The following is a 144,179-nucleotide window of genomic DNA, read 5'->3' as shown; positions in this document are numbered from 1 at the left end:
CCCCTTACGCCACATTATGCTGTGGGGCCTAAAAAATAGGGTCCCACAAAAATGGAGGACTACAAAAATGGAACAGTGGAATCTATGAGATTCCACTGCGCCTTTTTTAGCGACTATTTTTAAGGCCTGCACACAGCAGGCGTTAAAAGGGGGTACATCATTATTTATAATTGGCCCCTATGTACCTTGCAGGATTATTGCCAATATTTTTTATGCTAATCCTGCAAAATACTACAATAGCTTCAAAAATGTTGATGCTATTGTCCCTATCCTGCGCCATGGTGCGCCGTATGTTTAATACGGCGCACCCAAGGTGGCATTAGGGGGCACTGATGGGCGCAAGAAAAGTGGCACTGCTTATAATGTAGCCCCACTTTTCTTAAATTTGAGCCTTAGTTTCTTAAAGCACACACGTCTGCAGCCTTGTAATACATCAGAGGGCACAGTAATTAGTTTGTAGTAGAAGTGTGCATGTGTTGCTCTTCCTGTTTGAGTACCACCAAGTCCTCTGCTCCTGTGTAGCCAATGTCTTTACAGCTGATATTGTCCTGCTACCTTTTGTAATATCGCCCACTTCAGTTTTGCTCCAGCTCTTCTACTGTGTGATTTGCTTGCACCATGCCCTTTGACCCTTTGCCTTACTTCTGTTTTTGCTCATGGCATGTATTTTGTTTGTGATATGTCCTTTGTGGCTTTGCCTCTAATCTGTGTTTATACTGCTTTTTCCTTAGGGAACAAAAGATACCCAAATGCAGACAAGATACCACTAAGATACTGCAGAGATGCTGCCAAGATGTTGCAAAGATGCAGATATGTAGCTGAGATGCCTCTGAGATGTTAGGGGGATTCTGACGAGATGCGGACAACCACAAGGAATAGGTAAGTGATGCTAAATCTCTGCCAGTGGAAAAATAATGCCCCACCTACGTCTAGTAGCTTATGTGGGTCTTCCTTGCAAGAGATCAGGTGTCTGACGTCAGTGTGTTGTAGCTGCCTTCTGCATGTGGACAGAAGGTATATGAATAACACATCCCTTTTCGGATATCCATGTTCGCGCTATAATTATTATTTTTTTTTTCCTGAGTCCAATTACATCTGTACCCCTTCAAGAGCCCCCTATCCTCCAGATTTCTCCTTCCAATCCCTTTGCCCTTCTCTTCTCCAAGTCTCACTTACCCTGAGTCTCAGTCTCCTAATTGGTATACAGAGGATACCCTCTGGGCTCTTCTTCTCCCCAGGACTATTTTCTTTTGACCATCTTCTCCTTATGAGCTAGTTTAATCTTTTATGTATCATATTATTGCCTAGCCTTGTCATCCTCTTTGGTCTTTGCCTCAAGGATGTCTACCTACATTTTTTTAATGTGATGGACCCACCACTCGTAATGGGAAACCCTGAGGAAGAGGATTAGAGAAAGCCTGGAAGAAAAGAGCACATCTTATGGGAGGTCTTTTCTGGGGGCCTTGACTGAATGGACTGGGCTAAAAACCTGTCAGAAAGTAGCCTCTTTCTAGCTTGGTTACCCCCACTTCTGCCCTGTTTGTCAGTGTGTTTGACTGTGTCTACTACGATCCTGCTAATCAGGACCCCAGTAGTTATGATCTCTCCCTTACATTTTGGTTATTGCATACTGGCAATCCAGTATTTCACCCGCAATTGGCATACTGGTGCACCCTTATATGGCCCTAGTATACGGTACCTAGGTACCCAGGGCATTGAGGTTCCAGGGGATCCCTATGGGCTGCAGCATTTCTTTTGCCACCCATAGGGAGGCCCTGCAAAGGCTTCTACAGGACTGCCATTGCAGCCTGCGTGAAAAGGTGCATGCACCCTTTCACAACCATTTACACTGCATCAGGGCACTTATAAGTCACCTCTATAGCAGGCCCTCCAGCCCTGAGGGCAGGGTGCAGAGTACCTGTGTGTGAGGGCACCCCTGCACTAGCATAGGTACCCCCACAACCTCTAGGACCATTTTCCCAGACTTCGTGAGTGCAGGGATGCCATTTTACGCGTGTACTGGACATAGATCACTACCTATGTCCAGCTACATAATAGTAACTCCGAACATAGGCATGTTTGGTATTAAACGTGTTGGAATCATACCCCAATGCTTTTGCAAGCATTGGTTGTATGATTCCATGCACTCTGGGGGCTCCTTAGAAGACCCCCAGTATTGCCATTTCAGCCTTCTGATGTTTTCCAGGCAGCCCCACCTGCTGCCAAATCTCAGACAGGTTTCTGACCTCCTGTTGCTTGAGCAGCTCAAGCCCAGGAAGGCAGAACAAAGGATTTCCTTTGGGAGAGGGGTGTTACACCCTCTCCCTTTGGAAATAGGTGTTACAGGCTTGGGAGGGGTAGCCTCCCTAAGCCGCTGAAAATGCTTTGAAGGGCACAGATGGTGCCCTCCTTGCATAATCCAGTCTACACCAGTTCAGGGACCCCTAGTCCCTGCTCTGGCGTGAAACTGGACAAAGGAAATGGGACTGATCACTCCCCGGTCCATCACAACCCCAGGGGTGGTGCTCAGAGCTCCTCCAGAGGATCCCTAGGTTTTGCCATCTTGGATTCAAAGTTGGCAGGGCACTCTGGAAGCATCTGAGTGGTCAGTGCCAGCAGGTGATGTCAGAGCCCTCTTCTGAAAGGTGCATACCTGTTTAGCTGACCAATCCCCCTTTCAGGGCTATTTTGGGTTTCTCTCTTGGGTGGTTCTTCAGATTTGGATTGCAAGACTCCAGTAGGAATCCTCTGGATCCTTTGCTTCACCTTCTTACTGAAGAAACTGCATCTGGACCCTCCAGGAACTCTACAAACTGCAACAAAGAAGCAAATACAACTTCTGCAACATTGTAACTTCAGCTCCTGTCAGCAACTGCAACGGTTTCCCTGTTGTGCATCCTCTGAGGACAGCCTGTCTTCAGGCTGTACCAGAAGAACAAAGGAATCTTCCTTGGAGTGAAGAAGTCACTTCCCTGCTTCATCAGACACCTCTCTGCAACAATGCCATGCAGCATGGTTCCCCTCTCCTGATGAGCTGCGAGGATCCTGCCTCAAGGGTGGTGTACTGAAGTGGTCCTGACGGCCCTGACGTCCTACTGTCCAACTTTGGAGGAGGTAAGAGCTTGCCTCCCCACACAAAACAGTACCCCTGTGCACTGTGTGTTTTGCAGTTGCCAAGGCATGTTGGCATCCTTCCATGAAGTTCTTCGTGCACCTTGCAGCTCCGGCCCCCAGCACTCCTTCCTGTGACGCACAGCTTCCTGCGTGCTTCTCCGGCTGCGTGGGACCCTTTGTTGTAGTGCTGCGTGGGCCTCCTTTTGCACCTTCTTTGTCCCAGTGCTGTGGGACTCCTGTGCGTGCTGCCTGGTCTTCTGAGGGCTCCCTGAGCTGCTAAGAGCCCCTTCTGAATCCCCCCCAGGTAGAGTCCACCAGGTCCCTTCTGGTCCTAAACAGCACCATTTTCCGCTAACCACGAGCTTTGCGTGTGCGAAAGTTTGTTGGCGGAATCCAGCGACACAAACCAGACTGCAATCAGCCATCCAACGAGGGGCATCAACTGCACCAACCAGGAACCCGCATTTATCTTCTTGGGTGCAGTATTGACTGCTGTTCTTCACCGGTGGTTTGCACCTTCATCCGGGTTAGCAGGGGCTCCTGTTCTCTCTGGACTCTTTACTGCTTCTTGGACTTTATCCCCTTCTTCTACAGGTCTTCAGGTCTCGTAACACACTGTTGGTGTCTTGCAGTCTCTTCTGGTTATTGCATAATCTTCTTTTTCGTGTTCTTGTGTGTTCTAGGAAAGTTACTGTGATTTACCCCTGCTTTCCTGGGCTCTGGGGTGGGTTCTATTACTTACCTTTGGTGTTTTCTAATACTCCCAGTGCCCCTCCATACACTATACTTGCCTAGGTGGGAAACCGGCTTTCACATTCTACTTTCATAGTATATGGTTTGTGTTCTCCCTAGGCCCATTTATAACTATTGTGATTTACACTAATTGCACTGTTTTCTAACTGTTTTTACAGCTATTTCTGCATACTGCTGCACATAATTTGTGTAATACTTACCTCCTAATGGAGTGTAGTCTCTATTATTTGTGTAACATTGAGTATTTTCTTTCATGTGTGTGAGTGCTGTGTGACAGTGGTATTGCAAGAGCTTTGCATGTCTCCTAAATAATTCTTGGCTGCTCAGCTACAGGTACCCCTTGAGAGCCTGGCTTCTAGATACTGACTACATTTCACTAATAAGGGATAACTGGACCTTGCATACGGTGTAAGTACCTTAGGCACCCACTACAAACCAGGCCAGCATCCTACAAAGCCTTACCGATGGGGATCCTGTGCTAACGCTAGTTCCATGGACAGAGCAACCTCCAGGTATTTTTTGGCTTTCCTGGTGACTGATTGGGGGTAATGGGGTTTGAGGCCTTTATATGACAAATCTTAAGCGTGGTTCCTCTCAGGTCTCCCAGATCTTGTGTCATTTATAAGTAAACTTTATCTGTTACAAATTAACTTTATTAATTGATTGCTTGTGTCTCCTGAAACTGCAGACTAACAATGGAATTGGTTCCCCACCAACTTGAGACCTTTTCTTGTTGTCCAGAAGCAAATAGGGCTTATTGCGCCCTTCTCTGTGTGGGTAAAGTAATTTACGACTAGTGTCCCCAGGGAACAACACTACTGCACTCCAGTTGGATGACCATGTAATCTGTTTGTAATTGCCTCTCGTAGCATAGCGGCTAAAGTGGTCAAGGCACACTCCAGGGGGTGGAGTGGCATAGATATTAAGAATGTAATGTATACAATGCTTGTTAGTAGTTTATTTTATGCAAAGAAAAGCGATGGCAGATAGCCCGTCTGCAGGTAAAGGTCCATGTGCTGCTGACTAGAAACATGCTACCACCACTAACAGTCTCGAGCTAACTTTCGGTCACCAGTGAAAGGTCCATTTTGTTTCCCTCCTGACATCACAACCCAGCTGTAATGTTTACAATACAGTTAAAGGGAGAACTTCCAATAGACTTGCATTGCTGTCAATCTCACTGAAGGAAAACTCATTGGGCCTTCCAGAAAACACAGAATAGCAGGTTGGCAGAGCCTCACAAAGCCATACCTAGGTTATTATTTTCCCAGTGTCATCGCTAAGAAAACATCTGGGATTACTTGTCCACATCAGAAGGTACTTGGGACATCTGTATGTCAGGGCCTTTGTATATCCTGTTTATAAAATCTCTATCTGTTGTAAAGAAAGATTTATACTATCTCAAGGATACAACTCTGACAATTAAATGACCAGTATTGAGTGTTATACATGTGAGCTGTACTGTGTCTTAGTTCCAAACACCCATCAAGTAACAGCTGATGGCTTATCCACTCTGCTCTTGGAAAGCCAAAGACCAGTTTGTAACAATTACTATCCAATAAGCATTGCAGAAGTCACCAATGCCCTGGGACACCAGTGGTAAACAGCTACTCACCAAAATTCAGAGTAAGTTTATAGATCCAGGGCCTGGAGAAAAGGCGTGAAATTTGGGGGTCTGAGATTGCTGCACTGCAATGCCATCCACAAATACTGCGGGTCAGTGCGCTCTGTGATTTCCAGAGTGTGGGTCTGGCATGAGAACGTCACTTGTTTTTCTCACATCCAGCTAGGGGTATAATGAAAACACCTTCTTCACCTCACTCTTCAGTTTCAGAGGACCATGTGTTACAATCCTGCTTCTTACATGTTTCAGCTTACCTTTTGCTTCAGAGGGATCTCTCTTGTAATGTGCAGTAGTCCTCAGCTCTGAAGTCTGAGGTTTCATGATTTGGTCTACCACAGACTGAACATTTCCATCCTTTTACTGGGGATGCACCTGTGGGCTGCACCTCCTCACCATAGTGCCCTAAGGTTGGATTGTCATCACAAGTGCTTGAGCTACATCAATCATCTCAACCTCCTCAGCCGTTTTGTCTGCGCCGTCCATTTGTTCCTGTCCAGTAGACTCTACATTGAATCCATGTCCATCGCTCTAGCTTGAGAGAGCTTGTGAAATCTTCCTAACTAGAGAAAGCTTTTGAAATATCCTGACTCATCCAGGTTTAACCAGCCAAGCTTGAAAGTCCCACACAAGTGGATGATCTCTGACTACATCTTCTTGTGGGATCTGTGACCCTGCTCCTGTGCTCACCTGTTGCTGCAGTTGCTCAAGCAATACGTTTATTCTCTCCCCTTGAGTCCACACACTCCCAGCCCACATTTACTGAGGGATTGAAATGGGCAGCGCTCAGGGACAGGTTGAAGCCAAATATGACATAGATGGCTAAAAAGTGACGCAGAAGAGAACGTTCCTCATTGGTTGCATCAGGGAGTGTGACGGAGAAAGGGAAACACAGTGAATGGTGCAGTAAAGAAGAACTCACACAGAAAAGAGCCCCAAAAACAAACAGAGGAGCTAAGATTGAATACAGATCAGCAATGGGAAGCCAAGAAGCCAAGAATCTCACTGAGATACTTACTGAAGCCAGCGTGTTTAATGGGTACCTCGACAACATACTGGACGTGCTCAGCCGTTTCAGGGTGCCAGGCACTTAGACTCCTGAAGCCATAATAATGCAATGTTGGTCTCACTTTTAAGACACAAATCTGCACTTCTCCTACCATGATGTGACTAAGCCTTACAAGAGGTCCATATAAAGGCTGCCAGAGGCACATGTGTGATTGTGCTATACGGGTTATGAAAGGTGCAAATGCACCAAAAAGTGATAAGGAACAAGAGCTCAATAAATGTCAGAATCATGCTTAACTAGTAGAGAACTAGAGAGAGAAACATCGTCCCATTCACGGCCAATGTATATTCTAGTAGAATAAAAGTGCTTTAGTAAAGGACTGTTGATAGGAACCCTTTTAAACACCCTGATATGGGCCCACATGCTTTTTAAGGGTCCAGCATGAGGCTGTTACTAGCCAACCGAGCACTCTAGCTACTTCAGAAACCACACTTAGGGAGAGCGCTGATGCTCCTTCTGGTTGACCGACTCTATTAGGTCCAATGCACCTCTGCCTTTGAACCTTGGAATAGAAAGAAAGATAGTCCCTACTGTTGTAGTGTCATAGTGGGCTCCTGCATGTCCCACTAAACTACAGCTTTTAGATTTCTCTGAGTCATCCTGTTGCTTTGGAGAAATCCAAGGATTCAACTTGCTAAAATGTGAATTTGAGCTCCACACTTTGCAACCTAGAAACAATTTTCACCTTGTGATCTTAGGGCGAGAGGAGAAGGGGTCTTCGAGGGGAAAGGGCCCTGGACAGAGCAGCAGTGACCGTCACCACCAGGGCAGCCACATAGGGACCATAGAGAGGGGCAGGAGGCTTTGAGCCCAGTAATGCCTGAGCAGCATCTCTTACCTACCCTACAACAAGCAAACAATTCTGTGTATGGCTCCTGTGACCTGGGTTGCTTCTGAAGTCCCTCTAATGGGGCTCCTCCTGGCCCTGTTGTAGCCCCGGGCGGGCTGTTTTTCTCAATGTCCCACGTGGGCTGACCAATACCCCTGGTATTGGCACGGTTTGGCCGCTGGAGGACGCATTGCCACCAAACTTGGCACACTGGCAGGGTCTGTCCTCACAGTCGTCAGGATGGAGTTTGGTCCAGCTGCAGCATCTGGTTCAGGAGTTAGTGGATGGTCAGTGAAGTGACACTCAATGGGTTGCTGTTTCTTCTTTGGTTTTGGAATGGTACCTTCACTCTGGAGGGAGTTATCTGGTGACTTGTGAAGCCTGGAGGTCCTCTAAGGTTTTTGTAGAGTTGTCCGGTTATTCAGCAGCTCCTCAGCGTGATTGTTGGGTCTTGGGTGTAGCAGGCAGGGTTTGGCACCTTTTCTTTAATGCTGTAGGTTTGTCCCACAGTTCTCGTGCTTCGGGTTTTCTTGGTGCTGGTATTCTTTTTGTCTGTCAAATCTGAGTCCTTCGTCTAGGGATGCCCACTAAATACTGCATTTAGTGGGTGTTTTAGGGGGAACCTGGTAGTGACCAATGGGTCATTTGCCTTTGGGTGGCTACACCCACTAAGTGACCACTTCTGGTGCTCTCAGATCACATCCCTATACCTGACTGACTATTTTTCTTCCATCCAAGATGGAGGAAAATGAAATGGAGTGTTCACCTCACAGGCAACACCCTAGGGGTGGTGCATGCCAGGTAGGGCCACTCCTCCTATCTTTTCAGTAGTTTTCCCACTGTTGCTCCCACCAAAAGTAGGAGTTTGCAATGGGGGTGGCCATATGGTACTAGCAGCAGGTCTGGAGGTCAAGTTTCAAAGGCGATAGGAAGGGCTTTATTTGCAACCCAGAGAGATGCATCTCTCACCCCAAGGTTGTAGATTGGCTGTCTGGTGGTCAGAGGGCTGGTTGGAACCAGCCAGCAACCATGCCAGGGTAGTTAGCTTTTGCAGGGGTGCCCCGTGGGTACATTTCATAATAAATCCAACACTAGTACCAGTTTGGATCTATCATTCTGAGTTGTTTGATACCAAACAACCCAGGGTTCAGAGTGGCCATCACATAGCTGTGAAACATGCATTTCAATGGCTTCTCTGTTCACTCACTATGTCCCAGGTTTGGCAAGAACACAGTGGGTGCATATTTCTCATGCAGCTATGCCCTCACATACAGGATAATGCACCCTGCCTTAGGGCTGGAAGGCCTGCCAGAGGGGTGACTTATCTATATTGCATGTAGTGTGTACTGAACAGAGCACACAGACAGTGTGCCATGTCGAGTTTGCATTTTAGGGTTGCATCAGGACATTCAGCGTGCAATGGCAGTGCTGGGCGCTTCTGGATGCATGGCCCCAGAGGGTGGCACAGTCAGTGCTGCTGTCCTCAAGGGCCTACCCTTGGTACCCATGCCCAAGGTACCTAAGTACCCTTTCCTAGGGACTTATAGTGGCAGCTAAAGGTGTTGCCAATTACCTTTGCAATTGTTTGGGACAGAACCCTGGCACTGGGACCCTTATTGGCAGGATCCCAGTGCACTCCAGACCAAGTTGCATTCAGAAACCAGGCAAAAGTGTATAGGGATGCTGCAACAAAGTTCCGGTTTCCCACAGAAACGTGTAATGAATTTTGTTGGACCTGGCCCTTTTTGCAGGGACATCCCCAAACTTATTGCCTTCCTCCTTCTGTTTTTCTGACAATCTTTTTTACTCTGGGCACTTTATCACTGCTGACCAATGCTAAAGTGCATATGCTCTCCCCTCTAAACTTGCCATGATTGGCCTACACCTGATTGGCACATTTAATTTACCTGTAAGTCCCTTATATAGTAGTATCCCTTATACCCAGGGCCTGTGATTTAAATGCTACTAGTGGGCCTGCAGCGCAGCTCGCGCAACCCGCCAAAGTAGCCTTTCAAACCTGCCTCAGGCCTTACACCGCAGGGCCTGCATGCACAGTTTACTGCCACATTGGCTTGGCATCTAAAATGACTTCCCAGGCACCCTTATATTACATATAGGTCACCACTAAGGTAGGCCCTAGTTAGCTCTATGGGCAGGGTGAATGGTAACACATGTGCCTATAGTGTGGCCTGTCCTGGTAGTGACAAACAGCCTATTTAGTTTGTCACTGCTGTGAGTGCTGCCACTCTCATAGGTTTGCATTAGGAACGCCCTTGTATATGTCTAAGTGTACTTTCTGAACAATGAGGAGTAGTGTGCCCATTTTTGGTATGTTTGGAATGGTAGTGAGAAATCCTGCTTATCGGTGTAGTTGGATTTTTTATTACCATTGTTAAAATGCCACATTTAGAAAGTGGACATTTCACTCTGCTTATGACTCTTGTGCTTTGCAGCCTGACTCCAATCCACTGCTAGGGTAGAGTGACACCTGGGCTTTGTGCTCACTTTCCAGACAGCCAACACACAGGGAGGGTGGAGGTGTAACAGGATTACATCTGCACAATGAATGGTCTTCCTGGGCTGGGAGAGGGAGAGGTGGGGCACACTTACATTTGCATGGGCTTTGTCCTGTCCTCACACAAAGGCCTTGGTTACCCACGTCTGATGCCTGAGGTTGAAGCGGGGTGTTGTGGACTTCTAAAGGTCATTTGAAGTGCCCCCTGAGTAGAAGACTAAATGAGTAAAAGTACAGGGGTTGTTCCCCATGCTTCTAAAACTGTGTGGACTTGTACCCAGATGTTGTCGGAAGGGGCTGTGATCGCCATTAGGATTGACCTGCTTGTTGTGCTGACCTGTGGCCTGCTAGGTCACCAGAAGGACTGCCACTGGATTGCCAGGAGCCTATTGTGCTGGTCTGCCCACTTTGGTGCCACAGTGGGGAATATCGTGTCTTTCCGTCCCCTGATGGCCAAGGTGGTAAAAAGCCCACTAGACACCAGAGATTTTGTACTGGAGCAAAAGAAAGGGGTGCAGGTGCCCGCCCCTAGGATTGGGCCTTACACCCACCCCAAAACGGCAAATTAGTCTTTCTGCCTTCACGCAGGCGGGGAGGACAGAGAGTGGGTTTAGGCAGAATTTGCCCTCGGGGAGCAGAAAGCCCATTCAACACCAGGGATTTCAACACCTGGTAGAGTCTTGGGTGGTGTGCTCTGCATGGATTCCATAATGATTTCTTACCCACAATAATCTGCAAATCTCACAATTAGCTTAAAACATGCTTTTTTGAAGGACTGGAATCTAAATTTCTGTGATGTAAAGTCCCAAAATCTGCAGGGATCTACAAATTTCTTACCACTTAGCATCCCGACGCTTGTGCTGATAAAAGCGCAACCCCACTTGTGTGGGTGGGCATAGTGCCCGCGATAGGAAAGGCCCTAAAACACAATGTGGTGACATCAACATTTTCTGTAAAAGAAATTGGCCTGATTTGGCAACAGGGATAGCTACCTTTGGGCCTGAGTTCGGCTGCCATCTAGGGACACCTACCAAACCCAGACATTTCTGAAAACTAGACACCCAGAGAACGGTCGAGGCATACCACCCTAGACTCTACCATGGATATAATTTTCAGAAATTTCTAAGTTTGGTAGGCTTCCCTAAGTAGTGGCTGAGTATGGGCCCAATTACTGCAGCTACCCCTAATGAGATGTCTCCAAGTTGCGTTTTGTGGCCTTTCATGTTGTGGTCACTAGGTCCACTCAGGTCATGTACCATTTTTACCAGGAGACCTGTGGGAACACTGGGTGTAATGAAATATGTGGATGCTCCAGATTCTGGAACTTTTTTCTCAAAGAAATGTGACGAGAATATGAGTTTTTAGCCAAGGCTTGAGGTGTGCAAAGACGTCAGGGTAAGAAAACTTTGTAAGATCAATGCAAGTGACACCACTCGGGAGTCTCCTGACTGTCTGATTTTCTGAGATGTCTAGGTTTGGTAGGTTTCCCTGGGTACAGCAGAGCTAGGGACCAAATACTGAGCTATCCAAATTGCAAAAAACAGGTTTGTTTTGACTGAAAATTTTGATATGGTCATGTTGTGTTTTGGGCCATTTCCTATTGTGGGTGCTAGGCCTACCCACAAAAGTGTGAAACCGTTTTTATTGGGAGATGTGTGAGAATACTGAATGGTAGGAATTTTTTTAATTTCTACAGATTCTGGAACTTTATCTCACAGAAATGTGAGGAAAGGTTTGGTTTTAGGTAAAGCTCAAGGTTTGTGAAGGCATCTGGGTAAGAATTGCTTGTGAAATCCACACCCATCACGCCACCCTGCACTCCCCTAGGTGTCTACTTTTCAGAAATGTTGGGGTTTGGTAAATTTCCTCAGGTACTGGCTTAGCGAGGGCCTAAAATCCCCAGCTACCCAAATTGAAAACAAGTGTCCGTTTTGAGTGGAAAAATTTGATCAGTCTGTGTTGTGTTTTGGACTATTTCCTAAAGGTGTGAGTAACCCCCCTCCCTCCTCACACGCACACTCAAGTGGGGTGCCATTTTATTCAGGGGACATTGATGGGTGGTAGTAAATTTGTGGATTCACACAGATTCTGAATTATTCCCTCACAGAAATGTGGGGAATATGTGTGTCTTTAGCCAACATTTGAGATTTGCTAGGGCTTCTGAGTATGAAACCCTCATGAGGACCACACGAGCCACACCACCCAGGACTCAACAGTGTGTATAGTTTTCAGAAATGTCTGGGTATGGTAGGTCTTACAGGGTGATGGTTGATGTAAGGCTCAAAATAAGCAGTTGCCAACATTGTAAAAAAAGAGTTGATTTTGTTGATGTGATGTTTTCAGGTCACGTTTTGGGGTGCTTTGGGTCCCAGGCTCTAGGCCCAATTTCAAAAGTGTGGAACCATTTTTATTATGAAACATGTGGGAATACAGAATAGTAGAACATTTGTTATTTTCCATAATGTTTCTATGCTTCCAAAAGTCAGTGTGCAACAAAGAAGACATTTTGCAAAATTTCCTCAGAATCACATGGTCGTATGGATAACCACAAATTCACAATACCCACTGTTCCTAAACTCAGTATCTTGTGTACATTCCAAAACTGCATAAGTTTCCTTCATATCCATTTCTCATTCCTTATATTTTGCCATATAAATTGCTGTATAGTTGTACACTATGAAAAAACATTGTAAGGTGCAGCTCATTTATTGATTCTGGGTAATGAGTATTTTTGAACAAACTACAAACCCCATATAAGTCCACAACCATAAGGGTCTTGCAAACATAATGTAGATTGATTTTGTAGCTGACTCATAACAAGAAGTTACAGATGAAAATACACAGCCGCAAATGGTGTTTTTTTTCCTACTCATTTTCATTATTGTTTTTTTCAACAATTTATTTGGGAAAACCTTGATGTATCAAATACCCCCTTGCTGAATTTAGAATTTTGCCTATGTTACAGATCATCCATGGGTTTCCCACCTGTTTCCACCATAAACTGCAGAATTAAACCACAAAAATTAGGAAAAATGGACCACAGCTTAGAAAAGTGCAAAAATCAGTGAAATAATGTTTTTTTATAGAATTCAGGTTATTTCTGAAATCTATAAAGAGTGGGGATCTTAGCACGCAAACTTTTCATTTATGACATTTTAGAAACAAACAAGCATATGCTTTCTTGCAAGCACTTTTTCCCTTTTTTCACAAAAAGCTAAATTAGCTATATTTTAATGATTTTCATGATTCTCTCCAGGGAAATCTACAAACCTTGGGTACATTTAGATTCTATTGGATGTTGGAAAAAAGGGCACACATTGGGCGTGGGCACCTTTTGTCGAATAAAATGTTATGAAGGTTTATACTTCAGCTACCCTTAACATCCCAAAAAAGACTTAGCATGGAGGAGGGGAGAGTCCCTAAAAGAGGTTAATTGCAGGAAGGAGAATTGATAATCTGAAGGCTCCAGTTCTGCCATGGAATTTTCAGTGATATAATTAGTATGCTAATCAGTGGTCTTAGAACTTCAAATACACTATACTTTTATGGTCACAGAATGCTGGTAAGTATTTGATAGAGCACTTTGCTTCGTGCAAATTTAGGTTCATAAATTGTTCTCCGATGAATCTTTCATCCAACTGAGTCTAAAATCAAAATTTAATACAGTTCAATAACTTGAAGCATATCAGATTCCACAAGTAAGACGGGTAGTGGGTAAGTTTTAAACCATAGGTTTTATTAAGAGATTATGAAAGTTACAAATTCAAATTATTAAATTAGTTGCAATCGATAATCAATACAAGAATGTGTTAGTCATCATATCCAAAACAATTCAAAAGGTCATAAAACAATGACAAACTACTATAAAATGTTCTCAAAATGAAAGTTAAGTTAGATTAGTTCTCCCCTAAAGCAGAGCCCTATTCCGCTAAGTCAGGGAAAGGTTCTGCTAGTAAGTCAGGAAAGAAGGAATTCATAATTAAGGCATCTGAAAAGCAACTGCTCTAAAGGCAAGTGAAAGGGCTTCTGAATCTCTGCCTACATTACATTAGCTTAAAGTACATAATGCTAACAGTTTAGATATATACACATGGTTCCCACCCAACAGACCAGTCAGGTTAAATCACAAACTGATCATATATTATTTTCTCAACCTACTACAAAATTAGGCCACTGTAAACATCCTTTATACTTGCACTTATCTACAACGGTTTACATTGAGCCAGGCTTGCTCTACAGGTGCATCACAACACCTCGTTAGAAAATTCTACATGGATTGCATAACAGAAAATGTTAGAAATGGGGTCTGTAGTTGGCAGTCAGTTTACACCCTGTCCAAGGAGGGCCCCTCACTCTATTCAGGGTAAGGAAGATACACAGCTCAGATAACCCCCTGCACACCCCCTTGATAGTTTGGCACAAGCAGTCAGGCATACCTCAAAGGCAATGTGTGAAGTATTTGCACAAACACATACAGTAACACAATGAAAACACCTCACAAGGACTCCACACCAGTTTAGAAAAATAGCCAATATTTATCTAAATCAAACAAGATAAAAGCAAAAGAAATCCAACATACACAAGTAAAGATATCAATGTTTTAAACTATAAAGAGTCTTAATTCATAAGAGTCAATAGATGTGTTGTTTTATCACTAAGTACCTGGTATTCGTCAAAAATAAAGCCGCAAGAGCGAGCGTGTGCCAGAAAAGCAAGCAATGCGTCAATTCCTCACTTGCAAGTGAGGCTGTGTGTTCATTCTTTCTCTGCCATGTAAGCGATACACCCATTCTTTCCTCTGAGGGAAGGGGGGCATCAGTTTCCGGACAAGCAACCTCAGGTCCGTGTGGTGATGTTGAAGATTTTGACACTTAGGGACAATGCATGGAAAATCCGAATGCACAGAAGCGATTAATCCGCGCTGAGATCGCAATGTGTCGATTTCACCTGCTCTGCGTCGATTATTCAGCCGTGGTGCAGGGGCTGCATTGATTTTTCTGCTGCTTGGCTCTGGTGCAGGGATTTTCACCCCGGTTCTGCCAGCTTCTCCTTCCAGGGACCCAGGGACTGGATGTGGCACCACTTAGCAAGTGAAGGGGTCTCAGCAAGAGAGCCCTGTTGCTGGCAGCTGAAGTCTTTGATGTCCCTGAGAATTCTGAACAGGAAGCAAGCTCAGTCCAAGCCCTTGGAGAATCTTCACAAGCAGGATACATAGCAAAGTCCATTCTTTGTCCTCTGTAAGGCAGAAGCAGCAACTGCAGGCCAACCCAGCAAAGCACAGACAGCAAACGGGCAGTACTCCTCCTCACAGCTCTTCAGCTCTTCTCCTTGCCAGGGGTTCCTCTTGATCCAGAAGTGCTCTAAAGCTGTGGGGTCAGCAGTCCAATACATATAGTCATTTCTGCCTTTGAAGTAGGCAAACTTCAAAGGAATAGTTTTGTAGTGTACAATACCCTGCCTCTTCCTTGTCCTGTCCCAGTCACACTCTGGGGGGCTGGGACGGTATTGTGAGGGGATTGAGATAGCCCTTTTCAAGTGCAGGTAACAGCTCCTCCCTCCCACTCTAGCCCAGGCAGACTCATCAGGATTGTGTCACTATCTAGAGGGAATTCACAAACAGCCCATATGTCAGTCTGACCCAGACATGGATCCAGCAGCCAAGCAGATGCACAGAATGATTAAGCAAGAAAATGACCACTTTCCAAAAGTGGCATTTTCAAACTCACAATCTAAAAAACAACTTTACCTAAAGATGTATTTTTAAATTGTGGGTTCAGACACCCCAAACTCCACATCTCTATCTGCTCCCAATTGAAAACTGCACTTAAGAGATATTCAAAGGCAATCCCTATGTCAACCTATGAGAGAGATAGGCCTTGCAATAGTGAAAACTGAATCTGGCAGTATTTCACTGTCAGGATATGTAAAACACATCAGTGCATGTCCTACCTTTAAAATACACTGCACCCTTCCCATGGGGCTACCTAGGGCCCACCTTAAGGGTGACTTACGCCTAAGGGAAGGTTTGGGCCTGGCAAGTGGATACACTTGACATATAAATATTAGAATTGTAAGGAAATGCCTCCTTGGCATGGTTACCCCCTGACTTTTTGCCTATGCTGATGCTATGTTTTGAATTGAAAGTGTGCTGAGGCCTGCTAACCAGGCCCCAGCACCAGTGTTTTTTCCCTAACCTGTACTTTTGATTCCACAATTGGCACACCCTGGCATCCAGATAAGTCCCTTGTAACTGGTACCTCTGGTACCAAGGGCCCTGATGCCAGGGAAGGTCTCTAAGGGCTGCAGCATGTATTATGCCACCCTAGAGACCCCTCACTCAGCACAGACACACTGCTTACAAGCCTGTGTGTGCTAGTGAGAACAAAATGAGTAAGTCGACATGGCACTCCCCTCAGGGTGCCATGCCAGCCTCTCACTGCCTATGCAGTATAGGTAAGACACCCCTCTAGCAGGCCTTACAGCCCTAAGGCAGGGTGCACTATACCATAGGTGAGGGTACCAGTGCATGAGCACTGTACCCCTACAGTGTCTAAGCAAAACCTTAGACATTGTAAGTGCAGGGTAGCCATAAGAGTATATGGTCTGGGAGTCTGTTTTACACGAACTCCACAGCACCATAATGGCTACACTGAAAACTGGGAAGTTTGGTATCAAACTTCTCAGCACAATAAATGCACACTGATGCCAGTGTACATTTTATTGTGAAATACACCACAGAGGGCACCTTAGAGGTGCCCCCTGAAACTTAACCGACTATCTGTGTAGGCTGACTGGTTCCAGCAGCCTGCCACACTAGAGACATGTTGTTGGCCCCATGGGGAGAGTGCCTTTGTCACTCTGAGGCCAGTAACAAAGCCTGCACTGGGTGGAGATGCTAACACCTCCCCCAGGCAGGAGCTGTAACACCTGGCGGTGAGCCTCAAAGGCTCACCCCTTTGTCACAGCCCAGCAGGACACTCCAGCTAGTGGAGTTGCCCGCCCCCTCTGGCCACGGCCCCCACTTTTGGCGGCAAGGCTGGAGGAAACAAAGAAAACAACAAGGAGGAGTCACTGGCCAGTCAGGACAGCCCCTAAGGTGTCCTGAGCTGAAGTGACTCTAACTTTTAGAAATCCTCCATCTTGCAGATGGAGGATTCCCCCAATAGGATTAGGGATGTGACCCCCTCCCCTTGGGAGGAGGCACAAAGAGGGTGTACTCACCCTCAGGGCTAGTAGCCATTGGCTACTAACCCCCCAGACCTAAACACGCCCTTAAATTTAGTATTTAAGGGCTCTCCCTGAACCTAGAAACTAGATTCCTGCAACTACAAGAAGAAGGACTGCAAAGCTGAAAACCCCTGCAGAGGAAGACCAGAAGACACCAACTGCCTTGGCCCCAGACTCACCGGCCTGTCTCCTGCCTTCCAAAGAACCCTGCTCCAGCGACGCTTTCCAAGGGACCAGCGACCTCTGAATCCTCTGAGGACTGCCCCGCTTCGAAGAAGACAAGAAACTCCCAAGGACAGCGGCACTGCTCCAAAAGAACTGCAACTTTGTTACAAGGAGCAGATTTAAAGACCCTGCAACTCCCCGCAAGAAGCGTGAGACTTGCAACACTGCACCCGGCGACCCCAACTCGACTGGTGGAGAACAAACAGCTCAGGGAGGACCCTCCGGCGACTCTACGACTGTGAGTAACCAAAGTTGTCCCCCCTGAGCCCCCACAGTGACGCCTGCAGAGGGAATCCCCAGGCTCCCCCTGACCGCGACTGTCTGAACTCCATTTCCCGACGCCTGGAAAAGACCCTGCACCCGCAGCCCCCAGCGCCTAAAGAAACTGAACTTCTGTGCAGGAGTGACCCCCAGGAGGCCCTCTCCCTTGCCCAGGTGGTGGCTACCCCGAGGAGCCCCCCCCTTGCCTGCCTGCATCGCTGAAGAGACCTCTTGGTCTCCCATTGAAAACTGAAGGAAACCCGACGCTTGTTCCCACACTGCACCCGGCCGCCCCCGCGCTGCTGAGGGTGTACTTTCTGTGCTAACTTGTGTCCCCCCCGGTGCCCTACAAAACCCCCCTGGTCTGTCCTCCGAAGACGCGGGTACTTACCTGCAAGCAGACCGGAACCGGGGCACCCCCTTCTCTCCATTGAAGCCTATGTGTTTTGGGCACCTCTTTGACCTTTGCACCTGACCGGCCCTGAGCTGCAGGTGTGATAACTTTGGGGTTGCTCTGAACCCCCAACGGTGGGCTACCTTGGACCAAAAACTGAAACCTGTAAGTGACTTACTTACCTGCTAAAACTAACATTAACTTACCTCCCCCAGGAACTGTGAAAATTGCACTGTGTCCACTTTTAAAACAGCTTATTGTGTTTTATGACAAAAGTATACATGCTAAAGTAATGATTCAAAGTTCCTAGAGTACTTACCTGCAATACCTTTCAAACAAGCTATTACATGTAAAATTTGAACCTGTGGTTCTTAAAATAAACTAAGAAAATAAAATTTTCTATAACAAAACCTATTGGCTGGATTTGTCTCTGAGTGTGTGTACCTCATTTATTGTCTATGTGTATGTACAACAAATGCTTAACACTACTCCTTGGATAAGCCTACTGCTTGACCACACTACCACAAAATAGAGCATTAGTATTATCTCTTTTTACCACTATTTTACCTCTAAGGGGAACCCTTGGACTCTGTGCATGCTATTCCTTACTTTGAAATAGCACATACAGAGCCAACTTCCTACATTGGTGGATCAGCGGTGGGGTACAAGACTTTGCATTTGCTGGACTACTCAGCCAATACCTGATCACACGACAAATTCCAAAATTGTCATTAGAAATTGATTTTTGCAATTTGAAAAGTTTTCTAAATTCTTTAAAGTCCTGCTAGGGCCTTGTGTTAGTCCCTGTTAGCATTTCTTTTAGAGTTTAAAAGTTTGTTAAAAGTTTGAATTAGATTCTAGAACTAGTTTTAGTTTCTTAAAAAGCATTCCAACTTTTAGAAGTATAATGTCTAGTACAGATATGAATGTGGTGGAACTCGACACCACACCTTACCTCCATCTCCAGATGAAAGAGCTAAGGTCACTCTGTAACATAAGAAAAATAACAATGGGCTCCAGACCTACCAAAGTACAGCTCCAGGAGCTGTTGGCAGAGTATGATAGAGCCAATCCCTCTGTGGATAACACAGAGGAAGATGATAGTGAATTGGAGGAAGATTCCCCCCTACCAGTCCTATCTAGGGAGGACAGGGCCTCTCAAGCCCTGACTCCAAAAAAACTAGTCAGAGATGCTGGCTCCCTCACAGGAGGGACCAGCACCTCTGGAATCACTGAGGATAACTCCAGTGAAGAGGACATCCAGTTAGCCAGGATGGCCAAAAGATTGGCTTTGGAAAGACAGATCCTAGCCATAGAAAGGGAAAGACAAGAGATGGGCTTAGGACCCATCAATGGTGGCAGCAACATAACTAGGGTCAGAGATTCTCCTGACATGTTGAAAATCCCCAAAGGGATTGTAACTAAATTTGAAGATGGTGATGACATCGCCAAATGGTTCACAGCTTTTGAGAGGGCTTGTGAAACCAGAAAAGTGAACAAATCTCACTGGGGTGCTCTCCTTTGGGAAATGTTCACAGGAAAGTGTAGGGATAGACTCCTCACACTCTCTAAAAAAGATGCAGAATCTTATGACCTCATGAAGGGTACCCTGATTGAGGGCTTTGGATTCTCCACTGAGGAGTATAGGATTTGATTCAGGGGGGCTCAAAAATCCTCGAGCCAGACCTGGGTTGACTTTGTAGACTACTCAGTAAAAACACTAGATGGTTGGATTCAAGGCAATGGTGTAAGTGATTATGATGGGCTGTACAATTTATTTGTGAAAGAACACCTATTGAGTAATTGCTTCAGTGACAAACTGCATCAGCATCTGGTGGACCTAGGACCAATTTCTCCCCAAGAATTGGGAAAGAAGGCGGACCATTGGGTCAAGACTAGGGTGTCCAAAACTTCCACAGGGGGTGACCAAAAGAAAGGGGTCACAAAACCTCCCCAGGGGAAGGGTGGTGAGACAGCCAAAAATAAAAATAGTAAAGAGGCTTCTACAGGCCCCCAAAAACCTGCACAGGAGGGTGGGCCCAGAGCCTCTTCACAAAACAATTCTGGGTACAAGGGTAAAAACGTTGATCCCAAAAAGGCCTGGTGTCGTAGCTGTAGTCAGTCTGGACACCAAACTGGAGACAAGGCCTGTCCCAAGAAAGATACCACTTCTAACTCCCATCCAGCTAAAACTGGAATGGCCAGTCTCCAAGTGGAATCAACAGTGTGCCCAGAGCAAATCAGGTGTCACACTGAAGCTACATTAGTCTCTGAGGGTGGGGTGGATTTAGCCACACTGGCTGCCTGGCCCCCGAACATGCAAAAATACAGGCAGCAGCTCTTAATTAATGGGACAAGTGTAGAGGGCCTGAGGGATACAGGTGCCAGTGTCACCATGGTGACAGAGAAACTGGTTTCCCCTGGCCAATACCTGACTGGACAAACCTATCCAGTCACCAATGCTGACAATCAGACTAAAGTGCATCCCATGGCAATGGTAACTTTAGAGTGGGGAGGGGTCAATGGCCTGAAACAGGTGGTGGTCTCCTCAAATATCCCAGTAGACTGTTTGCTTGGAAATGACCTGGAGTCCTCAGCATGGGCTGAGGTAGAACTGAAAACCCATGCAGCCATGCTGGGTATCCCTGAACTGGTGTGTGTCAAGACTAGGGCACAGTGCAAGGCACAGGGTGAAAAAGTAGAGCTGGAGTCTGGAAGAATGGCCCAGCCTACCAAGAGAAAAGGAAAGTCAGTTGGGAAACCAACTGCAACACAACACCAAAAAGAGAACCTCTCTTCTCAGGAAGAAGTTCTGCCCTCTGAGGGAACTGAGCCTATGGAGCTGGAACCTTACCAGGTTGAGCTCTTAGGCCCAGGGGGACCCTCAAGGGAAGAGTTGTGTAAGGGACAAGAAACCTGTCCCTCTCTTGAAGGCCTTAGGCAGCAAGCTGCTGAAGAGTCCAAAGGCAAGAAAAATGGAACGCATAGGGTCTATTGGGAAGATGGACTCCTGTACACTGAGGCCAGAGATCCCAAACCTGGTGCCACTAGAAGAGTGGTAGTGCCTCAGAGTTTCAGAGAGTTTATTCTGACCTTAGCCCATGACATTCCCCTTGCTGGGCATTTGGGACAAACCAAGACGTGGGAGAGGTTAGTCAACCACTTCTACTGGCCCAATATGTCCCAGAAGGTTAAGGAGTTTTGCCTCTCCTGCCCCACCTGTCAAGCCAGTGGTAAGACAGGTGGGCACCCAAAGGCCCCCCTCATTCCACTTCCAGTGGTGGGGGTCCCCTTTGAAAGAGTGGGTGTGGACATAGTTGGTCCACTAGAACCTCCCACAGCCTCAGGAAATATGTACATCCTAGTAGTAGTGGATCATGCTACTAGGTATCCTGAAGCTATTCCCCTTAGGTCGACTACTGCCCCTGTAGTAGCCAAGGCCCTCATTGGTATCTTTACCAGAGTGGGTTTCCCTAAGGAGGTGGTTTCTGACAGAGGTACCAACTTCATGTCAGCTTACCTAAAACACATGTGGAATGAGTGTGGAGTGACTTATAAATTCACTACACCATATCATCCACAAACTAATGGCCTTGTTGAGAGATTCAACAAGACATTAAAGGGCATGATCATGGGGCTCCCAGAAAAACTCAAAAGGAGATGGGATGTCCTCCTGCCATGTCTGCTTTTCGCCTACAGGGAGGTGCCTCAGAAGGGAGTAGGGTTCTCACCCTTTGAACTTCTGTTTGGTCACCCTGTAAGGGGACCACTTGCTCTTGTTAAAGAAGGCTGGGAGAGACCTCTTCATGAGCCTAAACAAGACATAGTGGACTATGTACTTGGCCTTCGCTCAAGGATGGCAGAGTACATGGAAAAGGCAAGCAAAAACCTTGAGGCCAGCCAACAACTCCAGAAGTTGTGGTATGACCAAAAGGCTGCACTGGTTGAGTTCCAACCAGGACAGAAAGTCTGGGTTCTGGAGCCTGTGGCTCCCAGGGCACTTCAGGACAAATGGAGTGGCCCTTACCCAGTACTGGAGAGGAAGAGTCAGGTCACCTACCTGGTGGACCTGGGCACAAGCAGGAGCCCCAAGAGGGTGATCCATGTGAACCGCCTTAAGCTCTTCCATGACAGGGCTGATGTAAATCTGTTGATGGTAACAGATGAGGACCAGGAAGCTGAGAGTGAACCTCTCCCTGATCTCCTCTCATCAGACCCTAAAGATGGCTCAGTGGATGGAGTGATCTACTCAGACACCCTCTCTAGCCAACAGCAAGCTGACTGTAGGAAGGTCCTACAACAGTTTGCTGAATTATTTTCCCTAACCCCTGGTCAGACACACCTGTGTACCCATGATGTGGACACAGGAGACAGCATGCCTGTCAAAAACAAAATATTTAGACAGTCTGATCAAGTTAAGGAAAGCATCAAGGTGGAAGTCCACAAGATGCTGGAATTGGGAGTAATAGAGCACTTTGACAGCCCCTGGGCTAGCCCAGTGGTCTTAGTCCCCAAACCTCACACCAAAGATGGAAAGAGAGAGATGAGGTTTTGTGTGGACTACAGAGGTCTCAACTCTGTCACCAAGACAGATGCCCATCCCATTCCTAGAGCTGATGAGCTCATAGACAAATTAGGGGCTGCCAAATTCTTAAGTACCTTTGACTTAACAGCAGGGTACTGGCAAATCAAAATGGCCCCTGGAGCAAAAGAAAAGACAGCATTCTCCACCTGATGGGCATTATCAGTTCACTGTTATGCCCTTTGGTTTAAAGAATGCCCCTGCCACCTTCCAAAGGTTGGTGAATCAAGTCCTTGCTGGGTTGGAATCCTGTAGTGCAGCTTATCTTGATGATATTGCTGTCTTCAGCTCCACCTGGCAGGATCACCTGGTCCACCTGAAGAAGGTTTTGAAGGCTCTGCAATCTGCAGACCTCTCTATCAAGGCATCCAAATGCCAGATAGGGCAGGGAACTGTGGTTTACTTGGGACACCTTGTAGGTGGAGGCCAAGTTCAGCCACTTCAACCCAAGATCCAGACTATTCTGGACTGGGTAGCTCCAAAAACCCAGACTCAAGTCAGGGCATTCCTTGGCTTGACTGGGTACTATAGGAGGTTTGTGAAGGGATATGGATCAATAGTGACAGCCCTCACAGAATTGACCTCCAAGAAAATGCCCAAGAAAGTAAACTGGACTGTAGAGTGCCAACAGGCCTTTGACACCCTGAAACAAGCTATGTGCACAGCACCAGTTATAAAAGCTCCAGATTACTCCAAGCAATTCATTGTGCAAACAGATGCCTCTGAACATGGGATAGGGGCAGTTTTGTCCCAAACAAATGATGATGGCCTTGACCAGCCTGTTGCTTTCATTAGCAGGAGGTTACTCCCCAGGGAGCAGCGTTGGAGTGCCATTGAGAGGGAGGCCTTTGCTGTGGTTTGGTCCCTGAAGAAGCTGAGACCATACCTCTTTGGTACTCACTTCCTAGTTCAGACTGACCACAGACCTCTCAGATGGCTGATGCAAATGAAAGGTGAAAATCCAAAACTGTTGAGGTGGTCCATCTCCCTACAGGGAATGGACTTTGTAGTGGAACACAGACCTGGGACTGCCCATGCCAATGCAGATGGCCTTTCCAGGTTCTTCCACTTAGACAATGAAGACTCTCTTGGGAAAGGTTAGTCTCATCCTCTTTCGTTTGGGGGGGGGGGTTGTGTAAGGAAATGCCTCCTTGGCATGGTTACCCCCTGACTTTTTGCCTATGCTGATGCTATGTTTTGAATTGAAAGTGTGCTGAGGCCTGCTAACCAGGCCCCAGCACCAGTGTTCTTTCCCTAACCTGTACTTTTGATTCCACAATTGGCACACCCTGGCATCCAGATAAGTCCCTTGTAACTGGTACCTCTGGTACCAAGGGCCCTGATGCCAGGGAAGGTCTCTAAGGGCTGCAGCATGTATTATGCCACCCTAGAGACCCCTCACTCAGCACAGACACACTGCTTACAAGCCTGTGTGTGCTAGTGAGAACAAAATGAGTAAGTCGACATGGCACTCCCCTCAGGGTGCCATGCCAGCCTCTCACTGCCTATGCAGTATAGGTAAGACACCCCTCTAGCAGGCCTTACAGCCCTAAGGCAGGGTGCACTATACCATAGGTGAGGGTACCAGTGCATGAGCACTGTACCCCTACAGTGTCTAAGCAAAACCTTAGACATTGTAAGTGCAGGGTAGCCATAAGAGTATATGGTCTGGGAGTCTGTTTTACACGAACTCCACAGCACCATAATGGCTACACTGAAAACTGGGAAGTTTGGTATCAAACTTCTCAGCACAATAAATGCACACTGATGCCAGTGTACATTTTATTGTGAAATACACCACAGAGGGCACCTTAGAGGTGCCCCCTGAAACTTAACCGACTATCTGTGTAGGCTGACTGGTTCCAGCAGCCTGCCACACCAGAGACATGTTGCTGGCCCCATGGGGAGAGTGCCTTTGTCACTCTGAGGCCAGTAACAAAGCCTGCACTGGGTGGAGATGCTAACACCTCCCCCAGGCAGGAGCTGTAACACCTGGCGGTGAGCCTCAAAGGCTCACCCCTTTGTCACAGCCCAGCAGGACACTCCAGCTAGTGGAGTTGCCCGCCCCCTCTGGCCACGGCCCCCACTTTTGGCGGCAAGGCTGGAGGAAACAAAGAAAACAACAAGGAGTCACTGGCCAGTCAGGACAGCCCCTAAGGTGTCCTGAGCTGAAGTGACTCTAACTTTTAGAAATCCTCCATCTTGCAGATGGAGGATTCCCCCAATAGGATTAGGGATGTGACCCCCTCCCCTTGGGAGGAGGCACAAAGAGGGTGTACTCACCCTCAGGGCTAGTAGCCATTGGCTACTAACCCCCCAGACCTAAACACGCCCTTAAATTTAGTATTTAAGGGCTCTCCCTGAACCTAGAAACTAGATTCCTGCAACTACAAGAAGAAGGACTGCAAAGCTGAAAACCCCTGCAGAGGAAGACCAGAAGACACCAACTGCCTTGGCCCCAGACTCACCGGCCTGTCTCCTGCCTTCCAAAGAACCCTGCTCCAGCGACGCTTTCCAAGGGACCAGCGACCTCTGAATCCTCTGAGGACTGCCCCGCTTCGAAGAAGACAAGAAACTCCAGAGGACAGCGGCACTGCTCCAAAAGAACTGCAACTTTGTTACAAGGAGCAGATTTAAAGACCCCTGCAACTCCCCGCAAGAAGCGTGAGACTTGCAACACTGCACCCGGCGACCCCGACTCGACTGGTGGAGAACAAACAGCTCAGGGAGGACCCTCCGGCGACTCTACGACTGTGAGTAACCAAAGTTGTCCCCCCTGAGCCCCCACAGTGACACCTGCAGAGGGAATCCCCAGGCTCCCCCTGACCGCGACTGTCTGAACTCCATTTCCCGACGCCTGGAAAAGACCCTGCACCCGCAGCCCCAAGCGCCTAAAGAAACGGAACTTCTGTGCAGGAGTGACCCCCAGGAGGCCCTCTCCCTTGCCCAGGTGGTGGTTACCCCGAGGAGCCCCCCCCTTGCCTGCCTGCATCGCTGAAGAGACCTCTTGGTCTCCCATTGAAAACTGAAGGAAACCCAACGCTTGTTCCCACACTGCACCCGGCCGCCCCCGCGCTGCTGAGGGTGTACTTTCTGTGCTAACTTGTGTCCCCCCCGGTGCCCTACAAAACCCCCCTGGTCTGTCCTCCGAAGACACGGGTACTTACCTGCAAGCAGACCGGAACCGGGGCACCCCCTTCTCTCCATTGAAGCCTATGTGTTTTGGGCACCTCTTTGACCTTTGCACCTGACCGGCCCTGAGCTGCTGGTGTGATAACTTTGGGGTTGCTCTGAACCCCCAACGGTGGGCTACCTTGGACCAAAAACTGAAACCTGTAAGTGACTTACTTACCTGCTAAAACTAACATTAACTTACCTCCCCCAGGAACTGTGAAAATTGCACTGTGTCCACTTTTAAAACAGCTTATTGTGTTTTATGACAAAAGTATACATGCTAAAGTAATGATTCAAAGTTCCTAGAGTACTTACCTGCAATACCTTTCAAACAAGCTATTACATGAAAAATTTGAACCTGTGGTTCTTAAAATAAACTAAGAAAATATATTTTTCTATAACAAAACCTATTGGCTGGATTTGTCTCTGAGTGTGTGTACCTCATTTATTGTCTATGTGTATGTACAACAAATGCTTAACACTACTCCTTGGATAAGCCTACTGCTCGACCACACTACCACAAAATAGAGCATTAGTATTATCTCTTTTTACCACTATTTTACCTCTAAGGGGAACCCTTGGACTCTGTGCATGCTATTCCTTACTTTGAAATAGCACATACAGAGCCAACTTCCTACAAGAATGCACACCCAAAGTTCATCACATTATTTTTCAACCATTAAAAAACATTTGTGAATGCTCTCAAGGCACAGTTTTGGCATGCAGCGTCTAGTACATGCTTCGCCCATACACTTTCAAATATTGCCTAAACAAAGCTGGTGTCTGAGTGGTACCCCAGTCCCAGGGAGCTCAGCCTGAATGTCAGCCAGTAGGCCATTATATTGCCGAAGCAGCCTCGTTTGAATTATTTTCATCCTTTTTTAATCTATCTTCATCAATGTTCATCTAATCGCATGAAAAATAAAACAATAATATTTAAGTCTTCTGTAAATGTATTATGATATGACGCCTCCACAATGCAGATGACAGTACTGATACCATCCATAATTGTAAAAACCCAATGCATTTCGGGACAAATCTGTTCTTCAGGGGTAACTGCAGCGAAAAAAATTGAAAAAGTCCAGTGAGAATAAACACCAGATGGGAAGTTTCCAACACAAATTGATGCAAAAACATTATCAATCAGTTGTGTGCCAGCTAAAATTGTCACTAACAAACTCCCCCTTAACATACGCAACATATCTGCCTCTGCAGATTTTCAAGAACATTTCAAATAAAGAAATGTGAATCCCTAGACATCCATGTGTGGGTTCACTTGCCAGGTCGAATTGGCAGTGCACAACTGCACACACAGACACTGCAGTGGCAAGTCTGTGACATGTTTACAGGGCTACTCATGTGGGCGGCACGATCAGTGCTGCAGGCCCTCTAGTAGTGTTTGATTTATAGACCCTGGGCACCTCTAGTGCCCTTTCCAGGGACTTACTAGTAAATTGTATATGCCAATCAGGGATAACCAATCATAATTACAATTTATACAGGGAGCACTTGCACTTTAGCTCTGGTCAGCAGTGGTAAGGGGCCCAGAGTAAAAAAAATAAAACAGCAAAAACGAAATTCAGCACGCAGTCAAAAATAAAGGATGCAGAGGCAAAAAGACTGGGGAAACCACACCAGGTCTAACAGAACAAAAAGGGGACATCAAAATAATATACATGAAGTTGGCTTTTCCTGCAATAGATTGTGTGTTAAGAAAGCAAAATGGCACTTAGGCATAAGCCATTTTTAAAATGAGGCCTCCATTAACTATGGTCAGTTTACACATGAAAAATACACAGTTCATTTGTGTGTTACACGTTAATATCAATATAAGTGTAAAACAATTTTTGAAAAAAATCTCCTAATTAAATATATAAAAAATAGTGTAAAATTACAGGCTGCCAATTGAGCATTCAGCTCTGCCAAGTACCATGCATCAGGGGTTAGACCATGGGTACTCACAAACATTTTCCCAGGGACAAAAGGTATGATCTCTGATGTGTCCGAGGGCTGCATTAATGCCAGCTGGGTGTGGGCGGGCCAGGGACAGGAGGGGGGGGCATTGGTGGTAAAGTGGGTATAAAGAAAGCTAAGCATATATATGTAGTTGCTGAAAAAACCTGGGATTCATTCCGGCTTCCCCACTTTACCAAATTGTGAGATCCTAGGCAATAGTTTTATTTCTCTTCCCTTCATTATCACATAAACAGGACCTAAAAAAGACCTGACTTCAGGATTTACAAAACCTTCTCCTATGTTTAATTTAAAAAACTATAATGTTTTACTTGTATAATAGGAACTTAGGCCACCCAAGGGGTGCACATGACCACCTGCTTGCCACGTTTCACTATTGGCATTGTTGTCAGGGTAGGGAGAAGAATTTATGTTTCTAAATTCATGTTTGAACACTATTGCTTTTAAAATAATACTTCTGAATTCGCTGATATAATCTGATGTACTAAAGTGAAAAGGTTATTTTTGAATTTTGAATAGACTTTATCATATGTTTACACTTTGCTGCAAGATGGCTTTAAGAATGAAGTGCTCCTAAAGCTAAGTGATGCAGGACTTAACAGTTACCTCCTTTCTTTAACACGAATTATCCTTTAAATAAATGCTTGCCTGTTTCTTTAACATCTTTTTTATTGTTCACATCTTTTTGAGTAAAAAGTAGCAGAGTGCTACTGTACACTAGGGGGCCACATGTGAAGGACAGGAGGGCTGCATGCGGCCGCCAGGCTGTACTATGACTAAACGCATTTTAGTGCTGGTGTCTGCATCACCGCCCTAAAATGCATTAGTCACACAGTATATCGCCTCAGGACCACCGGAGGCACGGTGAACGAGGCAGCATTTAAGCAGCAATTGCAATTGGCTTGCTGGTGCAGTGGCCATCCTCCTCTCAATAAAATTATATTGCACTACAATAAGCACTGGTGGCATCACACATAGAAATGTGACAAACTTTAAGTGGGTCGTTTGGGGCTCAATCAAGCTGAGCCCGGCCTGGCCTCTGAGTGGACCACGTGGTCTCTTGCAGCCTGGCCTGAGGTGAACTTCAAATACAAAATAAACTAATCTAGATGGCCCTGACTGCTCTCACATGGATCAGGGCGGTGCCTTGTTTGTTTTCTGGATAGGCACCGCCCCTGGTGATCATGCAACACTGAGCGGCCTTCTTTGATTGGCCCAAGGCAGCAGTTGGCAGCTTTGATTTTTCACCTGAGTTGCAGAGACAAATGGCACCACATCGTCCACGTGCTCGAAGTCTCCTAGTGCTGCTCTATAGAGAGTTTATGCTGCCAGGATGTTTTTTCCTGTCTGAGGTCTCCTGCTCACTGGCCTTAGCAGTGCCAGTCCAAACATTTCAGCCCAAGGCACTTGGGTGGGGCCCATCAGATCTTCTGTTGTCAACCTGAACAACTAATCATAGGTGAGACTAACACATTCACTGCATCACCCTGGAATGTCATACTGGTCCCATAAATTATCAGAATTGACAGAACTGGAGCATAATATTTAGTAATGCTTTTAGTGACCTGGAGGTCAGCAGAAGGTGACAAATTATGCCTCATGTTTGACAGTCTAACGTAGAAAAGCTGCACTGACACGTATTTAAACCCCTTCACTGCCGGGCCTTTTCCCCCTCAGGTGCCAGGCCTATTTTGGCTGTTTGTTTAGTTCGCGCTTAGGCCCTGATAACTTTTTGTCCACATAAGCTACCCATGCCAAATTTGCGTCCTTTTTTTCCAACATCCTAGGGATCCTAGAGGTACCCAGAGTTTCTGGGTTCTCCTGGAAGAGACCAAGAAATTAGCCAAAATATACCGAAAATTTAATTATTTTTTTCAAATGGGGGAAAAGGGCTGCAGAAGAAGGCTTTTGGTTTTTTTCTCGGAAAAAGGCAGCAACAAGGCGTTTGCCATGCTAAAATCACCATCTTCCCAGCTTTCAGGAACAGGCAGACTTGAATCAGAAAACCACATTTTCAACACAATTTTGGCATTTTACTGGGACATATCCTATTTTTAATATTTTTTTTTGCTTTTAGCCTCCTTCCAGTTAGTGACAGAAATGAGTGTGAAACCAATTCTGTATCCCCGAAAGCTAAACATTTCCGAAAATTAGACAGAACTTTAAATTCAGCAAGGGGTCATTTGTGTAAATCCTACAAGGTTTTCCTACAGAAAATAAGAGCTGACATAAAACAAATATTGAAATTGAGGTGAAAATAACAGCCATTTTTCTCCACGTTTTACTCTGTAACTTTTTCCTGCCATTTCAGATTTTTGAAAGCAATATACAGTTACATTTGCTGGACACTTCTGGTTGTGGGGATATATAGGGCTTGTAGGTTCATCAAGAATCCTAGGTACACAGAGCCAATAAAGGAGCTGCACCTTGCAATAGGTTTTCATTCTATACTGGGTATACAGCAATTCATTTGCCGAAATATAAAGAGTGAAAAATAGGTATCAAGAAAACCTTTGTATTTCCAAAATGGGCACAAGAAAAGATGTTGAGAAACAGTGGTTATTTGACCATCTCTGAATTCCGGGGTGCCCATACTAATATGTGAATTACAGGGCATTTCTCAAATAGTCGTCTTTTTTACACACTGTCTTACATTTGATAGGAGAAAATGTAGAGAAGGACAAGGGGCAATAACACTTGTTCTGCTATTCTGTGTTCCCCCAAGTCTCCCGATAAAAATTGTACCTCATTTGCGTGGGTAAGCCTAAGGCCTGCAACAGGAAACGCAACATGGACACATCACAGTTTTACATTGAAAACTGACATGTTTTTTGGAAAGTGCCTGCTGTTGATTTTGGCCTCTAGCTCACTCGGCCCCTAGGGAAACCTACCAAACCTGTGCATTTTTTAAAACTGGAGACCTAGGGGAATCCAAGATGTGGTGACTTGTTCAGCTCTCACCAGGTTCTGTTACCCAGAATCCTTTGCAAACCTCAAAATTTGGCCAATAAAACACTGTTTCCTCACCTTTCGGTGACAGAAAGCTCTGGAATCTGAGAGGAGACACAAATTTTCTTCCACCCAGTATTTCCCCAAGTCTCCCGATAAAAATGGTACCTAACTTGTGTGGGTAGGCCTAGTGCCCGCGAAAGGAAATGCCCCAAAACACTATGTGGACACATCAAAATTATCAATTACAAAACTATCTGTTTTTGCGGGGTGCACCTGCGTTTTTGGTCCTGGGCTTTGTAGTACTAGAGATTTTCATTCTCAGGGTAATATAACAAAGAACTTGGCAAAGAAGCTGAAATATGAAAAGACATCTTTATTAAACTCAAATGAGTGAGACTACGTCTCCCAGAAGCTGACCTATAGCAACTGAAAGAGGCAGTCTGCCGAAATGGTCTTAGCTCAGACCTTTTATATCATTTATTATGCCCTAGGCATGCAAGGGGGCTGTACCAGTCACATTCCTAAACAAATGAGAAAAGCTAGAGAGGCAACATGTGAGTAGCCTTTGGGGTTTTAACAGGATTACAGTTGACCATTCACATATTTTCACTACAAAGAAATAGCAGGTTTATGATGACAAGCCCATATTTCAGTTTGTCCAGCCCTCAATCAATTACCCGGCAAGGCTCAGTACTTTCATCAGATATCGACGGACCCCCAATATAAACGGGCACCTCCTCCTTGTAAAGCAAGTCATAAAGAAAGAAACAGAGACAGGTGTGTGTAAGATTAGGCATGGTTTGTGTGTGATGAAAGGTTTATGATGTGTTGTGCCTTGATACTAATCTCATTCGGCCACTGGGAAAGAAACTGGCCGAACAGGTTTGGCTTCAGGCAGTGGAGTCAGCTTGCCCAGGTCACGAAGAAGTCATAAGAAACTGTACGTGTCCTAAAGCATGAGCATGGCCTTAGTGCAGCCTATGTGAGGGCAACCACATAAATGGCTATCGTTCTAAAATGGGATCAATATGCAGTATCATATACAAGGTCATTCAATTGATGAAACGCGATAAAAACACTCGTACATATCGTATTTGCCATTTGCGGCTCTCTTATACTAAAATCGGCATGATAGGGCCATGCCTCCAGTGTGGTTCCGAAATTTAAAGTACCACAGACCCTCCTTTTGCCCTTACATAGGCAACAACTATACTCATACTAATCTGAGTCCGGGTCTATATTCATAAGGCCATGGAGATGTTGCTGGAGCAAAATTCTAGTACTTGGTAACTCTCTCTGGACAGGTCTCCTCGAACATGAAGTAGCACAAAAGGCCACATATGGCAGGACAAATTAAGGAATACCTCTATCTGCAGTAGGTGGCATAAGATCACACACCCAACAATTAGTGATGTTCACTACTAACTAGTGTTGATGCAGAAGCTGTACAAAAGAATTGCTTACGAATTCTGATCTTCTAACCTGCTCATGTTCAGGAAAAGGGTGAAAAGAGTGCAAAGAAACAATAGTAGGAAAAGACATAGGTTGAGAAGTGGGTGCAGAAGTCAATTGAGTAGAGAAAAACAATCCCACCCATAAATTACAACGTCATGTTTAAAAGACACTAGAAAACACGTTATTAAGAACATATAGACAACGGGAGAAAGTAGTGACCACTATTACAAATGAAATAATAATTTTTCACAACCCTAACCAAAAAGCAAATCCTAAAATTATCTAGTAACATTTTTAGGGCTCCTCTGCATTTCAGTAATTTTTGTATGTTCAGGTGGAACAGTGGTGACTCTCATCAATGCTCTAAGGTGAAAAGGGGGTACTCTTTCCACAGAAAATTGACTTTATTCTGCTTTTACTAAACAGAATAGTACTTTAAAACAATGCCAGCAAAACAATCAGTCTCCTAACACCTAGTCTATACAATCACACGGAAACCTCTTGTGAAACCAACTATGCCCAGAGTCCGTTCAAAAAGCCTCTCTGGCAGGCTTCTATTGTCCATCAAATTTTCTTTTGTTGTTTTCTTTCGCATGGGCCTCTCAATTCAGGCCTCTTCGTGAGAAAAGTACTGCTTAGTTGGAGTGCCCTCCTGGCAAACACTCACAGCTCACTCAAAAGTCTCAATGTCTTAAAGCAATGCACCAGTGTCTCTCCTCTGTGGCAGACACTACAAACAATGTGCTCTTCATTGATCAAGGGCACAAATCATCTCGTGCAGACCCAAGCACCATTAATTGGGAAATAGTTCAAGCTCAGCAGCACTTTCAGACTCCAACACTCATTATTTAGTGTCAGAGGACGCTCAAGCTGCTCTTTCATGGGCACCACAATATAGTGCCTTTTTCCAAACTTGAAATCTCCGGTGCACTGCCCTTCTTCCGTTGGAGCAAAGAAAAGGGGGTGTGTGGCCAAAACTCAGGCCAAGGGGCTCAAGGGATTGCACACTGTCAGAGGTTACCAGCACATGACAGGTAGAGAAATGAAACCTCAAAACAGCTCTGCCATCAACAACAGGAATCCTTCTCTTTAGCTCTTTTACACTGAAACTTTGGTTTGGTGATGTCCAACGCCGTCTGATGGAGCAAGTACGATACCATGCACTGGCGATCGCTGTCCAGCTTTGCTACTTTCTGGGTGCTGAGACTGTAGGGCCAAGACGTCCGTCTTTCATCTGTAGCTGTCACTGATGGGAATTAGGCTTAAATCAATGTCCTGCAGGTTATTATGACTTGATACCCGCAGAATCTAGTGACGTAGGAAATGTGCCACAGTTGTTAGTTTCCTTCAATTTAGTACAAAAACAGTTCATGGTTTTTAACAAGGGGACTGCAAGCAGGTGGTCTGCAATCTTCAAAGGAGTAGCCATACACCATGGGCATAAAATACAAAGACAAAGGCAGAAGGGCAAAACAGGGTCTCTAGCATCTTTAATTGGGTTCTCTCCATTATTCTCTGCCATCTATAGCTACATGAGAATTCTATCTGAATGGATTTCCTCACAAAGTGGCATTGTCTAATGGGGTAAACACATATTTTCCTCAATGATTAAGTCTAGGTGTTCCTCCTTATCTTAGAACATCTCAATAGAGAAATCACATGATACCGATTATCAGGGACATGTAGAAGCCTTCCTTTAAAAACTGTGCATCAGGTGCACTATGCAATGCACAGGCTAATAGTCAAATGTGCAAACAAAAAGACAAGAACTAGAGGGTCCTGATATTTGCATGATTCGGACACATCTGATCCCACCAAAAATTAATGTAGCAGGAACAGAAGTGAACCGAAAACCAAATTAAAATAGACATTGAAAATTCGTCATGTTCAAAAAGGTAAACATAAGATATCTCCTATTGAGATGGAAAACTTGTCTTACTATACTATTGAGTCAGTTAACCAGTCTATCGCTACCCTGCCAGTCAGGCTGGAAAACATTGAAGCACGCCTAAGGCAAATTCTTGAAAACCAGTCTGGTCATACCAAAGGGAATTATACATAACATGGGGGTCCCTGGTACATCACTGCAGTCTGGAAATGTGAACCTGAACAATACATCAATAATAATAAAAGGGCTGACTGGTGAAAGGAATTTCGAAAAAGAGAAATGGGACTAGGACATAGCTAAAATCTCAATAACTAAGCATGATGCGACATTGGTCAGGGGAAGTAACAAAAGAAAAAATCTATAGGAAGAACAAAAAAAATTATTTGGGTGATAGTCAGGCATGTGACACAACACCGAGAGTACGGGTGATACACAAAGGCCAAAGTTACACAAATTTTAACTCTACCGTTGGCGACTACACCATATACGGTACTCCTAGCTAATGTTTCAGTTCCTTCTTCAGGAAAAAATGAAAACCTGGTTTTCTTTTAAGGAACAAAAGCCATATGCTACTTAGGAAACAGAACATCATTAACTAATGTAATATAGAAATTAGGCCACCTTGAGTCACAGATCTATAATTTCATCCTTAGGTCCAATCAAGGCTACATAAATGTAGGGCTGCCTGTTCCTTTAAGGGAAGGGGCAGTAACGTGACTAACTGCAGGTGACACACTTTGATCCTGTATATCTCTTTTTATTTTCCTTCAATACCATTATAGCCAAATAGACATGCACTGGTGAAGTGTTATCTCTTATGTTCACAGCATGAAATATCATTATCTGTGGAATTTAGTAACCAGAACAAGTTCAACCAACTGTTGCGTAGCGATGGGCATCGTCATGACCATCCCCTCACAACACAGGGGGGCTTGTAATAGTATCAAAAGCAGCAACAAACATGCAAAAAACAAATAAAAAAAATAATAAAAACGCACAAAACGTCAAGCCATCAGATATACTTGCTGTGTATCAAGCACAAAAAGCATAGACAAAACAATAGCATGTGTGAATAAGCGGTGACACACAACACCATGTCATGTACTTTATGCACTGTAAACCTGCAGCCCAAAACCCAATATTTGGGCCTGTTTAATTTGTCAGGTTTAAAATCCTTACCCTCCTTTTGACAGTAGATCACCAGGCAATGGAAATCTGCTGTCAAATATAACTTTACTGTTTCTCTTCTAACATACAGGATCAGCAAGAACAATTCATGATAGGACCAAATACACAAAAATAAATTTCCATTACTTAACTGTTACCCTCTTGTCAGTTACTTCGCAACATCAAGCCACCTTAGTTTTACCTTTCTAAAAGTAAAAATTGTTACACTGACACTCCATATTAATTTGGCACCTACAATTTCCACTGTGAAAAATAAGTCTTAATTGGCAAATCGTTCTCATTAAGGCATGTAGCCTTAAACATTTTAGAAAAGGGCTGCATCTTATTTTCTGTCTAAGACTTAATGCAACACTTCGTTTTCTGTCAAATAAAAGCAACTAGCAGGCATCATTTTATTTTTTTAGAGCGGAGACACAAATGTATCAGTTCTGCAGAGCATTTAACATGATGTTGGGACTTTCAAAGAAACCCCTTTTTTTTATATTTTCCCTTTGGAATTAAGTTCTTTAATTGTATTGATGTTCTTCTGGAGAAACCAGAAATCCCACCTTTAGAGGCCTGTAGGGTCATTCTGCATTTCACAGAGACAAGGCCCTAATTTAAAAGGTCACAAGTGTCAACATGACAGCCTCCTCCATTGTTTATGGGAAAACTAAAGATAGCATCTCAGCAGCGTGACTTGAGCCAGCCTCTGTAGCTCTCCTAGCTTCTGCCACTCTGAATCTGTCAAAGACAGTAGGCCTTCCTATTTTCCTTCTAACCTGCAATAATTCACTCTATTTTAAAAAATAATTTTTCCTTTTTAGGCGCTAACATTTTTTTTCTCTATTTCCAGATTATTAAACTACATTTACTGTGAATAATTCACAAACCTTAATAACACACATACCAGTTGTTAGAATAAATGCTTGTTGCAATCCCATGCAATGGTACATATTTCATCAACCTCGAATGAATGAACGTCTCAGTAGGCCCAGCTGAAGTTAGAACCTTCAACCATGATATTAAAACAAGCCTTTGTACTGGCACATTGACTCATTGAATCATAAGAAGGCACAACCTGCAAATATATATCAAACCTAAATGTATGCATTTACTGAAGCCTGAGACACTTTAAAAAGTACTCTGAATGAAAGAAAATGCAGTTTAAACAGTGCTTTTGCCCCAAATCGACTTTGATATTTTAGGCATTAAAAAATCAATATCCTACAATTTTCTTGCATAATATGCATTACCAGAATGTCTATTACACAATCCATGAGTCAGCCATTGAAAATATTAACTCATACTTTATAGAAATGAGCTTGTTTGCTCCTGCGCCAAGGGAAAATTGCACATACAAATGTCATTTTAGCGGTGCAACATAACTTAAATTAAATGTTAATGTTAAGAGGTCATAGTATAGGTATTAAGCTTTATAAATATTAAAAAACGATTTTGAAAGGCACTTATTTTTTTAAATAATTTTTCCATAATTAATAATTTTCTTTAAAAAAAAAAAAACAATTATTTTTTTTTGGGTTATAATTCCACATATAAAAGCAAGCTGCATCCCTTGCCTATTATTTGGGATAGATTAACTCACAAGCCTAAGCGCATAAGCCTAACTTGAAATGCGTCACATTTTTGCGCCACTTTCATTTAAAAGGAAGGTTATGCAAAATTCCACCAGTGTTTAACTGGGAAAGTGCTGGCTGAATTTAACATTCCTATCAAATATACTGCAGCTGAAAAGTTTGCCTGTGAACATCTAATACAATGCATCTAAGAAAAATGCTGTAAATTTATTTATTTATTTGCAAAAATAGATAATTTCGTTTTTTTTTGGGGCCCTATTTATATCTATTGAATGTGTTTTCTAATTTATTAAGCATTTAACGGCAGTTTTGTATATGTGCACAGTTGCTCATTCTATAAATTAAAGAGCAACATTTAGCTATGTTAGCACATCACATGGTTCATTTCTGGATTTTTTCTAAGTTTCTACTTAATATTAATTAACCAACATTTTACTTAACAAACTGAAAACATCAAGAAGACCCACAAACACACATTGAGCTCATTTCAGATATAAACAGAAAACACTCAGGACACACAATACAGCGCGCTTTAGCCATTTTTCATAAATAGCGCCGTCACAATTTACTTACAGAACCGTTTGCAGATCCTAGTTGTAAGTCATATTTACAAGAGAAAAGAAAACTTTTCTCAATAGTGTTCCAAAAAACTGCAAAAACAGCCTCACAGACATTTATTTCCAAGAATAGCGGACCCATACTTTATTAAACGTGATAGGGCCCACGCCGTGTTTAAAATAGAACTCATAAGTTGGAGTTCCAATCGGAGGTATCAGACATGAATCCTCCAATCGGGAATCACTGTTGCCACCAAAAACCAAACCAAGTACCAAATTTGCTACGATTAGGCATCTTCGCTCACTAACCGAGCTTCAAACTTCAAGGGGCTATCTCTATCGATACACTCGCAAATGTACGAGACCCTCGGTTTTTGAAAATTGCAATCTTCAAATAAAACTAAGGACCAATACTAAGAACCAAGAACCAAAAACTAAGAACCAAAGGACCAAAGAACTAAGGACTGGGAGCGACCCACTTATATTTCAACTAAAGCAGATGGAGAAAAAGTCTCTTCATTACCTGCCTACACAAATTGCAATTCGCGTATACAAACCTATACAAACCTATCAAAGCTATACCAAACAAATAGTTGTCCAAATTCTAATTGCCAAGTTCTAAATGACCTAACAGTCTTTTTTTTTTACTTACGCCAAAAAGGTTCTCAGTCAGGGGTGACATCATGTGGAGGATCAAAATCAGGAAGATCAGAAATATACTGGGCTGCATAATCAAAGAATCTCCAGAATCCCTGCGCACAGAGTACCTTCTTGGTAGAATCCTGTTCTGTCCTCCTCAGTAGATTTCAGTCTCCTGACAAGATCACTCCCACAGAAAGTCACTTCTCTGATGAGCCCCACGTTGGGCGCCATTTGTAGTACTAGAGATTTTCATTCTCAGGGTAATATAACAAAGAACTTGGCAAAGAAGCTGAAATATGAAAAGACATCTTTATTAAACTCAATTGAGTGAGACTACGTCTCCCAGAAGCTGACCTATAGCAACTGAAAGAGGCAGTCTCCAGAAATGGTCTTAGCTCAGACCTTTTATATCATTTATTATGCCCTAGGCATGCAAGGGGGCTGTACCAGTCACATTCCTAAACAAATGAGAAAAGCTAGAGAGGCAACATGTGAGTAGCCTTTGGGGTTTTAACAGGATTACAGTTGACCATTCACATATTTTCACTACAAAGAAATAGCAGGTTTATGATGACAAGCCCATATTTCAGTTTGTCCAGCCCTCAATCAATTACCCGGCAAGGCTTAGTACTTTCATCAGATATCGACGGACCCCCAATATAAACGGGCACCTCCTCCTTGTAAAGCAAGTCATAAAGAAAGAAACAGGGACAGGTGTGTGTAAGATTAGGCATGGTTTGTGTGTGATGAAAGGTTTATGATGTGTTGTGCCTTGATACTAATCTCATTCGGCCACTGGGAAAGAAACTGGCCGAACAGGTTTGGCTTCAGGCAGTGGAGTCAGCTTGCCCAGGTCACGAAGAAGTCATAAGAAACTGTACGTGTCCTAAAGCATGAGCATGGCCTTAGTGCAGCCTATGTGAGGGCAACCACATAAATGGCTATCGTTCTAAAATGGGATCAATATGCAGTATCATATACAAGGTCATTCCATTGATGAAACGCGATAAAAACACTCGTACATATCGTATTTGCCATTTGCGGCTCTCTGATACTAAAATCGGCATGATAGGGCCATGCCTCCAGTGTGGTTCCGAAATTTTAAGTACCACAGCTTAGCAGCCATATAAGTAAACTTACCAAATCCAAACATTTCTGAAAACTAGACACACAAGGGAATCTATGGAGGGGTGACTTGTGTGGATCCCCCAGTGTGTTCTTACCCAGAATCCTCAGCAAACCTCAAATTTAGCTAAAATAAATCACATTTTTCCCACATTTCTGTGTGGGATCACCGCACTGGGACAAAGTTCCTACCACCCAACATTCCCCTCAGCCTCCCAGTAAAAATGATACCTCACATGTGTAGGTGGGCCAAGTGCCTGTGACAGGGAAGAGCCAAAAACATGTCAAAATTGAGGGGGAACCAAAGCGGGTCCAAAAGGGCAGTTTGGAAAAAAACATTTTTATGCCGACAAGTGGGGCAGAATTTTTATTGGTATAGATGAGACAATGCCCCCTCTCTCTTTTTTTGAAAAATAAATGATCCCTGGTCTCTGGTGGGCTTTCTGCCCCCCCTGGGGGGCAGATGGGCCTTCCAAAAATAGGCCGATCTGCTCCCAAGGAGGACAGATATGGCCAACAGTAATGTGCCCCCATGGGGAACGACCCTTGCCCAAGGGACTACCCCCCCCAATAAAACACACACATACACACACCAATCCCTGGTGCCTAAGTGGTTTCTGCCATCCCCACCCCTCAGGGCAGATCGACCTAATAGAAATAGGCCGATCTGCCATCAAGGGGAGCAGAAATGGCCTAAAATAAATTTGCCCCCCAGGGGAAAGACCCTTGCCTAGTGTGAAATTAACGCAAAAAAAATAAAAATCCCTGGTGTCTAGTGGTTTCTGCCCCCCTTGTGGGCAGACTAGCCTCATAAAAATAGGACGATCTGCCCCAAGGGGGGAAGAAATGGCCTAAAGAGAATTTTGCTCCCCACATATAAAAAAATAAAACAAAAAAAAATCCCTGGTGCCTAGAGGTTTCTGCCCCCACCCGGGGGCAGATCGGCTTAATTACAATAGGCTGATCTGCCACCAAGGGGCACAGAAATGGCCTAAAACAAATTTGCCCCGCCAGGGGAACGACCCTTGCCTAAGGGGTCGCTCCCGTCACGTGAAACTGGCAAAAAAAAATCCTTGGTGTCTAATGGTTTCTGCCCCCTTGGGGGCAGAGTGGCCTAATAAAAATAGGGGGCAGAAATGGCCTAGAGTTCATTTTGCCCCCCAGGGGAGCGACCCATGCCTAAGGGGTCGCTCCCCACATATACAAAAAAAAAAAACTGGAGTCTAGGGGTTTCTGCCCCCCCAGGGGCAGATCGGCCTAATTATATAATTATATAATGTTATGCATTTCTCCTCTGATCCGCGCTGGAAGGGCCTCTGATGAGGTCAGCCCGCAATCGTGCGCTGATGTCATCAGATGCCTCTGGGGGGGTCAGAGGGGTGGAAGGGGAAGCAATTCCCCTTCCATCCCTGTCCAGGGAAGGGGGGTGCTTGACCCTAGCGCTCCCCAAGGGCCCATAGCAGGACGAGCTGGTCTCGTCCTCGGCATGGGGCAACTGTTGCTGAGGGTGAGACTAGCTCATCCTGGGCACCCAAGGGCTTAAATATGCTCATGTTTTAATTTTTCATGGTCACAATTGTGCCTTCTTTATTAAACAATATGCTAGTGAAAAATAAATAAAGTTAAACTGTATTCTAGACTAGACTTATCGCTAGTATCGAAACGAATTTGCATTTCTAATGTTTAGTAGAAGATTTATGAGTTTGAAAATATGTTCAAATGAGAAAAATGCACTTCTCTATTGTAGCTAATGTGTTTAACAAAGCATTAACAGAGTTTTTACAATTTAAATGAAATGTTTTCCCAATATTGTTGAAATCATATTATGTGTATTTTATTAGCAAATATTGAATTAATTACATTGTATATTTTCTTGTGTTAGCTTAACTTAGGCCTGCAGAGTTTGTATTTGCATTCATGCAAAGTGATGAATCATTGTTCTTTTTAATGTGAGTTTTTCGCTAGGTTCTGTTCTTATGAGTCTCTTTGCAAATAGCAATAGGTTCTTTGTTCAATTTCACAGAGACTTTTAGTTTCGTGACCTTGGAAAAGGAACATCCAGGTCTATGGACTTAACATGAAATAATTTGTTTCGATTTGATATATGGATTGAGATGGAACTGAGACAATCATATTATAAACCCTGGGCAGAAATTAAACTGTTGCAAAGGAATACAATTGTCTCCACCGTTCAGAGTCACACCTAAAAAGGAGATGTTGTATGGTTAGACCTGAGAATCTGACAGACTGTTGCAACCTGGAGTTTTATTAACATTTTGATTAGATGATGCCCCTTTTGCGTGACATTGTGCCACTAGATCGACAAATCAAATTGAATTATGTGTTTTATATTAGAGATAGACTTTGAAAGTTTGTCAGTCTCTCTGCAGATCTTCAAACCTCTTGACCCTCATTAGTTTTCTCTGCATTTTTCCTAAACTTTGCTGCTGCTCCTGATGCTTTGCTGATGAAGAATCCCTAGGAGAGGTGTAGCTCTCTGCTGATTGCCAATTCACTTGACACGTCCCTTTTTATAGAATAGAAGCTATCATGCTGATACTCACTCTTTTTATTTTTCTAGCTAGTATTCTGCAGTTCAAGATATATTATTTCTTTTGTATTTTGCCCACATGTGTTTGTTCCCTAACATGCATTTCCTAATTTGGTTAGCCGTAGGGACAACCTACGCCCAGCTTAAAAAATTGTATACTCTGCTGAGATTAACTTGACAAATGTTGATACAATCTGACCTAAGATATGTTTCTGTATCTCAGATAATTTCATTAATGACATGCCTGATTCTTCTTGAATGTCTAATTGTGTTAATGCTAATTTGTCTGAACTTGTTTCGCCGCTATGGGCAACCTATGGTGATCATATATATTTACAATTAGATTTTACGCATTGTCTTTATGACACTAACTTTGTGGTTGTAAAATAAAGTTTGAATTTTATTCCTGATTGGAGTTTTGCTTCCGTGACAACATTGGTCATGGTGTCTAAATTGTTGAAGTGGGATTAATGTAGAATTGTTGATGGTTCCCCACACTTCTTTCTGGGTCAAAATGTCCTTTGACCTCGGTGAAAGGGTTGATTCCTGCGAAGGATGAAAATGTGCTTGCAACTGCAAGTGTTCCCAATTCAGAGTCCTTGCTGAAAAATAGAGCTTTGTTTGTCCAGTCGCACTGCCTTTCCTCCCCGTGTATGCAAATTCTAGAAGAAAGCATTGTAGAGAATAATCAAAGCAGACAAGTGTCACAAATAGCACAGGTTCACTTTGTGACTCAGTGCTAGGGCTAGAAAGCCTGGCTGTACTATGGTGAGGAGATGGGCTAAGAGAGGTGGGGTGAATTGTTTACAGGGGGCTTTGCAGAGGATATGAAGACAGCATTTCCTTATTTAAAGATCCAGGAACTCCATACAGGGAACTGCAGGAAGATGCTAGTTTCTGGGTGCTGGTATTGTGAGGAGCACTCCAATAACGTGATTGGGTGATGGGGATCTCTGCAATATGGTACTGGGGGTGATGAGGGCTCTATTGTAAAAGCTCTGAGGGTTGGGAGCTACTGGAGGGGAGGGGGGCTCTGCACTCGAGCCTCTAACGTTTTTGGAACATAGACCATACATGCCAATAAGCCATATTCAGGTGGGGGACTCGACTTTTGAAGCTAAAAATCATAAATGTCAGCATTTTAGAGGACGACAGTGGGAGATTCTAAAAAAACATAATCGGGGCAATGTATTTCCCCCACTGACTTCTATTAAAGTCAGACATGCCCCTAGACCTGATTCAGGCTGGAGACTCACGTTTTTTTAGGCAAAAATAGCTTTATTTTGGCTGTCTGCCACCTAAAATTGCCTCTGCTTCAATAGAAGTCAATGGGGGGGAATACATTCTCCTCAATAGTTTTGTAAAATCTCCCCTTTTCCTCTTCTAAAATGTTGGCATGTATGGAAAAGTGTGGGGTGCAGTCATATTAATTGTTGTTAGCAATACGTGATACGTATGCAGAAACAATTAGAGCCATGTAACTGCCAATGATAAAATGTCAGTCGACATGTCACGCGCCATGGAACTGTCACGCATAACCACATCTCAAATGTAGACATGTCACGCACAAGCAAACTCAACACTTGCCAGCCCTGAGCAAACAAGTACCAAACATTTAAAGATGGCGGAAACTGGGACATCTTTTCAGTCGAGGGGCCAAATAGAAAACGTCGTCACAAGGAAGCAAAACTTCCACATGCGTCAGAGAGCTTGTTGTTGCTGTCGCCGGCCTTTTGTAACGGTTGGTTATAAAGTAATAAAAAAAGGCAGACTCGATAAATGATTCTAGTAATATTAATGGAATTGGTTTGAATTTACGGAGCGTTTACAATTATTTTCTAATTTTATAAAACCACATTTATTTAAAATATATTTTAAATAGAAAATATGTTCGCATGTTTGAATCGAATATCAATGATTTCCACACTATGGCAATTTTTTCCGTTTTGATAAACGGATTACTAAGCCTTGTCGTCCCGCAGAGGCTGCTATAGACTGTGCGCTCCGCCGCACCCCTCCAAGATGGCCGCTCCCGTGTAGTTCCCCCGCGTGGTCCGTCGTCCAGCTTTACGCCCCGGGCTCTGACCCGGCTCCCGGTGTGCTGGCGGCGGCGCGAACCTGCGGGAGCATGGCGGAGGCGGCTGGAGGCGCCGGGCAACCGGGAGAAGCCCCCGAGACCCCGGGGAGGGCCGCCCAGGGGGCCCCCGTCTGCCTGATAGTGCTTGGTATGGCGGGCTCCGGCAAGACCTGTCTGGTACAGGTAAGGGGAGCAGGGGCGCCGGCAGGGGTGCAGGCAGCGGGGGAGGCCGGGCAGCGGTGCGGGGAGCGGGGCCAGGCCCAGGCCGGTAAAGCCAGAGTCACATGAACTGGCCTGGTAGTACTGGTGTGAGTCAGGTGCAGGGATAGGGGTGAGAGCAGCCCAGTGCTGTGAGGTCAGTGCTGGGCGAGAGAGGGGGTGCTGGAGAGAAGAGCCCCCCAGCTGCTGGACACAGCCTAGCTTTGCTTGGGAGAGCCGCAAGCACAAACAGGCATGTGCAATGCAACGGAACCTGCGTTTGCTCGAGTTAGACCTACTAGCATTTTAAATTCCTAACTGGACTTTTCTTGCTACATAAATTGAAAATGAAAAGTAAAACAGTTGATGTAGGAAGTTGGCTCTGTATGTGCTATTTCAAAGTAAGGAATGGCATGCACAGAGTCCAAGGGTTCCCCTTAGAGGTAAGATAGTGGCAAAAATAGATAATACTAATGCTCTGTTTTGTGGTAGTGTGGTCGAGCAGTAGAGACACACTCAGAGACAATTCCATGCCAATAGGTTTTTGTATAGAAAAATATATTTTCTTTGTTTATTTTAAGAACCCCAGGTTCAAGATTTACAAGTAATACTTCAAATGAAAGGTATTTCATGTAGGAACTTTGAATTAGCAAAATGGCATATACAGTTTTCACATAAATGACGTATAGCTATTTTAAAACTAGACACAGTGCAATTTTCAACAGGTCCTGGGGGAGGTAAGTGTTTGTTACTTTTTGCAGGTAACTAAACCACCTACGGGGTTCAAGTTTGGGTCCAAGGTAGCCCACCGTTGGGGGTTCAGAGCAACCCCAAAGTTACCACACCAGCGGCTCAGGGCCGGTCAGGTGCAGAGGTCAAAGTGGTGCCCAAAACGCATAGGCTTCAATGGAGAAGGGGGTGCCCCGGTTCCAGTCTGCCAGCAGGTAAGTACCTGTGTCTTCGGAGGGCAGACCAGGGGGGTTTTGTAGGGCACCAGACGGGACACAAGTCCACACAGAAAGTACACCCTCAGCAGCACGGGGGCGGCCGGGTGCAGTGTGCAAACAAGCGTCGGGTTCATAATAGGAATCAATGGGAGGCCAAGGGGTCTTTTCAGCGATGCAGGCAAGGGGGGGGGGCTCCTCTGGGTAGCCACCACCTGGGCAAGGGAGAGTGCCACGTGGGGGTCGCTCCTGCACTGGAGGTCTGATCCTTCAGGTCCTCGGGGCTGCGGGTGCAGAGTCTTTACCAAGCGTCGTGTCTTTGAAGCAGGCAGTCACGGTCAGGGGGAGCCTCGGGATTCCCTCTGCAGGCGTTGCTGTGGGGGCTCAAGGGGGGGGGGTCAACTCTGGCTACTCACGGTCTCGTAGTCGCTGGGGAGTCCTCCCTGTGGTGTTTGTTCTCCACAAGTCGAGCCGGGGGCGTCGGGTGCAGAGTGCAAAATCTCACGCTTCCGGCGGGAAACGTGTGTTGTTTTAAAGTTGCTTCTTTGTTGCAAAGTTGCAGTCTTTGGGGAACAGAGCCGCTGTCCTCGGGAGTTCTTGGTCCTTCTAGATGCAGGGTAGTCCTCTGAGGCTTCAGAGGTTGCTGGACCCTGAGAACGCGTCGCTGGAGCAGTGTCTTTAGAAGTGGGGAGACAGGCCGGTAGAGCTGGGGCCAAAGCAGTTGGTGTCTCCGTCTTCTCTGCAGGTTTTTCAGTTCAGCAGTCCTCTTCCTCTTAGGTTGCAGGAATCTAGGTTCTGGGGAGCCCCTAAATACTGAATTTAGGGGTGTGTTTAGGTCTGGGGGGGTTATTAGCCAATGGCTACTAGCCCTGAGGGTGGCTACACCCTCTTTGTGCCTCCTCCCTAATCCTATTGGGGGAATCCTCCATCTGCAAGATGGAGGATTTCTAAAAGTTAGTCACCTCGGCTCAGGACACCTTAGGGGCTGTCCTGACTGGCCAGTGACTCCTCCTTGTTTTCTCTTTATCTCCTCCGGCCTTGCCGCCAAAAGTGGGGCCGTGGCCGCAGGTGGCGGGCAACTCCACTAGCTGGAGTGCCCTGGGGTGCTGTAACAAAGGGGGTGAGCCTTTAAGGCTCACCGCCAGGTGTTACAGTTCCTGCAGGGGGAGGTGAGAAGCACCTCCACCCAGTACAGGCTTTGTTACTAGCCACAGAGTGACAAAGGCACTCTCCCCATGTGGCCAGCAACATGTCTGGTGTGTGGCAGGCTGCTAAAACTAGTCAGCCTACAAGGATAGTCAGTTAAGGTTTCAGGGGCCACCTCTAAGGTGCGCTCTGGGGTGTATGTTACAATAAAATGTACACTGGCATCAGTGTGCATTTATGATGCTGAGAAGTGTGATACCAACCTTCACAGTTTTCAGTGTAGCCACAGGGGTGTGGAATTTATTAAAATATCTACTTGTCCAGGGGACAGGTTGCTTCTCAAATCTACTTGTCCTGTAAAAAGATCTACTTGTCCCTTTGGTGCCATGTAGTGTGGCGACAAATTATGGCAGCAATCTCATTATGTAAGAGCTCTGATAATAGCCTCCCTGATTATGCTAGGGCTACTACCATAGTAGGGCTTGAATACTTGCAGTTTCAATCCCTACTGTAGCAATTTCCTTATTTTGCCACCTTTCTGCAGATCTGCATACTGGGACTGGAGGAATCAGTAAGCAATAGTTCCAGGGCTGCAATGCCTTCGAGTCTGCAAACCTACTAACCTGCATGCTTTAAAGATTTTTACCAGCTTCTCTCTAATATTTTCCCATGTTAAAAAGGTTGGACATTTATTCCTGACAATGGCAGAATTAGAACTTCTTCCAGGGTTGGGAAGAAAGTGGCTGGAGGGAAAATGAACTTGTAAATGCTCAATAGATTTTCACATGAGCAAATCTACACATGCTTATTTACCCATGCTAAAATACAGTTCACAAATATTTTATAGGGGTACGACATATTCCACGGGTGCACTTTTGTGACTTTCTTTAAAAATTTGGGACCACATGTAGGTAGGTTCAGATTTGCGACCCGCAAATCCGAATGTAGGATGAGGCTCACCGCCAGGTGTAACAGTTCCTGCAGGGGGAGGTGAGAAGGACCTCCACCCAGTACAGGCTTTGTTACTAGCCACAGAGTGACAAAGGCACTCTCCCCATGTGGCCAGCAACATGTCTGGTGTGTGGCAGGCTGCTAAAACCAGTCAACCTACAAGGATAGTCGGTTAAGGTTTCAGGGGGCACCTCTAAGGTGCCCTCTGGGGTGTATGTTACAATACAATGTACACTGGCATCAGTGTGCATTTATTGTGCTGAGAAGTTTGATACCAAACTTCACAGTTTTCAGTGTAGCCATCATGGGGCTGTGGAGTTCGTGCATGACAGACTCCCAGACCATATACTCGTATGGCTACCCTGCACTTACAATGTCTAAGGCCTGCTAGAGGGGTGTCTTATCTATACCTGTAGGCAGTGTTAGGTTGGCATTGCACCCTGAGGGGAGTGCCATGTCGACTTAGTCGTTTTGTCCTCACTAGCGCACAAAAGCTGGCAAGCAGTGTGTCTGTGCTGAGTGAGGGGTCCCCAGGGTGGCATAAGACATGCTGCAGCTCTTGGAGACCCTCCCTGGCATCAGGGCCCTTGGTACCAGGGGTACCAGTTACAAGGGACTTACCTGGATGCCAGGGTGTGCCAATTGTGAAAACAAAAGTACAGGTTAGGGAAAAAACACTGGTGCTGGGGCCTGATTAGCAGGCCTCAGCACACTTTCAAATCAGAACTTAGCATCAGCAAAGGCAAAAAGTCAGGTGGTAACCATGCCAAGGAGGCATTTCCTTACAGTTGACATAAGCGAGCCAATTCAAAGCGACATGACCAGCATGAGCGCGACAGAGACGCAAAAGGAAAAAGAAGTTCGCTCGCAGTCAAATGTTTCAGCAATCGTGCAATTATCCATGTAACAGGGTCGGTGGCCAAGGCGGTAACAAAACTGCTCCAAGGAAGGACAAACGTGAAGCATTTACCAATGATAATAAGTGATTTTTGAAAGGCAAGCCCGAGAGAGAGAGAATGAGTGGATCTGTCCTTAGTAAAAACTATTGTTGCTAGCTTTGATGCTTCCAAAACATATATCCCTGCATGTTTACATGAGCTCCACTGTATTCTGGTGACCATAACTGGCAGGACCTTATGTAATCTCCATTAGAATACATTAGCTTTGGGTCGGCACAGTGGACTCGAGAACAAACATTGCTTGGCACATGCTAGATCCTCATGGAACTTGTAGGGTGAAGTAGTGTCTTTAAACAAACAACTTATTTGTGAGGCAATGTGATTTCCCTCTAAGACAACTATGATTACTTCTGGTAGAACTGCATATTATTGTATTGAGGTAATGGCGATCCATTTGGTGCCACCTGTGACAAATTTTGATTGCCTCAGACATTTTACATGAAAGTAGTGTAAAGGGGTGCTGCATTTATCAAGATCAATATGAATTTTGAGGGTGGCACAGATGCCCATGTTTGGTGGAAAAGTTTCATGGCTCAGACAAAATTTTAATAAGCGTGATAGTGGTGGTATGTGTTTTAATTGGAATGCTCTTAGTATGGCATTGCAAAATCTGATAAACCAAAGTTGGCTGAATTGTTTAAAGTTCTGTTAACATAATGTATTTTATATAAAGTTTGCTGGCAAATATGATGCTAGCTGAATCAACGGTATATCATAGCCTGCGAATTAGATGCTGGCCTGAGTAGGAGCCTAACTCCAACAGTTTTTGTTTTCCTACTTTTCTCTTTATCCTTCATTCTCCTGCTTCTGGTTCTTTCATGCTTGCCGTGAATCAAAGTCTGATGAGGAAAAATAAGTTCTGTTCCTCCAAAATGAGTGCCAGTGACCACCACCTGCAACCAGTAGTACAATCTTGGCACCCGCTGGGGTCACAAGTATTTCTCACTGCAGATTAAGTGCTGATATTTGCCCTGCACTGCTACCACCAACTAAGTCAATAACCATACTAAATTATATTTTAATTCACAATAACATTCCAGATTGTATAGTATGACCTGGTTGCGAGAAAAACTTGGTGTACGCACCTCTCCTCTGCAGTCCATTGAGTTGCCTTTGGCCCTTGGGCTAAAGTGGATAGTGTTGGGCCTCTTAATTTGTTATCTTCACACCATTGTTACGCTGTTGTTTTGGTGGCTTTTTTACTTAGTGGCCAGAGGTCATGATTTTGGCGGACCCTAACGCAACAATAGTTGTGAATTTTCTTTATAGATGTTTTCTGCATGGAGAGATTCCCAGAATACTTGGTAGCGGACAATGGGTTAAGGTTTGTGAGTGAAGTAATGGGAGATTTCCTAAAAACTGTGGCAATCACATTTGAAAAGGTGGCTTTTGCACCCTCAAACTAATGGTTTGGCTGAGCGGAAGAACCGCGTGGTGGATGAGTGCATACAGTCCACTCTTCTAAACCGTGCAATGTAATTAGGATGGTCAGAACCATGCTGTAGCTTTGTCGCAGTACACTCTCGAATGGAGGCTGCACCTTTTCAACTTTTAAGGAGCAGGAAACAATTGTCTAAATTGTGTCCCGCTTTGATGTAGAAATGTTTGTGCGACAGTGGTGGATTCTCCTGTGAGAACCAGCGTTAAAGCTGCTCAGGTGAAACTAACATGATTTTGACCAAAGGAGAAGTACTAAGGCTGTATATGTTTCTCAGGGTGGGATGCCATTCACATCAAAGTAACTGATCTTATCCCTAAGTACAGTCCTAATTTGGTGATCTTGTTGTGGTTGACAATGTCTGTGGCAGCGCTGTTGGAGTCTGTGGTCATTGCTGGTAGAATTTTTAAGAAGGTGCTTAAGGTGGGTGAGGTGCAGGCTTACCGGGCTGGAGGTGATGTGCTTTCTGATTTGTATGTTACGGTGGACACTGCCTCTGTTCTGGGTGTTTGTACTCCTAGTCTTCCCATTCGCTTCAGATTACATTGTTACTAAACCCAGACAAGACTGAGCTGATTTGTTTTTTCCTTCATCTTTTTATTGCTATTTTCATAACAAAACAACGGCAGATCCATATCATCCCATTTTAAGTAGAGCGACACATAAGCAAGTTTCAAAGGACATTCATTCTCCCCCTCCTTCACCCACCCCCAAACCTCAGAGTAGCACACCACATTCTAAAACAAGAGCGAGGCAATCCCAAAGCTTTACCTCTCTTTCTTTATCGATTTGGTGGTTCAAGTTCCGTCGCACTGCACTAGAGCTGATAGAGTTCTGAGCAGGACAAAGAAATAGGCGTTAGAGCCATAAAATTGCATTGCGAGAATAGTGGTGTTTGTGTCAGTTTTTTTATAGGAAAGTACAAATTTGCACAAAATAGGGTTGTGATTATTATAAATGTGATTTTGCTATTGAGTGACGCTGCACAGTTCTTACTTTATCCTGCCATTGTGATGGAAGTAGGAGTGATGTAGTGATAATATTTTGGGGCAGTTATCTGGAATGGCTATTTTTCTGATGTTTGGTCCTTGTTACGGTCATTATGCCTCCTTCCTGTTTATTATCTATGTTTAACTAATTCACTCTTAAGACCATATTCTAAATTTCACTTATGGGTTTCTAAGAACTGCATCTGAATCAGTGAAGCATGTCACTGCCATAGATCCTTCAGAGAGCAGAAAAGGAAAATGAGGTAAAAGACCATGGTATTAACCCTTTTTATAGTTCTTTTTTTTTTGTTGCATTTTCAGCAAAAAAATATGAAGATTGAATCGCAGGATGGTAGAAGTATTGAGTGAATAGCTGGCATTTCAACATGTGTTATGCTGGTCACCCTAAGAAAGCAGAGTTAAAATAATCATCAGCAATAGTCTACTTAATCCCTTAAGGATAGCTGCAGTTGGGTTAAAAATGCAAGACTGAAAAATGATGCAGTGGGACTACGAAGTGGAGATGTACCTAGTGGATTCACTGGTGTGGAAGGGGCGGGGGAACATCATTCCAGAAGGCATTTGTGAACACATAGAGGAAGTACAGCACTAGCAGTTCCAGGCGAGACACCGCAATATGTATAGCCTCTTAAAGGAGCATAACACATGAACGACACATGGAGAATGCACATTGCCTCAAACAAACACAGTGGATACCAAACAATTCAGAATAATGTTGCATAGAAAGAATTGTAATTAGGTGTTCCCTAACCCCCTCAGGGCGCTACTGTGTCATCCCTGTGGTCGGCCAAAAGTCTTCAGCTATTGGATGTTTCCGGAGTCCCCTATGCTCCTCCTCCCTATGTAGAGACGTGTTCTTGGCCTGGACTCAATGCAGATCTACCAATCACAATGTTTTCACTGCGGACAGTTTATCCCCCTTGATTACCTGGGCTGTCCTGGTTCCTAGCATGTACATGAACTGCCACATGAACAATATAATCGCCTTGTATTACTACCTGAAGTTATTAAAAACGGTTTATTAACTTAAAAGTTACTACCATCATTAGAGTAAAGTTAGATTATGAAAACCTGCTACTGGTGGGATCCTCCAAATCTAGTCTCATCTTCAAAGCTCAGCACGTAGATACTAACCTGCCATAAAGATCTCGCTTCTCTCATACTATGCGAAATACACATCGGCTTCCAGTCACAGATCTGCTCCGATGTAAGACCTTTACTTTAGATCATAGGTTAGTTTGTAGTACCATATACCCACTGTTTGAAATAACACCTTCAACTTTGTCTGCCTGAGTGAATGTTAATGTTGGCCAAATAAAAGTTTCTGACTCTTTCCAGAAGTATTAGGAAGAATGCTGGTGGGTGGACGTTGCATAACCTGTTCTGCCCATTGTGAATTTCCTTACCCAGCTAACTGCTCTTGATGGGAAGACTGTTCTTTGTAAGAGTTGAGAACACACCCCTTCTGACAGTCATTGCTGTATGTCAACAGTAACAAGTAGTTGTCTGTCCAGGTGTTAATGATTTATAAATGTTTTCAATTATTGCAATAATCTAGGTGAGTTAAGCAATGCAAAGACTTCGTAAGGTGAAATCCAGTGTGAAAGGTCATACAGAAAGTTTGTAAAGTATTTTGTATGAAGTCTACTGTGTCATGTGATTAGTTGGCAACCAAGCCTTTTTTGACCAGGCCCTCTCTCCTTTTTTCACTTCAGAGGCTTACAGCACATCTGCACTACAAGAAGTCACCACCATATGTCATTAATCTGGATCCAGCTGTGCATCAGATACCATTTCCGGCAAACATCGGTAAGTGTCTATGGGCGTGGTCTGCATCTCGCTTTTGGCAAAACTTGTTTTTAGAGAGAACAGGGTTCTAGATGTAAATTGATTGGAAGGGTAAATATTACTTGAACACTCAGGAATTGTACATTGTTGCGGTGTCTGCAAACCAGGGTGTGGAATTTAATAAAATATCTACTTGTTCATGGGACAGGTTGCTTCTTAAATCTACTTGTCCTGTAAAAAAAAAAAAATCTACTTGTCCCTTCGGTGCCTTATAGCGTGGTGACAAATTATAGCAGCAATCTCATTGTATAAGAGCACTGATAATAGCCTCTTTGATTATGCCAGGGCTACTACTTTAGAAGGGCTTCAATACTTGCAATGTCAGTCCCTACTATAGCAATTTCCTGATTTTGCCACCTTTCGGCAGATATACATACTGGGGCTGGAGAAAGCAGTAGTTTCAGGGCTGGAATGCCTTTGAGTCTGCAAACCTACTAACTTGCATGTTTTACGGATTTCCACCAGCTCTTCTCTAATGAGAGAGGTTGGAAATCGACTCCTGACCATGGCAGAAGTAGAAGTTCTGGGTTGGAAAAAAAAAGCTGTTGGAGGGAAAGTGAACTTGTAAGTGCTCAATAAATTGTCACATGAGCAAATCTTAACATGCATATTTGCTCGTGCTAAAATACAGTTCACAAATATTTTCTAGGGGTATGATTTCCTGGTCTACTTCTGTATATTCTTGTGAATTTATGAAAGCCACTAATTCAAAGACATATACCATTGATGCACTTTTGTGACATTCTTTAAGAATTGGGTCCCTAATGTTAGGTCTCATGTTAGGCTGGCTTTACTGTGAGTGATCGCATTGTGCTCTTCCCCAAGGAGCATATTAGTACACAAATTAGGTGCTAGAAACTACCGGCAATCATTGGCGTAACGAAACTGGAGGGGACCTTCCAGCAAAGAACGTGGAGGGCCCCCCAGACTCAGGAAGATGCTGTGTTCAGGGGGGTCCTTGGAGAGCGGGCTGCAAGGCCTTTGTTCCGCCACTGGTAGCAATGTGTGCTTTTTGAGACCAAAGCCTTAATTTTCTCTTTTCCAGTGTTTGTTACAATGGTGAGGGCCTGGCCGCTCCTACAACTATAAAGTGTTACAAAAGCGATGTGAAAACAAGACACGTTGACGAAACTAAAAGATAAAAAAAAAATTGTTGGATCTGTTGGCTTTGCCAGTGCTTGTTTATTTTCATGCTTCCCATAATCTTGTTGAAAATGGTTACCCTGATTTTTCCATTAGGAATTTGTTTTGGGAAATATTAGCGTGCATCAACACATTGTACTAAATGACTCTACAAAGAAATGGCTCCTAAAATGTCATTGAAGCGAAACTTTTTTTTTCCTACTTGCATTTTTTCCTGAACATTTTATTTTGAAAGCAAAGAATCATCACTCTTGCTCACAAGCTTCTGGAAACATTTGCATCTAATCAGAGAGCAAGCATTCTGGGACCATTATATTGAGCCTTCTTTTTTTTTTTTTTTTTTTTCTTTTATCTTACTGTTGTGGCTACCACACATGGACCTGTAAGGTTGGACCCTAATCTTTTCAACTCATGCTTTCTACTACTTATTTAACGTCCACCCATTCCTGACATGGTGGTAATTTATGGCAACCTAAGTAGAATAAATTGTTTGCCAAAAAGGCAAAAGAAGATAATTTGAAAAGAAATTGATTTGGGGGAAATAAATAATTGTTAGTAAGTTTAGCGAAATGTCCCTTTTAAGATTTTTCACATCAGCTCTTTATAAAAAAAAATGCTGTCTCCATATTGATCCCTATTTGTATATTCTGCGCAGCAGTATGCACTATTGTAGTCTTATTTTATTCTTGTTGAAGTATTTACTGAAATAATTTATAAATAATATTAACTTTAAAAGTACCATCTCAATTAGAAATAAAATCATAGCTGCAGTTTCTTTGTTTCATCTCCTGCTTTAATATAGTTAATTAAGTATGTGAATGTCTCGGATTATATTGTTTAAGAACAAGGCTGTCATTCACTAGAATCTTTTCCCAAGAACTGTATGTCCATCCAGTGTCTGAGGAGCAATCATAATGGCTGATGGTGATCTTCTGCTCCTTGTTCTAGTATTCAGGTCTATGCAGCTCCGCTTGTATCACTCGACAACCTTAGTTTTCTCTTCCAATAGCAAAACCACAGTTGTCTCACCCTCCAGAGCGACTCTGCAAGTTTACCTATAAATGAGTCGGGTCTCCTTCATACTTGATTCCCCTCTACCACAAGAAGCATGCATGCTGGAACTGCCAGACCATTTACTTTGTACTTGTCAGAAGTTGTTCTTTTAATGATCAGGTGTGAGTAAGGGTTGAGAATTTGAAGAGTTGTTGAACTATGAGGTCCAATATACACCTGGAAGACTGTGGACTCCTCAAAAGCAATTGCCCATTTTTGTGGCCAATATAATTTTTGGTGAATGGAAGCACCGCTCAGAGGTAGGACAGTGTACGCAAAAATGCCTATGATCAGGAGATATTAACATGAAGCAAAATTAGTTTCTATTACTGCACAAATAAACCAATGGCATATTAATTGACTAGCATAATGTTTGTAACTTACACAACGTACTTGGTATTTTATGTTTGTAATGTGCACATTCACATCAAAGGGCTTCTTGGCACTGGATAATAGATATTTGTTACCCAATTCGATGCCACTTGATCTGTTGATCTCCGAAGGATCAAAGGCTGAGCAAACCATTGGCATCTGAACCTTTGACAGACGACGAGTTTAACGCATATGCCTGCAGTGGTGTATTCCTTCACTGAGCCACCAGACCCGGCAATATATTTGTGGTTACCTGCATTAAGGCAACTTACTGTGAAAGGTGTTTGTTTTCAAATCCGGGGTATGAAAATATACAGAGAATTGCTAAGTTAATGGTTAGGGAGTTTCTACCACTTTCAGTACCTTATTAAATAACCTAAAGTTATCACCTCCTTTGAGACAGAGGCCTCATCTCCACCGTCCCACTTGAACAGATTATCTTTCTACGACCTTATAGTAAACAATTTATTCAATCTATTGGTTTCTTGTTAATTTCTGTCATTAAGTTAGTCTGTGCTACATTTATTTTGAAAATGCGACCGGATATAAGCATGTAACTGTGCAAAAGCACAGTGTCCCTTTTTGACATGACTTGGTCACCCCCACTTTTTGCCTGGTACTCGATGCAAATTTGAGCGAAAGTGCGCTGTATTCCTGCTAACCTCCATGCCAAATCACTTTTCCTAAAACTGTGCAGTTGTTCCCCAATTGGCAATACATTTGACCTCCCCCGTAAGTCCCTAATAAAGGGTACCCCATGGTACCTAGGGCATGGTTACCTAAGAGGGTCCCCAAGGGCTGCAACATTTATTGTGCTACCCTCAAGGACCCATCACCTAGCCCATGCAGACTGTGTGTCTTGGTGCAGCAAGAAGTGAAAACACAACATAACACAGCCTGTGTGCCATGCCCCCTAACACTGCATGCAATATATTTAAGTCACCCCTCTAGCAGACCTTACAGCCTTAAGGCAGGATGCATTATATTACACGTGAGTACATATCTGCAAGAACAAAGCAAAACACAAATGATGGACGGAATGCGGAACCAATCAAACATTGACCCCAGTCACAGATCTGGGTTTAATCCATCATTCTTTTTCTCACCATGCCACCCCAGTTTAGACCCAGCCATATGCAAATCAGCCTTGACCCTGTTCCTCATGAGAACAGTCCAGCCCGAACCGCCAGGCCTGGTCCTCCCTGGACCGGAAACGAGCATTCCGGGACCAGTTTCAGGGTTTCACCCTTCATCAGCCAGGCTAGCTTGAATCCAGTGGCATAGTGAGCCCGGGACCCACGTGTGGCCATACCGGCGCACCTGTGGCAGCAGAAACCAAGCAAAACACAAATGATGGACGGAATGCGGAACCAATCAAACATTCACCGCAGTCATAGATCTGGGTTTAATCCATCGTTCTTTTGCTCACCATGCCACCCCAGTTTAGATCCAGCCATATGCAAATCAGTCTTGACCCTGTTCCTCATGGGAACAGTCCAACCTGAACTGCCAGGCCAGGTCCTCCCTGGACCAGAAACAAGCATTCTGGGACCGGTTTCAGATATCCCCCTGCTTTGTCTTTGTCGATTCTTAGCCATAGTGAGTGAACAGGGAAGCCATTTTTAAGTGGCTGTTCTACATGATAGCTTCACAGAAAATAAGGATGTTTGGTATCAAACATTTCGGATTAATAAAATCTCACTGAGCCAGTGATGGATTAATTAATACACGCAGCCAGAGGGCTCCTTAGAGGTGCCCTCTGAACACCTACCATGTATCTGTGTGTGGACTGACCAGTTTCAGCCAGCCTGCCACCACCAGATACGAGTCTTCTCCACAAAAGGGGAGAGCCTTTGCTCTCTGGGTTGTCCTAAACTAAGCCTGCTCCGGGAGAGGTGCTTACACACACCGCCCAACAGGGTAACCTGCGTTCCAGGGCAGGGAGCTTGAGAGAGGCCCACTGCCCTTGATATGCAGATCTGGATTCACTCACAGGAGAGATGCCAACTCCAGTATCCCCTCTCTTGCCCCGGGGCCATTTGGTACCTGGACAGGTAGGAAGTTTAATATGCAGGGAAGTGTGTCCACCCCTCAGGACAATCCCACCCTAAAGTGAGCTGCTTGATGTGAACACAACTTGAAGAAATCTGCCATCTTGGTGTTGGCAGATTTAGGAACTATGGGACCGGATTATGCACACTTTCCACAGGAAATGGTCATATAGGGTGTGTTGTGACCATAGTGGTAAGCAGCCCATTGGCTCCTACCCTACACTCTCCGAAATGCTCCTAAATTCAGTATTTAAGACAGGCCCTGGCACCAGGAAAGCAGATTACTGCTGACCTACGAAGAGGAAGGACACCCAAGAGCTGCAAAAGCAAAGGCTGAGGAAGAAGCATCTGACCTGGCCCTGGCTCTGCCAACCTGTCTGCTGTTCCCAGCGATCTGCGCCAAAGTTGACTCATCCTGCAAGCTGCCGTGCCTCCAAAAGCATCGGAGGCCTTCCTGCCTTCAACAAAAACCCAGGAACTCCAATGTAGCTGCTTCCCTGTATCTTGCATGCACCCAAAGACAGACTGTGAGGACTCCAGACCGCCTAAAATCCAACACCTGAAAGCACCACTACCCGAGCTGAAGTAGACCAACGGTGCTAGTGTGATTTCCTCAGTCCTTCAGAGACAAAACCCACCTTAGACTTGCCCACTGTGGACTCACTGACGCTGTGGCAGCTTCTGCATGCAGGCCCCACCAACCGCGAGTGCTCCGGTGGAGAAAGCCTGAAACCTCAAAGCACCTCTGCAGCCGCTGTCGTTGGCCTGCTGAGTAAAGGACCTAAGGTGTCCCCATGTCCTCGGACATCTAGAGAGCGGAACCCCCTTGTTTGTTCCTCCGGACTGGATCCCCAGACCTTACCTGCAGCATCTTTTCGACCAAGCTGATCCTCATGGACTAACATTGGTCATACTTCACCTGTGCACCTGGCTGCCCCAGTGCCACTCGATGTAACCTGTTGGTGTAGTCTCCTGTCCAGTACTAACCTCAGGTACAGGAGTTTGGCCTCGTAAGTAGCTGTACCATACCTGAATCCAGTACTTGTTGCTATTGTCATAGGATAACATTACTACTTCTGACAAATGCACTTAGTATCAACTTTCCAGAGCTGCAAATATTCTGTTTGCAAAAATGTACTTACCTGATCGTAATTATTTGGTGCCAAAACATATATAAAAATAATTGTTTGTAAATTGGTGTGGATCTCCTTCTTGACTTGTGACTTACTTATTGACTGTGTGTGTATATTTGCAACTGTCTCACACTCTCTGATAAGCCCAAGGCTGCTCGACCACACTACCCCCCTAAAAGAGCCCCTTGGGATTGCTAGAGCAAGCCTCTGCCCACTAGTAAGACAACCCCTGGACTCTTTGCATGATATCTCATTTTGATATATCATATAAATAGCCAGCTCCCTAAATGTAGAAGTAACATTTATGCTCAAGTGCCATATTCTTTATGCAGTTGACAGACTCATTCTCTAATGCAATTGTCTCTTTTTCTTTAATGCAATATTATTTTCATAATCTTGTGTAGTCAGAGAACACATATTAACTGCAAGTATTTTGTTTTCTAGATATCCGAGACACTGTCAAGTACAAGGAGGTCATGAAACAGTATCCTTTTGCAAATGGCTTCCATGTGAAGCTCGGAACCAAGTTTCGGTTTCAGAGCTACTTGAAATATATTTGTTTTTCTTTTCAAGTATAGATGACCTTGTGTAACCTGCTTGTTTGGATGTGCATTGACTTGTATGTCACTTGTTTTTGCTTTGTTTAGTGCCCACCACGCCACGTTTTATGAAGTATTGTAAAAAGCTATGCATTGGTCTTTTTTGTTGCTTATAAGATTTGCTTCCACAATGGTTAGACACCACTGGCTTTAAGTTTACATTTTCAGTATTTTTCACCTGTTCAGCTCAGTAGTGGTGAACTGGCATTGCATTGTCCCCTTTGCAGCACCTTGCAAATTGGGAGACATTTGAGAATTGTGACATAGGTACATCTTCCTCCCCACCAGATACAACCAGTCTCTCACAGCTCATACAAGTATCTGCGGCTTCTACCGGAAAGGCGCAGCCTCTAGAATCTGTTCTGTCATTGGCCGGTTGTCTCTGCTCGAGCATTGACTCTACAGTCTCTGGCTGGGACAGAAGCGCAGAACATAACCAGTTGTCTTTTGTGGGCTCACAAAATACACTACTTTTACTTACCCCTGGGTAATCTTGATTTATATTTGTAGTGTGCAGTAACCACCCATAGGGCACCCAGGAACTGCTTTTTGGAACCTGCCATAACATGCATTTAAGACATTTTAAGTGCTAAACAGAGACGTTTTCAAGTGTTTGTGAAAACAGATACGTTTCATGTGATTCCGAGTTGTTGTGGTAAAGAGTTTCAGGACTTTGTGTTAAGAACAGAGAAACCATCACATTGAGCAGTGGTAAAATGTGAGGTCACTAACAGATTGATTTGCTTCTATCGGAGAACTCTTGCAGGTGTATAATGTTTAAGGTGACTGCATATAGTGAGCGTGAGATGACAAAATATGAGTGCCTTTGACATAAAACTAGTGCCATAAAAGGCACTTCTTCTTTACAGGAAGCCAGCGAAGAGACACTAGATGATCTGATGATGTGCGCACTTTTAGCTGGTCCTAATATACATCGTACAACTGCTTTTTGAATGTGTTGCCGTCTAGAGATTTAGATTCAGGCAGAAATTGTAAAATGTTTCTCAAAGTCCATGAAATAAAAAAACAGCTAGTAGAAAGCTTTTTAATGTGTGTTTTAAATAAAAGATTAGTAACAAATATAATCAAAAGATCTGTAACAGTGTCTGAAGGGACAGCGCGCGTCCTAGTTCATCTAGACCCCAGCTGGTGCAACAGTACAATGCTTTTTTTCCTGAAAAAATGACCTTCCTGTTAAGACACTTTGAATCTGTTATGTTCATAGCGGCTAGTGCAGTCTAAGAGCACTATTTGTCTTCTATTTGTCTTCTACTATCTTTATAAGAATAAACATCCACACTGAACTGAGTAGCTATAGATGCAGCATAAATGCTCAATACGCTTGGGCTTGATGCCAAACTCTGGGAGATCCCAGTGTTTTATGCAATCTCAGTTGCGATAGAGCATGGGTACTCACAGACATTCTCCCAGCGGCCGCACTGTTTGGTCTGTGATGTGACCGGGGACCACATTGATGTCAGCAGGGTGGCGGTCAGAGCGTTGGGGGTGGGCAGGGGTAGTGGTAAAGTGGTTGTTGGGGAAGTGAAGCGTATGGCTCTAGTGTCTGAATTGCGCAATGTGAAACCAGAAACTTGGATATAAATCCCAGCTTCTCCACTTAACCAAATTGTGTGATCCTAGGCAAATGTTTTATTTCACTTTACCTCCTTTTAATTCGTCATCACACATAATAACCTTGAAATACGTCTTCAGGATGTATGCTGTATAAAACCTTCTGTGTCTGATTTAATAAACTATAGTATCGTTCATGTATAATAAAAACCATGCCCTCCAAAGAGTTCACATAGAAACTGACTCGCCTCTTAGTTCACATTGTTGCCAGGGCGTGGGGGGTCGAGGGCGATGAAAGTTTCTAAATTTGTTTGAAAAATACCACTTTAAAAAATACTTCTCAATACAGTGATATAATCGTGTGTGCTAAGGTGAAGCGACTCTGCAGGTTAATGAAAGGCACTTTTTGAATTTCCAACGGGTCATACTTTTATAATTTTGCCTTAAGATGTCTTAAATAATGAAGATGTTTCTAAAGTTGAGTTCCAGGACACCCTAGTTACTCCCTTTTCAGTTAGCCTCCAAATAAATACTTGCCCGTTTATTTAACAATTTTTAGTGCTAGTGTGAAGTAGAATAAACAGCAGTACAGTGCTGCTGATGACCTGGGGGCCGCGTGTAAATGTCAGTAGGGCCGCACGCGGCCCCCGGGCCGTACTTTGAGTATCACTGCGATAGAGGGTAAGTGTTTCAGGATTTAAGTGAGGAGACTTGAGCATCCTTGCAGAGCAGCCATTTTTGTTGGGGGGAGGGGGGGGATTTGGAAAATCTCTCTCTGTAGGTATCTATCATCTGTAACACCTCTGCTCTGCACTTGAGGGCTTTAAAAGTTCACCGAGCTTTGAAAACCCACGTTCTCATCCTACAACCTGGTCACTTTGAACTAGGCACAGCAGTCTTGATCACCTCTCAAAATACGGTCTGCACTTAATGTTTAAGAACAAGCCTTGAGGTTTTTGCTCTTCTGGTGCAAGTTTTCCATTTAAATGTATAAAACGTTTGAGGCTTTCAGGGATTATGATTTTGAACTTTGACCTCAGCCATGACTATGTAAAACCACTAAGTCTTAAAGACAGTACATGGTACTTTAACATCATCATTGTTTCCACACATTCCAAGCAGTAAGACAGATATGTGATACGCAGCTCATTACAACAAACTATCTACTCATACCTGTATTTTTGCGAGATGTGGGTACCAGATCTGTTCTGCCAGGTTCACGACAGGAACTCTTTACATGGGATAATTCTTTCTCCGATTCAATCTGCCTCCCTCAGGTTGCATGTTCCAAAAGATTGCTCTTAATTTGATTAGCAAATGAAGACATGCTAAAGGGTATAAGGATTATTTGTACAGAACTCCAATGCCTTTTTCATGAAGTTGCAGCGCTGTGGATTTTATCCAGCATTTAAGACCTGTTTTGCATACAAATTAGTCTAAAACTGTGTTTCTAGGGATTTGATTTGTATTTTGTAGTGGAGGAAATAAAGCGCGACAAGGAAGATGTGAGCACTGCCCATAGGCCTACCCAGTTGAACATAGGTTAATGTGTTGTGTACCTTCGAATTGTGGTGCTTGTCGGGTGCGTGTTGAAGGCTGTAGGGAGGGTATTCTGTTGTGAGTTTCTTCAAGATGTGTAGTCCGTGAAACTCAGTGAGTGAGGTTGGCCTTGGTAAACAGCTTAGTTAATTGGCTACATTATTAATTGAACACTCTTGGGGGCCTGTACATGCAGTGGTCCTGGGAACATGTTGAATTTATTAGGAAGTACAATGTTGTTGATGACTAAGAGACTGCACAATTGCATGTGTTTTGTTTTCTTGTGATCCCACGTGGAGAAGCACTTTGCCTCAACTTTATGCACAGATATGGGCTTGGTCCCAATGGTGGAATAGTGACATCTTTGAATCTCTTTGCCACCAGATTTGATCAGGTAATTTGCTGTCTTTTCCTTCTGATGCAGGTTTATTGTTTTACCAGATGCACCATCATAATGAATACTTGTTGAGAGAGCATGTGTGTGAAGACTGGTGCCATGTGACCTGATGTTTGCTTGTTGTCAAGCATGCCTGAACCGTGTGCTACAAATCAGCTGAGCATGTTGGAAAAAAAGTGTCATGGGAAGACCAGCAAAGATGCACCTTGCAGTGGGAAAAAGCCTCAGCTGTTTAAAGTGATAACAAAAATACGTCCTGTGTTTGCACGTTGATGTAAGAGCTATTGGAGGAAAGTATAAAGGAGGAGAACTTGGTATTTGAAGCACTGAAAGTTTTAATATCAAGCCTTCCACAGACCACACACTGTGATGCTCTTTGATTAGATTGCAGTTGGTTGTAGTTATTGCGTATTGAGCTCTCCTTGTATGGGTTTCCTGCTAAGATTTCATCTGGTTTTCAAAGTGCGGCACTGCTATGTTAGTGAGACATGTGAAATAAACTCTATTTCTCACCCTTTTTTCTCTTACTAGGTCATGAAGTTTATTGAGAAACAACAAGCAAACTGCCAGTGAGTATTCTGTGAAATTTGATACATGTTTTTGCTTGTTATCCCTGCATTTCGTCCCCCTATTTTGCAGTGCAGACAATGATAGTATCTTTTAGTGTGAGGTGTACAAAACAATCACTTGAACTATTTAACCGCCAAGACCATACCCTCCTTCGAGGTACTAGCTCCTTGCATCTGTATATAAAACATATTTTTCCTATAGTAATTCTTGTAAAGCTTCGTAGGTGCTGTAGGCACAGATACATCCATGTTGGGAGTGATGCTGTATCCAGGCTGCACAGACCACCTTCTGTAGTTTAGGGAATTGCCTCTTTGAGCAACTTGAATTGGGTCCCAACTCCTTCTGGGTTTGCATTCCTGTGAAATAGTCCGAGCAGCCCACATGGTAGAAGAATGAGAGCTGTGAGGAGTTCATGTCTAATGCTTTGTTTCCAGTTGGGTACAGGCTTTTTCTTTGCAAGGCTTGAATACTTATGAGGACGTTCTCCATCCATGTCCCTGTAATGCAGGTCTCCCTTTTGGAATTTAGTACCACTTAAGGTAGGGTATAGATGTGGATTCTGATGTATGAAATAACTGAGCCAGGTTCCATTCTGTCTTTTATTGTTCAATTTTAAGCAAAGAAACTTTTGAAATATTCATATTGACCATGCAACTCCTCTGGCCTAATCACTAAGCGAGCTTACTGAACACATATAAGGTCTTCTAGAAGCAAATTGGTTGTAAGCCGCACTGCACTTTGTTTTCAAGGTATGTCTTGATTGATACTCCTGGACAGATTGAAGTCTTCACTTGGTCAGCATCTGGGACGATCATCACTGAAGCTCTGGTAAGTACTCTACAATGCCAGAAGCAGAAACAGTTAAACCATAGTTTGTTTTGGAGGAAGAAATTAGTGGCCTGTAGTAAAGAATTTAGGGATGCAGTGCTCGTAGGCTGCTACGAAGAACGAGGGCTTTGGACAGTGGCTGTGCTTTTTGGTTGCTCTGCACTGCGTGACCAAGTGGCAGGTGTTCCTAACGGGAAAGAGGTAGCAAAACAAAGGGGGGGCTGCTTTTTGCTTTAGAGGAGACGCCTGTTAGAGCTGTTGTCAAAAAGTGACTGCATTATTGAATGTTTAGTTTAAAGTGTTATTTGACATGTACTTTCTTCATTGCCTCAGGCTTCGTCTTTCCCCACAATTGTGATTTATGTGATGGACACATCTCGCAGCACCAACCCAGTGACCTTCATGTCCAATATGCTGTATGCCTGCAGGTGAGCAGGTCCTGTTTTACTTTTTTGATTCTTTTTCCTAGCGTAAAGGAACCAGCTATCACCCAAGACTCAAAGCTTAACCATGTATACCATTCGCAAAGTCTGACAGATCGTGATGTACTGCATTTGGGAATCTGGATTTAACATATTCGTTCATGCATTAGTCCTAGATATCATACTGGATGAATGCCAAATTTAATAGCCAATGTTGGAGTTCAAAAATATAAAAAAACAGCATCTTTAAGACAAGAGTAAGACTAGCATGCTCAACTAGTGCCACCTAAAGCAGGCTTTTATGACTCTGCTGTCTGAAATGTAACGTGTGTGTGTGTGTGTGTGTGTGTGTGTGTGTGTGTGATTAGGGTAATTAGTAAACTAAAGGCACAAGAACTGGTTTCTCACTTACTGCCTACTTATTTCATAGTGACTCTCAAATGGTGGCAAAGTCAATGAAACACACAGAAGGGGACTGGGCTGAACTGAGCTGCAGTGGAGAAAAAAAATAAAAGGATCTTCACATCGAGGGGTGTGTATCCATTATTTGGGAATGCTGGTGTGCTCAACCTCTGATACTTTCAATTTACCCACTAGGCCTTATCTGGTTACTATTGAGATTTGAAAAAATTCCCAACAAGAGACGAAGTTGCGGAATTGGTACTGGAGAAATCTGCTTAATTGGGAAGAAGGGATGTAGGAAGTTGACTCTCTATGCACTATTTCAAAGTAAGGAATAGTATGCACAGAGTCCAAGGGTTCCTGTAAAGAAATGGCTCCCTGTTGCAGTTACCCCCCACTTTTTGCCTGATACTGATGCTGACTTGACTGAGAAGTGTGCTGGGACCCTGCTAACCAGGCCCCAGCACCAGTGTTCTTTCACCTAAAATGTACCATTGATCCCACAATTGGCACACCCTGGCATCCAGATAAGTCCCTTGTAACTGGTACCTCTGGTACCAAGGGCCCTGATGCCAGAAAAGGTCTCTAAGGGCTGCAGCATGTATTATGCCACCCTAGAGACCCCTCACTCAGCACAGACACACTGCTTACAAGCCTGTGTGTGCTAGTGAGAACAAAATGAGTAAGTCGACATGGCACTCCCCTCAGGGTGCCATGCCAGCCTCTCACTGCCTATGCAGTATAGGTAAGACACCCCTCTAGCAGGCCTTACAGCCCTAAGGCAGGGTGCACTATACCATAGGTGAGGGTACCAGTGCATGAGCACTGTGCCCCTACAGTGTCTAAGCAAAACCTTAGACATTGTAAGTGCAGGGTAGCCATAAGAGTATATGGTCTGGGAGTCTGTTTTACACGAACTCCACAGCACCATAATGGCTACACTGAAAACTGGGAAGTTTGGTATCAAACTTCTCAGCACAATAAATGCACACTGATGCCAGTGTACATTTTATTGCAAAATACACCCCAGAGGGCACCTTAGAGGTGCCCCCTGAAACTTAACCGACTGTCTGTGTAGGCTGACTAGTTCCAGCAGCCTGCCACACTAGAGACATGTTGCTGGCCCCATGGGGAGAGTGCCTTTGTCACTCTGAGGCCAGTAACAAAGCCTGCACTGGGTGGAGATGCTAACACCTCCCCCAGGCAGGAGCTGTAACACCTGGCGGTGAGCCTCAAAGGCTCACCCCTTTGTCACAGCCCAGCAGGGCACTCCAGCTTAGTGGAGTTGCCCGCCCCCTCCGGCCACGGCCCCCACTTTTGGCGGCAAGGCTGGAGGGAACAAAGAAAGCAACAAGGAGGAGTCACTGGCCAGTCAGGACAGCCCCTAAGGTGTCCTGAGCTGAAGCGACTCTAACTTTTAGAGATCCTCCATCTTGCAGATGGAGGATTCCCCCAATAGGGTTAGGATTGTGACCCCCTCCCCTTGGGAGGAGGCACAAAGAGGGTGTACCCACCCTCAGGGCTAGTAGCCATTGGCTACTAACCCCCCAGACCTAAACACGCCCTTAAATTTAGTATTTAAGGGCTACCCTGAACCCTAGAAAATTAGATTCCTGCAAACTACAAGAAGAAGGACTGCCTAGCTGAAAACCCCTGCAGAGGAAGACCAGAAGACGACAAATGCCTTGGCTCCAGAAACTCACCGGCCTGTCTCCTGCCTTCCAAAGAACTCTGCTCCAGCGACGCCTTCCAAGGGACCAGCGACCTCGGAATCCTCTGAGGACTGCCCTGCTTCGAAAAAGACAAGAAACTCCCGAGGACAGCGGACCTGCTCCAAAAAGACTGCAACTTTGTTTCAAGGAGCAGCTTTAAAGACCCCTGCAACTCCCCGCAAGAAGCGTGAGACTTGCAACACTGCACCCGGCGACCCCGACTCGGCTGGTGGAGAACCAACACCTCAGGGAGGACCCCGGACTACTCTCCGACTGTGAGTACCAAAACCTGTCCCCCCTGAGCCCCCACAGCGCTGCCTGCAGAGGGAATCCCGAGGCTTCCCCTGACCGCGACTCTCTGAAACCTAAGTCCCGACGCCTGGAAAAGATTCTGCACCCGCAGCCCCCAGGACCTGAAGGACCGGACTTTCACTGGAGAAGTGACCCCCAGGAGTCCCTCTCCCTTGCCCAAGTGGAGGTTTCCCCGAGGAAGCCCCCCCTTGCCTGCCTGCAGCGCTGAAGAGATCCGTTGATCTCTCATAGACTAACATTGCAAACCCGACGCTTGTTTCTACACTGCACCCGGCCGCCCCCGCGCTGCTGAGGGTGAAATTTCTGTGTGGGCTTGTGTCCCCCCCCGGTGCCCTACAAAACCCCCCTGGTCTGCCCTCCGAAGACGCGGGTACTTACCTGCAAGCAGACCGGAACCGGGGCACCCCCTTCTCTCCATTCTAGCCTATGCGTTTTGGGCACCACTTTGAACTCTGCACCTGACCGGCCCTGAGCTGCTGGTGTGGTGACTTTGGGGTTGCTCTGAACCCCCAACGGTGGGCTACCTTGGACCAAGAACTGAACCCTGTAAGTGTCTTACTTACCTGGTAAAACTAACAAAAACTTACCTCCCCCAGGAACTGTGAAAATTGCACTAAGTGTCCACTTTTGAAATAGCTATTTGTCAATAACTTGAAAAGTATACATGCAATTGAAATGATTCAAAGTTCCTAATGTACTTACCTGCAATACCTTTCAAACAAGATATTACATGTTAAATTTGAACCTGTGGTTCTTAAAATAAACTAAGAAAAGATATTTTTCTATACAAAACCTATTGGCTGGATTTGTCTCTGAGTGTGTGTACCTCATTTATTGTCTATGTGTATGTACAACAAATGCTTAACACTACTCCTTGGATAAGCCTACTGCTCGACCACACTACCACAAAATAGAGCATTAGTATTATCTCCTTTTACCACTATTTTACCTCTAAGGGGAACCCTTGGACTCTGTGCATGCTATTCCTTACTTTGAAATAGCACATACAGAGCCAACTTCCTACAGTTCCCCTTAGAGGTAAAATAGTGGCAAAAAGAGATAATTCTAATGCTCTATTTTGTGGTAGTGTGGTCGAGCAGTAGGCTTATCAAAGGAGTAGTGTTAAGCATTTGTTGTACACACACAAGCAATAAATGAGGAACACACACTCAGAGACAATTCCAGGCCAATAGGTTTTTGTATAGAAAAATATATTTTCTTAGTTTATTTTAAGAACCACAGGTTCAAATTTTACATGTAATACTTCAAATGAAAGGTATTGCAGGTAGGTACTTTAGGAACGTTAAATAATAAAAATAGCATACACAGTTTTCAAATAAATCCCATATAGCTATTTTAAAACTAGACAGTGCAATTTTCAACAGTTCCTGGGGGGAGTAAGAGTGAGTTAGTTTTTGCAGGTAAGTAAACCACCTAAGGGGTTCAAGTGTGGGTCCAAGGTAGCCCACCGTTGGGGGTTCAGAGCAACCCCAAAGTTATCACACCAGCAGCTCAGGGCCGGTCAGGTGCAGAGGTCAAAGTGGTGCCCAAAACGCATAGGCTTCAATGGAGAAGGGGGTGCCCCGGTTCCAGTCTGCCAGCAGGTAAGTACCCGCGTCTTCGGAGGGCAGACCAGGGGGGTTTTGTAGGGCACCGGGGGGGACACAAGTCCACACAGAAAGTACACCCTCAGCGGCACGGGGGCGGCCGGGTGCAGTGTGCAAACAAGCGTCGGGTTTGTAATAGAAAGCAAGGGGAGACCAAGGGGTCTCTTCAGCGATGCAGGCAAGGGGGGAGCTCCTCGGGGTAGCCACCACCTGGGCAAGGGAGAGGGCCTCCTGGGGGTCACTCCTGCACTGGAGTTCTGATCTTTCAGGTCGTGGGGGCTGCGGGTGCAGAGTCTTTACCAGGCGTCGGGATCTGGGAAGCAGGCAGTCGCGGTCAGGGGGAGCCTCGGGATTCCCTGTGCAGGCGTCGCTGTGGGGGTTCAGGGGGGGGCAACTCTGGCTACTCACAGTCTCTTAGTCGCCGGGGAGTCCTCCCTGAAGTTTTGTTTCTCCACAAGTCGAGCCGGGGGTGTCGGGTGCAGAGTAGCAAGTCTCACGCTTCCGGCGGGAAACGCAGTTGTTTTAAAGTTCCTCCTTTGAAACAAAGTTGCAGTCTTGGGTGAACAGAGCCGCTGTCCTCTGGAGTTTCTTGGTCCCTCTAGAGCAGGGCAGTCCTCTGAGGATTCAGAGGTCGCTGGTCCCTGGGGAAAGCGTCGCTGGAGCAGTGTCTTTAGAAGTGGGGAGACAGGCCGGTAGAGCTGGGGCCAAAGCAGTTGGTGTCTCCGTCTTCTCTGCAGGGTTTTTCAGCTTAGCAGTCCTCTTCTTCTTAGGTTGCAGGAATCTGATTTCCTAGGTTCTGGGGAGCCCCTTAATACTGAATTTAGGGGTGTGTTTGGGTCTGGGAAGGCTACTAGCCCGGACAGTGGCTACACCCTGTTTGTGCCTCCTCACTGACGGGAGGGGGGCACATCCGTATTCCTATTGGGGGAATCCTCCAATATCAAGATGGAGGATTTCTATAGGCAGGGGTCACCTCAGCTCAGGACACCTTAGGGGCTGTCCTGACTGGTGGGTGACTCCTCCTTGTTTTTCTCATTATCTCTCCTGGACTTGCCACCAAAAGTGGGGGCTGTGTCCAGGGGGCGGCCATCTCCACTAGCTGGAGTGCCCTGGGGCACTGTAACACGAAGCCTGAGCCTTTGAGGCTCACTGCTAGGTGTTACAGTTCCTGCAGGGGGGAGGTGTGAAGCACCTCCACCCAGAGCAGGCTTTGTTTCTGTCCTCAGAGAGCACAAAGGCTCTCACCGCATGGGGTCAGAAACACATCTCTCAGCAGCAGGCTGGCACAGACCAGTCAGTCCTGCACTGAACAATTGGGTAAAATACAGGGGGTATCTCTAAGATGCCCTCTGTGTGCATTTTTTAATAAATCTAACACTGGCATCTGTGGGTTTATTATTCTGAGAAGTTTGATACTAAACTTCCCAGTATTCAGTGTAGCCATTATGGAGCTGTGGAGTTCGTTTTTGACAGACTCCCAGCCCATATACTCTTATGGCTACCCTGCACTTACAATGTCTAAGGTTTTGCTTAGACACTGTAGGGGCATAGTGCTCATGCACCTATGCCCTCACCTGTGGTATAGTGCACCCTGCCTTAGGGCTGGAAGGCCTGTTAGAGGGGTGACTTACCTATGCCATAGGCAGTGTGAGGTTGGCATGGCACCCTGAGGGGAGTGCCATGTCGACTTAGTCATTTTCTCCCCACCAGCACACACAAGCTGGCAAGCAGTGTGTCTGTGCTGAGTGAGGGGTCCCTAGGGTGGCATAAGACATGCTGCAGCCCTTAGTGACCTTCCCTGGCATCAGGGCCCTTGGTACCAAGGGTACCAGTTACAAGGGGCTTACCTGGGTGCCAGGGTTGTGCCAATTGTGGAAACAATGGTACATTTTAGGTGGCCTGGTTAGCAGGGTCCCAGCACACTCCTCAGTCAAGTCAGCATCAGTATCAGGCAAAAAGTGGGGGGTAACTGCAACAGGGAGCCATTTCTTTACAAGGGAGTATCCAGATATTCAGTTCCCCTGTAGGTAATGAGACCAGGGAAGGAAACAGAGGAATAGGGAATTGAGGGATGGCAATGTGTGGTACAGCTCCCAAGTTATTGAAATTGAGTAATGTTGGGTTGTTCAGCAGAGGGTCAGGAACACGCGGAGGAGGTTGTTAGTGTGGAAAGTTCAGCTGAAAATGAAGTACACATTGTTGATGATCCACAAGCCGCGCAGAATGAGCTGATAGATCCATCAAATTCCTGTATTAATTCAGGAAGTAAAAGCATGTATGTATGTGTAGAGATTATGTTGAGTGAGTATTCTCTTTAAAACTTGTTCTGAGTATTCTGTGAATAATATGTCATGTGGGGCAGTTGAATCAGTTACTCCTGGACTGATCTCCTGGGTTTGTGCTTCATTCTAAATGATCCTCTTACTTTGCTTTGTGTTCCAGAGTGCCTTCTGTAAAGCACTAGCTTTCCGTGAACATCTGTTTAGCAAATCCTTAGATAAGACTTGTTATCTAGTCTGTTTTTACTCTTTAACTCCTCACATACTTTCCTGTTTCTCTTTTCAGCATCATGTATAAAACCAAGCTGCCTTTCATTGTTGTCATGAACAAGGTAAGAGTTGTATTCTTCCAGGAATGCGTACTGCTTTAGTGAAATCCAAAAATGTGATGTGTGCACCGATTTAAGACGTTGAGCACCAAGTCATTGTCTGTGATGACTACTTTCATCCCTCCTCTGAAAGAAGTTGCAGTATTGAGTTATTTGCAGACTCTTTAAGCATTCATCATAAAATGAGGCGTTCCAGAGGTGCACAGTGAGGGAAGCCAGGCTTTTTGCAGGTTGTCCCCTCACATTGTGTCCCCATTTGAACTGGTTTCGACTAATAGTGAAAAGAAGCCTGCTAACCAGGCTTCAGTGCCAGTATTCTTGCCCTTGAAAACGAAATAACCAATTGCCACCTAGTTGTCAATCACTTTAGCACCCCTGTAAGTCCCTAGTAAATGGGATCCCTGGTACCTAGGGCATGAGGTACTATAAAAAGTGCCCCTAAGGGCTGTAGCATGTATTATGCCACCCTAAGGAACCCCCATACAAATTCCACCAGCCTCCCATTGCAGACTCATGTCATGGTGCAAGCTAAGAGTGAAAACACGACAAGGCACACTCACTGTGTGCCATGCCAAAGTCACTGCATATAATATATGTTAATCACCCCTACAGCAGGCCTTGATGCCCCAAGGCAGGTTGTGTTATATTTTATGTGAGGACACGTCTACATGAACAGATATTCCCATGTGGTGTCTAGTTCGAGTACTAGATATTCCAAGTGAACAGGGAAACCATCCTAAGGTATGTAATGGGCACTGGTCATTACGAGTTACCCCTATACATAATGGCTTTACTGAAACCTGTGATGTTTTGTATCAAACATCTTGTCTTAATAAATCCATACTGATGCCAGTATTGGATTTATTATGACATGCACCCAGAGGGCACCTTAGAGGTGCCTCTTGAAAACCTACTACTCCTCTAGAGTGCTGGCTGACTGGTATCAACCGGCCTGTCACCACAGACAAGTTTCTGACCCCCTGGAGATGAGAGCCCTCGCTCTCAGAGGTCAGAAACAATGCCTACTCCGGATGAAGGTGTTATCATCTTCAGCAGAATGGTTAGTAAATCTGCATACCAAGGCCAGGAACTTCAAAACCCCTCTGTAGGAAGTTGGCTCTGTATGTGCTATTTCAAAGTAAGGAATAGCATGCACAGAGTCCAAGGGTTCCCCTTAGAGGTAAAATAGTGGTAAAAAGAGATAATACTAATGCTCTATTTTGTGGTAGTGTGGTCGAGCAGTAGGCTTATCCAAGGAGTAGTGTTAAGCATTTGTTGTACATACACACAGACAATAAATGAGGTACACACACTCAGAGACAAATCCAGCCAATAGGTTTTGTTATAGAAAAATATATTTTCTTAGTTTATTTTAAGAACCACAGGTTCAAATTTTACATGTAATAGCTCTTTTGAAAGGTATTGCAGGTAAGTACTCTAGGAACTTTGAATCATTACTTTAGCATGTATACTTTTCACATAAAACACAATAAGCTGTTTTAAAAGTGGACACTTAGTGCAATTTTCACAGTTCCTGGGGGAGGTAAGTTATTGTTAGTTTCAACAGGTAAGTAAGGCACTTACAGGTTTCAGTTTTTGGTCCAAGGTAGCCCACCGTTGGGGGTTCAGAGCAACCCCAAAGTTATCACACCAGCAGCTCAGGGCCGGTCAGGTGCAAAGGTCAAAGAGGTGCCCAAAACACATAGGCTATAATGGAGAGAAGGGGGTGCCCCGGTTCCAGTCTGCCAGCAGGTAAGTACCCGCGTCTTCGGCGGGCAGACCAGGTGGGTTTTGTAGGGCACCTGGGGGGACACAAAGTAGCACAGAAAGGACACCCTCAGCAGCGCGGGGGCGGCCGGGTGCAGTGTGCAAACACGCGTCGGGTTTCCTTCAGGTTTCAATGGGAGACCAAGGGGTCTCTTCAGCGATGCAGGCAGGCAAGGGGGGGGCTCCTCGGGGTAGCCACCACCTGGGCAAGGGAGAGGGCCTCCTGGGGGTCACTCCTGCACAGAAGTTCCGTTTCTTTAGGGGCTGGGGGCTGCGGGTGCAGGGTCTTTTCCAGCCGTCGGGAAATGGAGTTCAGACAGTCGCGGTCAGGGGGAGCCTGGGGATTCCCTCTGCAGGCGTCGCTGTGGGGGCTCAGGGGGGACAACTTTGGTTACTCACAGTCGTAGAGTCGCCGGAGGGTCCTCCCTGAGTTGGTTGTTCTCCACCAGTCGAGTCGGGGTCGCCGGGTGCAGTGTTGCAAGTCTCACGCTTCTTGCGGGGAATTGCAGGGGTCTTTAAATCTGCTCCTTGTAACAAAGTTGCAGTTCTTTTGGAGCAGTGCCGCTGTCCTCGGGAGTTTCTTGTCTTTTCGAAGCAGGGGCAGCCCTCAGAGGATGTCGAGGTCGCTGGTCCCTTCGGAAGGCGTCGCTGGAGCAGGATCTTTGGAAGGCAGGAGACAGGCCGGTGAGTTTCTGGAGCCAAGGCAGTTGTCGTCTTCTGGTCTTCCGCTGCAGGGGTTTTCAGCTGGGCAGTCCTTCTTCTTGTTGCAGGAATCTAATTTTCTAGGGTTCAGGGTAGCCCTTAAATACTAAATTTAAGGGCGTGTTTAGGTCTGGGGGGTTAGTAGCCAATGGCTACTAGCCCTGAGGGTGGGTACACCCTCTTTGTGCCTCCTCCCAAGGGGAGGGGGTCACAATCCTAACCCTATTGGGGGAATCCTCCATCTGCAAGATGGAGGATTTCTAAAAGTTAGAGTCACCTCAGCTCAGGACACCTTAGGGGCTGTCCTGACTGGCCAGTGACTCCTCCTTGTTATTCTCATTATTTTCTCCGGCCTTGCCGCCAAAAGTGGGGGCCGGAGGGGGCGGGCAACTCCACTAGCTGGAGTGTCCTGCGGGGCTGTGACAAAGGGGTGAGCCTTTGAGGCTCACCGCCAGGTGTTACAGCTCCTGCCTGGGGGAGATGTTAGCATCTCCACCCAGTGCAGGCTTTGTTACTGGCCTCAGAGTGACAAAGGCACTCTCCCCATGGGGCCAGCAACATGTCTCTAGTGTGGCAGGCTGCTGGAACTAGTCAGCCTACACAGACAGTCGGTTAAGTTTCAGGGGGCACCTCTGTGGTGTATTTTACAATAAAATGTACACTGGCATCAGTGTGCATTTATTGTGCTGAGAAGTTTGATACCAAACTTCCCAGTTTTCAGTGTAGCCATTATGGTGCTGTGGAGTTTGTGTAAAACAGACTCCCAGACCATATACTCTTATGGCTACCCTGCACTTACAATGTCTAAGGTTTTGCTTAGCCACTGTAGGGGCACAGTGCTCATGCACTGGTACCCTCACCTATGGTATAGTGCACCCTGCCTTAGGACTGTAAGGCCTGCTAGAGGGGTGTCTTACCTATACTGCATAGGCAGTGAGAGGCTGGCATGGCACCCTGAGGGGAGTGCCATGTCGACTTACTCATTTTGTTCTCACTAGCACACACAAGCTGGTAAGCAGTGTGTCTGTGCTGAGTGAGGGGTCTCTTAGGGTGGCATAATACATGCTGCAGCCCTTAGAGACCTTCCCTGGCATCAGGGCCCTTGGTACCAGAGGTACCAGTTACAAGGGACTTATCTGGATGCCAGGGTGTGCCAATTGTGGAATCAAAAGTACAGGTTAGGGAAAGAACACTGGTGCTGGGGCCTGGTTAGCAGGCCTCAGCACACTTTCAATTCAAAACATAGCATCAGCAAAGGCAAAAAGTCAGGGGGTAACCATGCCAAGGAGGCATTTCCTTACACCCTCCTATCATTGATATGCGACCCTGGCTTCCCACAGATTTGGTGAATGTCACCCTGTGCCCTGAGGTCCATGTGACACCAGGACAAGCGGGAAATTAGCTATGCAAGAAGGCGTGTTGCACTACCAGGCTAATCAATACAAAAAGTACACTGTTCCTAACTCTAGGGTGAACAATTAAAGTTTAGGAGCTAGAGCCCTCACACACCCGAAGGGTGTCCTGCTTTATCATCGGGAAGCTCCTCGTCAGACCGGCTGGTGCAATGTCTGACGGGCTCCCCTTTCGGGGGCTCTTTGCCAGAGATCTTTTTATATATGGTGGCTGCCGTTGAATCAAGAAGGTCAGGCACTCAGTGTGGCAGGAGAGTGGAAAATGTTTTAAGATTGATTAGAGACCCCTAAACTAATCTGTTTACTGGCAATCCAAAGGGGTCACGATCAAGATTAAAAACATAATTAAGTGGAAAATGAGAATAATGCTCACCCACTTTAAAAGCCTGGAGTACTGGGAAATTGTCACCTGACCCCTAGGGTCTGGTCAACATGTTTCGCGTAAATGTGGTCGTGAAAGATCCTCTAACGCTTCATCAGGACCTATATCAAACTAGACTTCTCCTGGCTATATATAAAAGATATCACTAACCAATTATGTGTGTGAGAGAAAATAGGAACCAGTCACTTACATTTTGAGTAAACTGTCCCGTCAAGAGTCTCAAACAAAAAAAGGTCGCACCGCCCTCTTCGTGTGGGGGGCCCCTTGGGGAGTAGCACGATCCAGCCTATTGCTTTTTTAAATAGGCTTCCTCGATTTGAGAAACCTACCCTCGGCGTGCTCACCCCGGAGCACTACCAGGCTAGTCACACCCCTAAAGTGGGCCGCCTGATATGCTCCACGAAGGAAGGGTTTTTGGTGGCATTAGGAATCCTGGACAGGATTAGGCCCACTCCCCACAGGAAGCGGTTTTATAGGGTGTGTAGTCATCCCATGGGTGAATAGCTGTTGGCTACTACCCTGCACTCCCCTAAATGACCCTTAAATTTGGTATTTAGGTGTCCCCCTGACACCTGGACTTCAGAGTCACTTGATTACAAAGAGAAGGACAAAGAAGAGCCAAAGCCGCAGGAACTGTGGGCTGAGTAGTCAGTGCAAAACCCTGCGTGCTTCCCCCCTGACAATTGCAAAGACCCGACTTGTCCTGTAGCTATGCATCTGCACAGAGCCTTGGAGGACTGCCAGTACTACGCCCCCACCCAGAGTCAGCGTCTCCCTTGGAGTGGAGGAGCCACTTCCCTGCACCTGCAGGCACCAGCCGTGAATGGACGGTTCTCCGTTTTGCTGACCATCGGGTCCACCGAGGGGGCATCTTGTCAGAAAGAGAATCCCGAGTGTCCAAGAATGCTATCAACCCAGCCTGTGTTTGAGACGCTGATCCTGCCCCAAGACTCCCTGGACCAAAACTCGGAGTACCCCAGCCAGTTGCAAGCACCAAGGCTTGTTTACTGTCCAGGCCGGACACCAATGTCGCCAAGACTGACCTACCGACGAGGGACATCAGCATCACAGAGGGCCAGCTCCGAGAGAGCCCTGCTGTCTTGTTTTCCCCCCATCACTAGGGCGACCCCCAAAGAAGTGAGAGCCTCTAACAGCAGTGACCCACAGAACAAAACACCTCTGCACCCAAGCCTCACAGCCTGACCGACGGTGCCCTAGAGACACTCAAGACCCGAGCCCTCTTTTAGGTTCAGCTGGACTGGTCATCCAGTCCCCACTTACAGCCCTTTTTTCTAGCTACTGCTCTCATTGACTTCAATGTGTAGCATCTGAAGCTACCACCGCTAGGAGTACCTCTGCACCCAGAAACACCGGGGAAGGTAGCCCAAAACTGCTGGTGATTCTAAGGACCTTGACTCCTACTCAAATTAAGTCTAGAAGAACAGTCCCGTAAATCAGTTGCAAGTGACTTGTGCAGTACATGTTTTATCCATAGGATAACAATACCACATTCAAGGCTCAGGCCTCAATTCTGACAGCTATATTTTCTAAGTTTTGAAATATTGCCATTGCAAAAAGTACTTACCTGATCTTGAAGATCTTGGTGTGTAAAACGAGCTAAAATCTGTTATGTTTCTGAATTGGTCTTGAGTTTCTTCTTGTGTGTGTCTCATTTATTGACTGTGTGTTCAACATATGTTTAGCACTACCCTCTGATAACCCTCAACTGCTCACCCTCACTCCCAAAAAGAGAGCATTTGGGATCATTTTTTTAACCCCTGTAGACCAATGAGTCTCCTGGACTATCTGCATTGTGTCCTCTTACATTCAGTACACTACATAATAGCCAGCTTCCTACACACAGGATCATGGATATGGCACATGGGGATAATTTAATAGAGAACCCAGTGGAAACTACCCTGGATGTTGTCTTCACAGAAAACAGTTCATTCCCATAGTTGTTTGTTTGGAGCATTTGAGGGTGTAGTTGGATTTTATCTACCTTGACTTAAATACACCCAACCTGCCGAATAGATGGACCATTCGGATGGACATATTATTGGAATGATTACAGATATACTCAATGCGTCATTCAGAGGGCTCTTGGATTTTGTGTGCCTGGGAGTTTACTGAAACAAATTACTCTGCATAATAACTTTGATAAGACACCCAAGTATTTTGTTTAATGACTAATGTCAGGGTGTTCTGTGCCTGCTGCCACATTGGTAATATGAGGACTTTGTTTTGAAAGAAAAGTGTCAAGAATCCTAAGAAACACGTGTAGTGATTTGAGTCTTTCACACACCCATAGGCATTCCAGTAAAGATGTTTAACTTACTATAATTGCATCATTTGAATAGTTATGGCAGTAGCTTGAGAAATGAGCAATCCATACTTTTGGCTATACCACGGCTTCTAGATGGTTATCAATGTTACAGCTTCCACTGGCTATACATTTCCAAAAGGCTTTCATATTCCTACTGGTGAGCAATTCTGGAAGGTCCTCCCACTGGGCTGCCTCCCATCTGCTTTTATATTTAACCAGAGCTGCCCTATACCCTCTTCCTGCCTGAACAATTTCCATGCACTCACATTTAACTGCATCCAGTACAGCTGCCTTTGCCGATGTACATTCACCAGTACACCATCCGGGGTAACTTCCCTGCAAATGTCCCCTCTTCCCTTCCCTTGGGAAATGTTTCAACTGATCCATCAGTTCGCAGTGGAGGCTTACGAAATCGATCATACGTATGTAGATATTAAAGATGGCAATACGCCTGGCCTCGGCAAGTGAACCTGTGGAAATGAATATATGCCCAAAATGTCCCTACTATCAATTTTGATTCTTATGATTTTCTTAAACAGTTCTATCCTTATCCAAATCTGCAGCCTGCCAGAGGTTCTTCCTGGTGATGTAAGTGTATCATTTAATGAAGAGAGATGATACCTGACCTGGCTCTATTGCCCATGTCTCCTGGAGTAGCAGAATATGGTGCTGATCCATGAACGAGTCCCACTTAGGATCACTTGGCTTTCCTCTCAACCCTGCTATGTTCCAGGATAGTAGTTTTATATTGTTAGTGGAGCAAGAGTTCTGACCAGTAACAAGAGTAATTGCATCACTACTCTTAATCACTTCTGCTTCTGAGTGTTGAGAACACCCCAGAAGTGAGTTTGCCTTTCCCTTTTCTTCGTATGGATCACCCCTTAGGGCAGGTAGGAATATTGTGGGTGCTGGAGGATTTGTTTAACATGCAGATGTTATATCACCCTTGCTCTGTCTGTTGAATAGTCAGTCTGCTTCTGTTAGGTTTGCTGATGGAGCAGCCGAGACTGTGTTTGCAGCTGCGACTTAGGGATACTACTGATGCTGCGACCAGGTGTAAGCTGAGGAAGATTTATCTTCAGCCTTACTTGTGACCTCATGTCAGGCCTGAACCTATGTTCCAATGTTATAAGTTCTTCAACAAGCTTGTGATTTGCTAGCCGGAGCACAGTGGGATCAAGGGTAGGATGTTCATCCATAAAACGAAAGGCACCCAGTATGTCCTCCCTAGTAATTGATCTACAGCTTCTATCGTTTCTATGCCAATGAGAGTTTTTTTTTTTTTTTAAATCAATGATTCCTGTGGTTCTATTATACCTAGCACAAGTTTTGGAACATTGACCATAAATTTATCGTGGTGCTTAGTGGAAAGCTCCGGTGGTATGATCATTGAGATTAAGCCAGTAGTTAATGTTGGATGTGGATGTATGCAAAAAGGTATGTCCCAAAAGCCTTTTGTGCACTTGTATTGGAATTGGATCCCCTCCAGGCTGTTTAGGTTCCCTTGGGGTACTACCCAAATTCAGGTGGCACTGGTAAGATCCTCTACCTGTGTGACAATTTGTGAGTGGGTTCGAGTTAGGATTCTCTAATGCCAATTGTTTAGATGGCCTGCCAGAAGGGATAGTTCTGCAGTGATTTCCTAAGTTAAGGCTTGAGGGTAAATCTTCTCGGCTTGGTGTGAGTTAAAGTTTGTTTGAACGCAACAATGAAAGATTGTCCATTTTATCATATAGGGCTCTGGACAACCTGCCAATACAATCCCGTAGGCTCTGGATCTCATTTTGTTAGTGTAATTAACTCTATGTTTGTGTCGCCATTATTTTGGGCCGTAGGATAGTTGGGAGAAGCAGGTGGTTGCCTATACTCTGGTGTTAGTGCGTCGGTGGCCGCCAGGACATTAAACCCATTGTTACATTCCACACCCACACTAGCTGCTGTGGTGTCCTTCACCCTTGTTTGCTCAAGTGGCAGTGGCTGAGTATACTCATTGGATCCAGAGGGCAAGTTTGTATTGGTGCATACCTCTTTGCTAATGAGAGCTGGGTGTAACCTTATCAAACGCCAGATCAGTGGGTGGAGAGGAAGGACTTGACATCCAGATGTTAAACTAAAAGCGTGCCCCAAGATGCATTCAGAATTTTAGAGAGTTGTAGGCCTGCAGGCCCCTCCCCCAGGACACTAGCAGGCGTGCACCTCTTGTCATAAATGCAAGGGCACAGCTAACACAGCTGTTGAGTTCCTATGTGCCTTGTCTGTAACTTTGGGGCTCGGTCCAGTCAATAGCAACAGCTCAGTTCCTCTTTTTAGAACCCAGCGAGCAGGGCCTTCCACTCCTGTCAAGTTTCAAGCAAACCAAGCAAGACTCTGCAACAAAACAGTGCAGGGTTAGAGAGAGAGGTTGAATGGCCTTAAAGGTTCTTACCAGTTATGACGCAAAATATAACAGATGATCAAAGGGTAGCAAAGCCAAGAGGAGTGGACCTGCTCTGCTTCCTCCTGGTGCTGACAGGCGCAGGATGGGTCCGCCCTTAGCCCAGTTGCAGCCCCCGCGCCACTGGAGTGAAATCAGCGTTAGTGTGTCATGGCAACAGGACACTGGAGCTGTCAGCCTTTCTCCGGGCAGTAAAATGTGGCACAGGTGCTTCTGAAACTGCGAGTTCCTTGCAGTTGCTGAAGTTGAGTCTCACGCCACAGGAGTGAAATCAGCGCTTTATAGTGCGTCGAGGCAACAGGACTCTGGAGCTCTCAGCCTCTCCTCCTCTGGGCAGTACGGTGTGGCACAGGTGGTTCTGGGACTTCAATCCTTTGCAGTTGCAGCAGTGATACCTCTGTGTAGTGATATAATCTGGTGTAATAAGGTGGCACACTTCTATATGATAATGAAATGCACTTTCTGACGGATATTCCCAACTGCAGATTCCTCACCTTTAAAAGATCCGAGGCTCCAGACTGGGTCTGAAAGTTTTTTTTTTTTTACCATCGACCTCACTCTGCCCCAGGAGCTATGAGGGTGTCATGAAGCTCTTTGGTCTCTGTCTCCCACTGAAAAGGTGATTCCACAGTTGATCTCAATGCATCCCAAATTTGAGGGGCCACCATCGGTGATGCAACTACGATTGAGGTGTTATGAATCTTTGGCAATAGTGGAACTAGTGTGGTGCTCCGGCACCATGCAAGGATCAGATCCACATGCTTCTCAGGTGATGTTAAGGCATCATTCATAGATATTCCTTTTGACGGGTCTCGCCTATTTGACAAGAAGTCCTATTCCGACGTAGAGCACTTTAAAGAAAGTCAAGCCACTCCACACTTTCTCCACTGGTGTTAGGCCGTAATAATCTGTTGGGGGATCCTGCAGATAGTTAAACGGGGCTATGCCCTGCCATTCTTGTCCAACCTGCTGCCTCTTCCACCTATATCGGAGCGTTTTTGCTATGAACGCACATCTATGTTGCTCAAGGAATTTCAGGCTCTTATAGTGAAAGGAGCCGTAGAGAGTCCCAGCTTGGGCTATCGAACTGGGTGTTACGCTCGTTATTTCCTTGTACCGAAAAAGGGTGAAGTACTTCATCCTGTTTTGGAACTTTAACCGCTCAATTCCTTCGTAAGGAAGGACAAATGTAGAATGCTCATGTTGGCCCAGGTTTTATCTGCCATGGATCCAGGAGTCTGAATGATAACACCTGGCCTGCAGGATGCCTATTTCCATATTCACATCTTGTAAGCTCTACTTGTGGTTCAGGGTGGGCCATAAGCAATATCAGTCTGCTGTGTTCTCTTCAGGCCTCGCCAGTGCCCCTCAGGTGTTCAGAGGTGATGACGGTGGTTGCATCATACCTTTGGAAGTCGGGTGTACCAGTCTTTCCCTATCTCTGCGACTGATTATTGAAGGCAGGTTCACCACAGTCAGTCTTGGACTTTGAAGACGATGTTTGTCATCCCAATAACTTCAGATTGTCAGCTACATCACCTTTCTGGACAAGCTGGTGCTGAGGACTAGAGCGGTGTTCCTACCAAAAGTTATTACTCGCTTTCATGTCTGACAGCCAACCATTTGTGTGACGTTCTTTGCACTGCCTCACACCTCAAAAGAGAAGGAGAAACTCACTCTATCGTTTGGAGCCCAGAAGAACACTAAGCTTCTGCTTCAGTCGTACCAAAGACCTTTTGGCGAAAGATCAGTTCTTTGTGGGGTTCTCTAGGGCAAAGAAAGACGAGGCAGAGCAGAAGAGGAGTTTATTCAGGTTAACAGTCCTCTGCATTAAGATCTTCTATGTATTGGCAAAAAGCAGCCCTTAGAAGGATTGAGGGTCCATTCTTCCAGGGCTAAGGCTGCTAACCCCTACAGTTGTATGCAAAGTGCCTGTCCTGGAATTTTGACAGGCTGTGAAGCCAACATCCGTGCACAAATTCACAAAAAATTACTACCTTATTCTGATGGGAAAGGCATTTCATCTGTTTGGTCCTACAGGACTTTTTGGTCTGAATTATTCCACTTGACTTACCACCGGGGAAGGCACTGCTTTGGTAGGTATTCTAAAGGTGAAGAATTTGCATTTAGAAGTATCAGATGAACAAGCTACTTACCTTCGGTAACTCTTTCTGGTAGATACTCTAACTGCAGATTCATCACCACCTTCGGTTCTGCAGAGATGACGGCTTTCCATCTAAAAATGCCCCAAATTAAAGGTCTGCACACTGGCACAAATTGATCTTTGACCTCTGTGTCCAAGGGCGTGGGTAGTGTGGAGAAAGAAACTGACAGTGTGCTTTTGTGGTGTTTGTGTGGGTCCAGATGCCACCTACTCGGTGTGCCCGGTCAATGCTGAAAAATCTTCTAGATCCAGTCTGGTGCCTGGGGATATTCTAAAGGTGAGGTTTCTGATTAGAGCATCCACCATGAAGAGTATTACCAAAGGTAAGTAACTTGTTCTTTTTGAACGTCGAAGAGACTTGAATGTATATTTACATGTTTGTTGCATAATGTTTTTAAGTATGAAGGTGTTCCTACAGCTAGTAGGTGCAGGATACATGCTATGCTTCATTACCTTTGCTTCAGTTAAAGTTTAACTAAACGCTTGCCAATTAGTGTAGCATATTTCTGAATGTTAGCTCTCAGTCAAGTAAACAGCAGCCCAGAACTATTCAAGTGATCTAAGCTGTCTTCTTCTTTATTTAGCTCCTTGCTTTTACCATTGCAAGAACATTTTATTTTTTGCCTCTTAAGTTTCATGTGTGCCAATACGTTTACTATATTGCCTACTGCTTAATTGTAATGGTAAGTCCAGATGGTTGTTGACTGCACCTCATTCGGGGGTTGGATTTAAGATCTTATTTTTCAGGCAAGCACATTGACGTTGAAATGATGCCTCCAATCCACATTTTGTGACTTGACCCTAGGTTAGGGATCTTTTGGAGGAAGGGTAAAAGTGGATGAGGTAATGGTCAAACCAGTCAACAGATAGTATTGATTTGAGCAGTAAAAACCTTCTTTACCGATCAGAAAGCAGAGTTGGGTTGCTTGACTTCATAGAGTTGTTCCAGGGAAGTTGAAATCTCCTATGAAGCTGTTACTGGTGAATATGAGAGATTTTACGGTGAAGATTCCCATTAGTTGTTCAGCGACGGCTTGTTGTCTCCCAGAAAGTGGTAGACAGTGTGTAACTTAACAGGATTTGTTGTTCTCACAAACAGGAACTCAACAGAATACATAATGTTGCAGTTCACTCCCTAAGGCTATACTTTGGTCTCGTACCTTGCTCACTGCGCTATAGGATTCAAGCTACATCCTACCGACAAGGCTCAAATAGGCTGAAACTGTGTGGGGTTTCTTGAGTCGCTTGCTGGAGGAGGCCTTGCCTTGCAGTTTGAGATGGACTGGTCCCTTAAGGAGCAGAGCCTGTACTGATTTGCATAGGGCAGACCTCGATCTGCAGTGTCATGGTGGATGAGAAACGGTGGTCTAGAAGGTGGCCCGACTGATGACAGTGGTCGAAATAAATTAAAGCATTCGATCCATCATCTTATTTGTTGAGATTCTCATAAACAGGGCAAACTCCTAGAGCATCAAGAGGCTAGAACTCATTTTGTTACTAGGTCTTATTCTGTTATTTTCAGACTGATATAATCGATCACAGTTTTGCTGTTGAGTGGATGACCGATTTTGAAACCTTCCAAGAAGCGCTGAACCAGGAGACAAGTTACGTCAGCAACTTGACTCGCTCAATGAGCTTGGTCCTTGATGAGTTTTACAGCTCGCTCAGGGTAGGTATCTACACACTCCCTTCTGTCTGTGAGACCTCTGTGAAAGTCTGAGCTTTTAATGGGTAAGATTTGAATAATTAATATGTGTCTCTGTTTATATAATCACTAACATCTGTTGGACACCCTTAATTTCACATGACCTAAAACCCGTCTTATGCTGGAAATGACTTAAAAAATCTTGGGCTATTAAGGTCACACTATAAAAACACTGCTAATTAGAACAGCAGTTCTAAAACGTACAAGTTTATGGTTTTCGATAAGAAATTTAATGTGTGCCAGACTCCTTGTTAGACCAGTATTTGGATCTCCACCGTATTTGTGGCTCACTTCATTTGATACTTTGTTTTTAATAATCCATAGCTCTTGTTTATTCGAGCAGTATTGAATTTGAATGCCTACTCTAAAGTGTAAACTGAATTGTAGACTATGCAATATGTTATTTCTTAAACATAATTATAAAGTTAAGCTTGAGCAAAATGTTTTACCTACTGCATGTTGTGGTTGCGCTATAGCAAGCTATAAATGAAGTAAAAATAATTATTCTGATTAGTGAAAACTTCTCAACTGAAACGTCACTATGACTAGCTGATGTCTTAATGCAGTGTAAGGTGACAAAGTCCTATGGTCATAGTTTCTAAAAACTGCAGGTTTACAAGCAACTACTAGAAGGCGCTGTCATGCCCTACACATAGCCGATTGTTTGTCATATAAGTGCTAAATAAGAATATCTGGTGCCCTCTAGTCTCACTACATTTGCCATGAGTTGAAAGTCATAGATTTCTGTATTCTGTGCCAAGTATTAATATTTTTTTCAAACTATTTTGCAATGTTTGTTTCGTTATCCCATATTTTACTTCGGGCTTCGACAGCAGATATCTGTAGAGGGTTTCTATTAGCAGTGCAGTAAACACTCTTCCATACATAATATTCTGATTCCATTGTAACTTGTTCTTCCCATGGTATGACTTTTTTTTTGTACTGTAATATGTAGAGTCCATGAATTGCTGTAGTAAAAGTCAGAGAAATAAATAAAGATGCCTTTAAATTCTGTGTTTAAATTGTCACATTTGCCAGTGATTCAAAGATAGAGGTCAAATATTCGGGTACTTTGTTCTTTTGACTTGGGGATTGGTGTTTACTATTCTTTCCCTGACCGCAAAGTGAGAGGAGTTTCTAAAGTGAATTATGTTACAATGTAGGATATTGTTTTTTTGCAGTACACAACAAAATGTAATATAATCACTGACCCATTGTGTTTTCAGAAAATACTTTCCCCTCCACTAGGAAAGGAAGGGGGGAGAGAGGGAATAGCGATACAGGGCGTGAAGCTAGGTGTGAGAAACAAAGAACACATCACAAGGGGCATCAGTGCCCATCTAACACCCATTATCTAACAAAACTAGCCATGAAGACTGTCCCTCCACATCCCCTTAATCTCTGATCTGATCTATTATTCTGCAACCTTTCCATTTTTAAACCACTGTGGACTCATCAGAGCTCCCATTTTATATAGACCAGAAATGAATGTGCGGTCTCAGTCTGAGCAGGTATCCAGGTTTTGCTCTCCTCTGAAACTATATGGAAGCTGTAGACCCCTAGTTTGTGCCTCCAAGCTTTGGTTCCTTGGCCAAGATCTGGGAAAGAAGGGATTTAGCTATTGGGAATTACCAAATTGTCCTACAGGTTAGATGCACTGTGAACTGTTGATGCTCCCATGACCCTAACTTTCAGGTGATCTGTGCATCCCCTACATGAAAAGGTTGGGGTTAAACAGTTCATTGGATTTCACCGTAACAAACATTGTTTCAATTATTGAATGTCCTGAGGAATGGGAGGAAACACCAAGGCTTTCACTTGAGTCATGCCTCAAACCCTTGGGCTCTTCAGACACAGAACAGCACCATCCCAGGTATTGATGGTGCCTGGACTTGTATGCTGCGGCAGTGAAAGAAGCCCAGATGCAGTATCCAAAGGCTAAACAACAGTGGGTGTAATGGGAGCTTGGAATGAAGCGGCTACCCCATGCACCGCCAGTCTCTGACCCCGTTCTTGTCCATCCTTTACTCCTCTGTGTATAGACACTTCCAAAATGTAATGTCGGCCAAGGTGTGCAGCGCCTTTTGAGTATGAAAACAATAACCTTGCGTTTTTTAACTATCTGGCACTCTCTATTAATACCAATTCAAAATTATCAACAGGTTGTGCTAAAGAAGTACTACCTATGACTTAATAGGGAGACAGACGTAGTATAGTTTTATGAAGTTTCAATTATAGCAACCCTGTTTAGGGATCGCAGATTCTAAAACCTGTATGAGTATCACAGACCAAAAGCACATTGTTCCCTAATACCTAACTCTACACTTGTATACCATGCACTCGATATAGTAAATCACTACTAAGCATTCATAACTGATTGTGTCACCCAACTCATTGGCAGTCAGCTTGGAAGGATAAGTGTCAAAGTGAATTCCACAGAGTTCAGCCCTGTGACTCATTGGTTATTAAAAGAAAGCAGCAAAAATAAAAATTATGTAATATGATCTAATTGACTGAGAACAGTTGTGGTATATGTCGCTGCACTCCATCATTCCACAGCACAGGTGCCCCACTCCTGGGTTAACCTCTCCAAAAAACCCAATAAGATAAAAGCGTACAAGATTGGAATCAGCACTGTAAGTAATGACTCGCCCTTTCAAATGATTCACGTCTTGAAATGCACATGTGAAAGACACGCAACCATGACCGTGTGCAACTGGTTGACGCAGGGGACTCGTGGAGCAGATGAAGGACTATAATGAAAGTTAATGAAATATAGGAATACTTTAATGAATCTCAACAATATGCCCTGAATATGTCCCATTGTCTGGGGGACAAAACACGTTGGCTGTGTTTGCCTTTCGCATTTGCATTTCAAGACGAGAATAAAAAATATTACTTTGACCACAAATTAACACTTGTTTATTTGGTGCACTGATCACTTGTCTTGGACTCTTAACCATGAAATGTTATGCTCTATTGTGAATAATTTGAAAGGTTGATTTTTTACTTAGAGTGCTGCTTCTCCATTATGTAACCTATAGATCCCTCCCTCACGATTAAAGATCTCGACGAATATGTATGCTTTAAATATATTTTTGCCGTCCTGCAGTACTTAGCTACACATGGATATTCGCACTTTACACATCCTGCTTCGCTTACTAAGTAGGAACTAGGTGGAGCTTCCCTTTCGTGTAAGAGCTTCTTTTCCATGCCTTTTGGGTGTCATCAGTGCACAGGAGTAGTCTAAACATCCTTTCTTGTTTTGCAGGTAGTCGGGGTGTCTGCAGTGACGGGAACTGGGCTGGATGAATTCTTTGTGCAGGTGTCGCAGGCTGTAAAGGAGTATGAAAGGTGAGAAGCAATGTCTGCCTTATCTTGACAGTTCTTCCTGTTAGATGAAGGAAGACTCTTGCATCTGTTACTTTTAATTTCTTTTGTTGGTTATTGTAGAGAGGTGGCTCTTTATTTGATATATTAAAATGAGATATATTGGGCAAAGAGTCCAGAGGGCGCAGAGGTCTAGTACGGCATCGGGTGCCCAGTGGTAGTCAATGGGGGGATCAGTCATGTTGAAAAGATGCTTCAGACGAGGACTTGGGATGCAGTCAGGGGGAACCAACAAGTGGGTTCCAATCTTCTGACGTCCGGGGACATGGGGACACCTCGGTTCCTCTTCTCATCAGGACAGGGACGGCAGGTGCTGTGGTGTTTTGAGGCATTAGGTTTTCTCCACCGGAGCACTTGCGGTTGAGGGGACCTGTGTGCACGTTGGTGCTCCCTCTTTATTATCCCCAGCCTCGCTGTACAGAACACCATTGTCCCACTACATCCTGTGCGACCCCATGGTATCCCCTTGTTTATGAGCTTCAGTTTGGCACAGAAGGTCTTCAAGGGTTAGGCACACATTCTACCCTTTTCAGATTTCCTCCTGAGAGGATCCTTCTGCTCCTTGAAACTGAGATTTCAGGCAGGTCTCCCAGGTGGGTCTTGTAGGAAGTTGGCTCTGTATGTGCTATTTCAAAGTAAGGAATAGCATGCACAGAGTCCAAGGGTTCCCCTTAGAGGTAAAATAGTGGTAAAAATAGATAATACTAATGCTCTATTTTGTGGTAGTGTGGTCGAGCAGTAGGCTTATCCAAGGAGTAGTGTTAAGCATTTGTTGTACATACACATAGACAATAAATGAGGTACACACACTCAGAGACAAATCCAGCCAATAGGTTTTTATATAGAAAAATATCTTTTCTTAGTTTATTTTAAGAACCACAGGTTCAAATTCTACATGTAATGTCTCATTCGAAAGGTATTGCAGGTAAGTACTTTAGGAACTTCAAATCATAAAAATTGCATGTATACTTTTCAAGTTATTGACAAATAGCTGTTTTAAAAGTGGACACAGTGCAATTTTCACAGTTCCTGGGGGAGGTAAGTTTTTGTTAGTTTTACCAGGTAAGTAAGACACTTACAGGGTTCAGTTCTTGTTCCAAGGTAGCCCACCGTTGGGGGTTCAGAGCAACCCCAAAGTCACCACACCAGCAGCTCAGGGCCGGTCAGGTGCAGAGTTCAAAGTGGTGCCCAAAACACATAGGCTAGAATGGAGAGAAGGGGGTGCCCCGGTTCCGGTCTGCTTGCAGGTAAGTACCCGCGTCTTCGGAGGGCAGACCAGGGGGGTTTTGTAGGGCACCGGGGGGGACACAAGCCCACACAGAAATTTCACCCTCAGCAGCGCGGGGGCGGCCGGGTGCAGTGTAGAAACAAGCGTCGGGTTTGTAATGGAAGTCAATGGGAGATCTCGGGATCTCTTCAGCGCTGCAGGCAGGCAAGGGGGGGGGTTCCTCGGGGAAACCTCCACTTGGTCAAGGGAGAGGGACTCCTGGGGGTCACTCCTCCAGTGAAAGTCCGGTCCTTCAGGTCCTGGGGGCTGCGGGTGCAGGGTCTCTCCCAGGCGTCGGGACTTTGGATTCAAAGAGTCGCGGTCAGGGGAAGCCTCGGGATTCCCTCTGCAGGCGGCGCTGTGGGGGCTCAGGGGGGACAGGTTTTGGTACTCACAGTATCAGAGTAGTCCTGGGGTCCCTCCTTAGGTGTAGGATCTCCACCAGCCGAGTCGGGGTCGCCGGGTGCAGTGTTGCAAGTCTCACGCCTTTTGCGGGGAGCTTGCAGGGTTCTTTAAAGCTGCTGGAAACAAAGTTGCAGCTTTTCTTGGAGCAGGTCCGCTGTCCTCGGGAGTTTCTTGTCTTTTCGAAGCAGGGGCAGTCCTCAGAGGATGTCGAGGTCGCTGGTCCCTTTGGAAGGCGTCGCTGGAGCAGGATCTTTGGAAGGCAGGAGACAGGCCGGTGAGTTTCTGGAGCCAAGGCAGTTGTCGTCTTCTGGTCTTCCTCTGCAGGGGTTTTCAGCTAGGCAGTCCTTCTTCTTGTAGTTGCAGGAATCTAATTTTCTAGGGTTCAGGGTAGCCCTTAAATACTAAATTTAAGGGCGTGTTTAGGTCTGGGGGGTTAGTAGCCAATGGCTACTAGCCCTGAGGGTGGGTACACCCTCTTTGTGCCTCCTCCCAAGGGGAGGGGGTCACAATCCTAACCCTATTGGGGGAATCCTCCATCTGCAAGATGGAGGATTTCTAAAAGTCAGAGTCACCTCAGCTCAGGACACCTTAGGGGCTGTCCTGACTGGCCAGTGACTCCTCCTTGTTGCTTTCTTTGTTCCCTCCAGCCTTGCCGCCAAAAGTGGGGGCCGTGGCCGGAGGGGGCGGGCAACTCCACTAAGCTGGAGTGCCCTGCTGGGCTGTGACAAAGGGGTGAGCCTTTGAGGCTCACCGCCAGGTGTCACAGCTCCTGCCTGGGGGAGGTGTTAGCATCTCCACCCAGTGCAGGCTTTGTTACTGGCCTCAGAGTGACAAAGGCACTCTCCCCATGGGGCCAGCAACATGTCTCTAGTGTGGCAGGCTGCTGGAACCAGTCAGCCTACACAGATAGTCGGATAGGTTTCAGGGGGCACCTCTAAGGTGCCCTCTGTGGTGTGTTTTACAATAAAATGTACACTGGCATCAGTGTGCATTTATTGTGCTGAGAAGTTTGATACCAAACTTCCCAGTTTTCAGTGTAGCCATTATGGTGCTGTGGAGTTCGTGTTTGACAGACTCCCAGACCATATACTCTTATGGCTACCCTGCACTTACAATGTCTAAGGTTTTGTTTAGACACTGTAGGGGTACCATGCTCATGCACTGGTACCCTCACCTATGGTATAGTGCACCCTGCCTTAGGGCTGTAAGGCCTGCTAGAGGGGTGTCTTACCTATACTGCATAGGCAGTGAGAGGCTGGCATGGCACCCTGAGGGGAGTGCCATGTCGACTTACTCGTTTTGTCCTCACTAGCACACACAAGCTGGTAAGCAGTGTGTCTGTGCTGAGTGAGAGGTCTCCAGGGTGGCATAAGACATGCTGCAGCCCTTAGAGACCTTCCTTGGCATCAGGGCCCTTGGTACTAGAAGTACCAGTTACAAGGGACTTATCTGGATGCCAGGGTCTGCCAATTGTGGATACAAAAGTACAGGTTAGGGAAAGAACACTGGTGCTGGGGCCTGGTTAGCAGGCCTCAGCACACTTTCAATTGTAAACATAGCATCAGCAAAGGCAAAAAGTCAGGGGGCAACCATGCCAAGGAGGCATTTCCTTACACAACCCCCCCCCAAACGAAAGAGGATGAGACTAACCTTTCCCAAGAGAGTCTTCATTTTCTAAGTGGAAGAACCTGGAAAGGCCATCTGCATTGGCATGGGCAGTCCCAGGTCTGTGTTCCACTATAAAGTCCATTCCCTGTAGGGAGATGGACCACCTCAACAGTTTAGGATTTTCACCTTTCATTTGCATCAGCCATTTGAGAGGTCTGTGGTCAGTTTGAACTAGGAAGTGAGTCCCAAAGAGGTATGGTCTCAGCTTCTTCAGGGACCAAACCACAGCAAAGGCCTCCCTCTCAATGGCACTCCAACGCTGCTCCCTGGGGAGTAACCTCCTGCTAATGAAAGCAACAGGCTGGTCAAGGCCATCATCATTTGTTTGGGACAGAACTGCCCCTATCCCATGTTCAGAGGCATCAGTCTGCACAATGAACTGCTTAGAATAATCTGGAGCTTTTAGAACTGGTGCTGAGCACATTGCTTGTTTCAGGGTGTCAAAGGCCTGTTGGCATTCCACAGTCCAGTTCACTTTCTTGGGCATTTTCTTGGAGGTGAGTTCAGTGAGGGCTGTCACAATGGATCCATATCCCTTCACAAACCTCCTGTAATACCCAGTCAAGCCAAGGAATGCCCTTACTTGAGTCTGGGTTTTTGGAGCTACCCAGTCCAGAATAGTCTGGATCTTGGGTTGGAGTGGCTGAACTTGGCCTCCACCTACAAGGTGGCCCAAGTAAACCACAGTTCCCTGCCCTATCTGGCATTTGGATGCCTTGATAGAGAGGCCTGCAGATTGCAGAGCCTTCAAAACCTTCTTCAGGTGGACCAGGTGATCCTGCCAGGTGGAGCTAAAGACAGCAATATCATCAAGATAAGCTGTGCTAAAGGACTCCAAGCCAGCAAGGACTTGATTCACCAACCTTTGGAAGGTGGCAGGGGCATTCTTTAAACCAAAGGGCATAACAGTAAACTGATAATGCCCCTCAGGTGTGGAGAATGCTGTTTTCTCTTTTGCTCCAGGTGCCATTTTTATTTGCCAGTACCCTGCTGTCAAGTCAAAGGTACTTAAGAATTTGGCAGCACCTAATTTGTCTATGAGCTCATCAGCTCTTGGAATTGGATGGGCATCTGTCTTGGTGACAGAATTGAGCCCTCTGTAGTCCACACAAAACCTCATCTCTTTCTTTCCATCTTTGGTGTGAGGTTTGGGGACTAAGACCACTGGGCTAGCCCAGGGGCTGTCAGAGCGCTCAATTACTCCCAATTCCAGCATCTTGTGGACTTCCACCTTGATGCTTTCCTTAACATGGTCAGACTGTCTAAAGATTTTGTTTTTGACAGGCATGCTGTCTCCTGTGTCCACATCATGGGTACACAGGTGTGTCTGACCAGGGGTTAAGGAGAAGAGTTCAGGAAACTGTTGTAGGACTCTCCTACAATCAGCTTGCTGTTGGCCAGAGAGGGTGTCTGAGTAGATCACTCCATCTACTGTGCCATCTTTTGGGTCTGATGACAGAAGATCAGGGAGAGGTTCACTCTCTGCCTCCTGATCCTCATCTGTTACCATCAACAGATTCACATCAGCCCTGTCATGGAAGAGCTTAAGGCGGTTCACATGGATCACCCTCTTGGGGCTCCTGCTTGTGCCCAGGTCCACCAGGTAGGTGACCTGACTCTTCCTTTCTAGCACTGGGTAAGGGCCACTCCATTTGTCCTGGAGTGCCCTGGGAGCCACAGGCTCCAGAACCCAGACTTTCTGCCCTGGTTGGAACTCAACCAGTGCAGCCTTTTGGTCATACCAAAACTTCTGGAGCTGTTGGCTGGCCTCAAGGTTTTTGGTTGCCTTTTCCATGTACTCTGCCATTCTAGAGCGAAGGCCAAGTACATAGTCCACTATGTCCTGTTTAGGCTCATGGAGAGGTCTCTCCCAGCCTTCTTTAACAAGGGCAAGTGGTCCCCTTACAGGATGACCAAACAGAAGTTCAAAGGGTGAGAATCCTACTCCCTTCTGTGGCACCTCTCTGTAAGCGAAAAGCAGGCATGGCAAGAGGACATCCCATCTCCTTTTGAGTTTTTCTGGGAGCCCCATGATCATGCCTTTTAATGTCTTGTTGAATCTCTCAACCAAGCCATTAGTTTGTGGATGGTATGGTGTAGTGAATTTATAAGTCACTCCACACTCATTCCACATGTGCTTTAGGTATGCTGACATGAAGTTGGTACCTCTGTCAGACACCACCTCCTTAGGGAAACCCACTCTGGTAAAGATACCAATGAGGGCCTTGGCTACTGCAGGGGCAGTAGTTGACCTAAGGGGAATAGCTTCAGGATACCTGGTAGCATGATCCACTACTACCAGGATATACATATTTCCTGAGGCTGTGGGAGGTTCTAGTGGACCAACTATGTCCACACCCACTCTTTCAAAGGGAACCCCCACCACTGGAAGTGGAATGAGGGGGGCCTTTGGATGCCCACCTGTCTTACCACTGGCTTGACAGGTGGGGCAGGAGAGGCAAAACTCCTTAACCATGTTGGACATATTGGGCCAGTAGAAGTGGTTGACTAACCTCTCCCACGTCTTGGTTTGTCCCAAATGTCCAGCAAGGGGAATGTCATGGGCCAATGTTAGGATGAACTTCCTGAACAGCTGAGGCACTACCACTCTCCTAGTGGCACCAGGTTTGGGGTCTCTGGCCTCAGTGTACAGGAGTCCATCTTCCCAATAGACCCTATGCGTTCCATTTTTCTTGCCTTTGGACTCTTCAGCAGCTTGCTGCCTAAGGCCTTCAAGAGAGGGACAGGTTTCTTGTCCCTTACACAGCTCCTCCCTTGAGGGTCCCCCTGGGCCCAAGAGCTCAACCTGATAAGGTTCAAGCTCCAAAGGCTCAGTTCCCTCAGAGGGCAGAACTTCTTCCTGAGAAGAGAGGTTCCCTTTCTTTTGCTGTGTTGCAGTTGGTTTCCCAACTGACTTTCCTTTCCTCTTGGTAGGCTGGGCCATTCTTCCAGACTCCAGCTCTACTTGTTCACCCTGTGCCTTGCACTGTGCTCTTGTTTTCACACACACCAGTTCAGGGATACCCAGCATTGCTGCATGGGTTTTTAGTTCTACCTCAGCCCATGCTGAGGACTCCAGGTCATTTCCAAGCAGACAGTCCACTGGGATATTTGAGGAGTCCACCACCTGTTTCAGGCCATTGACCCCTCCCCATTCTAAAGTAACCATTGCCATGGGATGTACTTTTCTCTGATTGTCAGCGTTGGTGACTGTGTAAGTTTTTCCAGTCAGGTATTGGCCAGGGGAAACCAGTTTCTCTGTCACCATGGTGACACTGGCACCTGTATCCCTCAGGCCCTCTATTCTAGTCCCATTAATTAAGAGTTGCTGTCTGTATTTTTGCATGTTAGGCGGCCAGACAGCTAGTGTGGCTAAATCCACCCCACCCTCAGAAACTAGAGTAGCTTCAGTGTGGACCCTGATTTGCTCTGGGCACACTGTTGATCCCACTTGGAGACTAGCCATACCAGTGTTACCTGGATGGGAGTTTGGAGTGGAACCTTTCTTGGGACAGGCCTTGTCTCCAGTTTGGTGTCCATGCTGTTTACAGCTATGACACCGGGCCTTTTTGGGATCAAAGTTTTTACCCTTGTACCCATTGTTTTGTGAAGAGGCTCTGGGCCCACCCTCCTGTGCAGGTTTTTGGGGGCCTGTAGAAGACTCTTTACTATTTTTAGTTTTGGTTGTCTCATCACCCTTCCCCTGGGGAGTCTTTGTGACCCCTTTCTTTTGGTCACCCCCTGTTGAAGTCTTGGACACCCTTGTCTTGACCCAATGGTCCGCCTTCTTTCCCAATTCTTGGGGAGAAATTGGTCCTATGTCTACCAGATGCTGATGCAGTTTATCATTGAAACAATTACTTAACAGGTGTTCTTTCACAAATAAATTGTACAGCCCATCATAATTACTTACACCACTGCCTTGAATCCAACCATCTAGTGTTTTCACTGAGTAGTCTACAAAGTCAACCCAGGTCTGGCTCGAGGATTTTTGAGCCCCCCTGAATCTAATCCTATACTCCTCAGTGGAGAATCCAAAGCCCTCAATCAGGGTACCCTTCATGAGGTCATAAGATTCTGCATCTTGTCCAGAGAGTGTGAGGAGTCTATCCCTACACTTTCCTGTGAACATTTCCCAAAGGAGAGCACCCCAGTGAGATCTGTTCACTTTTCTGGTTACACAAGCCCTCTCAAAAGCTGTGAACCATTTGGTGATGTCATCACCATCTTCATATTTAGTTACAATCCCTTTAGGGATTTTCAACATGTCAGGAGAATCTCTGACCCTATTTATGTTGCTGCCACCATTGATGGGTCCTAGGCCCATCTCTTGTCTTTCCCTCTCTATGGCTAGGATCTGTCTTTCCAAAGCCAATCTTTTGGCAATCCTGGCTAACTGGATGTCCTCTTCACTGGAGTTATCCTCAGTGTTTTCAGAGGTGTTGGTCTCTCCTGTGAGGGAACCAGCATCTCTGACTATTATTTTTGGAGTCAGGGTTTGAGGGACCCTGTTCTCCCTAGATAGGACTGGTAGGGGGGAATTTTCCTCCAAGTCACTATCCTCTTCCTCTGAGTTGCCACCCTCAGAGGGGTTGGCCTTTTCAAACTCTGCCAAAAGCTCCTGGAGCTGTATTTTGGTAGGTTTGGGGCCCATTGTTATTTTCTTTATTTTACAGAGTGACCTTAGCTCCCTCATCTTAAGATGGAGGTAAGGTGTGGTGTCGAGTTCCACCACAGTCACATCTGTGCTAGACATTTTGCTTCTAAAAGTTGGAATACTTTTTAAGAATCTACAACTGGTTCTAGAATCTAATTCAAACTTTTAACAAACTTTTAAACTCTAAAAAGACAATGCTAAACAGGGACTTAACACACAAGGCCCTAGCAGGACTTTTAAGAATTTAGAAAACTTTCAAATTGCAAAAATGAATTTCTAATGACAATTTTGGAATTTGTCGTGTGATCAGGTATTGGCTGAGTAGTCCAGCAAATGCAAAGTCTTGTACCCCACCGCTGATCCACCAATGTAGGAAGTTGGCTCTGTATGTGCCATTTCAAAGTAAGGAATAGCATGCACAGAGTCCAAGGGTTCCCCTTAGATGTAAAATAGTGGTAAAAATAGATAATACTAATGCTCTATTTTGTGGTAGTGTGGTCGAGCAGTAGGCTTATCCAAGGAGTAGTGTTAAGCATTTGTTGTACATACACATAGACAATAAATGAGGTACACACACTCAGAGACAAATCCAGCCAATAGGTTTTTATATAGAAAAATATCTTTTCTTAGTTTATTTTAAGAACCACAGGTTCAAATTCTACATGTAATATCTCATTCGAAAGGTATTGCAGGTAAGTACTTTAGGAACTTCAAATCATAAAAATTGCATGTATACTTTTCAAGTTATTGACAAATATCTGTTTTAAAAGTGGACACTTAGTGCAATTTTCACAGTTCCTGGGGGAGGTAAGTTTTTGTTAGTTTTACCAGGTAAGTAAGACACTTACAGGGTTCAGTTCTTGGTCCAAGGTAGCCCACCGTTGGGGGTTCAGAGCAACCCCAAAGTCACCACACCAGCAGCTCAGGGCCGGTCAGGTGCAGAGTTCAAAGTGGTGCCCAAAACACATAGGCTAGAATGGAGAGAAGGGGGTGCCCCGGTTCCGGTCTGCTTGCAGGTAAGTACCCGCGTCTTCGGAGGGCAGACCAGGGGGGTTTTGTAGGGCACCGGGGGGGACACAAGCCCACACAGAAATTTCACCCTCAGCAGCGCGGGGGCGGCCGGGTGCAGTGTAGAAACAAGCGTTGGGTTTGTAATGGAAGTCAATGGGAGATCTCGGGATCTCTTCAGCGCTGCAGGCAGGCAAGGGGGGGGGTTCCTCGGGGAAACCTCCACTTGGTCAAGGGAGAGGGACTCCTGGGGGTCACTCCTCCAGTGAAAGTCCGGTCCTTCAGGTCCTGGGGGCTGCGGGTGCAGGGTCTCTCCCAGGCGTCGGGACTTTGGATTCAAAGAGTCGCGGTCAGGGGAAGCCTCGGGATTCCCTCTGCAGGCGGCGCTGTGGGGGCTCAGGGGGGACAGGTTTTGGTACTCACAGTATCAGAGTAGTCCTGGGGTCCCTCCTGAGGTGTTGGATCTCCACCAGCCGAGTCGGGGTCGCCGGGTGCAGTGTTGCAAGTCTCACGCCTTTTGCGGGGAGCTTGCAGGGTTCTTTAAAGCTGCTGGAAACAAAGTTGCAGCTTTTCTTGGAGCAGGTCCGCTGTCCTCGGGAGTTTCTTGTCTTTTCGAAGCAGGGGCAGTCCTCAGAGGATGTCGAGGTCGCTGGTCCCTTTGGAAGGCGTCGCTGGAGCAGGATCTTTGGAAGGCAGGAGACAGGCCGGTGAGTTTCTGGAGCCAAGGCAGTTGTCGTCTTCTGGTCTTCCTCTGCAGGGGTTTTCAGCTAGGCAGTCCTTCTTCTTGTAGTTGCAGGAATCTAATTTTCTAGGGTTCAGGGTAGCCCTTAAATACTAAATTTAAGGGCGTGTTTAGGTCTGGGGGGTTAGTAGCCAATGGCTACTAGCCCTGAGGGTGGGTACACCCTCTTTGTGCCTCCTCCCAAGGGGAGGGGGTCACAATCCTAACCCTATTGGGGGAATCCTCCATCTGCAAGATGGAGGATTTCTAAAAGTCAGAGTCACCTCAGCTCAGGACACCTTAGGGGCTGTCCTGACTGGCCAGTGACTCCTCCTTGTTGCTTTCTTTGTTCCCTCCAGCCTTGCCGCCAAAAGTGGGGGCCGTGGCCGGAGGGGGCGGGCAACTCCACTAAGCTGGAGTGCCCTGCTGGGCTGTGACAAAGGGGTGAGCCTTTGAGGCTCACCGCCAGGTGTCACAGCTCCTGCCTGGGGGAGGTGTTAGCATCTCCACCCAGTGCAGGCTTTGTTACTGGCCTCAGAGTGACAAAGGCACTCTCCCCATGGGGCCAGCAACATGTCTCTAGTGTGGCAGGCTGCTGGAACCAGTCAGCCTACACAGATAGTCGGATAGGTTTCAGGGGGCACCTCTAAGGTGCCCTCTGTGGTGTGTTTTACAATAAAATGTACACTGGCATCAGTGTGCATTTATTGTGCTGAGAAGTTTGATACCAAACTTCCCAGTTTTCAGTGTAGCCATTATGGTGCTGTGGAGTTCGTGTTTGACAGACTCCCAGACCATATACTCTTATGGCTACCCTGCACTTACAATGTCTAAGGTTTTGTTTAGACACTGTAGGGGTACCATGCTCATGCACTGGTACCCTCACCTATGGTATAGTGCACCCTGCCTTAGGGCTGTAAGGCCTGCTAGAGGGGTGTCTTACCTATACTGCATAGGCAGTGAGAGGCTGGCATGGCACCCTGAGGGGAGTGCCATGTCGACTTACTCGTTTTGTCCTCACTAGCACACACAAGCTGGTAAGCAGTGTGTCTGTGCTGAGTGAGAGGTCTCCAGGGTGGCATAAGACATGCTGCAGCCCTTAGAGACCTTCCTTGGCATCAGGGCCCTTGGTACTAGAAGTACCAGTTACAAGGGACTTATCTGGATGCCAGGGTCTGCCAATTGTGGATACAAAAGTACAGGTTAGGGAAAGAACACTGGTGCTGGGGCCTGGTTAGCAGGCCTCAGCACACTTTCAATTGTAAACATAGCATCAGCAAAGGCAAAAAGTCAGGGGGCAACCATGCCAAGGAGGCATTTCCTTACAGGTCTGTTCTTCCCTTTTAGGTCCTAGGTCCTCCCCCTGTGGGTCAGATTGCTCCTGGGCCGTGGGAAGTCTTGGGGCTGGTTTCCTGTGCCTCTTGCCCTTCCTTGTAACTGAGACCATTGTTCCAGACTCTGAGTCCAGTTGACTGCCCTGATGGGCTGTTTAGGTCCTTAGGGCAACACACACACAGACACACACAGACACACACAGACACACACAGACACACACAGACACACACAGACACAGACAGACAGAGACAGACAGAGACAGACAGAGACAGACAGAGACAGACAGAGACAGACAGAGACAGACAGAGACAGACAGAGACAGACAGAGACAGACACACACAGACAGACACACACAGACAGACACACACAGACAGACACAGACACACACAGACACAGACACAGACACACACAGACACACAGACACAGATACTGACACACAGATACAGACACACAGACACAGACACAGACACACACAGACACAGACACACACAGACACACACAGACACACACAGACACACACAGACACACACAGACACACACACACAGACACAGACACACAGACACACAGACACAGACACAGACACACAGACACAGACACAGACACACAGACACAGACACACAGACACAGACACAGACACAGACACAGACACACAGACACAGACACAGACACACAGACACAGACACAGACACACAGACACAGACACACAGACACACACACACACACACAGACACACACACACAGACACACACACACAGACACACACACACAGACACACACACACAGACACACACACACAGACACACACACACAGACACACACACACAGACACACACACACAGACACACACACACACAGACACACACACACAGACAGACAGACACACACACAGACACACACACACAGACAGACACACACACAGACAGACACACACACACAGACACACACACACAGACACACACACACAGACACACACACACACACTTTCAGCATGAGTCCTAATTTCCACCTTTGTCCAGGCAGATGTTTCCAGGTAATTTGTCTAACAGACAGTCCACTGACCTCGTAGGGCTAGCAGCTACCTTCCAAGGGCCAGAAACCACTCCAAGGTGACCATTGCCATGAGATGGTAGCTCACTGCATTGTTAGCGCTGGTTATCTCATGGAACGTATCTGGGATAATTTGCTCTGGGGGTGTCAGGCTGGCAGCCACTATGGTGGTAGTGGCCTCGTTGTCCCTTAAAGAACTAGCAGGGGCCTGTTGATGATAGGCTATTACCTATTCCTCCTGATGCCAGGTTTCAATGTCCGCTCCTCCTACAAAAACTTAAGTGTCTACAGTGTAACCCCTGTTTTCTCCTGGGCCTACTTGCACCCCAATCCCCACACTTGAAATTCCCGGGGACTGTCCACCGGTGGTGGCCTACTTGGAACAGACAGTCTCTCTCTTCTTGTGCCCAGGCTTCCGGCAGTCTAGGCACACCCCAGCCTTTGAAAGGTCTTGAGGCTTCTTTTCCCTTGTACCCACCCACTTTGTCTTAGTAAAAGGTGGCTGGGACCTTCCTCCCTTCCCCGACCTTTGGGGCCCTTTAGAGAACTAGTCCTTATCATTGTGGCTCTGCTCCTATCCCTGGGAAGGTTTGAACTTCTTGGGGTCCTTTGGGACTTCTTGGAGAGTAGAGTGCTTACCCAGCCATCAGCCATGAGCTGCCTCCTCAAGCTACCAGGGGTTAGTCAGCTTGTATCCACCAGGTACTGGTCCAACTCTAAAGGACAGTTACTCAGGATGTTATTTTGCATAAATAAATCATGTAGCCCATCACAAGAACTCACATGATTGTCCTTAAACCAGCCAACCAGTGCTTTCTGTGAGGTGTCAACAAAATCCACTTTTTTTTTTTTTTGTGGTTCTTAGTGCCGGGCCTGGAATATCTTCCTGTACTGCTGAGGTTTGAGACCATACTTGTGCACTTAAACACCTTTCATGTGTGTGTAGGAGTGTGCTACATCTTCAGCAGTAGCTACGAGGGGACCACGCCCCTCTGTAGAGACCATCCCCCTCTGCTCTTGCCTTACCTTACACAGCTGTAATGCTCTCTCGTAAGCAAGGAACCACTTATCACTGTCGTCACCCACCACAAAGTTAGGAACCAGGTATTTGGGTAAATAACGGGGGTGAGACCCGCTTGTGTACATCTCATCTGCACCACCACCTTCTCCTTCGGACCCTGCAGGTTCTGGACTGGCCTTTTGCTGCTGCAAGGCCCGTTTCAGCATCTCCAGTGTTAGCTTCTTTGTTTTCAGGGCCATGGACAGTCTCTGCTCAAGGGTTATGACAAGCCTCTCCATTTCAAAGGCCAATCTCTCCTTCGCCAGCTGGGCTTTATGCTTTCTTTCTGCTTGCTTGCTTTTTCCTGATCTCTCTTTCGGCCTGCTTGTCCTTGAACTCCAGCTGGTAGAATGCCAGCTGTGAGGGGATCATGCTGCTAGGGGAGCTCACTTACTCCCAGTCCTGGAATGAGCACTAGTGTTTTATGTTGCAAAGGTATTTACCTGTCTCTTCATCTTCTGGAACATTTTCATTCTTTTCTTCATTTGCCTATGAAGTGATCTGTGCTTGGAGGACCTTTTGCTAGGTCTGGCTTTCAAGCAGCCAGCCTCCATCTCCCTGTGGCTCCGCTTAAGCTGCCTATCCCAGATACATGGCCTTCATGTTTCTCACAGTAATGTCAGGCAGGGTTGTCAGGTCATCATCCGTGTTCACCAAAGAAAAAGGTGCAGACATTGTAGGCAAAAATGACATTTTGAAAACAATCAAAAATTACCCACTCACTGTAGGAATTTCTGGTGTGTTTTTGCAGTGCTGCGCAGTTTTTTAAGTACACATGCAGGTCCCACCTCTGAAGACCATGTAGAAAAGTGGATTATTATTTAGGGTTAACAAGTGTCCGCCTCAAAGCAGAAGGCCAACACTTGCTAGAAGTAACCAACTAAATACAATTGTGCTCAGTCCCTGGTAATCTGACACAAAGCAGTCATGCTTTAAAAAAAGGGAATGAGTAAAGTAGTTAAGCAGTGCACACATGCGTTAGAGAGCCACACAAAACGCAATACAATTCCACAACCAATGTTAAAATAAAGAGAAATTTATGAGTAAAATAAGACCAAAAATCGTATAAGGTGAGCTGGAGATGCACATTTTTTAAAGATCTTAGTGAAAATAGCAATGGCCGCATACGAAAGTGGTTGACCAGGACTTGGGTACGATTTGAGGTGTCCTGGTTGGATACAAGTGTCCCAGTCAAAATCTGGAAGTGAAAAAGTTCAAATAAAGTTTCCAAGTTCTAATGCAGAAGGGACTCCATCAGTTTTTTTTAAAAGGGAAATCTTCCTGAGCAGACTGTTACAGAAATTGTAGCCTCCTCTGTGGAATTAAAGACCATATATCTGATGCAGAATAAGGGTAGTTGTTTTTTCAGACGTGCTCTGAGGAAAACTTTTTTTTAAAGTTTATAAACTTTCTTCTGGTGGCCAAAACAACCACAGGAGTACACTTACAGTGCCCCAGAACTTCAGGGGAGGGCACTCAGAGACTTTCAGGGTGTCAGACAGAGGCCAACAGCAAAGTCCAGTCATCATTAGTCAGATGGGTACTTGCAGTCGCATGGGAGATCATCCAAGTGAACCTTGGAGTCCACTTCTTTGTCCTCAGAGTCCTCTTCTGATCTTTTGTGGGTCCAGTAAGTGTTCTGAGGAGGTGCTTTGGAGAGCCACATTTATACCTGGCACCAGCTAGTGCTTGGAGATAAAACCAATGAGGTAAAAGTTCCCAGAGGTAACTTTACACACTTCTTCAGTACTTCCTGTTAGCCCCACGGCAAACAATCCCACTGTACCTCTCATGCTCAAAATCGAAGATGGGGAATCCCATCTACCCTTGTGCAAAGCTTGTGTGCCCACCCAGAGGTCTGGCCAGGGTAAGCAGTCCCCTTTTCTGTGGTGGTCAACCAAAACCGGTTCGGGGGTGGCTTGCCTTCCACTTGTTTTGGTACCAGTCTGACTAAAGGGCAAAAGCTGAGGCTTTTCAAGGGTCACCCAATACTTGCTTTTGACAGGACAGGCCCTTTTGAACTTAACCCCTTCGCTGCCAGGCCTTTTCCCCCTCCTGTGCCGAGCCTTTTTTTGGCTATTTGGGGCATTTCGCGCTTAGGCCCTCATAACTTTTTGTTCACATAAGCTACCCACGCCAAATTTGTGTCCTTTTTTCCCAACATCCTAGGGATTCTAGAGGTACCGAGACTTTGTGGGCTCCCCTGAGGGAGACCAAGAAATTAGCCAAAATACAGTGAACATTTTTTTTTTTTAAATGGGAAAACAGGGCTGCAGAAGGAAGCTCGTGGTTTTTTTTTTCCCTGAAAATGGCATCAACAAAGGGTTTGCGGTGGCAAGATCACCATCGTCCCAGCTTTCAGGAACAGGCAGATTTGAATTGGAAAACCCAATTTTTCAGTACAATTTTGACATTTTACTGGGACATACCCCATTTTTACTACTTTTTGTGCTTTCAGCCTCCTTCCAGTTAGTGACCAAAATGGGTGAGAAACCAATGCTGGATCCCAGAAAGCTAAACATTTCTGATAAGTAGACAAAATTCTGAATTCATCAAGGGGTCATTTGTGTAGATCCTACAAGTGTTTCCTACAGAAAATAACAGCTGAAATAAAAAAATATTGAAATTGAGGTGAAAAAAACAGCCATTTTTCTCCACGTTTTACTCTGTAACATTTTCCTGCGATGTCAGATTTTTTAAAGCAATATACCGTTACGTTGGTTGGACTCTTCTGGTTGCCGGGATATATAGGGCTTGTAGGTTCATCAAGAACTCTAGGTACCCAGAGCCAATAAATGAGCTGCACTTTGCAATGGGTTTTTATTCCACACCGGGTATACAGCAATTCATTTGCTGAAATATAAAAAGTGAAAAATAGGTATCAAGAAAACCTTTGTATTTCCAAAATGGCCACAAGATAAGGTGTTGAGAAGCAGTGGTTATTTGCATATCTCTGAATTCCGGGGTGCCCATTCTAGCATGTGAATGACAGGGCATTTCTCAAATAGACGTCTTCTTTACACACTGCCTTACATTTGGAAGGAAAAAATGTAGAGAAAGACAAGGGTCAGTAACACTTGTTTTACTATTCTGTGTTTCCCCCAAGTCTCCCGATAAAAAATGGTACCTCACTTGTGTGGCTAGGCCTAGCGTCCACGAAAGGAAAGGGCCCAAAACACTATCTGGACACATCAAAATGATCAAATACAAAACTACCTGTTTTTGCAGGGGGGCACCTGCGTTTTTGGTCCTGGGCTCAGCAGCCTTCTAGGGAAACCTACCAAACCCAGACATTTCTGAAAACTAGACACCCGAGGGAGTCGAGTGAGGTGTGACTTGCGTAGATCCCCCAATGTTTTCTTAGACAGAATCCTCAAATTTAGCTAAAAAAATCACATTTTACCCACATTTCTGTGTGGGATCACCACACCGGGACACATTTCATACCACCCAATGTTCCCCTCAGTCTCCCGGTAAAAATGATACCTCATTTGTGTAGGTGGGCCAAGTGCGTGTGAAAGGGAAGAGCCAAAAACATGTCGATATTGAGGGGGGACAAAAGGGGTCCACAAGGGCAGTTTGCAAAAAACATTTTTAGGCTGACAAGTGCAGCAGAATTTTTATCGGTATAGATGAGACAATGCTGGGTGGTAGGAATTTTGTGGATTCCTGCATATTCGGGAAGGTTCCATCACAAAAACATGGGGAAAATGTGTGATTTCCAGCAAAGTTGGAGATTTGCAGGGGATTGTGGGTACAAAATTGGTGCAGGGTGCATGTGACACACACTACCCTGGAATCACCTAGATGTTTAGTTTTCAGATGTGTCTAGGTCTTGTGGATTTTTCTACATGGCAGCGTCCCAAAGTCCATAAAGTGCAGCCTTCACCATTCCAAGTGGGAAGATTTTGAGAGTAAGCAAGCTCTCATGGCCCAAATGTAAAACTAAAACCCAAAATAATCAAATGTCTTCTTGCTTGCTGTGGGATAAGATGTTTTAGAGTGCGGGGGAGAGCTGAAAGACTGATACCCCCTTCAGTTGAGGTGGGGGCGTTACCAGGCCCATACTGGTTGGTAGCCACCACCCCAATATATATATATATATATATATATATATATATATATATATATATATATATATTTTTTTTTTTTATTCCCTGGCATGTAAGCACTGTGCCTCAGGACATAACCATTACGTCCTGGGCACAGAAGGGGTTAAGTTACAGCCTCTCTCCCCACCCCCATTCTCCCCACTGTTCCTCCCCCAGCTATAGTCGGACCAGGGACTCAGGGACAATGTTGTTTTGGATCTAGTCACTGGGGTAACATGCCATATCTGTTCCACTAAAAAAAAAATAATCATGCACACTGCCTTGTGGACAGCAAGGTGCGCTTAGGGATGACCTATCTAGTATTTTAAATAAGGTTTTCTTACCTGCCAAAAGGGTGATTTTGACAGGGTGGTGCAGCAGAATTCAGGCTGTTTCTGTCAGGCCACACAGGGTAGGCCTGAAGCTATGTTTAACTGCCTCTCTAGGGGGTGGCATAGTAGGTGCTGCGGTCCGCAAGTGTCATTTTACTTTCCCTGCGTAGGGAGTATTTTTGAACCATGTACTCTAGAATTTATAGGAAAGTTAAATGTGTCAACCAGGTTTTAAGCCAACATCGACATGTTTTAGGGGTCAGAACATGTTTACTGGTCACTGGATAGCAGTGTCCCAGTGCACAGAGATCAGGATTATCTGCAGATAAGTACCAAACAAAAAAAATACTTGGGACGGCTAGCCTCCTTCTTTCTATCGGCTGTTTTGGTGTATTCCTTCACCTCAGTTGGAATGCTTCTCAAAAGAGAACTCTCATCACATGTTTATTTAAGCCAGGTATTGTATTCACAGGGTTTCTTTTTGATAGCCATGAATGAGGCATTTTTATCATATTTATAGCTTTTGTGAGTGCTAAAGTGTGAGCATCAAAGTTATTACCTTTGCTCGTGCTTTTTTAAAAAAAAACGTGTATTATGTTTTCATTGTTCTCTTTACTAAAAGACTAACCCTTCCTTGACCTTTCAACCATAAAGCTGTCACCCTGATGTTTCAGTCCCACCCGTTTTGAAAGCAGACCTAGATATGTGATTACAAAGATCCGGCAAGGCCAGGCCTTTATTCCATCGTTAACATGTGTTTAGCTGAGCAGTTTCCCCAGACCGGCCTTGCCCATCACACACCTTGTAAGTGCACCCCTTGTAAGTGCACTCCAAGTGTCTTCCAGCCTGTTTTGACTCTTGCTTTTTCTGTCTCTAGTGATTACCGACCGGAATATGAGCGTCTGCATAAGAAGCTGGTAAGGCAACCTGTGCTTTTCAATATGTATTCTGAGGTCATGTCTCAATGCAGGCTGAATGTTAAGATGGCATAGATGCTAAGGCTATGTATATAGCATGTGTTGATGTAGATGCACTTGCTTTGCATACTCCTGCCATCCAGTGATCTGGTGTAGGGTGTGGATGCTGCTTGTTGTTTGTTTGAAGAAGTGTTTGGTCTTGAGCCTTCTGAGGACTCCTCCTTTAGTCCACAGTGCACAAAGTCTCCACCTCAGACTGTTTTGTTTTTCTTCTCCTTACCATCTGGTTCGGGCATTTTCAGCTCAAGTTCTGGGGACGGTTAATAACCTCTGTTTGTTTTGGATCCTGTGGTTGAGTCTTCATCATCACCACAGCATCAACTGCATCAGTGACCAGTCTCAATGATCTTTTTCATCTTCACTCCGAAACACGCTGGGGTGTTTATTTTTGGCACATGGACTTAGTTCTGTTTTGAGAAGGACCATTGGGGGAGGGTGTTAGATTGAATGTACTATTATAACTGTGCCAAAACCTTAACAGTAATGTCTCGGCTTGCTTAACTATTGAGTGTGTAAGCTCTACCTGTACCCACAGCACCGGAAGTCAGTCTACTCAGCCTTCCAGCCGCTCAAGATAAAAAAATCAATCCGATATCAACAGGAACACTGTTGGGCTCATCATTAAATGCAGTAACAGGACCCATCTGGTACGCTGGGCATTCATCTCCAAGGACATGGAGAGAGCTCAGTATGAGAATGGAAATCAGTCAGAAATCCACCTACTCAAAGAAACCAAGGACACCTCTCATGACTTGGGATACACACCTCAACCACATGCCTATTCAAGCTACTTGCACGTGAAAACAACAGGGTTGCCATTGAAACTTCGAATTGGCAGCAATCAAATTGCACCCAGAGCAATTTACACCCTCATTCTTGAGTTCATTGTCCATTAATAACCACATGACTCATGTTATTACTTTAAGAAATAAGGGGAAACTCATTCATCCCAGCTGTCGTCGCTCACCCAAATGAGGAGGCATTGGGCTATATGCAGTTCCGGTCCATTGCTAGTGGAGCATTGACCTAGTGAGGGCAACAAATGCAGACTTGCTAAGTAGGACGCATCAACAAGTCCACGACTGGGAGATGAAACCCCAAGTATTTCAAAAGTACATTTAAAAGTGGGGCACGCCTGCAATTGATCTGTTTGCCCCTGTCCAAAATGCCAAAGCTGCACCTCCGGGTACCCGTAGCCACAGTCCATGAGCAATGCACTATGGATGGAACTGGTCAGGGATCTTTGCTTACGGTTTTTCTAATCCCTTATCTGATGAGGAAAAGGAGTCAAACATTCATGACTCCATTCTAGTTGCTCCAAGTTGGGCAAGACAGCCAATGTACTCCATGCTTCTGGAAGTGTCACTTCTTCCTCACAAAATAGTTCCAGTTAGACCAGGTCTTCTCTCACGGTAGCAGGGCAGCTGAAACATCTAGGTGTCGGGGAAATTAACCTAACAATTTAGCACCTGGGGTCTCAGAGTTTGGTTATCTTTAGAATCCCAGAGAAAGGTATCCATAGTCGATGGGAGGCACGCAAACCCACTGCACAAGCCTGAAACGCAACCAAGTGGAAAACATTTGCCTATTACTACTTATAGGAATATGTAGCGCCACTTACACCTTCAGTTCAAGATGTCATCTGACAATTATTGCATCTCAAAAGGGGGATTGTCAGACTCATCTAGTTGTTTACATTTAGCTGCTGTAGCATCTCACGAACAAAACAGAGCATATGTCCTTGTTCATGATGCTTGTGGTCAAGGCCTTCTTGGAGGACCTTAAGAGGGTAATTTCTCAAAACCTCTCACCTCTTGCCCCAGCCTGAGATCTGAATGTAATATTAACAAGACTAATGAGGCCTCTGTTTGAGCCACCACACTCTTCTGAAATGCAGTTTTGGTTGTGGAGGGTGGCCGGTTACCTCAATGCAGAGAGCCAGTGAATTGCGAGCATTAACAGTGGTGAAAACGTTTATCCCAGTATGCAAAGATAAAGTGGTTTTACAAACAAACTCCACATTTTTGCCAAAGGTTGTGTGGCCTTTCTGTGTAAACCAGACAACTTGCTAATTTTCCCCTCACCTAAAGTCAGTGTCATAAAGGCCATCTGTAGGAAGTTGGCTCTGTATGTGCTATTTCAAAGTAAGGAATAGCATGCACAGAGTCCAAGGGTTCCCCTTAGAGGTAAAATAGTGGTAAAAATAGATAATACTAATGCTCTATTTTGTGGTAGTGTGGTCGAGCAGTAGGCTTATCCAAGGAGTAGTGTTAAGCATTTGTTGTACATACACATAGACAATAAATGAGGTACACACACTCAGAGACAAATCCAGCCAATAGGTTTTTATATAGAAAAATATCTTTTCTTAGTTTATTTTAAGAACCACAGGTTCAAATTCTACATGTAATATCTCATTCGAAAGGTATTGCAGGTAAGTACTTTAGGAACTTCAAATCATCAAAATTGCATGTATACTTTTCAAGTTATTCACAAATAGCTGTTTTAAAAGTGGACACTTAGTGCAATTTTCACAGTTCCTAGGGGAGGTAAGTTTTGATTAGTTTTACCAGGTAAGTAAGACACTTACAGGGTTCAGTTCTTGGTCCAAGGTAGCCCACCGTTGGGGGTTCAGAGCAACCCCAAAGTCACCACACCAGCAGCTCAGGGCCGGTCAGGTGCAGAGTTCAAAGTGGTGCCCAAAACACATAGGCTAGAATGGAGAGAAGGGGGTGCCCCGGTTCCGGTCTGCTTGCAGGTAAGTACCCGCGTCTTCGGAGGGCAGACCAGGGGGGTTTTGTAGGGCACCGGGGGGGACACGAGTCCACACAGAAATTTCACCCTCAGCGGCGCGGGGGCGGCCGGGTGCAGTGTAGAAACAAGCGTCGGGTTCGCAATGTTAGTCTACGAGAGATCTCGGGATCTCTTCAGCGCTGCAGGCAGGCAAGGGGGGGGTTCCTCGGGGAAACCTCCACTTGGGCAAGGGAGAGGGACTCCTGGGGGTCACTTCTCCAGTGAAAGTCCGGTCCTTCAGGTCCTGGGGGCTGCGGGTGCAGGGTCTCTCCCAGGCGTCGGGACTTTAGGTTCAAAGAGTCGCGGTCAGGGGAAGCCTCGGGATTCCCTCTGCAGGCGGCGCTGTGGGGGCTCAGGGGGGACAGGTTTTGGTACTCACAGAATCAGAGTAGTCCTGGGGTCCCTCCTGAGGTGTCGGATCGCCACCAGCCGAGTCGGGGTCGCCGGGTGCAGTGTTGCAAGTCTCACGCTTCTTGCGGGGAGCTTGCAGGGTTCTTTAAAGTTGCTGGAAACAAAGTTGCAGCTTTTCTTGGAGCAGGTCCGCTGTCCTCGGGAGTTTCTTGTCTTTTCGAAGCAGGGGCAGTCCTCAGAGGATGTCGAGGTCGCTGGTCCCTTCGGAAGGCGTCGCTGGAGCAGGATCTTTGGAAGGCAGGAGACAGGCCGGTGAGTTTCTGGAGCCAAGGCAGTTGTCGTCTTCTGGTCTTCCGCTGCAGGGGTTTTCAGCTGGGCAGTCTTTCTTCTTGTTGCAGGAATCTAAACTTCTAGGGTTCAGGGTAGCCCTTAAATACTAAATTTAAGGGCGTGTTTAGGTCTGGGGGGTTAGTAGCCAATGGCTACTAGCCCTGAGGGTGGGTACACCCTCTTTGTGCCTCCTCCCAAGGGGAGGGGGTCACAATCCTAACCCTATTGGGGGAATCCTCCATCTGCAAGATGGAGGATTTCTAAAAAGTTAGAGTCACCTCAGCTCAGGACACCTTAGGGGCTGTCCTGACTGGCCAGTGACTCCTCCTTGTTTTTCTCATTATTTTCTCCGGCCTTGCCGCCAAAAGTGGGGCCTGGCCGGAGGGGGCGGGCAACTCCACTAGCTGGAGTGTCCTGCTGGGTTGGCACAAAGGAGGTGAGCCTTTGAGGCTCACCGCCAGGTGTGACAATTCCTGCCTGGGAGAGGTGTTAGCATCTCCACCCAGTGCAGGCTTTGTTACTGGCCTCAGAGTGACAAAGGCACTCTCCCCATGGGGCCAGCAACATGTCTCGGTTTGTGGCAGGCTGCTAGAACTAGTCAGCCTACACAGATAGTCGGTTAAGTTTCAGGGGGCACCTCTAAGGTGCCCTCTGTGGTGTATTTTACAATAAAATGTACACTGGCATCAGTGTGCATTTATTGTGCTGAGAAGTTTGATACCAAACTTCCCAGTTTTCAGTGTAGCCATTATGGTGCTGTGGAGTTCGTGTTTGACAGACTCCCAGACCATATACTCTTATGGCTACCCTGCACTTACAATGTCTAAGGTTTTGTTTAGACACTGTAGGGGTACCATGCTCATGCACTGGTACCCTCACCTATGGTATAGTGCACCCTGCCTTAGGGCTGTAAGGCCTGCTAGAGGGGTGTCTTACCTATACTGCATAGGCAGTGAGAGGCTGGCATGGCACCCTGAGGGGAGTGCCATGTCGACTTACTCGTTTTGTCCTCACTAGCACACACAAGCTGGCAAGCAGTGTGTCTGTGCTGAGTGAGAGGTCTCCAGGGTGGCATAAGACATGCTGCAGCCCTTAGAGACCTTCCTTGGCATCAGGGCCCTTGGTACTAGAAGCACCAGTTACAAGGGACTTATCTGGATGCCAGGGTCTGCCAATTGTGGATACAAAAGTACAGGTTAGGGAAAGAACACTGGTGCTGGGGCCTGGTTAGCAGGCCTCAGCACACTTTCAATTGTAAATATAGCATCAGCAAAGGCAAAAAGTCAGGGGGCAACCATGCCAAGGAGGCATTTCCTTACACAACCCCCCCCCAAACGAAAGAGGATGAGACTAACCTTTCCCAAGAGAGTCTTCATTTTCTAAGTGGAAGAACCTGGAAAGGCCATCTGCATTGGCATGGGCAGTCCCAGGTCTGTGTTCCACTATAAAGTCCATTCCCTGTAGGGAGATGGACCACCTCAACAGTTTAGGATTTTCACCTTTCATTTGCATCAGCCATTTGAGAGGTCTGTGGTCGGTTTGAACTAGGAAGTGAGTCCCAAAGAGGTATGGTCTCAGCTTCTTCAGGGACCAAACCACAGCAAAGGCCTCCCTCTCAATGGCACTCCAACGCTGCTCCCTGGGGAGTAACCTCCTGCTAATGAAAGCAACAGGCTGGTCAAGGCCATCATCATTTGTTTGGGACAAAACTGCCCCTATCCCATGTTCAGAGGCATCAGTCTGCACAATGAACTGCTTAGAATAATCTGGAGCTTTGAGAACTGGTGCTGAGCACATTGCCTGTTTCAGGGTGTCAAAGGCCTGTTGGCAGTCCACAGTCCAGTTCACTTTCTTGGGCATTTTCTTGGAGGTGAGCTCAGTGAGGGCTGTCACAATGGATCCATATCCCTTCACAAACCTCCTGTAGTACCCAGTCAAGCCAAGGAATGCCCTGACTTGAGTCTGGGTTTTTGGAGCTACCCAGTCCAGAATAGTCTGGATCTTGGGTTGGAGTGGCTGAACTTGGCCTCCACCTACAAGGTGTCCCAAGTAAACCACAGTTCCCTGCCCTATCTGGCATTTGGATGCTTTGATAGAGAGGCCTGCAGATTGCAGAGCCTTCAAAACCTTCCTCAGGTGGACCAGGTGATCCTGCCAGGTGGAGCTAAAGACAGCAATATCATCAAGATAAGCTGTGCTAAAGGACTCCAAGCCAGCAAGGACTTGATTCACCAACCTTTGGAAGGTGGCAGGGGCATTCTTTAAACCAAAGGGCATAACAGTAAACTGATAATGCCCATCAGGTGTGGAGAATGCTGTCTTTTCTTTTGCTCCAGGTGCCATTTTTATTTGCCAGTACCCTGCTGTCAAGTCAAAGGTACTTAGAAATTTGGCAGCACCTAATTTATCAATGAGCTCATCAGCTCTTGGAATTGGATGAGCATCTGTCTTGGTGACAGAATTGAGCCCTCTGTAGTCCACACAAAACCTCATCTCTTTCTTTCCATCTGTGGTGTGAGGTTTGGGGACTAAGACCACTGGGCTAGCCCAGGGGCTGTCAGAGCGCTCAATGACTCCCAATTCCAGCATCTTGTGGACTTCCACCTTGATGCTTTCCTTAACATGGTCAGACTGTCTAAAGATTTTGTTCTTGACAGGCATGCTGTCTCCTGTGTCCACATCATGGGTACACAGGTGTGTCTGACCAGGGGTTAAGGAGAAGAGTTCAGGAAACTGTTGTAGGACTCTCCTACAATCAGCTTGCTGTTGGCCAGAGAGGGTGTCTGAGTAGATCACTCCATCTACTGTACCATCTTTTGGGTCTGATGACAGAAGATCAGGGAGAGGTTCACTCTCTGCCTCCTGATCCTCATCTGTTACCATCAACAGATTGACATCAGCCCTGTCGTGGAAGAGCTTAAGGCGGTTTACATGGATCACCCTTTTGGGGCTCCTGCTTGTGCCCAGGTCCACCAAGTAGGTGACCTGACTCTTCCTCTCTAGTACTGGGTAAGGGCCACTCCATTTGTCCTGGAGTGCCCTGGGAGCCACAGGCTCCAGAACCCAGACTTTCTGCCCTGGTTGGAACTCAACCAGTGCAGCCTTTTGGTCATACCAAAACTTCTGGAGCTGTTGGCTGGCCTCAAGGTTTTTGGTTGCCTTTTCCATGTACTCTGCCATTCTAGAGCGAAGGCCAAGTACATAGTCCACTATGTCCTGTTTAGGCTCATGGAGAGGTCTCTCCCAGCCTTCTTTAACAAGGGCAAGTGGTCCCCTTACAGGATGACCAAACAGAAGTTCAAAGGGTGAGAACCCTACTCCCTTCTGTGGTACCTCCCTGTAAGCGAAAAGCAGACATGGCAGGAGGACATCCCATCTCCTTTTGAGTTTTTCTGGGAGCCCCATGATCATGCCTTTTAATGTCTTGTTGAATCTCTCAACTAAGCCATTAGTTTGTGGATGGTATGGTGTAGTGAATTTATAAGTCACTCCACACTCATTCCACATGTGCTTTAGGTATGCTGACATGAAGTTGGTACCTCTGTCAGACACCACCTCCTTAGGGAAACCCACTCTGGTAAAGATACCAATGAGGGCCTTGGCTACTGCAGGGGCAGTAGTCGACCTAAGGGGAATAGCTTCAGGATACCTGGTAGCATGATCCACTACTACCAGGATATACATATTTCCTGAGGCTGTGGGAGGTTCCAGTGGACCAACTATGTCCACACCCACTCTTTCAAAGGGCACCCCCACCACTGGGAGTGGAATGAGGGGGGCCTTTGGATGCCCACCTGTCTTACCACTGGCTTGACAGGTGGGGCAGGAGAGGCAAAACTCCTTAACCATGTTGGACATATTGGGCCAGTAGAAGTGGTTGACTAACCTCTCCCACGTCTTGGTTTGTCCCAAATGTCCAGCAAGGGGAATGTCATGGGCCAATGTTAGGATGAACTCTCTGAACAGCTGAGGCACTACCACTCTCCTAGTGGCACCAGGTTTGGGGTCTCTGGCCTCAGTGTACAGGAGCCCATCCTCCCAATAGACCCTATGGGTTCCATTTTTCTTGCCTTTGGACTCTTCAGCAGCTTGCTGCCTAAGGCCTTCAAGAGAGGGACAGGTTTCTTGTCCCTTACACAGCTCTTCCCTTGAGGGTCCCCCTGGGCCTAAGAGCTCAACCTGATAAGGTTCAAGCTCCAAAGGCTCAGTTCCCTCAGAGGGCAGAACTTCTTCCTGAGAAGAGAGGTTCCCTTTCTTTTGCTGTGTTGCAGTTGGTTTCCCAACTGACTTTCCTGTTCTCTTGGTAGGCTGGGCCATTTTTCCAGACTCCAGCTCTACTTTTTCACCCTGTGCCTTGCATTGTGCTCTTGTTTTCACACACACCAGTTCAGGGATACCCAGCATTGCTGCATGGGTTTTTAGCTCTACCTCAGCCCATGCTGAGGACTCCAGGTCATTTCCAAGCAGACAGTCCACTGGGATATTTGAGGAGACCACCACCTGTTTCAGGCCATTGACCCCTCCCCATTCTAAAGTAACCATTGCCATGGGATGAACTTTTCTCTGATTGTCAGCGTTGGTGACTGTGTAAGTTTTTCCAGTCAGGTATTGGCCAGGGGAAACCAGTTTCTCTGTCACCATGGTGACACTGGCACCTGTATCCCTCAGGCCCTCTATTCTAGTCCCATTAATTAAGAGTTGCTGTCTGTATTTTTGCATGTTAGGCGGCCAGACAGCTAGTGTGGCTAAATCCACCCCACCCTCAGAAACTAGAGTAGCTTCAGTGTGGACCCTGATTTGCTCTGGGCACACTGTTGATCCCACTTGGAGACTAGCCATACCAGTGTTACCTGGATGGGAGTTTGGAGTGGAACCTTTCTTGGGACAGGCCTTGTCTCCAGTTTGGTGTCCATGCTGTTTACAGCTATGACACCAGGCCTTTTTGGGATCAAAGTTTTTACCCTTGTACCCATTGTTTTGTGAAGAGGCTCTGGGCCCACCCTCCTGTGCAGGTTTTTGGGGGCCTGTAGAAGACTCTTTACTATTTTTAGTTTTGGTTGTCTCATCACCCTTCTGCTGGGGAGTCTTTGTGACCCCTTTCTTTTGGTCACCCCCTGTTGAAGTCTTGGACACCCTTGTCTTGACCCAATGGTCCGCCTTCTTTCCCAATTCTTGGGGAGAAATTGGTCCTAGGTCTACCAGATGCTGATGCAGTTTATCATTGAAACAATTACTTAACAGGTGTTCTTTCACAAATAAATTGTACAGCCCATCATAATTACTTACACCACTGCCTTGAATCCAACCATCTAGTGTTTTCACTGAGTAGTCAACAAAGTCAACCCAGGTCTGGCTCGAGGATTTTTGAGCCCCCCTGAACCTAATCCTGTACTCCTCAGTGGAGAATCCAAAGCCCTCAATCAGGGTACCCTTCATGAGGTCATAAGATTCTGCATCTTGTCCAGAGAGTGTGAGGAGTCTATCCCTACACTTTCCTGTGAACATTTCCCAAAGGAGAGCACCCCAGTGAGATCTGTTCACTTTTCTGGTTACACAAGCCCTCTCAAAAGCTGTGAACCATTTGGTGATGTCATCACCATCTTCATATTTAGTTACAATCCCTTTAGGGATTTTCAACATGTCAGGAGAATCTCTGACCCTATTTATGTTGCTGCCACCATTGATGGGTCCTAGGCCCATCTCTTGTCTTTCCCTCTCTATGGCTAGGATCTGTCTTTCCAAAGCCAATCTTTTGGCCATCCTGGCTAACTGGATGTCCTCTTCACTGGAGTTATCCTCAGTGATTTCAGAGTTGTTGGTCCCTCCTGTGAGGGAACCAGCATCTCTGACTATTATTTGTGGAGTCAGGGCTTGAGAAGCCCTGCTCTCCCTAAGTAGGACTGGAGGGGGGGAATTTCCCTCCAAGTCACTATCTTCATCCTCTGAGTTGCCATCCTCAGAGGGGTTGGCCTTTTCAAACTCTGCCAAAAGCTCCTGGAGCTGTACTTTGGTAGGTTTGGGGCCCATTGCTATTTTCTTTAGTTTACAGAGTGACCTTAGCTCTCTCATCTGTAGATGGAGGTAAGGTGTGGTGTCGAGTTCCACCACATTCACATCTGTGCTAGACATTTTGCTTCTAAAAGTTGGAATACTTTTTAAGAATCTACAACTGGTTCTAGAATCTAATTCAAACTTTTACAAACTTTTAAACTCTAAAAGAAATGCTAAACAGGATCTAACACAAGGCCCTAGCAGGTCTTTTAAGAATTTAGAAAACTTTTCAAATTGCAAAAATCAATTTCTAATGACAATTTTGGAATTTGTCGTGTGATCAGGTATTGGCTGAGTAGTCCAGCAAATGCAAAGTCTTGTACCCCACCGCTGATCCACCAATGTAGGAAGTTGGCTCTGTATGTGCTATTTCAAAGTAAGGAATAGCATGCACAGAGTCCAAGGGTTCCCCTTAGAGGTAAAATAGTGGTAAAAATAGATAATACTAATGCTCTATTTTGTGGTAGTGTGGTCGAGCAGTAGGCTTATCCAAGGAGTAGTGTTAAGCATTTGTTGTACATACACATAGACAATAAATGAGGTACACACACTCAGAGACAAATCCAGCCAATAGGTTTTTATATAGAAAAATATCTTTTCTTAGTTTATTTTAAGAACCACAGGTTCAAATTCTACATGTAATATCTCATTCGAAAGGTATTGCAGGTAAGTACTTTAGGAACTTCAAATCATCAAAATTGCATGTATACTTCAAGTTATTCACAAATAGCTGTTTTAAAAGTGGACACTTAGTGCAATTTTCACAGTTCCTAGGGGAGGTAAGTTTTGATTAGTTTTACCAGGTAAGTAAGACACTTACAGGGTTCAGTTCTTGGTCCAAGGTAGCCCACCGTTGGGGGTTCAGAGCAACCCCAAAGTCACCACACCAGCAGCTCAGGGCCGGTCAGGTGCAGAGTTCAAAGTGGTGCCCAAAACACATAGGCTAGAATGGAGAGAAGGGGGTGCCCCGGTTCCGGTCTGCTTGCAGGTAAGTACCCGCGTCTTCGGAGGGCAGACCAGGGGGGTTTTGTAGGGCACCGGGGGGGACACGAGTCCACACAGAAATTTCACCCTCAGCGGCGCGGGGGCGGCCGGGTGCAGTGTAGAAACAAGCGTCGGGTTCGCAATGTTAGTCTACGAGAGATCTCGGGATCTCTTCAGCGCTGCAGGCAGGCAAGGGGGGGGTTCCTCGGGGAAACCTCCACTTGGGCAAGGGAGAGGGACTCCTGGGGGTCACTTCTCCAGTGAAAGTCCGGTCCTTCAGGTCCTGGGGGCTGCGGGTGCAGGGTCTCTCCCAGGCGTCGGGACTTTAGGTTCAAAGAGTCGCGGTCAGGGGAAGCCTCGGGATTCCCTCTGCAGGCGGCGCTGTGGGGGCTCAGGGGGGACAGGTTTTGGTACTCACAGAATCAGAGTAGTCCTGGGGTCCCTCCTGAGGTGTCGGATCGCCACCAGCCGAGTCGGGGTCGCCGGGTGCAGTGTTGCAAGTCTCACGCTTCTTGCGGGGAGCTTGCAGGGTTCTTTAAAGTTGCTGGAAACAAAGTTGCAGCTTTTCTTGGAGCAGGTCCGCTGTCCTCGGGAGTTTCTTGTCTTTTCGAAGCAGGGGCAGTCCTCAGAGGATGTCGAGGTCGCTGGTCCCTTCGGAAGGCGTCGCTGGAGCAGGATCTTTGGAAGGCAGGAGACAGGCCGGTGAGTTTCTGGAGCCAAGGCAGTTGTCGTCTTCTGGTCTTCCGCTGCAGGGGTTTTCAGCTGGGCAGTCCTTCTTCTTGTTGCAGGAATCTAAACTTCTAGGGTTCAGGGTAGCCCTTAAATACTAAATTTAAGGGCGTGTTTAGGTCTGGGGGGTTAGTAGCCAATGGCTACTAGCCCTGAGGGTGGGTACACCCTCTTTGTGCCTCCTCCCAAGGGGAGGGGGTCACAATCCTAACCCTATTGGGGGAATCCTCCATCTGCAAGATGGAGGATTTCTAAAAAGTTAGAGTCACCTCAGCTCAGGACACCTTAGGGGCTGTCCTGACTGGCCAGTGACTCCTCCTTGTTTTTCTCATTATTTTCTCCGGCCTTGCCGCCAAAAGTGGGGCCTGGCCGGAGGGGGCGGGCAACTCCACTAGCTGGAGTGTCCTGCTGGGTTGGCACAAAGGAGGTGAGCCTTTGAGGCTCACCGCCAGGTGTGACAATTCCTGCCTGGGAGAGGTGTTAGCATCTCCACCCAGTGCAGGCTTTGTTACTGGCCTCAGAGTGACAAAGGCACTCTCCCCATGGGGCCAGCAACATGTCTCGGTTTGTGGCAGGCTGCTAGAACTAGTCAGCCTACACAGATAGTCGGTTAAGTTTCAGGGGGCACCTCTAAGGTGCCCTCTGTGGTGTATTTTACAATAAAATGTACACTGGCATCAGTGTGCATTTATTGTGCTGAGAAGTTTGATACCAAACTTCCCAGTTTTCAGTGTAGCCATTATGGTGCTGTGGAGTTCGTGTTTGACAGACTCCCAGACCATATACTCTTATGGCTACCCTGCACTTACAATGTCTAAGGTTTTGTTTAGACACTGTAGGGGTACCATGCTCATGCACTGGTACCCTCACCTATGGTATAGTGCACCCTGCCTTAGGGCTGTAAGGCCTGCTAGAGGGGTGTCTTACCTATACTGCATAGGCAGTGAGAGGCTGGCATGGCACCCTGAGGGGAGTGCCATGTCGACTTACTCGTTTTGTCCTCACTAGCACACACAAGCTGGCAAGCAGTGTGTCTGTGCTGAGTGAGAGGTCTCCAGGGTGGCATAAGACATGCTGCAGCCCTTAGAGACCTTCCTTGGCATCAGGGCCCTTGGTACTAGAAGCACCAGTTACAAGGGACTTATCTGGATGCCAGGGTCTGCCAATTGTGGATACAAAAGTACAGGTTAGGGAAAGAACACTGGTGCTGGGGCCTGGTTAGCAGGCCTCAGCACACTTTCAATTGTAAATATAGCATCAGCAAAGGCAAAAAGTCAGGGGGCAACCATGCCAAGGAGGCATTTCCTTACACAACCCCCCCCCAAACGAAAGAGGATGAGACTAACCTTTCCCAAGAGAGTCTTCATTTTCTAAGTGGAAGAACCTGGAAAGGCCATCTGCATTGGCATGGGCAGTCCCAGGTCTGTGTTCCACTATAAAGTCCATTCCCTGTAGGGAGATGGACCACCTCAACAGTTTAGGATTTTCACCTTTCATTTGCATCAGCCATTTGAGAGGTCTGTGGTCGGTTTGAACTAGGAAGTGAGTCCCAAAGAGGTATGGTCTCAGCTTCTTCAGGGACCAAACCACAGCAAAGGCCTCCCTCTCAATGGCACTCCAACGCTGCTCCCTGGGGAGTAACCTCCTGCTAATGAAAGCAACAGGCTGGTCAAGGCCATCATCATTTGTTTGGGACAAAACTGCCCCTATCCCATGTTCAGAGGCATCAGTCTGCACAATGAACTGCTTAGAATAATCTGGAGCTTTGAGAACTGGTGCTGAGCACATTGCCTGTTTCAGGGTGTCAAAGGCCTGTTGGCAGTCCACAGTCCAGTTCACTTTCTTGGGCATTTTCTTGGAGGTGAGCTCAGTGAGGGCTGTCACAATGGATCCATATCCCTTCACAAACCTCCTGTAGTACCCAGTCAAGCCAAGGAATGCCCTGACTTGAGTCTGGGTTTTTGGAGCTACCCAGTCCAGAATAGTCTGGATCTTGGGTTGGAGTGGCTGAACTTGGCCTCCACCTACAAGGTGTCCCAAGTAAACCACAGTTCCCTGCCCTATCTGGCATTTGGATGCTTTGATAGAGAGGCCTGCAGATTGCAGAGCCTTCAAAACCTTCCTCAGGTGGACCAGGTGATCCTGCCAGGTGGAGCTAAAGACAGCAATATCATCAAGATAAGCTGTGCTAAAGGACTCCAAGCCAGCAAGGACTTGATTCACCAACCTTTGGAAGGTGGCAGGGGCATTCTTTAAACCAAAGGGCATAACAGTAAACTGATAATGCCCATCAGGTGTGGAGAATGCTGTCTTTTCTTTTGCTCCAGGTGCCATTTTTATTTGCCAGTACCCTGCTGTCAAGTCAAAGGTACTTAGAAATTTGGCAGCACCTAATTTATCAATGAGCTCATCAGCTCTTGGAATTGGATGAGCATCTGTCTTGGTGACAGAATTGAGCCCTCTGTAGTCCACACAAAACCTCATCTCTTTCTTTCCATCTGTGGTGTGAGGTTTGGGGACTAAGACCACTGGGCTAGCCCAGGGGCTGTCAGAGCGCTCAATGACTCCCAATTCCAGCATCTTGTGGACTTCCACCTTGATGCTTTCCTTAACATGGTCAGACTGTCTAAAGATTTTGTTCTTGACAGGCATGCTGTCTCCTGTGTCCACATCATGGGTACACAGGTGTGTCTGACCAGGGGTTAAGGAGAAGAGTTCAGGAAACTGTTGTAGGACTCTCCTACAATCAGCTTGCTGTTGGCCAGAGAGGGTGTCTGAGTAGATCACTCCATCTACTGTAACATCTTTTGGGTCTGATGACAGAAGATCAGGGAGAGGTTCACTCTCTGCCTCCTGATCCTCATCTGTTACCATCAACAGATTGACATCAGCCCTGTCGTGGAAGAGCTTAAGGCGGTTTACATGGATCACCCTTTTGGGGCTCCTGCTTGTGCCCAGGTCCACCAAGTAGGTGACCTGACTCTTCCTCTCTAGTACTGGGTAAGGGCCACTCCATTTGTCCTGGAGTGCCCTGGGAGCCACAGGCTCCAGAACCCAGACTTTCTGCCCTGGTTGGAACTCAACCAGTGCAGCCTTTTGGTCATACCAAAACTTCTGGAGCTGTTGGCTGGCCTCAAGGTTTTTGGTTGCCTTTTCCATGTACTCTGCCATTCTAGAGCGAAGGCCAAGTACATAGTCCACTATGTCCTGTTTAGGCTCATGGAGAGGTCTCTCCCAGCCTTCTTTAACAAGGGCAAGTGGTCCCCTTACAGGATGACCAAACAGAAGTTCAAAGGGTGAGAACCCTACTCCCTTCTGTGGTACCTCCCTGTAAGCGAAAAGCAGACATGGCAGGAGGACATCCCATCTCCTTTTGAGTTTTTCTGGGAGCCCCATGATCATGCCTTTTAATGTCTTGTTGAATCTCTCAACTAAGCCATTAGTTTGTGGATGGTATGGTGTAGTGAATTTATAAGTCACTCCACACTCATTCCACATGTGCTTTAGGTATGCTGACATGAAGTTGGTACCTCTGTCAGACACCACCTCCTTAGGGAAACCCACTCTGGTAAAGATACCAATGAGGGCCTTGGCTACTGCAGGGGCAGTAGTCGACCTAAGGGGAATAGCTTCAGGATACCTGGTAGCATGATCCACTACTACCAGGATATACATATTTCCTGAGGCTGTGGGAGGTTCCAGTGGACCAACTATGTCCACACCCACTCTTTCAAAGGGCACCCCCACCACTGGGAGTGGAATGAGGGGGGCCTTTGGATGCCCACCTGTCTTACCACTGGCTTGACAGGTGGGGCAGGAGAGGCAAAACTCCTTAACCATGTTGGACATATTGGGCCAGTAGAAGTGGTTGACTAACCTCTCCCACGTCTTGGTTTGTCCCAAATGTCCAGCAAGGGGAATGTCATGGGCCAATGTTAGGATGAACTCTCTGAACAGCTGAGGCACTACCACTCTCCTAGTGGCACCAGGTTTGGGGTCTCTGGCCTCAGTGTACAGGAGCCCATCCTCCCAATAGACCCTATGGGTTCCATTTTTCTTGCCTTTGGACTCTTCAGCAGCTTGCTGCCTAAGGCCTTCAAGAGAGGGACAGGTTTCTTGTCCCTTACACAGCTCTTCCCTTGAGGGTCCCCCTGGGCCTAAGAGCTCAACCTGATAAGGTTCAAGCTCCAAAGGCTCAGTTCCCTCAGAGGGCAGAACTTCTTCCTGAGAAGAGAGGTTCCCTTTCTTTTGCTGTGTTGCAGTTGGTTTCCCAACTGACTTTCCTGTTCTCTTGGTAGGCTGGGCCATTTTTCCAGACTCCAGCTCTACTTTTTCACCCTGTGCCTTGCATTGTGCTCTTGTTTTCACACACACCAGTTCAGGGATACCCAGCATTGCTGCATGGGTTTTTAGCTCTACCTCAGCCCATGCTGAGGACTCCAGGTCATTTCCAAGCAGACAGTCCACTGGGATATTTGAGGAGACCACCACCTGTTTCAGGCCATTGACCCCTCCCCATTCTAAAGTAACCATTGCCATGGGATGAACTTTTCTCTGATTGTCAGCGTTGGTGACTGTGTAAGTTTTTCCAGTCAGGTATTGGCCAGGGGAAACCAGTTTCTCTGTCACCATGGTGACACTGGCACCTGTATCCCTCAGGCCCTCTATTCTAGTCCCATTAATTAAGAGTTGCTGTCTGTATTTTTGCATGTTAGGCGGCCAGACAGCTAGTGTGGCTAAATCCACCCCACCCTCAGAAACTAGAGTAGCTTCAGTGTGGACCCTGATTTGCTCTGGGCACACTGTTGATCCCACTTGGAGACTAGCCATACCAGTGTTACCTGGATGGGAGTTTGGAGTGGAACCTTTCTTGGGACAGGCCTTGTCTCCAGTTTGGTGTCCATGCTGTTTACAGCTATGACACCAGGCCTTTTTGGGATCAAAGTTTTTACCCTTGTACCCATTGTTTTGTGAAGAGGCTCTGGGCCCACCCTCCTGTGCAGGTTTTTGGGGGCCTGTAGAAGACTCTTTACTATTTTTAGTTTTGGTTGTCTCATCACCCTTCTGCTGGGGAGTCTTTGTGACCCCTTTCTTTTGGTCACCCCCTGTTGAAGTCTTGGACACCCTTGTCTTGACCCAATGGTCCGCCTTCTTTCCCAATTCTTGGGGAGAAATTGGTCCTAGGTCTACCAGATGCTGATGCAGTTTATCATTGAAACAATTACTTAACAGGTGTTCTTTCACAAATAAATTGTACAGCCCATCATAATTACTTACACCACTGCCTTGAATCCAACCATCTAGTGTTTTCACTGAGTAGTCAACAAAGTCAACCCAGGTCTGGCTCGAGGATTTTTGAGCCCCCCTGAACCTAATCCTGTACTCCTCAGTGGAGAATCCAAAGCCCTCAATCAGGGTACCCTTCATGAGGTCATAAGATTCTGCATCTTGTCCAGAGAGTGTGAGGAGTCTATCCCTACACTTTCCTGTGAACATTTCCCAAAGGAGAGCACCCCAGTGAGATCTGTTCACTTTTCTGGTTACACAAGCCCTCTCAAAAGCTGTGAACCATTTGGTGATGTCATCACCATCTTCATATTTAGTTACAATCCCTTTAGGGATTTTCAACATGTCAGGAGAATCTCTGACCCTATTTATGTTGCTGCCACCATTGATGGGTCCTAGGCCCATCTCTTGTCTTTCCCTCTCTATGGCTAGGATCTGTCTTTCCAAAGCCAATCTTTTGGCCATCCTGGCTAACTGGATGTCCTCTTCACTGGAGTTATCCTCAGTGATTTCAGAGTTGTTGGTCCCTCCTGTGAGGGAACCAGCATCTCTGACTATTATTTGTGGAGTCAGGGCTTGAGAAGCCCTGCTCTCCCTAAGTAGGACTGGAGGGGGGGAATTTCCCTCCAAGTCACTATCTTCATCCTCTGAGTTGCCATCCTCAGAGGGGTTGGCCTTTTCAAACTCTGCCAAAAGCTCCTGGAGCTGTACTTTGGTAGGTTTGGGGCCCATTGCTATTTTCTTTAGTTTACAGAGTGACCTTAGCTCTCTCATCTGTAGATGGAGGTAAGGTGTGGTGTCGAGTTCCACCACATTCACATCTGTGCTAGACATTTTGCTTCTAAAAGTTGGAATACTTTTTAAGAATCTACAACTGGTTCTAGAATCTAATTCAAACTTTTACAAACTTTTAAACTCTAAAAGAAATGCTAAACAGGATCTAACACAAGGCCCTAGCAGGTCTTTTAAGAATTTAGAAAACTTTTCAAATTGCAAAAATCAATTTCTAATGACAATTTTGGAATTTGTCGTGTGATCAGGTATTGGCTGAGTAGTCCAGCAAATGCAAAGTCTTGTACCCCACCGCTGATCCACCAATGTAGGAAGTTGGCTCTGTATGTGCTATTTCAAAGTAAGGAATAGCATGCACAGAGTCCAAGGGTTCCCCTTAGAGGTAAAATAGTGGTAAAAATAGATAATACTAATGCTCTATTTTGTGGTAGTGTGGTCGAGCAGTAGGCTTATCCAAGGAGTAGTGTTAAGCATTTGTTGTACATACACATAGACAATAAATGAGGTACACACACTCAGAGACAAATCCAGCCAATAGGTTTTTATATAGAAAAATATCTTTTCTTAGTTTATTTTAAGAACCACAGGTTCAAATTCTACATGTAATATCTCATTCGAAAGGTATTGCAGGTAAGTACTTTAGGAACTTCAAATCATCAAAATTGCATGTATACTTTTCAAGTTATTCACAAATAGCTGTTTTAAAAGTGGACACTTAGTGCAATTTTCACAGTTCCTAGGGGAGGTAAGTTTTGATTAGTTTTACCAGGTAAGTAAGACACTTACAGGGTTCAGTTCTTGGTCCAAGGTAGCCCACCGTTGGGGGTTCAGAGCAACCCCAAAGTCACCACACCAGCAGCTCAGGGCCGGTCAGGTGCAGAGTTCAAAGTGGTGCCCAAAACACATAGGCTAGAATGGAGAGAAGGGGGTGCCCCGGTTCCGGTCTGCTTGCAGGTAAGTACCCGCGTCTTCGGAGGGCAGACCAGGGGGGTTTTGTAGGGCACCGGGGGGGACACGAGTCCACACAGAAATTTCACCCTCAGCGGCGCGGGGGCGGCCGGGTGCAGTGTAGAAACAAGCGTCGGGTTCGCAATGTTAGTCTACGAGAGATCTCGGGATCTCTTCAGCGCTGCAGGCAGGCAAGGGGGGGGTTCCTCGGGGAAACCTCCACTTGGGCAAGGGAGAGGGACTCCTGGGGGTCACTTCTCCAGTGAAAGTCCGGTCCTTCAGGTCCTGGGGGCTGCGGGTGCAGGGTCTCTCCCAGGCGTCGGGACTTTAGGTTCAAAGAGTCGCGGTCAGGGGAAGCCTCGGGATTCCCTCTGCAGGCGGCGCTGTGGGGGCTCAGGGGGGACAGGTTTTGGTACTCACAGAATCAGAGTAGTCCTGGGGTCCCTCCTGAGGTGTCGGATCGCCACCAGCCGAGTCGGGGTCGCCGGGTGCAGTGTTGCAAGTCTCACGCTTCTTGCGGGGAGCTTGCAGGGTTCTTTAAAGTTGCTGGAAACAAAGTTGCAGCTTTTCTTGGAGCAGGTCCGCTGTCCTCGGGAGTTTCTTGTCTTTTCGAAGCAGGGGCAGTCCTCAGAGGATGTCGAGGTCGCTGGTCCCTTCGGAAGGCGTCGCTGGAGCAGGATCTTTGGAAGGCAGGAGACAGGCCGGTGAGTTTCTGGAGCCAAGGCAGTTGTCGTCTTCTGGTCTTCCGCTGCAGGGGTTTTCAGCTGGGCAGTCCTTCTTCTTGTTGCAGGAATCTAAACTTCTAGGGTTCAGGGTAGCCCTTAAATACTAAATTTAAGGGCGTGTTTAGGTCTGGGGGGTTAGTAGCCAATGGCTACTAGCCCTGAGGGTGGGTACACCCTCTTTGTGCCTCCTCCCAAGGGGAGGGGGTCACAATCCTAACCCTATTGGGGGAATCCTCCACCTGCAAGATGGAGGATTTCTAAAAGTCAGAGTCACCTCAGCTCAGGACACCTTAGGGGCTGTCCTGACTGGCCAGTGACTCCTCCTTGTTTTTCTCATTATTTTCTCCGGCCTTGCCGCCAAAAGTGGGGCCTGGCCGGAGGGGGCGGGCAACTCCACTAGCTGGAGTGTCCTGCTGGGTTGGCACAAAGGAGGTGAGCCTTTGAGGCTCACCGCCAGGTGTGACAATTCCTGCCTGGGAGAGGTGTTAGCATCTCCACCCAGTGCAGGCTTTGTTACTGGCCTCAGAGTGACAAAGGCACTCTCCCCATGGGGCCAGCAACATGTCTCGGTTTGTGGCAGGCTGCTAGAACTAGTCAGCCTACACAGATAGTCGGTTAAGTTTCAGGGGGCACCTCTAAGGTGCCCTCTGTGGTGTATTTTACAATAAAATGTACACTGGCATCAGTGTGCATTTATTGTGCTGAGAAGTTTGATACCAAACTTCCCAGTTTTCAGTGTAGCCATTATGGTGCTGTGGAGTTCGTGTTTGACAGACTCCCAGACCATATACTCTTATGGCTACCCTGCACTTACAATGTCTAAGGTTTTGTTTAGACACTGTAGGGGTACCATGCTCATGCACTGGTACCCTCACCTATGGTATAGTGCACCCTGCCTTAGGGCTGTAAGGCCTGCTAGAGGGGTGTCTTACCTATACTGCATAGGCAGTGAGAGGCTGGCATGGCACCCTGAGGGGAGTGCCATGTCGACTTACTCGTTTTGTCCTCACTAGCACACACAAGCTGGCAAGCAGTGTGTCTGTGCTGAGTGAGAGGTCTCCAGGGTGGCATAAGACATGCTGCAGCCCTTAGAGACCTTCCTTGGCATCAGGGCCCTTGGTACTAGAAGCACCAGTTACAAGGGACTTATCTGGATGCCAGGGTCTGCCAATTGTGGATACAAAAGTACAGGTTAGGGAAAGAACACTGGTGCTGGGGCCTGGTTAGCAGGCCTCAGCACACTTTCAATTGTAAATATAGCATCAGCAAAGGCAAAAAGTCAGGGGGCAACCATGCCAAGGAGGCATTTCCTTACACCATCACACATAGTAGGTGTCAAAAGAGCATTAATGTATTACACTGCTGGAATAAAATCCATGCTCAAGACCTAGAAACTGTTTGTTGCTCTTGGGAAACCTCATTCAGGAAACCCCATTTCCGAAGGCAGCGTTGCCAGATAGATTTACATACAAGCGTGTTATTGTAAAGCTGAACGTATTCCATGTGCTCTGCCTTGAGCACATTCCACTCATAAGAAAGGAGCTGCTGCAGCCTTCTTAGGAAACCTTTCTATAACAGAATTGTAAGTATGCTGCATGTTTAATACCACACTAAGCAATGCTGTATGAATATTCATGCTTGTCAAAAGGCTTTGTTGGCCAAACAGTGATACCCTTGTTTCGAACATCTGCATCATTAGCTTCCTAGCTCCTGCTTGTGGGAGGCAACGCTTTTTAGTCTATGCAAGGCAGCTGTATCTACAGAAACGCATGCTTCACACAGAAAATACTACTTACCCGGTAGCTTGTAGTGCTGTGCATTGACATGTGCTCTTCCACCTCCCTGGAATGGAATGGTGATTCACACATTTACTATTGTTAGTCACAACGCACAATACATATTTTCTGTCTTATTCACTCCTCTAACACTGCTCACCAGCTGACATAAACTACTAGAGGTGGAGTCTGTGTCCTAGTGCATTGTGGGCTGAGAGTCTGGCTATCTCGATACCAAAGATGACTTTAAATGAAACCAACTTGCCTTGTTCCCACCCACCCTAGATGGCGGGAGTATGCAAATCTGTGAATCTACAGCACATCATGCTACAAACAGATGGTTACAAGGTAGTAACATTTTCCTTACTTTGCTTCTGTAGGCCGAAGAGCAGAGTAAACAACAGAAGGAGCAGTTGGAACACCTTCAGAAAGACATGGGCGCTGTTGATCTGGACCCAAAGGTTATACCAGGTATGAGCTTTGCATTGTTGAAACGACCTCATATGTGACATTAAACGTACAAGTTTGATGGAGACAGGAGAAAGATTGTAACGTGGTATTCCCCTTTCCTTCTGCTGTCCTCTGTTTGGAAACTGAACGATAATGGGTTCCTATATGAGTAGATGTATCATCTTGCATCCATTCTGGCACATCACGCGTCTGAAGGCCTCCTCTTGATCATAACCAGGGCCACTGGAATTATGCGGCAGGGGAGGGACAAACTATGTGGCAGGTTCGAGTAAATAATACGTTAAGGAAATACAAAGTTCGATGGCATCTGTTGCTGCAGATACACATGCTGTGCACAGTCCGCCATCTGGTGTTGGGTCGGAGTGTTACAAGTTGTTTTTCTTCGAAGAAGTCTTTCGAGTCACGAGACCGAGGGACGACGACTCTTTGCTTCCATTGCGCATGGGCGTCGGCTCCATCTTAGATTGTTTTTTTTCCACCCTCGGGTTCGGACGTGTTCCTTTTCGCTCCGGGTTTCGGGACGGAAAGATAGTAAAAACTTCGGAAAACTATGTCGGTATTGTTTCGCTCGGGATAGTTAGAATCAACACCGAATCGTGAAGAGCTCCGGTAGCCCTTCGGGGTATTTTCCATCCCCCGTCGGGGCCTGGTCGGCCCGACCGCGTGTAACATCGACACGATGGAACGGACCCCGTTCCGATTCTGTCCTAAGTGCCACAATAAATATCCATATACAGACCAACATTTGGTCTGTAACTTGTGCCTGTCACCCGAGCACAAAGAAGAAACTTGTGAGGCCTGTCGTGCGTTCCGGTCCCGAAAAACGCTCCGTGACAGTCGAGCCAGAAGACTACAGATGGCGTCCACGACAGAACACCGAGAGTTCGAGGAACAAGGAGAAGAGGAGGAAGCCTTCTCCATCCATGAATCGGACTCGGAGGAATTCGACGTCGAGGAAACTGTGAGTAAGACGTCGAAAAGCACACAGCACAAGAAAACAGACAAGGCCCAGGGGACGCCACTGCCAACTGGCCATGGCTCAACCCATAAAGGTGACCGTCCATCGGCACCGAAAAAGGCCGAACTGGTGCCCAGATCGTCCGACTCGGGTCGAGACACAGGCACGCAACATTCTCGGGACCGAGAAAGTGTTGCTGAAAGAGATCGACGCCGAGACAGCGGAGCCGACGCTGCTCGACGCAGAGACAGCGGCACCGAGGATGATCGACGCTGAGAAGGCTCGACTCCGAAAAAGAAGAAATTCGCCTCGGAGCCGAAAACAAAAAAAGACAGTTTCGGTGCCAAAACAGCCAGCAACCGAACCCACCACCAGCTCATATTCAGAGGAACAATCATTGTCCTCTCAAATGCGTAAACACAGGTTTGAAGAGGAGTTACAGACCACTGATGTAGACCATACACAAAAAAGGATCTTTATCCAGAGTGGAACAGGGAAGATTAGCACTCTTCCACCAATCAGAAGAAAAAGGAGACTTGAATTCCAAACAGAACAACTAACACCACAAGCAAAGGTGGCAAAGAAGACAACTCCGCCACCCTCTCCTCCACCTGTAACTCAGATATCACCGGCACAAACACCGTCACTTTCGCCGGCTCACACCACCATGAGCCAAGATGACCAAGATGCTTGGGACCTATATGACGCCCCAGTATCAGACAATAGTCCAGAGTCATACCCTACCAAGCCCTCACCACCCAAGGACAGCACAGCGTATGCACAGGTGGTAGCTAGGGCAGCAGAATTCCACAACGTGTCGTTACACACAGAACCTGTCGAGGATGACTTCCTTTTTAACACCCTCTCCTCCTCCCATAGCAACTACCAAAGCCTGCCTATGCTTCCAGGAATGCTAAGGCACGCGAAGCAGATCTTCAAGGACCCTGTCAAGAGTAGAGCGATAACTCCAAGGGTGGAGAAAAAATATAAAGCACCTCCCACGGACCCTGCTTTTATCACCTCTCAACTGCCACCAGACTCAGTCGTGGTAGGAGCAGCTCGCAAAAGAGCCAATTCACACACATCTGGCGATGCACCACCCCCAGATAAAGAAAGCCGAAAATTTGACGCAGCTGAAAAAAGAGTTGCTGTACAAGCTGCAAGCCAGTGGCGCATCGCAAACTCTCAGGCGCTCCTAGCGCGTTATGACTGAGCCCATTGGGACGAGATGCAGCATCTCATCGAGCATCTACCCAAAGAATTTCAAAAGCGGGCAAAACAAGTGGTTGAGGAGGGACAAAACATCTCCAATAACCAAATACGCTCCTCTATGGATGCAGCGGACACAGCTGCAAGAACAATAAACACTGCGGTAACCATTAGAAGGCACGCGTGGTTACGCACATCTGGCTTTAAACCAGAAATACAGCAAGCAGTACTCAATATGCCGTTCAACGAACAACAGTTGTTCGGACCAGATGTTGACACGGCAATTGAGAAGCTAAAAAAGGACACTGACACAGCCAAGGCCATGGGCGCGCTCTATTCCCCGCAAGGCAGAGGCACTTTCGGCACCTTCCGTAAAACAACCTTCAGAGGGGGGTTTCGGGGTCAGGCCACACAAGCCAGCTCCTCACAATCAACACCGTCTACCTACCAGGGACAGTACCAAAGGGGAGGCTTTCGGGGCCAGTACAGAGGGGGACAATTCCCGAGAAACCGGGGAAAAATTTCAAAGCCCCAAAACCCCAACAACCAAACAGTGACTTACAAGTCACTCAACCCCTCCACATAACACCAGTGGGGGGAAGACTAAGTCAGTTTTATCAATCGTGGGTGGATATAACAGACGCTTGGGTCTTAGCAATTATCCAACATGGTTATTGCATAGAATTTCTACAAATCCCTCCAAATATCCCACCAAAAACACAAAAGATGTCAAAACAGCATTTAGACCTACTAGAAATAGAAGTTCAGGCATTACTGCAAAAACAAGCAATAGAACTGGTACCATGTACAGAAATAAACACAGGAGTCTATTCACTGTACTTCCTAATACCCAAAAAGGACAAAACACTGAGGCCAATTTTAGATCTCAGAATACTAAACACCTACATCAAATCAGACCACTTTCACATGGTCACACTACAGGAGGTGTTACCACTACTAAAGCAACAAGATTACATGACAACCTTAGATCTCAAAGACGCGTATTTCCACATACCGATACACCCTTCGCACAGGAAATACCTAAGGTTTGTATTCAAGGGAATACATTATCAATTCAAAGTCTTACCGTTCGGTATAACAACCGCACCAAGAGTATTTACCAAATGCCTAGCAGTAGTATCCGCACACATCAGAAGGCAGCAAATACACGTATTCCTGTATCTAGACGATTGGCTAATCAAGACCAACTCTCTAACAAAGTGTTCACAACACACAGAGTATGTCATACAAACCCTCTACAAACTGGGGTTCTCCCTCAACTACACAAAAGCGCACATTGTGCTGTGCAAAATACAGCACTACTTAGGAGCGGTAATCAACACAACAAAAGGATTAGCCACTCCAAGTCCACAAAGGGTTCAAAGTTTTCGCAAGGTCATACAGGCCATGTATCCAACACAAAAAATACAGGCAAAAGTGGTCTTAAAACTCCTAGGCATGATGTCCTCATGCATAGCCATTGTCCCAAACGCAAGACTGCACATGAGGCCCTTACAACAGTGCCTAGCATCACAATGGTCACATGCACAGGGTCACCTTCTAGATCTGGTGTTGATAGACCGCCAATCATACATCTCGCTTCTATGGTGGAACAGTACAAATTTAAACAAGGGGCGGCCGTTCCAAGACCCAGTGCCACAATACGTAAAAACGACAGATGCTTCCATGACAGGGTGGGGAGCACACCTCGGTCACCACAGCATCCAAGGACAATGGGACGTACATCAAACAAAACTGCATATAAATCACCTCGAATTACTAGCAGTATTCCTGGCGCTAAAAGCATTTCAACCCATCATAACCCACAAATACATTCTTGTCAAAACAGACAACATGACAACAATGTATTACCTAAACAAACAAGGGGGAACACACTCGACACAGCTATGTCTCCTAGCACAAAAAATATGGCAATGGGCAATTCACAACCACATTCGCCTAATAGCACAGTTTATTCCAGGGATCCAGAATCAACTAGCAGACAATCTCTCTCGAGATCACCAACAGGTCCACGAATGGGAGATTCACCCCCAAATCCTAAACACTTACTTCAAAATTTGGGGTACACCGCAAATAGACCTATTTGCAACAAAGGAGAACGCAAAATGCCAAAACTTCGCATCCAGGTACCCACACAACCAGTCTCAAGGCAATGCCCTATGGATGAACTGGTCAGGGATATTTGCATACGCTTTTCCCCCTCTCCCGCTCCTTCCATATCTAGTAAACAAATTGAGTCAAAACAAACTCAAACTCATACTAATAGCACCAACATGGGCAAGGCAACCTTGGTACACAACACTACTAGACCTGTCAGTAGTACCCCACGTCAAGTTACCCAACAGACCAGATCTGTTAACACAACACAAACAACAGATCAGGCATCCAAACCCAGCATCGCTGAATCTAGCAATTTGGCTCCTGAAATCCTAGAATTCGGACATTTAAACCTCACCCAAGAATGTATGGAAGTCATAAAACAAGCTAGAAGACCATCCACTAGACACTGCTATGCAAGCAAATGGAAAAGGTTTGTTTGCTACTGCCATAATAATCCAAATTCATCCATTACACGCATCCCCAAAAGATGTAGTGGGATACTTACTACACTTATAAAAGTCAAATCTAGCCTTCTCTTCCATTAAAATACACCTCGCAGCAATATCTGCATACCTGCAGATTACCCATTCAACTTCACTGTTTAGGATACCTGTCATTAAAGCGTTTATGGAAGGCCTAAGAAGAATAATACCACCAAGAACACCACCTGTTCCTTCATGGAACCTTAACATCGTCTTGACAAGACTCATGGGACCTCCTTTTGAACCCATGCATTCTTGCGAAATACAATTCTTAACCTGGAAGGTTGCATTTCTCATTGCCATCACATCTCTAAGAAGAGTAAGTGAAATTCAGGTGTTTACAATACAAGAACCTTTTATCCAACTACACAAAAATAAGGTAGTACTAAGAACCAATCCTAAATTCCTACCAAAGGTTATTTCACCGTTCCACTTAAATCAAACGGTAGAGCTACCAGTGTTCTTCCCACAGCCAAACTCAGTAGCTGAAAGGGCACTACATACATTAGATGTCAAAAGAGCCCTAATGTACTACATAGACAGAACAAAGGAGGTTAGGAAAACAAAACAACTGTTTATTGCATTTCAAAAACCTCATACAGGAAACCCAATATCAAAACAGGGTATAGCCAGATGGATAGTTAAGTGCATCCAAACCTGCTATCTTAAAGCAAAGAGACAACTGCCCATTACACCAAGGGCACACTCAACCAGAAAGAAAGGCGCTACCATTGCTTTCCTAAGTAATATTCCAATGCATGAAATATGTAAGGCAGCCACATGGTCCACGCCTCACACATTTACTAAACACTACTGTGTAGACGTGCTATCCGCACAACAAGCCACAGTAGGGCAAGCCGTACTAAGAACTTTGTTTCAGACTACTTCCACTCCTACAGGCTGAGCCACCGCTTTTGGGGAGATAACTGCTTACTAGTCTATGCACAACATGTGTATCTGCAGCTACACATGCCACCGAACGGAAAATGTCACTTACCCAGTGTACATCTGTTCGTGGCATTAGTTGCTGCAGATTCACATGTGCCCACCCGCCTCCCCGGGAGCCTGTAGCCGTTGGAAGTTATCTTCTACATTTGTACGTTTGTACAGAGAGTGCAGAATTATTAGGCAAGTTGTATTTTTGAGGATTAATTTTATTATTGAACAACAACCATGTTCTCAATGAACCCAAAAAACTCATTAATATCAAAGCTGAATATTTTTGGAAGTAGTTTTTAGTTTGTTTTTAGTTTTAGCTATGTTAGGGGGATATCTGTGTGTGCAGGTGACTATTACTGTGCATAATTATTAGGCAACTTAACAAAAAAAAAATATATACCCATTTCAATTATTTATTATTACCAGTGAAACCAATATAACATCTCAACATTCACAAATATACATTTCTGACATTCAAAAACAAAACAAAAACAAATCAGTGACCAATATAGCCACCTTTCTTTGCAAGGACACTCAAAAGCCTGCCATCCATGGATTCTGTCAGTGTTTTGATCTGTTCATCATCAACATTGCGTGCAGCAGCAACCACAGCCTCCCAGACACTGTTCAGAGAGGTGTACTGTTTTCCCTCCTTGTAAATCTCACATTTGATGATGGACCACAGGTTCTCAATGGGGTTCAGATCAGGTGAACAAGGAGGCCATGTCATTAGATTTCCTTCTTTTATACCCTTTCTTGCCAGCCACGCTGTGGAGTACTTGGACGCGTGTGATGGAGCATTGTCCTGCATGAAAATCATGTTTTTCTTGAAGGATGCAGACTTCTTCCTGTACCACTGCTTGAAGAAGGTGTCTTCCAGGAACTGGCAGTAGGACTGGGAGTTGAGCTTGACTCCATCCTCAACCCGAAAAGGCCCCACAAGCTCACCTTTGATGATACCAGCCCAAACCAGTACTCCACCTCCACCTTGCTGGCGTCTGAGTCGGACTGGAGCTCTCTGCCCTTTACCAATCCAGCCACGGGCCCATCCATCTGGCCCATCAAGACTCACTCTCATTTCATCAGTCCATAAAACCTTAGAAAAATCAGTCTTGAGATATTTATTGGCCCAGTCTTGACGTTTCAGCTTGTGTGTCTTGTTCAGTGGTGGTCGTCTTTCAGCCTTTCTTACCTTGGCCATGTCTCTGAGTATTGCACACCTTGTGCTTTTGGGCACTCCAGTGATGTTGCAGCTCTGAAATATGGCCAAACTGGTGGCAAGTGGCATCGTGGCAGCTGCACGCTTGACTTTTCTCAGTTCATGGGCAGTTATTTTGCGCCTTGGTTTTTCCACACGCTTCTTGCGACCCTGTTGACTATTTTGAATGAAACGCTTGATTGTTCGATGATCACGCTTCAAAAGCTTTGCAATTTTAAGAGTGCTGCATCCCTCTGCAAGATATCTCACTATTTTTGACTTTTCGGAGCCTGTCAAGTCCTTCTTTTGACCCATTTTGCCAAAGGAAAGGAAGTTGCCTAATAATTATGCACACCTGATATAGGGTGTTGATGTCATTAGACCACACCCCTTCTCATTACAGAGATGCACATCATCTAATATGCTTAATTGGTAGTAGGCTTTCGAGCCTATACAGCTTGGAGTAAGACAACATGCATAAAGAGGATGATGTGGTCAAAATACTCATTTGCCTAATAATTCTGCACTCCCTGTATATATATTACTTAACCTTAATTTGTACATACTTATTCATTCCATTGCATGGGCACTATTACTAACACACACAACTCCTACCTCACCCTCTGCGGGGAAAACAATCTAAGATGGAGCCGACGCCCATGCGCAATGGAAGCAAAGAGGAGGAGTCCCTCGGTCTCGTGACTCGAAAGACTTCTTCGAAGAAAAACAACTTGTAACACTCAGACCCAACACCAGATGGCGGACTGTGCACAACATGTGAATCTGCAGCGACTAATGCCACGAACAGATGTACACTGGGTAAGTGACATTTTCATTATGCTGCATAATGCAGCATGTTTTTAATAATATTACTTCATTATTTCATCATTGTTAAACTTGCTAACACCGTCTTGGCATTGGTTGCACCTCATTTACCAGTTCAACACCGAAATGTGACAAGCACAGAAAGGTGACCAGTCTAGTTTCGTAAAGGGCCTTCCAGCGCGCCGCAACACTTATTGCTGCATTTTTAGTCACTTGTGAACAATTTGACCTATAAACTATTTTTTGGTTAAAATCTGCAGCAGATGATGGATCATGTGGCAAATGGGTCGAATTTATAAATAAGCGATATTCACAGCAGTCTCACAATCACATCATTCTAGTGGCCCTGGTCAGAACTCACACTTTGATGACTCTGAATATTCAGACCAACAAGTGGATTTGCCTTCTTGCCTACCCCTAATGAATGGGAGCTAAGACGTTTGGACCACCAGTACACTTCCCAGTCCTCTGTCCAATTCCTCTTTCGTAAAGACCATCTCTGTTCTTCATTCTCTCAAACATTGCAGATACTGAATCTGAATGGCAGTGGGTTAGACACCTCTTCAGAAGCTAAGCTGGACTCGTCACATGGCCTGCAAAAGCACCTCTTTCACAGTGGTAGTGCAAATAGCAGCAGAGGTTTTAGATTTGAAACAACCTTCTGTCAAAACAAAATCTAATTTATTGACTTTGATCCTTCAATCAAGGCCAGCCTCCAAAGATCCTGGGTTGGCCCTTTAATGGCGAACTCACAGATGTCCTCAAGGCCACTTGATCAAAGCCATATTCAGCTCCTCCGGTCAGTCGAGCTGTGGCCAGGAGACAGACGGGCCCTGGGTGAACCTATATGTTTGACTCAACACTCCTCAATTTAAAGTCTAGTAGACAAGCGCCAACTAGCAAAGTGAATCCAAATACTTTTTTAATCAGCCTCCCAGATAATCTAAGTGTATTGATGCTTTTTGTAAAAAGATGTCCTCTTCAGCCAGTCTGGCGCTGCTCTCCTATAAGTGTGCCTCCAGGACAGGTACTCCCAGTCATTGTGTAGCGTGGTCAGCGAGAGCTTGCTGGCTGTCCTGGAGAAGCTCAGGGCAAAACTCGCCTAGATGGTTCAGGAAGGACAGGATGTGTCAAATTATGTACTGTGAGCCATCTTTGATTTTGTCACCAGCCTAGTATTTTGACAAAATTCTTGGATGCAGGCAGCTGGATTTTCTGGGAATGCCCTTTAGTGGTTCTAGGCTTTTTTGGGAAAATGCTGATTTGGCACTGCAATTATTTGAAGATAGTAGCACCACAGTGGGCTCGCAGGGGTTACTTTCAGCATCCATATGATTCTATCAACATTATATGACATTCGGGGGCCATTCCAGAGGTTTAGCATTCCAGCAATGTTAATCTTCTCAACCAGGCCCAAACTTTTCTTGGCAGAGGACGCAGAGGCAAATCAAGCCATTCACATCAGCAGGGGCAGCAGTCATCCACTTCCTCCTGCCGCAGTATCCACAAAAAGCCTTTAACTTTTACACAACAGAACACCTGTGGATGACCCCCTCTTTGTGAGTTTTGCTGTTACTTTGAAAGGTAAAGCATTGCAGAAGGCAATACTATTGAGGTGGATAGTCTTAAAATATGGTACCCAGGGGCCAAAAAAGGAAGTCCCCCGAATGATTGCGGGCCTGTTGGACTAGACCCAAGATGCTGTAACAGCACTTGCAAAGGGGCAGGGGATGGTACCTGTTGTAGACATCTGCCAGGCTGAAATGAGGGCTCTACATATATTGTCCAAGCACTGCATCCTTGACAGCCAGACCTGGCATGGGCTGTTTCATCCTCTTGGACCTATAGGGCTTTTTCCTTTGAGTCCATTCCTCAGACAGTCCAACTTTTGGGTTGTACGGCTTGAGCATGTATGTTAAAAGTGAGGAATCTGTACTGTAAGGAAATGCCTCCTTGGCATGGTTGCCCCCTGACTTTTTGCCTTTGCTGATGCTATGTTTACAATTAAAAGTGTGCTGAGGCCTGCTAACCAGGCCCCAGCACCAGTGTTCTTTCCCTAACCTGTACTTTTGTATCCACAATTGGCAGACCCTGGCATCCAGATAAGTCCCTTGTAACTGGTACTTCTAGTACCAAGGGCCCTGATGCCAAGGAAGGTCTCTAAGGGCTGCAGCATGTCTTATGCCACCCTGGAGACCTCTCACTCAGCACAGACACACTGCTTGCCAGCTTGTGTGTGCTAGTGAGAACAAAACGAGTAAGTCGACATGGCACTCCCCTCAGGGTGCCATGCCAGCCTCTCACTGCCTATGCAAGTATAGGTCAGTCACCCCTCTAGCAGGCCTTACAGCCCTAAGGCAGGGTGCACTATACCATAGGTGAGGGTACCAGTGCATGAGCATGGTACCCCTACAGTGTCTAAACAAAACCTTAGACATTGTAAGTGCAGGGTAGCCATAAGAGTATATGGTCTGGGAGTTTGTCAAACACAAACTCCACAGCACCATAATGGCTACACTGAAAACTGGGAAGTTTGGTATCAAACTTCTCAGCACAATAAATGCACACTGATGCCAGTGTACATTTTATTGCAAAATACACCCCAGAGGGCACCTTAGAGGTGCCCCCTGAAACTTAACCGACTGTCTGTGTAGGCTGACTAGTTCCAGCAGCCTGCCACACTAGAGACATGTTGCTGGCCCCATGGGGAGAGTGCCTTTGTCACTCTGAGGCCAGTAACAAAGCCTGCACTGGGTGGGGATGCTAACACCTCCCCCAGGCAGGAGCTGTAACACCTGGCGGTGAGCCTCAAAGGCTCACCCCTTTGTCACAGCCCAGCAGGGCACTCCAGCTTAGTGGAGTTGCCCGCCCCCTCCGGCCACGGCCCCCACTTTTGGCGGCAAGGCTGGAGGGAACAAAGAAAGCAACAAGGAGGAGTCACTGGCCAGTCAGGACAGCCCCTAAGGTGTCCTGAGCTGAGGTGACTCTAACTTTTAGAAATCCTCCATCTTGCAGATGGAGGATACCCCCAATAGGGTTAGGATTGTGACCCCCTCCCCTTGGGAGGAGGCACAAAGAGGGTGTACCCACCCTCAGGGCTAGTAGCCATTGGCTACTAACCCCCCAGACCTAAACACGCCCTTAAATTTAGTATTTAAGGGCTACCCTGAACCCTAGAAAATTAGATTCCTGCAACAACAAGAAGAAGGACTGCCTAGCTGAAAACCCCTGCAGAGGAAGACCAGAAGACAACAACTGCCTTGGCTCCAGAAACTCACCGGCCTGTCTCCTGCCTTCCAAAGAACTCTGCTCCAGCGACGCCTTCCAAAGGGACCAGCGACCTCTGAATCCTCTGAGGACTGCCCTGCTTCGACGACGACAAGAAACTCCCGAGGACAGCGGACCTGCTCCAAAAAGACTGCAACTTTATCCAAAGGAGCAGCTTTAAAGAACCCTGCAATCTCCCCGCAAGAAGCGTGAGACTTGCAACACTGCACCCGGCGACCCCGACTCGGCTGGTGGAGAACCAACACCTCAGGGAGGACCCCCGGACTACTCTACGACTGTGAGTACCAAAACCTGTCCCCCCTGAGCCCCCACAGCGCCGCCTGCAGAGGGAATCCCGAGGCTTCCCCTGACCGCGACTCTCTGAAACCTAAGTCCCGACGCCTGGAAAAGACCCTGCACCCGCAGCCCCCAGGACCTGAAGGACCGGACTTTCACTGCAGAAGTGACCCCCAGGAGTCCCTCTCCCTTGCCCAAGTGGAGGTTTCCCCGAGGAAGCCCCCCCTTGCCTGCCTGCAGCGCTGAAGAGATCCCTTGATCTCTCATTGACTTCCATTGCGAGCCCGACGCTTGTTCTAACACTGCACCCGGCCGCCCCCGCGCCGCTGAGGGTGAAATTTCTGTGTGGGCTTGTGTCCCCCCCGGTGCCCTACAAAACCCCCCTGGTCTGCCCTCCGAAGACGCGGGTACTTACCTGCTGGCAGACTGGAACCGGGGCACCCCCTTCTCTCCATTGGAGCCTATGCGGTTTGGGCACCACTTTGAACTCTGCACCTGACCGGCCCTGAGCTGCTGGTGTGGTAACTTTGGGGTTGCTCTGAACCCCCAACGGTGGGCTACCTTGGACAAAGAACTGAACCCTGTAAGTGTCTTACTTACCTGGTAAAACTAACAAAAACTTACCTCCCCCAGGAACTGTGAAAATTGCACTGTGTCCACTTTTGAAATAGCTATTTGTGAATAACTTGAAAAGTATACATGCAATTGAAATGATTCAAAGTTCCTAATGTACTTACCTGCAATACCTTTCAAACAAGATATTACATGTTAAATTTGAACCTGTGGTTCTTAAAATAAACTAAGAAAATATATTTTTCTATAACAAAACCTATTGGCTGGATTGGTCTCTGAGTGTGTGTACCTCATTTATTGTCTATGTGTATGTACAACAAATGCTTAACACTACTCCTTGGATAAGCCTACTGCTCGACCACACTACCACAAAATAGAGCATTAGTATTATCTCTTTTTACCACTATTTTACCTCTAAGGGGAACCCTTGGACTCTGTGCATGCTATTCCTTACTTTGAAATAGCACATACAGAGCCAACTTCCTACATGTACTCAAAGTATTAATCAGAAGAAAAAGTTACTTGCCTTCGGTAACACTTTCTGGTGGATAACTGCAGATAGATCACTGGCCTCCTGCCTCCCTGAAATGTGAAGTGGACATCCACACACTGTTTAAAAAAAAAAAAAAAAAAAAAGTTAGATAACTGGTCTGCATACTGTTATCAACAATTTGTCTTATCCACAACTGAGCACATGAAAGGCGTAATTTTGAAACGAATGTCCGCATGCAGGGTTGGTGGTTGTTTGCGACTCCCATCTGGCACTTCTGGTGCAATACAGGGTCGCCACGAAGCTGTGCTGCTCCACCAGCTTGCACGCAGGCCTCATTGCTGATTACATTTGCAAAATATCTTGTCTTCAATCCCCTTTCATCAGTCCTACTCGAGCAGCTGTGAACTGTAAATTCATTGTACTCCCTTCTAGGAGAAGCGGGTTAGAGCAACAGTAGTTGAATTGTAATTCAGCCCAACCTAGACAGGCACGGAGAGCAATTGTAATTAGATCTAGGGTGCAAAACACAAAAGGGGTAAGTTAGAAAAATGTTAAGTTTGGAAAGATACATTTAAATTTATACATTTCTGAAAGCATTCTTTCTGTTGAGAGGCTTGAATGAAAACATTGATGTAGTGTTTATTAAAACAAACATTTCTGATTTTTCAAGCTCAGTCTTGTGCACCGGGAGCAGTTTTCCAGTGCTTTATAAGTATTTAATGTGCCCCATCCCCCTCGCTCTACATGACGTTGTAGGTTTGTTGCAAAAAGGGGGCAACCAACCCTTTACTCCTCTCTGCCTCCCGCCTACAAAATAGCCCTAAACACCTCTCCCATTGCGCTTGCTGACTTTTTGCAGATCCATATCCGTTTGAGCAGTAGTCTGAATTTATTTTTTCTTGCCCTTTAATTTTATCAAGTAGTACTTTTATTGCATATAATTTCAAGTTATTTTTAGTTATTTTTTCTTTCAAATCTTTAACCAAAGCGCATTGTGATGCACGCTGAAAGACCAAGCTGGCAACTAAGCGTGCATAGAGAAGTGATCCACCTTCACAGCTGCAGCAATCCTTGCCTTGACTGCAGAAAATCTTTGAGTGAGCCAGCCATGCTCTGCATGAAATCCTTTTCATATTTCCTCCCCAGGCTCAAATGAAGCTGTACTGGGCCCCTCCGACCTGATCATCACACGCGGGAGTGTTGACGTTGAAGAGGAGGAGGTAGACAGCGATACAGATGACATAGATCATGAGGGTAAGTAGCGTTGAATCACTCCACTCTCCTTTCCATGGCGTACTGTTTCATGCAGTAATTACACGGCACATCCTCAGTAACATAGCCGCTCGAATGTCCTCATGAAATCAGCTATTCATGGGTGCACCGTTCAGACTCCCTTTGTGGGTTCCTCATGGTCTTACTGGTGAAGAACCTCCTTACAACTTCAGTTTGTGATTATTTATTATCAGATTGAAGAGTTTCTATGTGTGTCTGCTTTTTATTGGCCTTGATGGAATGGGATGACTTACTAAAGTCCTTCCAGCAATGTAGCTCCCGGAAAGATTTTGCTGGTCTTTCACTGAGCAAGCTTGACGCTATTACTCTTTAGGATAGCGGTTGAACATCTTACTTCTCATTGTTCTAGTAGCTCATAAGTAGTGTTTACATATCTTTCTTTTGTTTCAGCTGCTGAGGAGATCCACGAGGAACCAGCCTTTAAGAACTTCCTCCAAGAGATACGGACGAAGTACCGGAGCAGGAGCAGCGAGCAAGAAGACCACTCTGGGGATGGATAAAGCTTCTGGTGATTTCGTTGTTTCTCTTCCTAGACTTTTGATGGAGGATGAATGCAATCCGAGGACAGGCCAGTGTATGCTATCCCCGTCGCGTGCACCACACAACAACCGGAGTCTGTCTCCTAGCTACACCCACAAAGCTTGCTGTGAGGTCTGCAAGGCTCATGACTTTCATCTAGAGTGCAGGTCTATCCCCATTTATTATGCTTTGGCTATTAGCAGTTAATGTTACCACTAGCAGCTACAACCGGACCTTTCAGGACTATAATTGCGGCTTTCCCATATGTTTACTGGTTTCATCTCCTTCTCTTGCCATGACCTTTAATAGCAATAGTAACTTTTCCTCCCCGTCATCTGCCTGTGAGCCTCACCAGAAAACTCACTGAATGCCATTAATGCCTTGACCAAGACTTCTCTTGGACCTACCCCTTTTCAGGTGATCATGGGTCACTACTAATGTCCTTGGACTTTAAGGTTGTCATGATCTGATCCTTAACACCTTTTTAGCCCTTCATGAGCATTTTTTCTCAGCAAGCTTCAAAGCGAAGTGATACAGGACTTTCTTTATTGGAAGTAACTAAAACACTGTTAACCAATCTTGTTGTTTTCAAGGAACTAAGTGGGACTGCATGGCAGTAACTTAAGTATGATTCAGAAGTATGATAGACTCTCTTAACCTGGAGACATTGGATTACCCACATTCCAGTTTTTAGTGTGTGTATAGACTCTGAACCCATCCAGTGATCATGCTTGCTTTCCTTATATTACACTTTGTGTGGAATTCATTGTTTTTGTTGCATATTGAATTTCTTTTGTGTAATTTATAGTAAAATATTTTTTTAATACTTTAAGGTGGTTTCTCTTCATTTTTATGATTGTGACAGAGGTGTGTGGAGAAAAATAAAGGGAAGAAGGAGGTGAGAGCAAAAGCATTGGATGCAAGCACCTGATCCTTCCATGGGTTTTGTGAATCTGTCACGAGCACTGTTTGTACTAGTAATATGTCCAGTATTATACTAAAATGGTATCTGAGTTCTTGCTGTCTTCCATTTGGCACCTTTCATTCGAAACAAATACACAGTGTAGCTTAATGCAAATAACATAATTTTTCCTGAAAGGAAACTTTTTTGAAAACTTAGCAGCTTTTAGGTATTAGTACCCGGATACTCAGAAACCAAAGGCACACTCCGCAAGGAAGAAGGGAGCAACAATTGCTTTTTTAGCAAACACAGATTTGAACGATATTGGTATGGCGGCCGCGTGATCAATACATTTGTTCACAAAAGATTATTGCATTGATGTACACATAAACAGACATGCATAGGTGGGACAGCAAGTTCTAAAACATTTGTTTACAAGTTCTGCCTCATCTGTAATACAACCACCCCAATGAAGGATACCGCTAAAAGGCAGAATGTGAATCCAGTGAAGATTCACGTCCAAAATGAAATGGTTACTTACCAGTAGTAGTATTTTTGTAGCTTTAAGAATTTTCTAGATTTACAAGCGACCCACCCGTCTCCCCAGAAGATGAGGAGATACAAGTAAACTTGGCCTCCATGCTGGATGAAATGAGAAGAAAAAAAAATCTGAAGATGGCGACCAAGAGGAAGGCTTCTGGGAAGAGTGTGTGACATAAGAGGATGGTCCAAGCACCAAATGGTGGAAGTCGTTGACGCCCAACAACAAAAAGAGGGGAGCACTACTACTCCTACACACAGGAAATTCTGGACCCAACCACTACATGGCGGAATAATGCACAGTATGTGAATCCAGAAAAAATTCTTCAACTGCAAAGCTACTTTATTTAGTTATTACTGATAATGCCCTGCATCAGTGGCGATGCAATGAATAAGCTCATTCCAATAGACCCCTTACAATCCCTCCCAGCCATCCCCCCCCCCTTCCATCCATCATTCCCCCTGCTTAGGGATTTCCCTCAGGTGGCACACTTACTGTGCACCACCTCTTTTAATTAACAATGCGCCTCCTGATGGCTTCTTTGCCTCTCTGCTCACATCCGCAATATGACTCTGGCCCAGAGGCAGTGTTTCCCTCGTTTGCTTGCTCTCATGCTGATAAACAAATGCTCTCAATATATAGCGGTGGTGCTATCTGTACTACAGAAGGGGCTGAACAAACACCTGCCGCTCTTTGTCATACTAATGCTATGTAACTATCTAAACTCACACTAACTTGTAACACTAAACGTTTCAACATTTCTAACTTCAACATTTCTAACTTCAACATTTCCAACTTCAACATTTCAGTTGAAGCTAAACATCATCATTCAGTAAACAGTTATGTTTTGCTAGTCTATTAGTTGCCCATGGAAACCTGGCCCAGTTTTAAAGTGTCAATAATGGTAGTAAGGCTTACATTTATTTTGAAGATGAATGACACTTGCAGTCCTAGGTCAGTTACAGCAGCACTGGGACACGAAGGCCATCATTCCTGATAACTGATGATGAAACCATGACATTTCACAGTGGAAAAGTTTAAGTTTTGATTTCTTGAGGTAGTTCGCTGTAAGGAAATTCTATGCATCTTCCTAACAGATTGAAACATCATTCACCACATGTAGGAAGTTGGCTCTGTATGCACTATTTCAAAGTAAGGAATAGTATGCACAGAGTCCAAGGGTTCCCCTTAGAGGTAAGATAGTGGCAAAAAGAGATAATACTAATGCTCTATTTTGTGGTAGTGTGGTCGAGCAGTAGGCTTATCAAAGGAGTAGTGTTAAGCATTTGTTGTAAATACACAAGCAATAAATGAGGAACACACACTCAGAGACAATTCCAGGCCAATAGGTTTTTGTATAGAAAAATATCTTTTCTTAGTTTCTTTTAAGAACCACAGGTTCAAATTTTACATGTAATACTTCAAATGAAAGGTATTGCAGGTAGGTACTTTAGGAACTTTGAATAATCAAAATAGCATACACAGTTTTCATATAAATCACATATAGCTATTTTAAAACTAGAAAGTGCAATTTTCACAGTTCCTAGGGGAGGTAAGTGTTTGTTAGTTTTTGCAGGTAAGTAAACCACCTACGGGGTTCAAGTTTGGGTCCAAGGTAGCCCACCGTTGGGGGTTCAGAGCAACCCCAAAGTTACCACACCAGCAGCTCAGGGCTGGTCAGGTGCAGAGGTCAAAGTGGTGCCCAAAACGCATAAGCTTCAATGGAGAAGGGGGTGCCTCGGTTCCAGTCTGCCAGCAGGTAAGTACCCGCGTCTTCGGAGGGCAGACCAGGGGGGTTTTGTAGGGCACCGGGGGACACACAAGTTAGCACAGAAAGTACACCCTTAGCAGCACGGGGGCGGCCGGGTGCAGTGTGCAAACACACGTCGGGTTTCCAATGTAAATCAATGGGA

At 45.9% G+C, this 144,179-nt stretch overlaps 1 protein-coding gene across 1 annotated transcript; it reads left to right on the top strand.

The window, feature by feature from the left end:
- Positions 1 to 43,715: 43,715 nt before the first annotated feature.
- On the top strand, positions 43,716 to 141,656 carry GPN1 (GPN-loop GTPase 1). Its single transcript, XM_069233555.1, has 14 exons — positions 43,716 to 43,933; positions 52,112 to 52,205; positions 58,441 to 58,480; positions 62,034 to 62,100; positions 62,635 to 62,672; positions 63,423 to 63,501; positions 63,835 to 63,929; positions 70,522 to 70,567; positions 83,274 to 83,424; positions 86,732 to 86,810; positions 105,316 to 105,355; positions 126,560 to 126,650; positions 140,159 to 140,266; positions 140,696 to 141,656. The coding sequence occupies exons 1-14, from the start codon at positions 43,802 to 43,804 to the stop codon at positions 140,803 to 140,805; spliced, it is 1,170 nt and encodes a 389-aa protein (XP_069089656.1). The 5' UTR covers positions 43,716 to 43,801; the 3' UTR covers positions 140,806 to 141,656.
- Positions 141,657 to 144,179: the final 2,523 nt, after the last annotated feature.

This window comes from Pleurodeles waltl, chromosome 5 (assembly GCF_031143425.1).
Source record: "Pleurodeles waltl isolate 20211129_DDA chromosome 5, aPleWal1.hap1.20221129, whole genome shotgun sequence".
NCBI classification, from domain to species: Eukaryota; Metazoa; Chordata; class Amphibia; order Caudata; family Salamandridae; genus Pleurodeles; species Pleurodeles waltl.
Note: the sequence above shows the minus strand (reverse complement) of the source record. Positions and strands in the feature narration are given on the sequence as shown.

Bases quoted from the DNA above. Each gene is read 5' to 3' on its own strand.
- GPN1 (XM_069233555.1), top strand. From the start codon at position 43,802: ATGGCGGAGGCGGCTGGAGGCGCCGGGCAACCGGGAGAAGCCCCCGAG. The intron at 58,481-62,033 runs GTATCCTTTTGC...CTTTATGCACAG, and splicing joins TACAAGGAGGTCATGAAACA to ATATGGGCTTGGTCCCAATG. The intron at 63,502-63,834 runs GTAAGTACTCTA...TCATTGCCTCAG, and splicing joins CGATCATCACTGAAGCTCTG to GCTTCGTCTTTCCCCACAAT.